Source organism: Carassius auratus, unplaced genomic scaffold (genome assembly GCF_003368295.1).
Source record: "Carassius auratus strain Wakin unplaced genomic scaffold, ASM336829v1 scaf_tig00216704, whole genome shotgun sequence".
Taxonomy (NCBI): domain Eukaryota; kingdom Metazoa; phylum Chordata; class Actinopteri; order Cypriniformes; family Cyprinidae; genus Carassius; species Carassius auratus.
The window spans coordinates 12306-145000 of NW_020528698.1; the positions used below are offsets into that span (position 1 = coordinate 12306).

The following is a 132695-nucleotide window of genomic DNA, read 5'->3' on the forward strand; positions in this document are numbered from 1 at the left end:
TGCTGCCAGACTATTTAACACTTAATGACACTTTTTAATTTGTTCTTAGAAGTCCATAACAATGTTAACCTTGTCACTTCCTGTTACCAGCAGGTGGCGCTATGACTATAACTGAATTTGGTCATGGGTGTTTTTTCAGAACAGAACACCTATCACACGTGTGAAGTTTGGGGAAGGTTGGACATTGCTTGCCTGAGTTACAGCAACTTCCTTTTTCACTACATTATTAGCATGCTTTAGCACTAAGCTAAGTGTTGCTAGCAGGTATTAGTATGTATCTAGTATGTTGCCAGCCTATTTAACACTTGTTTACACTTTTTAATATGTTCCTAGGAGTCTAGGAAATTTATGGTCATGGTTGTTTGTTCAGGACAGAACACCTATCACACGTGTGAAGTTTGGGGAAGATCGGACATTGCTTGCCGGAGTTACAGCAACTTCCTTTTTCAATACATTATTAGCATGCTTTAACACTTAGCTAAGTGTTGCTAGCATGTATTAGTATGTATCTAGTATGTTGTAAGCGTATTTAACACTTTTTGACACTTTTTAATATGTTCCTAGGAGTCCGTAACAGTGTTAACCTTGTCACTTCCTGTTACCAGCAGGTGGCGCTATGACTATAACTGAATTTGGTCATGGGTGTTTGTTCAGAACAGAACACCTATCACACGTGGTAAGTTTGGGGAAGGTTGGACATTGCTTGCCTGAGTTACAGCAACTTCCTTTTTCACTACATTATTAGCATGCTTTAGCACTAAGCTAAGTGTTGCTAGCAGGTATTAGTATGTATCTAGTATGTTGCCAGCCTATTTAACACTTGTTGATGCTTTTTAATATGTTCCTAGGAGTCCATAACAGTGTTAAGCTTGTCACTTCCTGTTACCAGCAAGTGGCGCTATGACTATAACTGAATTTGCTCATAGGTGTTTGTTCAGGACAGAACACCTATCACATGTGTGAAGTTTGGGGAAGATCGGACATTGCATGCCTGAGTTACAGCAACTTCCTGTTTCACGGCGAAACATCAAACTTTGCCAGGCCGCCAGGGACACACCCCTTGACGAAAACTCAAAACCTTCGCAATTTAACATCACAAAGGTCTTATGATGACCCTCACCCAATTTTAAGATAATCCGATTAAAACTGTAGGAGCAGTTCATCAAAGTACGAGGCATGGAAATGGAAAAAAACTGCACAAAAATCATACAGGAAATTCAAAATAACTTACTTCCTGTTGGGTTTTTGATTTTGTACCAAGAGACTTTTTTTGTAGGTAATAGTGTGTTACATGTGTGCACCGATTTTCATGAATGTACTTGAAACACAGCTCGAGGCGCACTCCGTTGAAATTTAACAGGTGGCGCTATCAAGCCATTTTACCACACCCATTTCTGAAACCTATATCAGATGTAAATTTTCACCAGTCCTGATACGTGTGCAAAGTTTAGTGACTTTTGGAGCATGTTTAGGCCCTCAAAAATGCGTCTCATGACGGAGAAGAAGAAGAAGAAGAAGAATTAAAGCTGCAAGCAGCGATGAACGGGCCCTTGCACTCGGGCTCACCACGACCCGGTGCCCATAGGAGGAACCGTGAACGTTGGGCCATATGCTTATAAAATAGTAAATATTTTTGCCACATTTCCTGCTGCCAACAGGTGGCGTTATGATTATAACTGAATATCGCCATGTAAATGTCTTTAGGCCAGGACTCTTATCAAACATGCAAAGTTTCAGGCAGATCAGACATCTCATGTTTAAGTTAGTATGAAATAAGTCATTCCTGTTGCCAGCAGGCGGTGCTATACTTATAATTGAATATTGGAATTTAGTTGTGTTCAGGCCAGGACTCTTATAAAACATGTGAAGTTTGGGTCAGATTGGGAATTGTATGCATGAGTTACAACAACTGTCTGTTTCATAGTATTAATAGCATCCTTTAGCACATAGTAAGTGTCACAGAGGTCAGTTAATTCTCAGCACATAGAGACTCTTTCACCTAGATATCACACTATAGAGACTGTGTCTGTTCCCCGAACTAGAAAATACAAAAAACGTCCAAACCAAGTTAAGGTTAACAATTTAATTGAGGTTCAACAAATAAAAAACAAATGCAATATGGATAAACAAATTATAAAGATTGGCTTATTAAATATCAGATCCATTTCTACGAAAACACTTTTTGTAAATAATATGATAACTGATCATAATATAGATGTGCTCTGCTTGACAGAAACCTGGCTAAAACCTGATGATTACATTATTTTAAATGAGTCCACCCCCCAAGATTATTGTTATAAACACGAGCCGCGTCTAAAAGGCAAAGGGGGAGGAGTTGCTTCAATTTATAATAACGTTTTCAGGATTTCTCAGAGGGCAGGCTTCAAGTATAACTCGTTTGAAGTAATGGTGCTTCATATAACATTATCCAGAGAAACCAATGTTAATGATAAATCCCCTGTTATGTTTGTACTGGCTACTGTATACAGGCCACCAGGGCACCATACAGACTTTATTAAAGAGTTTGGTGATTTTACATCTGAGTTAGTTCTGGCTGCAGATAAAGTTTTAATAGTTGGTGATTTTAATATCCATGTCGATAATGAAAAAGATGTATTGGGATCAGCATTTATAGACATTCTGAACTCTATTGGTGTTAGACAACACGTTTCAGGACCTACTCATTGTCGAAATCATACTCTAGATTTAATACTGTCACATGGAATTGATGTTGATAGTGTTGAAATTATTCAGCCAAGTGATGATATCTCAGATCATTATTTAGTTCTGTGTAAACTTCATATAGCCAAAATTGTAAATTCTACTTCTTGTTACAAGTATCGAAGAACCATCACTTCTACCACAAAAGACTGCTTTTTAAGTTATCTTCCAGATGTATCCGAATTCCTTAGCATATCCAAAACCTCAGAACAACTTGATGATGTAACAGAAACTATGGACTCTCTCTTTTCTAGCACTTTAAATACAGTTGCTCCTTTACGCTTAAGAAAGGTTAAGGAAAACAGTTTGACACCATGGTATAATGAGCATACTCGCACCCTAAAGAGAGCAGCCCGAAAAATGGAGCGCAGCTGGAGGAAAACAAAACTAGAGGTATTTCGTATTGCTTGGCGGGAAAGTAGCATATCCTACCGAAAAGCATTAAAAACTGCTAGATCTGATTACTTTTCTTCTCTTTTAGAAGAAAACAAACATAACCCCAGGTATTTATTCAATACAGTGGCTAAATTAACGAAAAATAAAGCCTCAACAAGTGTTGACATTTCCCAACACCACAGCAGTAATGACTTTATGAACTACTTTACTTCTAAAATCGATACTATTAGAGATAAAATTGCAGCCATTCAGCCGTCAGCTACAGTTTCGCATCAGACAGTGCACTATAGACCCCCTGAGGAACAGTTCCACTCATTCTCTACTATAGGAGAGGAAGAATTGTATAAACTTGTTAAATCATCTAAACTTACAACATGTATGTTAGACCCTATACCATCTAAGCTCTTAAAAGAGGTGCTTCCAGAAGTCATAGGTCCTCTTCTGACTATTATTAATTCCTCATTGTTATTAGGACATGTCCCCAAAACCTTCAAACTGGCTGTTATTAAGCCTCTCATAAAAAAGCCACAACTTGACCCCAGAGAACTAGTTAATTATAGACCAATCTCGAATCTCCCTTTTCTGTCCAAGATACTAGAAAAGGTGGTATCCTCACAATTATATTCCTTCTTGGAGAAAAATGGTATATGTGAGGATTTCCAGTCAGGATTTAGACCGTATCATAGTACTGAAACTGCTCTCCTTAGAGTTACAAATGATCTGCTCTTATCATCTGATCGTGGGTGTATCTCTCTATTAGTTTTATTGGATCTTAGTGCTGCGTTTGACACAATTGACCACAACATTCTTTTGCATAGACTTGAACACTTTGTTGGCATCAGTGGAAGTGCATTAGCATGGTTTAAATCGTACTTATATGACCGCCATCAGTTCGTAGCAGTGAATGAAGATGTATCATATCAATCACAAGTGCAGTATGGAGTACCTCAAGGCTCAGTTCTAGGGCCGCTACTCTTCACGCTTTATATGTTACCCTTGGGAGATATCATCAGGAAACATGGTGTTAGCTTTCACTGTTATGCTGATGATACGCAGCTCTATATTTCCTCGCAGCCCGGTGAAACACACCAATTTGAAAAACTAATGGAATGCATAGTCGATATAAAAAATTGGATGACGAGTAATTTCTTACTGCTAAATTCAGAAAAAACAGAGGTGTTAATCATAGGGCCTAAAAACTCTACTTGTAATAACCTAGAACACTGTCTAAGACTTGATGGTTGCTCTGTCAATTCTTCGTCATCAGTTAGGAACCTAGGTGTGCTACTTGATCGCAATCTTTCCTTAGAAAGCCACGTTTCTAGCATTTGTAAAACTGCATTTTTCCATCTCAAAAATATATCTAAATTACGGCCTATGCTCTCAATGTCAAATGCAGAAATGTTAATCCATGCATTTATGACTTCAAGGTTAGACTACTGTAATGCTTTATTGGGTGGTTGTTCTGCACGCTTGGTAAACAAACTACAGCTAGTCCAAAATGCAGCAGCAAGAGTTCTTACTAGAACCAGGAAGTATGACCATATTAGCCCGGTCCTGTCCACACTGCACTGGCTCCCTATCAAACATCGTATAGATTTTAAAATATTGCTTATTACTTATAAAGCCCTGAATGGTTTAGCACCTCAGTATTTGAATGAGCTCCTTTTACATTATACTCCGTTACGTCCGCTACGTTCTCAAAACTCAGGCAATTTGATAATACCTAGAATATCAAAATCAACTGCGGGCGGCAGATCCTTTTCCTATTTGGCGCCTAAACTCTGGAATAACCTACCTAACATTGTTCGGGAGGCAGACACACTCTTGCAGTTTAAATCTAGATTAAAGACCCATCTCTTTAACCTGGCATACACATAACATACTAATATGCTTTTAATATCCAAATCCGTTAAAGGATTTTTAGGCTGCATTAATTAGGTAAACTGGAACCGGAACACTTCACATAACACCGTACTTTCTACATCATTAGAAGAATGGCATCTACGCTAATATTTGTCTGTTTCTCTCTTGTTCCGAGGTCACCGTGGCCACCAGATCCAGTCTGTGTCCAGATCAGAGGGTCACTGCAGTCACCCGGATCCAGTACGTATCCAGACCAGATGGTGGATCAGCACCTAGAAAGGACCTCTACTGCCCTGAAAGACAGCGGAGACCAGGACAACTAGAGCCCCAGATACAGATCCCCTGTAAAGACCTTGTCTCAGAGGAGCACCAGGACAAGACCACAGGAAACAGATGATTCTTCTGCACAATCTGACTTTGCTGCAGCCTGGAATTGAACTACTGGTTTTCGTCTGGTCAGAGGAGAACTGGCCCCCCAACTGAGCCTGGTTTCTCCCAAGGTTTTTTTTCTCCATTCTGTCACCGATGGAGTTTCGGTTCCTTGCCGCTGTCGCCTCTGGCTTGCTTAGTTGGGGTCACTTCATCTACAGCGATATCGTTGACTTGATTGCAAATTAAAACAGACACTATTTCAACTGAACAGAGATGACATCAATGAATTCAATGATGAACTGCCTTTAACTATCATTTTGCATTATTGAGACACTGTTTTCCAAATGAATGTTGTTCAGTGCTTTGGCGCAATGTATTTTGTTTAAAGCACTATATAAATAAAGGTGATTGATTGATTGAAAGGTTAGAATGTTTGAAAATATTTCTAGCATGATTCGCACACAATGGCAAATTTTATTGTGTTGCAAACAGTGCATAAAATTGTTAAACATGACACTTCCTGTTGCCAGCAGGTGGCGCAATGACTATAATCGAATACGGGCATGCTGATGTGTTCAGTATGGGACTCTTGTCAAACGTGTGAAGTTTGGGGCAGATCGGACGTTGCTAGCTTGAATTACAACAACTTCCTTATTCAATGCCATAGTTGCATGCTTTAACACGTAGCTAAGTGTTGCTAGCATGTTTTATTATGCTTCTAGCATGTTGCCAGCCTATTTAACGCTTTTTGACACTTTTTAAATTTATTCTTAGGAGTTCATAACAGTGTTAACCTTAATTGTCACTTCCTGTTACCAGCAGGTGGCGCTATGACTATTACTGAATTTGGTCATGGGTGTTTGTTCAGAACAGAACACCTATCACACGTGTGAAGTTTGGGGAAGATCAGACATTGCTTGCCTGAGTTACAGCAACTTCCTTTTTCACTACATTATTAGCATGCTTTAGCACTAAGCTAAGTGTTGCTAGCATGTATTAGTATGTATCTATTATGTTGCCAGCCTAATTAACATTTGTTTACACTTTTTAATATGTTCCTAGGTGTCTGTAACAGTATTAACCTTGTCACTTCCTGTTACCAGCAGGTGGCGCTATGCCCATTACTGAATTTGGTCATGGGTGTTTGTTCAGAGCAGAACACTTATCACACGTGTGCAGTTTGGGGAACATCGGACATTGCTTGCCTTAGTTACAGCAACTTCCTGTTTCACTGCAAAACATCAAACTTTGTCAGGCCGCCAGGGACACACCTCTTAACGAAAACTCAAAACCTTCACCATTTAACATCACACAGGTCTTATGATGACCCTCACCAATTTTTAAGATAATCCGATTAAAACTGTAGGAGGAGTTCGTCAAAGTACGAGGCATGGAAATGGCAAAAACCGCACAAAAATTCATGTTGATTCATTCATCATACAGGAAATTCAGTCCTGATGCGTGTGCAAAGTTTCATGAGTTTTGGAGCATGTTTAGGCCCTCAAAAATGTGATTCATTACGGAGAAGAAGAAGAAGAACTTCCTGTTGGGTTTTGGATTTTGTACCAAGAGACTTTTTTGTAGGTAATGGTGTGTTACATGTGTGCCAGACAGACAGCCCCTCCCTACAGCCAGACAGCCCCTCCCTACAGTCCACACACACTGTCAGTCACCAAAAATTTACAGTCACCAACCCTCTCACACTCCCCCTCCCTCTCCCCCTCCCTTTCCTCACACAGAGTGGCCAAAGTGAGATCATGTCAGTTGAGAAGTCTGACAGTTTTCTCATTTTCTTTTATCCATACAGTGTTGTAAAGTCGTGAAACTATGCATATTTCCTCAGAATGATTTGATCTCTGTATGAAAAAATGCTTTGAAGTGTTTGAAAGCTGCAATTTAAACATACAAGACAATTAATGTTTCCCTTTGTACTGTCATTTAAAAAAATCACCACGACAAAACCGTTCAAGCTAACCAAAATCCGTTCGCAATTTAAGTTCCTCAATGTTTTTTCTTCAAGTAGACAAAGTTTGGTGTGTATAGTGTACTTCCCCTGTGAGGAGTATGAATTAATTCACAACTGTAAAATCTCAAAAATACACATTCAAATCAAAATAGCCGTCTTCCTGTTGATCGTAGCTTATGACTGTGAATTACAAAGTTGTCCGTCGTGATTAGACCAATTTATGTACCAAGTTTGGTGTCTGTAGCTAAAACTAACCCCCCCACTTTTGACAAAAGGTGGCGCTATAGAGTTCCTCCTTCACGCCCTTTTAAAAGCTTTTGCCATTGTCTAGCTATCAATAATACCGATATGTGTTTTGACTTTCATGTAAATATGAGCTTGTTATCTGCCTCAAACTCACCATAACAGAACATTCAAGTTTGACACGTTGCCATGGCAACACTATATTAGATATCAATATCCCCACAACATATTTTCATCGGCCGTGTTTTGTCATTATTCTGATGAAGTTTGAAGCAAATAGAGTAAAAATAAGATGCTGAATTCAAAGCATTTGGAAAATGACACACTTCCTGCTGCCAGTTGGTGGCGCTATAATGTTGACTTTTAATAGTCACATATATACGATCTGTATCATACAACGAACAAACCAATGAAGTTTGATGAAACTCAGGAAATGTATGTGGATGTTATTAGGCATTTCCTGTTTCTCATTTTTTGCCCTAATTTCAACGCCTTGCCACGGGCTAACCGTTCGAGATATCAAAAATCCCCTTGCAATTTTTCATCCCCAATGTCTTGAGATCATGTTCAACGAGTTTGGTGGCAATCAAGTAAAAAACCTATGACAAGTATATCAAATTCCAGAGCATGCTTTTTATAAACAGCCCTGGAAAGCTGACTTCCTGTTGGGCGGAGCCTATGACATAGAGCGCGTAAGTTGTTCAGCTCAAAGAGATCTAAAAGTGTACTGAGTTTCATATAAATATATGCAAGTGTGTGTGAGCTATGGTTCAAGATTTCTGACTGTGTTCCAGGGGGTGCTGTAAGCCCCTGTGCCACACCCGGGTCCCAGTCTCTGTGGCGTCCTAATGGCCGCAGACTCCAATGTGTGTGCCAATTTTCAAGAGTTTTTAAACATCTTAAGGCCCCCAAAACCCCCCGGAAGGTTTAATAAAAAATAAAAAAATAATAATAAATATAGCTGCAAGCAGCGATGGCGGGCTCAAGCCATCAGTGCAACACCACCCCGGTGGCATCGGGTAAACTGTGCCCAGCTGGCACATGCATTCACAATTGCCCTCTGGCAGTCAGGTTTTAAGGGATACGGCAGTTAAAAGGTTAATCCAACCCATCTAGACTTTGAAATCACATACACAGAACAATATATATAATTTTAGTAACACTTGTATAAGGTGTGCATTGTAGCTGACACCTAAATGAAAACAATACAATTGTTTTATGACTGCAAGTCTTTCTCCTCAAATGCTATTGAGCTTCAAATTTGCGTTTGAGCCCATGTTGAAAAGTATCATCATTTACATATGACTTACAGTTTGTTTTAATAAATATCAAACATTCAATTTAATTGTGCATTATAGCTGTCACCTAGATGAACAAATACAGTTGTTTTTATGACTGTAAGTCATTCTCTTAAAATGCTACTGACGTTAGAAAAGTGTATAACAAAATCACATGTAACTTTAGAGATGGTCCCTAAATTTGAGACTCACAAATGTCCAATGTCAAGTCAACTTTATGCCTGTTTTTTTAACTTTCTTTAGTTTTCTTTTCTCTGTGCCGGACTGCTGATGTCCTTTACCCAGGCATGGATGTCCATCCATCAATTACGAACATTCAGCCGCCAGTGTTGTAGTCGAGACCAGCTCATTCGAGTCCGAGTCCAGATCGAGTCCAGAGAGGGTCGAGTCCGAGTCAAGACCGAGTTCAGAAAGGGTCGAGTCCGAGTCAAGACCGAGTTCAGAAAGGGTCGAGTCCGAGTCAAGACCGAGACCAGAGAGATTGGGTCTCAGACAAGACCTATAGAAATCTTCAAGAGTATGTCAAATGTTAGGTGGAAACAATAAAGGGTAAAAGGGCCACATAGTATGTGGTGTAAAGGTCATTTTATTAGTATTATGAATTGTAACTTGTCAATATTAAGTGCTCATTTTCACATAACATCGTTGTACCACTATACACATCCATATAACCTTTCTAGTACAAGTAACATTACTGTATGACTCTATATTGTAATTCTACATAACACTTCTAGTACAAGTAACATAACTGTACCACTATACCTGTAAATGTTCAACTGTAACAGCTTTTACATAACTTTAACCTTGAAGCTTAACTAATGACTGCTAATATCCTTACAATGGCTTGGATTATATTCACTTTAGATGTTGTGAAGATAACAGATGGGCAACTGTAGTATTACAACTACTTTTCAAAAAAATAAGTGAGGAGACCATCCTGCTACCCAACCAAGCATGATGTGGTCTCATGATCAATCCACCCCAACTAAAAACTCTCTCTACTGGTGCAGAGGAAGCGGGGACTGACAACAGTCACCATTTTATCACTTTCTGTAACAGCATCGGATAATCTAATGCTAATTTCCCTGGATGGTGCGTTTTAAGGGTAAAATACACACTAGTCTAAGTTTTTTTTAGTTACGGAAGGCATCCACACAAGAGCCGACTGACTGTCCAGGAAAATTTCATGCAAAAGTGTGTATGTGCCAGGGGAAGAAAGCTGGATGAAATGCCATATAAGTTCAATGCATTCTGTCAGACATTTTTTTTGGGGGGGGGGGGGGGGGGTTTAGTGTTGAGACAGTCAGTCTGTGTCTGTATTCATTATATAATTTAATTAAACGATTTATTTTTTTTTTTTCTGTGACCATTTTGTCCTACTTTGTAAAAAATAACACAGTTGAGAGAAATAATGTAGCAATGTGGCTTTCTGGAAAGCGGGATCACTACAGGCGGATGGCAGGAGGGTAAATAAGGCCGGTGACACACTGGCTGCGTGGCGTCTCTGCTGCGTGCCAGAAGCTTGGTCGCTGCTTCGCGTTTTCTGTGTCTTTACACACCAGAAGCGTGCCTGACGCGGCGCTTGGCGCGCTGCTGCGGCTGTAGGTGACATAGAGGGAGGCCGCCAAAAAACCAGGCTCTTGTCTTCATGACAACAATATCAACTTTTTTTTTTTTTTTTTACACACCTACTGATAGGACAAAATAGAGTATGTTTGACAGGTGCAATATTTGAAAATCGATCATTATTAATTTATTTTCTAAATTACATTTATATCTGAATTTATGCCAACCTATAGACTTTCAAATATCAAAATGTCATGAATTAATATGTATTTGTGTACAAAATGACATATCTTCCTAGTATATTTTGCCTGGAAACGCTTCCAACATGCACGCGTGTCACGTTAAAAATATGCGTCGGTTCTATTTCTAGCATGCACGGATTTTCCGCGCGTCTCACGCAGGCAGTCTGCAAGATCTAACCTGTTAACATGGGAGCCGAATTAAAAACAGACACGCCACGCAGCTGAGGCGCTTGCGCCACACATCCGGTGTGTCGCTGGCTTAACGTCTCACGTCAAAAGAAAATCTCCAGTCATTTGATGTGTCAATCAATTTCAATTTAACATCAATTCAAATAAACATTAACATACAGTAATAATCATGAAATATTTTTATTGGGACTCGAGTGGACTCGGGCATTAGTCCGATTCCTAATATGTTCGAGTCCGAGTCAATACCGAGTCAAAATGCACACGAGTCCATGACAAGACCGAGACCATTAAAATAAGGTCTCGAGACCGAGTCCAAGACCGAGTCCGAGTCTCGAGTACTCAACACTGTCAGCCGCAAACACGAGGTGCGAGCAGTCGCGAGCGCGGATGGGAGAATGGTGCATTTTTTTTTTTTTTTTTTGAGCAACTGGGATGGTGCCCCCTCTGGGAGTTGGTGTCCTACGAAGACTGCATACTCTATATACAGGGAGCGGCTATATACAGTATTGTTCAAAATAATAGCAGTACAATGTGACTAACCAGAATAATCAAGGTTTTTAGTATATTTTGTATTGCTACGTGGCAAACAAGTTACCAGTAGGTTCAGTAGATTGTCAGAAAACAAACAAGACCCAGCATTCATGATATGCACGCTCTTAAGGCTGTGCAATTGGCCAATTAGTTGAAAGGGGTGTGTTCAAAAAAATAGCAGTGTCTACCTTTGACTGTACAAACTCAAAACTATTTTGTACAAACATTTTTTTTTCTTCTGGGATTTAGCAATCCTGTGAATCACTAAACTAATATTTAGTTGTATGACCACAGTTTTTTTAAAACAGCTTGACATCTGTGTGGCATGGAGTCAACCAACTTGTGGCACCTCTCAGCTGTTATTCCACTCCATGATTCTTTAACAACATTCCACAATTCATTCACATTTCTTGGTTTTGCTTCAGAAACAGCATTTTTGATATCACCCCACAAGTTCTCAATTGGATTAAGGTCTGGAGATTGGGCTGGCCACTCCATAACATTAATTTTGTTGGTTTGGAACCAAGACTTTGCCCGTTTACTAGTGTGTTTTGGGTCATTGTCTTGTTGAAACAACCATTTCAAGGGCATGTCCTCTTCAGCATAGGGCAACATGACCTCTTCAAGTATTTTAACATATGCAAACTGATCCATGATCCCTGGTATGCGATAAATAGGCCCAACACCATAGTAGGAGAAACATGCCCATATCATGGTGCTTGCACCTCCATGCTTCACTGTCTTCACTGTGTACTGTGGCTTGAATTCAGAGTTTGGGGGTCGTCTCACAAACTGCCTGTGGCCCTTGGACCCAAAAAGAACAATTTTACTCTCATCAGTCCACAAACTGTTCCTCCATTTCTCTTTAGGCCATTTCTCTTTGTGTTCTTTGGCAAATTGTAACCTCTTCTGCACATGCCTTTTTTTTTAACAGAGGGACTTTTCGGGGGATTCTTGAAAATAGATTAGCTTCACACAGACGTCTTCTAACTGTCACAGTACTTACAGGTAACTCCAGACTGTCTTTGATCATCCTGGAGGTGATCATTGGCTGAGCCTTTGCCATTCTGGTTATTCTTCTATCCATTTTGATGGTTGTCTTCCGTTTTCTTCCACGTCTCTCTGGTTTTGCTCTCCATTTTAAGGCATTGGAGATCATTTTAGCTGAACAGCCTATCATTTTTTGCACCTCTTTATAGGTTTTCCCCTCTCTAATCAACTTTTTAATCAAAGTACGCTGTTCTTCTGAACAATGTCTTGAACGACCCATTTTCCTCAGCTTTCAAATGCATGTTCAACAAGTGTTGGCTTCATCCTTAAATAGGGGCCACCTGATTCACACCTGTTTCTTCACAAAATTGATGACCTCAGTGATTGAATGCCACACTGCTATTTTTTTGAACACACCCCTTTCAACTAATTCAACTAATTGCCCAATTGCACAGCCTTAAGAGTGTGCATATCATGAATGCTGGGTCTCATTTGTTTTCTGAGAATCTACTGAACCTACTGGTAACTTGTTTGCCACGTAGCAATAAAAAAATATACGAAAAACCTTGATTATTCTGGTTAGTCACATTGTACTGCTATTATTTTGAACAATACTGTATATGTTATATATATATAACAAATATATAGCCGCTCCCTGTATATAGAGTATGCAGTCTTCGTAGTATGTGGAGTAATGACGCTGAAAATTCAGCTTTGCTTCACAGGAATAATTTATATATATATATTATTCCTGTGAAGCAAAGCTGAATTTTCAGCGTCATTACTCCAGCCTTCAGTGTCACATGTAACATACAGTCGATCACATGATCATTTAGAAATCATTCTAATATTCAGATTTTTTTATGAGTTTTGGAAACAGCTGTCTAATATATTTGATGAATAAAAGTTTAAAAAGAACTGCATTTATATAAAAAAAATCTAATAATATATATTCTAATAATATATTTTCTTTACTATCACTTTTTATAAATTTAATACATCCTTGCTGAATAAAAGTATTGATTTTATTTTTGTAAAAAAAAGAAAGAAAAAAATTACTGACCCCAAATTACTGATCAGTAGGGTATATTGTTATTACAAAATATTTATATTTGAAAAACATGGCTTTTTTTTTTAAATTAAAGTATCCTAAAAAAGTATCATATGTTCTGAAAAAAATTTAAGCAGAAGAACTGTTTCCAACTATGATAATGAATCATCATATTAGAATGATTTCTAAAGGATCGCGTGATAATGATCCTAAAAATTCTGCTTTGCATCACAGAAATAAATGATAATTTAAAGTATAATACATTTAAAAACAATTATTTTAAATTGTAATAATATATCAGAATATTAAAAAAATTTCTGTATTTTTGATCAAATAAATGCTGGCTTGATGAGCAGAAGAAACTTCTTTCAAAAACATTAAAAATAGTAATGTTTCCAAACCTTTGGTCTGTACTGTATATATATATATATATATTCAAGTGTACAGTTTCCTTTTATTGCATCTAGAAATAAATATTTCTGAGTTCTGGATCGATGTTTATTTTTTAATTTTTTTAGGAAGATTACAGCCTTTATAAGTATTTATAAAATGCTTACTAATGCCTATTAATTTTGGGAGAAGGCTATATAAAGCATGAACTGACTATATACTAATACTTTTGATTATGAAGTGTTACCAATGCATTTACTAATTATTATAGTAATAATTTTTTACATTATTTTAAAGTGTTACCAAATCCTTAAATAATTTAAAAGTGTTTGTTATTATTTTATTGACCTATAAGCATTTGTGATATAGTTCTGCTTGCATCACAGCTTAGTCTTCATCTGTGAGCTGATCAGTTTTACCGTTACATCCATGAGATTATGTAAATTGAAAAAAATGTCATGTCACAGGGTGTCAGAGGTCAGTATCAAATGAGTTAGAAATTATTATTTGCAGCACAAATAAGTATTTTTAGAATTTTTTTTATCCCTGAAACTGTCAGAAAAGGATAAGGCCTAAGAGATTTCTTAAGCTGTAATGAAAACAGCAAAATTAGCAAAAAAAAGCTTTTTTTAAACAGCCCTGAATAGCTGACTTCCTGTTGGGCGGAGCCTATGACATAGAGTGTGAAAGTTGTTCAGCTCAATGAGATCTATAAGTGTAATGAATTTCATATGTATACATGAAAGTGTATGTGAGCTATGGTTCAAGATTTCTGACTGTGTTCAAGGGGGCGCTGTAGAGCCCATGTGCCACGCCCGAGTCCCAGTCTCTGTGGCGTCCTGTTGGCCGCAGATTCCAATGTGTGTGCCAATTTTCAAGAGTTTTTGAGCATGTTAAGGCCCCCCAAAACCCCCGGAAGGTTTAAAAAAAAATAAAAAAAATAATAATAGAATAATCCTTAGGGGAACAATAGGGCTCTTCGCCCCTTCGGGCTTGAGCCCTAATAAGAATAATAATTAGAAGAACAATAGGGCTCTTCGCCCCTTCGGGCTTGAGCCCTAATAATAAAAACTAATCCTAAGGAAAACAATATCCTAAGGAAAACAATAGGCCTCTCGCCCTTTGGGCTTGAGCCCTAATAAACGGAGCAATTCCAATAGGGTCCTCGCACTGCAGTGCTCGGGCCCTAATAAACAGAGCAGATGCAATAGGGTCCTCACATGATCGGTGCTCGGGCCCTAATAAAAAATAACCCTAAGGAAAACAATAGGCCTCTCGCCCTTTAGGCTTGAGCCCTAATAATAATAAACGGAGCATTTCCAATAGGGTCCTCGCACTGCAGTGCTCGGGCCCTAATAATAAACAAAGCAGATACAAGAGGGTCCTTGCACCTCGTCACTTATGGCACTTCCTGTTGCCAATAGGTGGCACTATGACTATAACTGAATATGGGCATATCAATCTGTTCAGGTTCAGAGTCTCATCAAACATGTGAAGTATTGGGCACATTGGACATTGTATGTCTGAGTTATAGCAACTTCATTTTTCATGGCGAATCATCGAAATTCTCCAGGCCGCCACGGACACGCCCTTCAACGAAAACTCACGATCTTCGCAATTTAACATCGCAAAGGCCTTTAGATTAGGCATACCAAATTTGGTGTTGATTTGAAGAAATCTCTAGGAGTTCGTTAAAATAAAACGCATGGAAATGACAAAAATGACACAAAATTTGCTCATAAAATTAAAAATAACCGACTTCCTGTTGGGTTTAGAATTTTGGTCCAAGAGTCTTTTTTGTAGGTATTGGTGTGGTACATGTGTGTGCCAATTTTTGTGCATGTACGTGAAACGTAGCTCGAGGCGCACACCGCTGAACGTGTATAGGTGGCGCTGTCGAGCCATTTTGCCACGCCCACTTCTGAAACTCAAATCAGACATACATTTTCGCCAGTTTGGAGGTGTGTGCAAAGTTTCATGACTTTTTGAGCATGTTTAGGCCCTCAAAAATGCGATTCATTTCGGAGAAGCGGAATAATAATAATAATAATAATAATAAACGGTGCAATTCCAAGAGGGTCATCGCACCATCGGTGCTCGGGCCCTAATAATAATAAACAAAGCAGATACAAGAGGGTCCTCGCACCTCGGTGCTCGGGCCCTAATAACAATAATAAGATGAATAATAATAAACAAAGCAGATACAAGAGGGTCCTCGCACCTCGGTGCTCGGGCCCTAATAATAATAATAATAATAATAGTAAACAAAGCAGATACAAGAGGGTCCTCGCACCTCGGTTCTCGGGCCCTTGTAAACAAAGCAGATACAAGAGGGTCCTCACACCTCGGTGCTCGGGCCCTAATAATAATAATAAACAAAGCAGATACAAGAGGGTCCTCACACCTCGGTGCTCAGGCCCTAATAAAATTGAGTTGGTCCTAAATTGACAGGGTCGGTCAGGTTACGGCAAACAACAATATTTTTAAGGATGGCCTAATGGAAGTCATTTTGGATAGTCAAATGCATCAATACACATTTCTTTAAATAAATATATTTAACTGAATGAACAGGATGAGAAGGACAAGATGTATGCGTATTCAGCTTTTTCAAAATGTTATGATTTTCCTGTTCATGAAACATAATAAAATAATTTCCAAAGAAAAAAAGTGATTTGCACTATCAAAGTCCAGAAATGACAGAAAAGCAAAATAAAAGCACTGTAAAAGCAGTACATAGTTTTTTACCTTTCAAGAGGTGATAGCTTTCTGTGAGGAACAGTCAAATATTTTATCAAATCTTTTTCTCCGCAGCGCTCAAATCTCATTCATGTTCAATTCAATGCAAACTTGGGTTCAATCAAAAAATTATGGTGTAACACTAATGAGTTGATGGTATTTCAGCCATCTGTTCCATATTAATGAATCCTGACTCGTAACACATTCTGCACTCAAAGACCAGAACGTGAGTAAACAATGACCTTCGTTTTACAACATAATTCACCATTTTGGGCGCCGTGAAGTCGGTAACATCCTGCTGTGGGTGACAGTTATTACACCTATTGAGACTGTCCAGGGATACCCGTGGGCAAGCCTCAAAGGAGAAACGAAACCCCCCACATTCCTGAACACACACACACAAAATTTTCTCAATAATAAAGAAAATGGTATAAAATGGTTAATCCTTCTTATGTGAAGAGTATAAGTTGCTAGCTTATAAATTGGAGCATCTGCAGTTTTACCGTGTGTTAATCAAACTTTAAATGTGTGTAATTCTGCATTTGAATGTAACTTTGTGTTTCTATCAGTTATATATGTACTGTTGGGTGTTTTTGGAATTGTCATGTTGTGACCCAACTATCCACCTGTATAAAAGGTGTGTAAAATTTTTTAATCTGGAATTACGAACTTGCTGGAATATCACTGCTGAAATCTGATAAGCCCTAAATTATTAGGGTGGGTGTTTCCACAGAGACAAAGGAACTTTTTCCCGCTTCAGATCGCGGACATTCATTGGTTGTTCACGCGAACAGAGGCGTGAACCATTTCAAGCCATAAGAGCTGACCCAGGAAGTTCCTCCCTCTCACTCTTCGCTTCTTTACTTCCACGCCTCGGACCCTGTTCGTCCTTCTGCGCGGCCTTGGGCTGCCCTCCTATTGCCGTCCCTCTCAGCACGGAGGCTGCGGACAGCCGTTCTCATGGCTCCTTCGGGAGCTTCCATTTCCATTGTTTTTGTTTCTTTTCATTACTAAGTTTATTCGCCTATTTGCCTCTCCACACGAGGAAGACGAATTCCGAAACATTGTTTTGTTGGACTTTTCAAATACCGCGCGATTCCGCAGCAACCCCCGGAAGACAGAACAGAACCACGCTCACGCTGTTCAAAACGCACGCTGGTCCCCAAAGACCACGCTCACGCTGCACCAGCGCACAAAACATCACGAGAGACACTTGCAAGTATCATTTTCCATGGAGATTTAAATGCTGTTTAACCCCTTACTAGTAACCCCCCTTTTTTGGCATGGAGACCGAAATTACATACCCAAAATAAAAAGGTTTCTGCTCATGATTCTTTCTCACTAGATACATAACCAACCTTTATTCACAAAGCTGACACTTTAAAGTTTACTGTTCAGGAATCAGAATCACTCAGACTGTTATGATAATAGAGATATATAAGCTCAAACATAAAAACAAAAATAAAAATATTAAAAACATATGTTTTAAATGTATTTAAAAAAATGTTGATGTAGGAAATGAGTTTGAAAACACAGTGTAGCTAAGGCCACAAGTCTTCCAAGACTTCATAAAAAATTTCATAATCGAATCTGTAAAACTGAATTTTATGAAATATTTTCTAAGGCCATGTCATGTGTGTTTTTAGAGAAGGCTCATCAGATTGATTTATGGCCCTTGTCATCTCTGTAAGATCTCACATGTAAACTCTCCTGTGCTCTTTGTGTATGTTTCACTGTTGAAAACTGCCCGAATCATGATTGTATTGTTCTCACCAAACGGTTCTTTCACACCTCCGCCAAGTATGACACATTATCCGCATTATTCTTTTATCATTATTCTTTTGTTTTTATTCCACCTTTATTAGCCTTGATTGTGGTTTTTCAGGCTTTACAAAGCAACAAAGCAGCGATCTCACTTCAGTCTCTCTTTGCATTTAGCCCTTATTTATCAAAAGTCTTACTATAAAAATACAACAAAACATTTTCTTACGACCTTACGTGAATTATTGAGACAAAAATGCATTATGAAGAAGAAAAGCACCTGCTATTAGAAGCATTGGTGCTAACGTTAGCATCAAGCTACATCTGACAATTTATGAAATTATTAATACACTTTTACTCAAAACTCACTTTAAACCCCGATCGAGTGTTTATAATAACTTCCTTTAGCGATCAGGGGTGGAATTTGGTCGTTTACTGTTGTAAAAATATGTTATTTGTAGCCTTTTTCATCGCTGCACAAGTTAGCATTTCCGATGTACATTTTCGATTTTTTTTATAAAAACGCCCCAGATCTCAAGAAATTCTCATACCAAGCTTTACTATCGTAATCGCGGGTTTATTATTCGGATATTTTGTGTGTACAGAGGTGTTTCAGTGTTGTTTTGGCCAGATAACTACCAGGAAGTGTGCAGGAAGCATGTGACACGATGGGGCGGTGTCCAGATATTACACTCTCAGATTGACGTTTGAAAGACCCAATCAGAGTCTGAGTCACACACCGCACGAGCTGTGACTACTGCACGCACACAGAGATCGCTGGGAGAGGCTGTTTATCATCTGATCGCGTAAATCCGTGGAAAATGAATAGAAATGACGATTCTGTCTGAAGAAATATGAAGTAAACATCAGTAAATATATCCATATATCTCCGCAGATATGCATCTTTGGTCTGTAAATCCTTATTGACGCTGTTCAGTGAGTCTATGTGAACACAAATAAACCGCTCTTGACGTGACTGAATATGAGGGAGTTGTTAATTTCTATTCAAAATGTGGCATAATACGGATTTATTATTTTGCACTCCTGACATAAATCACTAAATATCTGTCACTGCAACAATGTTTTATCAAAATATTGGTCAAATATCGAAGCTTGAGTCTTTAAACTTTCCATTGATGCACAGTTTGTCCAGATGAAGTAAGACAGTGATGTTTAATGTGCTGTGAAAGTGAAACAATAATAAACTGGGGCCGTCAGCGATGTTTGCACTCAAAGGGGTTAAAGTTTGCCTATGATTTGATTTGTTGTTGTTAAAGGTTACTGTCTGTGAGTTTGCATAACTGAGCTCATTCTGTGACCACGCTCTCTCTCACCTCCCTTCTCTCTCATTCTCTCTCTCTCTCTCTCTCTCTCTCTCTCTCTCTCCCTTATTTGGATTCCGTTATGTCTTGTACAAAGTTTACTGTCTGTATTGTCCTACGCATATTTACTCTGTGTGACTTGTAGTTTGATGTATTATTAGTTCAATTATTAAAGACCAATATATATTCATGATTGCCTTTGTCTAACACGCTCACATTACGAGTCAATGAGATGCCTGATCTAGCTACAAGCTTTACTTTTAGTAACTAAATTTATCATAATGATAGGATAATGTTTTCATGGCCAAAGAATATTTTTCCTTGAATTATAAGAAGTGATAACTTGATTGAAAATTAATAAGTTAATCTTACGGCCGTTTGCTGGACAAACCACTGTTTGATTTGCAGTAATTTACAGTAAGAGATATCACTATAATTGATATGAAGAATGGAATATTGACATATTAATGAGTAAATTACAGTGCCCTGTAATGAGTTATTGATATATGCAATTGAACTATTTTTCATCTTCAATTATTTTAATGTAACTGTCATATGAGATATATGTATTAATCATATTCCTGATTAATTACCCAAATTCCCTATATATTATTTGAGGTAATTATTATGTACAACCCAGTGCGGCTACAATGGTTTAAGAAGCATGCAGTCTTACTTTCATAAAAGCTGTCATTATTAGGTATATCCGAGCGGCAACCTCCCGCTCTCTCTCGTGAGGCCAATAAGGAAGTGACTAAAACTGCCATTCATCGACTTGCCACTTGAGGCTGGCTGCAAAAGGGAGTCAGTCCCATAGACTCCCTATGATAAAATGCCCAACTTTACAGTAGAAAAAAACATGTTTACAGCCTGGTTCAAAAAATGAATTTGGTCTATATTGCTAATTTTGCCCTTCATGACAACTGTGAGGGGGGTGAATTTTTTTTTAAACTCATCCGTTTAAATTATATTAAGACTTAAAGTTCTGCATAATTAAGGGCGTGGCCACTTGAGTGACAGGTGGATTGCCGCTGCTGACAATGCCGTCGCACTAGGTGGGCGTGGCTTCAGCAATCAGCTCCGGCCTTTTTGCCCATTTTCGATTATCCGGGAGAGTCGCGCGGTGACGTGCTGCCAAGATGGCGACGGCCCGCTCTACACACTTAAGGCTTCAAAACCACTAATGAGGAGTCTATGGGTGACGTCACGGACACTACGTCCATATTTTTTTACAGTCTATGGGTATATCATTACATCCTGTAAGTCAAGCAGTCCAGAAGGGCACTGCCAAAGTCATGGTCCCCAGGGAATGCATGAACTGAAATGATGTAAGCTCTTTTCATTTCGTCTATGTTCTAGTCAAGCAAATACAGCTCTTATATCTACGGCACAAATCACACAAAAACTATGATCTGGCCCAGCTAATCTCATGTGTGTTCAAGAGCAATCAAATTTTACATTTGAATCTAAATAGCGATTGGCTGTTTTTGGTGAGGTAATACTGCAGTGTTGTAATTTCTAACGTTAACATTTCTCCAATTCACATATATGTGCTACAAGGAAACACATTAGAGCTTACTGACATGACTATAACACTGCTTCTCCCTCCAGCAGTTTTCCGCCGTAGTAATCCCTTTCCTGCTTCATATTTTATATCTCTCCCCATTCATTTTCCTCTAGCTTGTGTGTACTGTCTCATTGCCTCTGTAGAGCTCATGTATGGGTTCTCCTGTGTGTGGGAGTCTGTTGACAGTGACACGATTCGGTTTATATAACATTTGATTGTGTCATTCACTAATGACCTTCAGTTGCTGTTCATATGTCATTCCAATGTTTACTGTAACATTCATGTTCACAATGATCATATCACCCCCCCAAATGCATATTTAATTGTTATCCTGTCAGGGAATAGAATGCTTATTAAGTTGGCTTGAGAAAGCCAAACCTACTGAAATCCTATTTAAACTTCTTCTTCTTCTTCTTCTTCTTCTTCTTCTTCTTCTTCTTCTTATTATTATTTTTCTGGCCGGAAAATTTTTGGACACCTACTCCTCCTAGACCGTTCAAGCTACATACTCCAAACTCGGGTCAGACCTTCATACTGTTCTGACTCGGTGTGCTACATCTTTTCAGACTGGTTTGAGTTACGGTTTTCTTAAAAATTAATATAAAAATCATAAAAATGCCCATAGACTTTCATTGACAGGATGTTCAGATGACCCAAGCTCCAAATCCCATTAGACTCAATCAAGCTTTAATGCTAATCAATTTAAACTCATTCAAACTCATCTAATCTATCTATCTATCTATCTATCTATCTATCTATCTATCTATCTATCTATCTATCTATCAATCTGACTATTTCTATCTATCTATCTATCTATGTATCTATCATAGATCATAAATCATGGTAAACTATGATAAATCATGCTAGAATCAGTAAATCATACTTGAACATGGTAAATCGTGGTATACTATAGTAAATCATGGTAAACTATGGTAAATAATGGTAAACTATGGTAAATCATGGTAAACTATGGTAAATCGTGGTAAATAATGGTAAACTATGTTAAATCATGGTAAACTATGGTAAATTGTGGTAAACTATGGTAAATCATGCTAGAATCATAGTAAATCATACTTGAACATGGTAAATCATGGTATACTATTGTAAATAATGGTAAACTATGGTAAATCATGGTAAACTATGGTAAATCATGGTAAACTATGGTAAATCGTGGTAAATAATGGTAAACTTTGGTAAATCATGGTAAATCATGGTAAACTATGGTAAATCATGGTAAACTATGGTAAATCGTGGTAAATCATGGTAAACTATGCTAAATCATGCTAGAATCAATAAATCACACTTGAACATGGTAAATCGTGGTATACTATAGTAAATCATGGTAAAGTATGGTAAATCGTGGTAAATCATGGTAAACTATGCTAAATCATGCTAGAATCAGTAAATCATACTTGAACATGGTAAATCATGGTATACTATAGTAAATCATGGTAAACTATGGTAAATCATGGTAAACTATGGTAAATCTATCTATCTATCTGTCTATCTATCTATCTGTCTGTCCTAATAATGCTAATCATGCTAGAAACATGCTAGAAACATGCTAGTCGAATGCTAGGCATGATAGCAACATGCTAACCATGCTAAAACATGCTAACAACATGCTAATCATACTAAAATCATGCTAGCAACATGCTAGTCGCATGCTAGTCATGCTAGAAACATGGTAACATGTAAATCATGCTAAAATCATGCTAGCAACATGCTAATCATACTAAAATCATGTTAGCAACATGCTGGGCGCATGTTAGTCATGCTAGAAACATGCTAGCAACATGCTAATCATGCTAGAGACATGCTAGCGACATGCTAGCAACATGCTAGCAACATTCCAATCATGCTAAAATCATGCTAAAAACATGCTAGTCGCATGCTAGTCATGCTAGAAACATGCTAGTGTAGCAGAAATGAGTCGAACCAGACAAATTAAAGAGTCTATCAGAGCTGTGTGCATTGAAACGAGAGCCGAACTCCTCAGGAAGTCATAAATCAGTTCTAGTGCCACAAGAACCAAGCAAGATAACCAACCAACCAACTTGTTCACACAACAGCTTTCAACATTAACACCAATAGAACAATTATTGACAATATTAATTCGAAGAAGAGATTTTCAAATGTATTGTTCGTGATTGAAATGCAGAGAATGGCAAAGAAACTGCTTTTTGTACATTATATATGGACCAGAATGAACTCAAAAAGACTTATAAATGAATCATTCCATTGCTTAACTCCATATTCATTTTTGTGTAACCCACACATTTGACTATCATGTCTAATCACTTATTGTGTATGTCTTTTGATAACTATAGGATACATAGTCATGTCTAGTATTGATATAATTGAATTTTCTTGCTTGATATTGTCCTGACAATCATTTATTTGTAAAATATATCATAATCGTGTTATAGGAATCATGTCCAAAATTAGACCCTGCGAGGCAGGAACCACATGCTTGGTAAGATAAACAAATGATTTATGATACCCCCCGAGCCAAGACCATATCTGATTGGTCAAGGCAACATTTGAGGGGTGGCCAACAAGGAAGTTTAAATACTTTAGACACCATGAAATTTTGCTTTTAGTTCTAGCATTGCTTGTGCTATCAGTCATGCCTTGCTTTTAGTCTGCTTTTAGTTCCAGCCTTGCTCGTGCTATCACTCATGCTATTAGTCATGCCTGCTCTTAGCTTTTAGCTTGTAGCTTTGCTACCTAGCTTTAGCTTGTAGCATCTAGCCATGCGGTTAGTCATCATTGTTCTTTGAGCGCGGTTCCAGCGTGCCTGCCTGCTGCTACTATGCCACGATGAGAAGGAACACAACCTAGTCTCTCAAACTATATTTCTTTTCTTTTCCTTTTGAGAGTTTCGTGTTCTGAGTTAAGTTTTGTAACGTCAGTTCAACTTCAACCAGCCCACACGACTCTGCACTTTCAGCCAACGCCAAACAACCACGGGCTTCCCAAGACGTCACTTCAGAGACTGAACTTCCAGCCAATCAACGACCTCGGGATAGCCCTTTCACCGAGGCTCCTTCTTCACAGGAGTTGCAAGTAACTTTACCTCCAGACTGTGACCTTTACTGGTGTATCTAATATAATTTTAACCTCATTGAGGAACTCAATGCGAGCGCTAATTACGTGATTGATGGTTGTTCATGTTTATGCAATTTAAAGTATTGCTGTGAACTTGGGATTCCATATTTCCATTCTCTTAAACTCATCTTTTCCTAACTTTCGATCTTCCTGCAACTTGTGTGAATGTGTGAGTGCGTGCGTTTATGTGTTAGATTAGTTTATTTGTCTTAGATTTATCTAATAAAGCCTTATTCATATTGAAAAGAGAAGTATCTTGTGTTTTGTGCTTACAAGTGTTGATCCAAAATCAGTCTTGTCCCCTTATAATTCAATCACAGGGCCGAATACCAGTTGCCTTGTCAAAAATCTTTATTGACAAATGTATCAGGCATAGGAGAGAAACTTGTTGTCTGACATAGGAGAGAAACTTGTTGTCTTTGCCAGCTATATGTTCTTTCTCCGGTTCTCCGTTTCTCAGTTTCTCTAAGGCTTTAACAGTGACCATAGCTTATATACCACTGACCAAGTTCCTTACAAGGTACAGAAACATGTTGGTTTGTTTAAAATAGAATGTATACTTCATGCTAACATCAGTTGGTATATTTATACATACATATATTGGTGGAAAGAAGAAGCCACCCTATGCATCAGTGGAACATGTTACATACACATTTCTGGTATGGTCAAAATTAGTTCCTCTCCCTGTGTCTGGTCATATGATCCTACATGTTCATGCAGACTTTAACTCATGCAGTAAACTTCAACTCATGCACTAAAACTTCACAAATAAATAAGTAATATTAAAATAAAAAATTTTTGGTCTTCACAAGCTAATGTCTTAAACTGCCGATCTTGTTACTGTGCTAATTGATAGTGTTTCACTATAGTTTGGATATTAATATCCAGTGCAGATTTTATGTTAAACGGCTTGTTCAGTAAATCGCAGGGCGTCTCATTGATCAGCCGTGAAACAGTGATTCTGTTCAAATTCCCTTTAAATTATTAAATGATTCCCTTTGAGCTAAATTGACCTGTTTCCGTTACACTAGCAACATGTTAAACATGCTAGAAACATGCTAGTTGCATGCAAGTCATGCTAGCATCATGCTAATCATGCAAGAAACATGCTAGCAACATGCTAATTGTGCTAAAATCATGCTAAAATCATGCTAGTCGCATGCTAATCATGCTAGAAACATGCTAACAACATGCTAATCATACTATAAACATGTTAGCAATGTGCTAGTCAAATGCTAATCATGCTAGAAATATACTAGCAACATGTTAGTCATGATAACAATATGCTAGCAACATGCTATTAGCATGCTAATCATGTTAGAAACATGCTAGCAACATGCTAGTAATGCTAACCACATGCTATTAACTTGCTAATCATACTATAAACATGCTAGCAACATGCTAGCAGCATGTTAATCATGCTATAAACATGCTAAAAACATGATTGTGACATGCTAGTCATGTTAAAAACATGCTATTCGCATGCTAATCATGCTAGAAACATGCTAGCAACATGCTAGTCATACTGCAAACATGGTAGCGACATGCTAGTCATGCTAACAACATGCTAGTGACTTGCTAATCATGCTAGAAACATGTTAGTCGCATGCATTCTTTCTGTCAAACTAATCTATCTATCATTCTTTCATTTGAGCTAATCTATATCATTCTTTCTAACTAATCTATCTGTCATTCTTTTTAACTAATATATCTTTCTTTCTTTCATTTGAGCTAATCTATATCATTCTTTCTAACTAATCTATCTGTCATTCTTTTTAACTGATATATCTTTCTTTCTTTCAACTAATCTATCAATCTAATTTTAAACTATAAACTTCTAACTTCTTTAAACTTTCTGGTCAGGCTTTCTCAAGCCAACTTAAAGTTTGTCCCAACAAACTTTTTTTTCTAGTTAACTATTGATTTTATACTGTGCTAATTATATTGGATATACCTTTACACTGTAAAATTGGTGGTGGCTGTAACAGTAAAAATAAATGTAAATTTCTACAGTAAGAATCAGTTAACTGGTTAACAGTACGTTTTTATACTATTTACGGTGAATAACTGTAATTACATTTAAGTAAAAAATATCAAATAAAATGTTAAAATCACAGTTCACAAGTTTTCGGAAGTGAGAAAGAATAAGTCATTGTATAATTTACAGTGAAAAACCATCAAATTACATTCCCCAAAATTCCCTGCATGACACTTCACACTTATATACTTTTATTTCCTTGATACAACTATGTTTCTTCTTAGTTTTTTTCTTATCAGTTTTGTACATTTGGTTTTTATCATTGGGTTTTATCTTGCATCTAACGCTAAATTAATGTTTATTGCATTATTTCACTATCATGTGTTACCATGATTGTGTTTAGTATTTGTGGATGATGACACCGTACACCTCTATATATTAGTGTTTACCTTCTCAGCTTGTGGAGAAGCTACTTGTGATGAGCTTTGATTCATCATGACTTTCTCATGACTTTCTGTTTTTAATGTATTACAAAATTATTTTATTATTATCAGTGTATTACAATGGTACAAAATAGATATTATTACTTCAACAGGATGTTATATTAGCATTATATCAGTTAATAAAATATGTGAATTTAACTATAAAAAACATGTTTAGAAATTGTTGCTACCATATTTTTTTTTTAAGGTAAATTACTGGCAATCACAGCTGCCTGTATTTTAACGTAAATGTCACACACACACACACACACACACACACACACATATATAAATATATATATATATATATATATATATATAAATATATATATATATATATATATATATATATATATATATATATATATACACATATATATATATACACACACACATATATATATATATATATATATATATATATATATATATATATATATATATATATATATACACACACACACACACACACACACATTTTAAGGTACACATCAGTATGTTTCTTCCACTACTTTCATGCTTCAAAAAGGACATAAAGGTACAATAAATGAAATAGTGCATATGAGTCATGTACTAGAGTCTTCATAAGTCATAAAAGTTTAGTCATTATTAACAGAAAATTTTGAGATCAGTCTAAGCACTTTTTGGCTGTTCATGAGGGAAGTGATGCACTTGTGAATGATTCATTCAGTCTGATCTTTTCGGTAAACTTTTTTAGTTGTGTTCTTGGTGTAAACAAGTCATGTGGTAAAATGACCACATAAACACAGCACCGCTGTCATGATACAGAGGTTATAATTGATCTGCTAGAAGTTTGTCACCATAGAAAAATTCAACACACCATGACAGAAAGCTAAATCTAAAATATCTTAAACTGTGTTTTGAAGATGAACGGAGGTCTCACGGGTTTGGAACAACATGAGGGTGAGTAATTAATTACATAATTTTCATTTTTGGATGACCTAACCCTTTAAATATCAAAAGCATTTTTGCCATAAGCCCTTGGTAATTTCTGACCCTGGCCAGAAGTATTTTTAGAATAATGGTCATATAGTAAAGGCTTGATAAATCATACGAAATAAAATAAACAGTGGAAGTGAGCTACAGGGCTAATTTCACACTCACATTAGTGCAGCACACTGTCATTTGGATCAGGTACTGAAAAGGATGATATCATACCATGGTAAATTTTTGTTATGGTATACAATCCATGCTGAGCCAAGTCTTACTACTGTATAACCTGTAGGTATAAATGAAACACTGTGCATATACATAAAGGGCATCCTAACTTTTATTAAGGCTCAAGCCTGGAGGGCGAGAGCCCTATTGTTTTCCTTAGGATTATTTTTTTTAGGGCCCGAGCACCGAGGTGCGAGGACCCTCTTGTATCTGCTCCGTTTATTATTATTATTAGGGCCCGAGCCAATGGGCGCAGGGCCCTATTTTTCCCCTAAGGATTATTAGGGCCCGAGCACTGCAGTGCGAGGACCCTATTGGAATTGCTCCGTTTATTAGGGCTCAAGCCCGAAGGGGCGAAGAGCTCTATTGTTCCCCTAAGGATTCTTCTTCTTCTTCTTCTTCTTCTTATTATTAGGGCTCAAGCCCGAAGGGGCGAAGAGCCCTATTGTTCCCCTAAGGATTATTCTTATTATTCTTATTATTTTTTTTATTTTTTTTTAAACCTTCCGGGCATTTTTGGGGGCCTTAACATGCTCAAAAACTCTTGAAAATTGGCACACTCATTGGAATCTGCGGCCATCAGGACGCCACAGAGACTGGGACCCGGGCGTGGCACAGGGGCTCTACAGCGCCCCCTGGAACACCGTCAGAAATCTTGAACCATAGCTCACACACGCTTGCATGTATTTATATGAAACTCACTACACTTATAGATCTCATTGAGCTGAACAACTTTCGTGCTCTATGTCATAGGCTCCGCCCAACAGGAAGTCAGCTATTCAGGGCTGTTTAAAAAAAGCATGCTCTGGACTTTGAAATACTCCTCTGAGGTTTTCAACCCGTTCGCCACGAAACTAGGTGAACATGATCTCAAGACATTGGGGATGAAAAATTGCGAGGGGATTTTTGATATCTCGAACGGTTTTCTCGTGGCGAGGCGTTGAAATTATGGCGAGAAATGAGAAACAGGAAATGTCTAATAACATCCACATACATTTCCTGAATTTGATCAAACTTCATTGGTTTGTTCGTTGTATGATATGATCGTATATATGTGACTATTAAGAGTCAACATTATAGCGCCACCAACTGGCAGCAGGAAGTGTGTCATTTTCCAAATGCTTTGAATTCAGCATCTTATTTTTACTCTATTTACTTAAAACTTCATCAGAATAATGACAAAACACGGCCGATGTAAATCTGTTGTGGGGATATTGATATCTGATATAGTGTTGCCATGGCAACGTGTCAAACTTGAATGTTCTGTTATGGTGAGTTTGAGGCAGACAACAAGCTCAGATTTACATGAAACTCAAAACACATATCAGTATTAGTGATAGCTAGACAATGGCAAAAGTTCATAAGAGGGCGTGGAAGAGGCACTCTATAACGCCACCTTTTGTCAAAAGTGGGGGGGGGTTAGTTTTAGTTACAGACACCAAACTCAGTACAAAAATTTTTCTTATCAAGACGGACAACTTTCTAATTCACAGTCATCAGCTACGATCAACAGGAAGTCGGCTATTTTGATTTGAATGTGGATTGTTTTTTACATTTAGCTGTGAATTAATGCATACTGCTCAGAGGAGAGTAACACTAAACACACCAAACTTTGTCTACATGTTGAAAAAACATTGAGGAACTTAAATTGTGAATGGGTTTTTGATAGCTTGGATGGTTTTGTCGTGGTGATTTTTTTAAATGACAGTAAAGATGGAATCATTAATTTTCCTGCATTTTTAAATTCCAAACACTTCAAAACCTTGTTTCATACAGAAAAAAAAGTTATTCTGAGTAAATATGCATAGTTTCATGACTTTACAACACTGTATGGATAACATAAAATTAAAAAACCGTCAGACATCTTCTCTCACTCTGTCCCTCTGTTTGAGTATATGTGCTTAGACTTCCATTGTCTGAGAGAAAATGCGCCCCTACAGGTTCAATTCCCGGACTAAAAAAGGGAGGAGACTCTCTTTTGGTTTCACTTTTAAATCGGTTAAAATACAAATAAATACTTGGATTTAATTCACACTGACAAGCTAAACCAACATATATGATTATTATCAGGTCAGGGCTCATTAATAATTGATGTGTGGTCAGTGATATGTGAGAAACACGAGAGATGAATCACCGCTCTGAGCAGGAGCGTGTGGAATGATGAGCTCAGAAAAAACGAGTTTATTCTTGTTTTATAGCTATTAAAAATAAAGTATTGCCGCGATATCACACAATTCACCAATTAGAACACACCAAGAGCTAAATTAAGATGTTTTTGAACTGTATGTGTGAAAATGAAATATTCGCGGCTGCCTATCTGAAATCACTGCCTCCGATCAGCGCGCACAGTGTCACAAGCTCAAAACTAACGAATTTATTCTTGTTTAAGAGCTTTTTAAAATAAATTATTGCCATAAATGCACACAATACATCCATTATAACACAACACGAGCTAAATGCAGGTGTTTGTGACCCGTTTATGTGCGCAAGACTATTTGAAAGCGCGACTGGCAGAATAACATTTCTCAGCCTTCTGCAGGTTTCTGCCTTTCGTCGTAAGAACGAACACATCACGGACAAGATTATTTCAAAATACATAATAGCTTGGCGGATATAAACGAAAACAGCCACGTGAACATAAACTGTTGAGAAATAAATCTGAAGTGGATCTACTGGATTTTAATATTAAGTGACCGCATATACCAGCTGCTTCTGTCTTCAATTTTAATCTATATAAAAAAATTAAACTCATTCATCTTGGCTGCTTTTTTAATGTGTGTACGTATTTATTTATTATTTTGCTCTAAGAAGACTTAATCTATATTTAATTAAATCAATTACATTTTATTTTACTTTTGATTTGTCCATTTCTGCATCCAAACGCCTAAAAACCTAAAACATGCTCTATTATACTATTGTTAGCAATTTCTTTATTGTCCAATTTATCTGGTGTACACACTTTTATTTTCATAATAAACTTGTTTGTTAGATTATACACAGTTATAGTGGTCTATAATAAATATTGACAGGTTTTATTCAAGCTGTTTAGAATGATTGCTGTAGGCTAATTTTGTTTAAATGTAAATCCAAAAAAAAAAAAAAAAAAAAAAAAAAAAAACATTGGAAAAGAATAACTGTTGCACTTTTTTTATACATTTTGTATAATTTCATAGTTTATGCATTATAGTTATAAAAACAAATACATTTAGAAATCTTATTTTGGTTAGATTGAACGGTTTTGTTGTGGTGATTTTTTGAAATGACAGTAAAAAGGGAATCATTAATTGGCTTGTATTTTTAAATTGCAGCTTCCAAACATTTCAAAGCATTTTTTCATACAGAGATCAAATAATTCTGAGGAAATATGCATAGTTTCACGACTTTATAACACTGTATGGACAACAGAAAAATTAAAAAACTGTCAGACTTCTCAACTGACATGATCTCATTTTGGCCACTCTGTCTGTGTGAGGGAAGGGAGGAAGAGAGGGAGAGGGAGAGGGAGGGGGAGTGTGAGTGTGAGGTGGTTGGTGACTGACTGAATTTTTGGTGACTGACAGTGTGTGTGGATTGTAGGGAGGGGAGGGGCTATCTGGCAGAGAGAGAGAGAGAGAGACCTAATCATCTCTTTAATCACCATGGGAAAAAAAATCAGTATTTTAAATGTTTATTTTTTTTTATTGTTGCTAATGGTGGTGTTTTTTTTTCCCTTTCATTACAGCTTAAGAAATATCTCAGGCCTTATCCTTTTCTGACAGTTTTAGGGATTTAAAACATACTAAGAATCCTTATTTGTGCTGCAAATAATAATTTCAAACTCATTTGATACTGACCTATGACATCCTGTGACATGACATGACATTTATCTGAATTTAAGAGTTAAGCATCTACATCCGTCTGCATGGACTCTTGTTTGTAGATGTTCTAAACTTGCTTACTCCTATTATCAATGGCAACGGCATTGGAAAGCCAGTACATTATATATATACTGGCTTTTCCAATATATATATTGCATTTGTTTATATTTCATTTTTGTAATTCATATAATTCAAAAATTCATAAATGATAAAAAGATCCTATAAAAAGTATGAAAATACAATGATTGAACTTTATAGATGTGCTCAAGAAAAAAACATCTATAGCTGTATTTATGAACTGCTTAATAATGCCTATTAAATGAGTGCTATTATGCTGTTTCACACTTTCAACTTTAGTTAGTCTGTAATATTGCTGTTCTAGTATAAAAAAGTTCAGCAAATTTACAAAGCTCAAAGTCCAATTCAAAAGGAGAAATTTTATTGAACAAAAATCACATTTTAAAAACTACAACGAACAACTTGTTTGGACTACAACAAATATTTTCTGGGATTTGTGATATCACAAATACGGACGAATGGGATGTAAATTGGTTGAGCTGCACTAGAGAAGGCAATGAGTGTGATATATACGTAGTTGACCATGAAGACTGGAAAATAAAAAAACTCCTTATATTCAGGTGTGAAGAATTATTAGGCATTTTTCCTTTACTGTGTAGCAGAAATGAGTCGAACCAGACAAATTAAAGAGTCTATCAGAGCTGTGTGCATTGAAACAAGAGCCAGACTCCTCAGGAAGTCATAAATCAGTTCTAGTGCCACAAGAACCAAGCAAGATAACCAACCAACCAACTTGTTCACACAACAGCTTTCAACATTAACACCAATAGAACAATTATTGACAATTTTAATTCGAAGAAGAGATTGTCAAATTTATTGTTCGTGATTGAAATGCAATGCTGGACATCACATGTAAACCCAGGAGATCAAGTTAAATACTTGCATTGACTTCCCCCACCCAGCAGAACCAGACTGAAATTCCTAAGGGGGAAGGGCTTTAAACCTTTGTCTTCACAGAAAAGTCCCTTTGCCAGAGAATGGCAAAGAAACTGCTTTTTGTACATTATATATGGACCAGAATGAACTCAAAAAGACTTATAAATGAATCATTTCATTGCTTAACTCCATATTCATTTATGTGTAACCCACACATTTGACTATCATGTATAATCACTTATTGTGTATGTCTTTTGATAACTATAGGATACATAGTCATGTCTAGTATTGATATAATCGAATTTTCTTGCTTGATATTGTCCTGACAATCATTTATTTGTAAAATATATCATAATCGTGTTATAGGAATCATGTCCAAAATTAGATCCTGCGAGGCAGGAACCACATGCTTGGTAAGATAAACAAATGATTTATGATACCCCCGAGCCAAGACCATATCTGATTGGTCAAGGCAACATTTGAGGGGTGGCCAACAAGGAAGTTTAAATACTTTGGACACCATGAAATTTTGCTTTTAGTCTGCTTTTAGTCCCAGCCTTGCTCGTGCTATCAGCCATGCTTTTAGTCTGCTTTTAGTCCCTAGCTGCTGCTATTAGCCATGTCGGCTAATAGTTTCGTGTTCTGAGTTAAGTTTTGTAACGTCCGTTCAACTTCAACCAGCGCACACGACTCTGCACTTTCAGCCAACGCCCAACAACCACGGGCTTCCCAAGACGTCACTTCAGAGACTGAACTTCCAGCCAATCAACGACCTCGGGATAGCCCTTTCACCGAGGCTCCTTCTTCACAGGAGATGCAAGTAACTTTACCTCCAGACTGTGACCTTTACTGGTGTATCTAATATAATTTTAACCCCATTGAGGAACTCAATGCGAGCGCTAATTACGTGATTGATGGTTGTTCATGTTTATGCAATTTAACGTATTGCTGTGAACTTGGGATTCCATATTTCCATTCTCTTAAACTCATCTTTCCCTAACTTTCGACCTTCCTGCAACTTGTGTGAATGTGTGTGTGTGTGCGTTTATGTGTTTAGTTTATATGTCTTAGATTTATCTAATAAAGCCTTATTCATATTGAAAAGAGAAGTATCTTGTGTTTTGTGCTAACAAGTTAATGTCTTAAACTGCCGATCTTGTTACTGTGCTAATTAATAGTGTTTTCACTATAGTTTGGATATTAGTATCCAGCACAGATTTGATGTTAAACGGCTAGTTCACTGAATCGCAGAGCGTCTCAGTGATCAGCCGTGAAACAGTGATTCTGTTCAAATTCCCTTTAAAATCTTAAATGATTCCCTTTGAGCTAAATTGACCTGTTTCCGTTACAACTGATAAAATGAGCCAAAAACAAAGGTTTAACTCAGACTGAAAATCCAAAATTATTAGATCCCCATGAAAAATATTACAAATAAGTAATTGCAAAGTTAAGACATGACCACTAGACAGCAAAATGCTTACTGGGTCAGAGGGGTCAGAAAAAAACAAGTGGAGAAGAACAGAAACACATTCACTGGAAAATAATTAAGAATTAAAGTGAAGAATTAGGTGTAAAACTATCAGAATTAAAAGGTGTCAGGTTCTGAGAGACTTAAAAGATCCCAAAAATGACTTAATTAGAATAGCATGAAGTATTGTCAAATACTATATATTAAGACTTTATATATAGGCTTTATGAAGAGATGGGTTCTGAGTGACTCTTGTACGCTTTGAGGAATATATCTTCCAGAATCTGGCATTAGATTTAGGAGCTTATTTTTATTCCATCTCCTATCCTGAAAAGTCTGTCTTGCAGAATTGACTAAAAATGTATCTTCACATTAATTCTTAATTCTTTTGCAATTCTTTTTGTCATTTCTTCACCATTTTTTTTCTTCTGCCCCCGTGACACAGTCACCATTTTTTTGTCCAATGGTCAAGTCTTAACCTAATTATTGTTAATTATCTTAAAATAATTATTGTTCATGTTAGCATAGTTAATGTTTATGAATGAAATATTATAGTAATGTGTTACTAAAGTTATATAGATTGTTCTGTGAATGTGATTTCAAAGTCTAGATGATTCAGATTAACCCTTTAACTGCCATATCCCTTAAAACCTGACTGCCAGAGGGCTATAGTGAATGGATGTGTCCGCTGGGTACAATTTACCTGATGCCACAGGGGTGGAGTTGCACTGATGGCTTAAGCTCGCCATCGCTGCTTGCAGCTATATTTTAGCTTTATACTCCATATATCATACATAGAACACATGCACAGAAATCTTTCCAGTACTCACGTAGGAAGTGTTTCTCCAGTAAGGCAATTTCCAAATGACCCTTGACCTCATTGAGACATTCCGATTCGCTCCTCAGGTCTTGCATGACAGACAAAGTCCCCAAACTAGCCTAGAAAAAAACACACAGTATAATTGACAGAGATGAGTCTGAAACAAACCTCACACAAACTAATCTTTCCTATATGTGACTTAAAGAATACCAGTCCTCTCTACAATGCCTTCCTCCTGTTTTAGTTCGATAAGCCTCAAACTGGAGGCTGGTCTCAGTGGCAAACGTAGACTGCAATATTTTGACTCACTGATAGCACAACAAGAACCTGCTCTGACTCCATCCCGCCACACACACACATACACAGACACACAAACAGACACACACACACAGACACGCAGGCTGAAAGAACACAAGATCTGCAGAAAGATGAACCGCAATGAGAGAGAGAGACAAAGAAAGTAGGTGAGTGAGAGATTAGGAGAGAGGGCGGCACTGCAGAGAGAGACAGCAGAAAAGCAAAGATGTCTCTTTAAGTGGCCAATGTGACTGACAGTGCAGGCATGCTCTCTTCTCTGACACACACACACATGCATGTTGGGTGTCACTGCATTAAACCTCAGTTTAATTAACCTCAGTAAAATGCTTGCTTCACGCAATTTGTGGCAGGATTATAGATAAGCTGATGAGACATACATAAACACATAAGCAACAGTAGGGGAAATAGAAAATTAGGGATGCATATGGAAGAGAAAAATGGAGTGAAATTAAGAGACTGAGTGAGACCCAGTAGAGCACAACATAGCAAAAAATATATGCAGTTAAGCAACAACGTAGCTAAAACTAAAAGAGGGATTTGGTCATGGGTAGTTAGTTCTGGGCTACAGGTTTTTATTAGCCAATCAATTGTGCCATAAATGTCATGTGACCATTCACTCTGGAGCCGCAAGAACTCATAAACCATCATACATAATAATGTAATAATGCAGCCAGTCACATGTCCTTCACTAGTGACTATCCTGAGCTGTCATATCAGGCAACAGACAAGGAAACACCCAAAAGTCTCAAAAAAAAAAGTCACTGGTAATTTCTAAAATTAGAATCTAAACTCTAAAATTGCCACATCTACTAGTTACTACTAGAATAAAAACAATGCTATATTTGTAGAAATTTCTAAACTATTTTGATATTTCCTGTAAACACAGGCTATATTCCAATGCTAGGAATCAAAATAAATGTCATAAACCATTTGTTAACATTAGTTACTTACATTCATTAACATAAACTAACAATAGAAAATTATTATAATGCATTTATTAATCAAAGTTAATTTATCATTTACTTACATATACTATTATATTATTTACTTAATATACATTATTAGAATAAAAAAAAGTTGTATCTGATAATATTAACAAAGATTAATAAATACTGTAGCAAATATTGCTCATTGTTAGTTATACTATGGGGCTGTTGGATGCTTGATTCTGAAAGGTTGTCGAAAATTCTAAATTGTGCAATTATTTTGAGGGAAATGAATGGCTAAAGTAGCTGCAGGGTCCAGGATTCAATACCCATAAATCAGTACTAATCAGAGCATTGCCAAATTCCGAATCATATCGAATATCGATGTATGTGTAATCGTAGTCAATGTGATGACAATATGTGAAACCAAAGTGGCGTACTCCAGTTTACCACTGCATAATGTCTACTAATTCACATACAATTTAAAGGGATAATCCACCCTAAAATGAAAATTTTGTCATTAAGCACTTTCCTGCATGTCATTCCAAATTCATAAAAGTTTGGAACAACAGAGCCAGACAGTAACGGAGTACATTTACTTAAGTACAGTACTTAAGTACAATTTTGAGTGATCTGTACTTTTTTTACAGTATCATTTTTGGGGAGTACTCATGACTTCACTCAAGTACATTTGAGAGGCAAAAATTTTACTCTTTACTCCGCTACATTTCTTTCCATAACCGTAAGTAACCGTTACTTCTTCGGCCCCGTCTACATGGAGATGGAGCTTACCCCAATCTGATCTTTTTTTCCTCATCTCAAGAAATATCCATGTCGACATGAAACCACAAAACAATGTAGTATTCATGTAATTCTGCCACAGAGATACACTTAAAACTGAGATGACATGGACTATGCTCATAAACCTTGCGTGTGGTACACAAACAAACATGGAAAAATACATTTATTAATCTGTGTTAATTAGGGCTGGGACAACGCGTCGAGGTCATCGATGATATGCGCATGGATTTGTCAACCTGTTTTTATTTCTCTAAAAAACTTTGCAAAACGTTTACCTTATGTGCGCTGAATATACGCGATGGCCGGATCAACATTCTGTCCAACGTTATATAACCAATCCAGGGGTTTTTCTGCATTGATCTTTTTTTGGCGGCTGTCAAAGCCTTATTTGATCGGTGAGTGATGTAGAATAGAATGACTGCTGCGCCTGACAAGGCACGTATGAGGGAGAGATCCGGCTGCGCGCGCACACTCACAGTCTTCAAACAACTCGAGCGCTTCTTGCTCTCTCTCTCCCTTGTGCATATTAATCAAAATCATTAAACACGATAGAAAAAGGGGGACACACCAAAGTTTCATGCACGCTCGCGCACTCACAGTCAATTTATATCTATCTATAAATTGTTAGTAGTCAATTAATGGGGAGATAATCAAAATCGAATCAGTCTGAAAAAATTAATCATTAGATTAATCGATGCATCGATGCATCGAAAAAATAATAGCTAGATTAATAGTTTAAAAAATAGTCGTTTATCCCAGCCCTAGTGTTAATGCTAGTTAACAAAAAGACATTCGTTCAGTGTATGTTCATGTTTTTGTTGCTGGTACATAATGTAGTGGTGTCTGATTAGGGGCGAGACGTGGGCTGATGATGTCATCGTTTCAGAAACTATACGGCTTCGCCGTCCACACGAGAACGCAAAGGCTGCGTTTTCAAATGTATCCACTCAGAGGACATTGATGTATGTCAATGTGAGAGGAAGGGGCTTAATACTGTCACTCAAATGAGCTGAATTTTATTTTTCCTTCTTTTTACCCTGACCTAAACACAGCTGATTTTCTTTAATCATTATTATTTTCTCTTCTATGTTGCGTGTATAACATGGTCAAGTTCAGAGGTGTGTCAGAACATTGCTATATTGCCTTTGCTGGTTTAGGTTTATTGATTTGATGGCTGAAAAAACAGAGAAACTCACATGTACACACAATTGTTAGTTGAATTTTCTTTTCTGATATTACACATTAACCCTCTGAGGTCTAGGGGGTTTTTGGGGGCTTGGAGAAGTTTTGACATGCCCTGACTTTTGTGCTTTTTTCAGCTGTTTTCTAAACATACATTGCTACAAGTCTAAAAACACTGTATTCAGTACAAACTGGGCTATAATAATATGTAAACAATGTGTATGTACATGAATGTGTTTTTGAGAAAACAACGTTAATGCGTGGTTAGTGAAAAATGTCTCGGTTACATATGGTAACCCCTAGTTCCCTGAAGGAGGGAACGGAGACGCCACGTCGGATGACCGACGAATATGGGATATCGCTTCGATAGACCAATCTACTTCGAGTGTAAACTAAACGAGCCAATGCACATTGGCATGCAATTATTGCATCCAGCTGCCGCTGATCACTGCGTGGGTATAAGAGGGCAGCAGGTGCAATGCATACCAGTTTTTCGCTGAGGAGCCGAGCCGGGAACCCGGCAGCTCAGCGGCGGTACAGCAATGATGGCGACGGGACGTGTCGTCTCCGTTCCCTCCTTCAGGGAACGAGGGTTACCATACGTAACCGAGACGTTCCCTTTCAGTCGGTCACTCTCGACGCCACGTCGGATGACCAACGAATATGGGATCCCTATCAAAGCGCCATGGGTGCTGCCCCTTCCAGTGCCCTGAGCGAGCCGCCTGTGCCCCTATTAGGTGTAGGCCGAGGCTCAGAACAAGTAGCTCCACTCACCATTGTCAAAGCACTACCTCACTGGGTGAGATTGGATAACACTGGGAAAACGTACCCAGTCCGCTTGGAGCCGGGACGCTGCGGAAGCCCCATCCTTCCGAAGGAGGTCTCGGAGGCAAATACACATATAGCATTCGTTTAGGAGTATATGGAGAAATTTGAGGTGATTAAAACCCTCTTGGGAAGGCAGAAGTCTGCCGGGGAAACACGGGCTCTAAGGCTATACCGTGGACTATACACATATGAGTACCGCTTAGGTCTCAATATGGAGCCCAGCCTTCCATGGTTCTCATGGATTCATCATGAAGGCCTGGCGCCGGACGTTCCGCTGCGTCCAGCTGCCTAGGGTGATGGAGGATCTCAACATGGTCTACAGTACGGACACTCTGGAGCAGATTTAGCAAGCCGACACTAACCGGGGCCTCTCAGTGCCACTACCCGTTTGAGGTGAGAACACAGGAGGATACCGGCTCTACACGAAGGCTATAGAACCTAGCAAACATGTTAGGGGTCGCCCATCCCGCAGCTCTACAAATATCTGTCAGCGAGGCGCCACGAGCCAGCGCCCAGGAGGATGCAACACTTCTAGTTGAGAGAGCCTCCAACCTGAACGGGCAGGGCACATCCTGAGCCTGATAAGCCAGGGTTATGGCATCCACAATCCAGTGGGCCATCCTCTGCTTAGAGACGGCATTCCCCTTCTGCCGGCCTCCGTAACAGACAAAGAGCTGGTCTGAGGTCCTGAAGCTTTGCGTCCGGTCCACGTAGCACCTTAATGCTCGAACAGGACAAAGCAAAGCCAGGGCTGGGTCTGCCTCCTCCAGGGGCAGCGCTTGCAGGTTCACCACTTGGTCTTTGAAGGGTGTAGTGGGAACCTTGGGCACGTAGCCAGGCCGGGGCCTCAGGATTACCTGGGAGTCAGCCGGCCTGAACTCTAGGCACGAATCGTCGACCGAGAATGCATGCAGGTCCCCTACCCTCTTGATGGAGGCCAGTGCAAGCAGGAGCACAGTTTTCAATGAAGGAAACTTTAGCTCAACTGAATGCAAAGGCTCGAATGGGGCCTGCTGTAGTGATTTAAGCACTAGAGACAGGTCCCAAGAGGGTATACAGGGGGGCCGGGATGGATTTAACCTCCTGGCCCCTCTAAGGAACCTGATGATGAGGTCATGCTTACCCAAAGACTTCCCATTCACAGGGTCATGGTACGCAGCAATAGCGGCAACCTGGACTTTGAGGGTGGAGGGAGACAGCCTTCGCTCCAACCCTTGCTGCAGAAAGGATAGCACGACCGCAATCGGGCATCTTCGGGGGTCTTCTCGACGAGAAGAACACCACTCAACGAACAGGTTCCACTTCAAGGCATAGGCGTGTCTCGTAGACGATGCTCTTGCCGAAGTGATGGTGTTAACTACCTCTTGGGGTAGGTCACCTAGAACCTCCGCGTCCCGTCCAGGGACCAAACATGGAGTTTCCAAAGGTCTGGACGCGGGTGCCAAATGGTGCCCCCATCTCTGAGTCAGTAAATCCCTCCTCAGAGGAACTGGCCAAGGAGGGGCTGTCAAGAGGAGCACTAGTTTGGGGAACCAGGTCCGAGTAGGCCAATATGGCACTACTAGCAAGACTTGCTCCTCGTCCTCCCGGACTTTGCACAATGTCTGTGCGAGAAGGCTCACTGGGGGAAACGCATACCTGCGTAGGCCCCGCGGCCAGCTGTGTGCCAGTGCGTCCGTGCCGAGAGTTCCCTCAGTCAGGGAGTAGAAAACCTGGCAGTGAGAGGTCTCTGGAGCAGCAAACAGGTCTACCTGAGCGGCTCTGAACCGCCCCCAAACCAGCTGGACCGTCAGGGAATGGAGTCGCCATTCTCCCGGGAGCATTGCTCAAGACAGCTCGTCGGCTGTACGACTGAGCAGGCCTGGAATGTGAATGGCACGAAGTGACCTCAGAACCTTCTGACTCCAAAGGAGGAGGTGGCGGGCGAGTTGCGAGATGCGACGAAAGCGCAGACCACCTTGGCGGTTGATGTACGCAACAGTCGCAGTGTTGTCCAATCGGACCAGCACCGGCTTGCCTCGTAAGAAACCTTTGAGACGGTTCAAGGCAAGGTGCGTTGCTAACAACTCTAGGCAATTGATGTGCCACTGCAGCTGCGGGCCCGTCCAAACCCCTGAGACTGCATGCCCGTTGTACGTGGCCCCCCCGGCGGTGGTGGAGGCATGCGTGTGAACCACAGCATGCCTGGAGATGTGCTGGACCCGGTGAGTGCCGCGCTTCCACGCCCACCTCAGGACTCGGCCATAAAGCCAGTGCCGGAGCGGTCTCATATGTAATAGGCCGAGCGGTGTAAGTGCCGCTGTGGCCACCATATGCCCCAGGAGCCTCTGAAAGAGTTTCAGTGGGACCGCTGTCCTGCTCTTGAATGTATTCAAGCAGGCTAGCACCGACCACGCACGTTCCTCTGTGAGGCGTGCTGTCTGTTCGACCGAATCCAACTCCATACCGAGAAAAGAGATCCTCTGCAATGGTGAGAGTTTGCTCTTTTCCCAGCTGACCTGAAGGCCCAACAGGCTCAGGTGCCAGAGCACCACATCCCTGTGCTCGCACAACTGATCTCGAGACTGTGCTAGTATCAGCCAATCGTCTGAGTAGTTGAGAATGCGAACACTCTGCTCTCTGAGAGGAACGAGAGCTGCCTCCGTGACTTCCGTGAAGACACAGGGAGACTGGGACAGCCGGAAGGGCAGGACCTTGTACTGATATGCTAGTCCTTCGAACGCAAACCACAGAAAAGGTCTGTGGCGCGGAAGTATGGACACATGAAAGTACACGTCCTTCAGGTCGATCGCTGCAAACCAATCTTGGGGACGGACGCACCTGAAAATGCGTTTCTGTGTCAACATTTTGAACTGTAGCCGATGGAGGGCCTGATTCAAAACTCGCAGATCCAAGATCGGTCGTAACCCACCGCTTTTCTTGGGTACAATGAGGTACGGGCTGTAGAGCCCCATCCTCATATCGGCTGGAGGGACCGGCTCTATCGCGGCCTTCGCCAGTAGGACTGCGATCTCCTTCCGCAAGACAGGGGCAGCGGACGCTTTCACTGTAGTGTAGCGGACACCGCAGAGCTTGGGGGGAAGCCGGGCGATCTGAATCGCATAGCCGAGGCTGATGGTTCGCAGAAGCCAGCGAGACGGGCTGGGTAGCGCTGACCAGGCGCCTAAGAACTGTACAAGCGGGACCAGCGGAACCACAGCCATACCCGCAGTGGGGCAGCTCGGTGGAACACAGGGACCCAACTCGGGCGGCTTGTGAGCAGGCTGGAGTGTGGTGCGAGTGTGGGGTGCAGGGCTCACCTGGTTCCACAGGTTGGCAGAGGGTGCGTGAGTAGGGCCTTGGTTGACACTCTCGAACCGCCCCCTGCTGCCATCTGGCGAAGGAGGAGGATGAGTGAGGTCCGGTGCTTGGCCGTCCGCAACTCTCCGTGCCCTCCTGGGACCCAGAGAGGGAGGAAACTACTCTCCTGTCGAGATTTCCAGATTCTCCGCCTGGCCCTCCTCCAGGGGAGGGAGAGGTGCCTTCACCATCCCCCAGAAAGCAGCTACCTCTCTCTGGGTCACCCCTCTTCTGCTCACCGCCAAGTTTGACGGGGGCCAGGACGGGAGGGGCAGCCTGCCTGCGCCCAGCTCAACGGCACCACTTGGAGGCTGCTGCAGATGCGATGCGTGAACAGGGGCGGATGCAGGGGGCTGCCCTCGGCGACGAGTAGGCTGGGGCACTGCTGCCGGCGGGTGGGTGGAAATAGCAGCAGCTGCCCGCCGGGGCAGGATGTGTCGGATCGCCTCAGTCTGCTTCTGGGCAGTCGAGACTTGCTGGGCCAAGATCTCGACTGCGTCGCCGAAGAGGCCGGTCTGGGACACAGGGGCATTGAGAAACCGGACCTTGTCGGTGTCCCTCATGTCTGCCAGACCCAGCCACAGATGGCGCTCCTGGACCACTAATGTGGACATCGCACGACCCAGCGAACGCGCAGTGACCTTCGTCGCTCGAAGCGCAAGATCAGTGGCGGTTCGGAGCTCTTCCAGAAGCGCTGGATCGTGACCACCCTCGTGCAGGTCTTTCAGTGCCTTAGCCTTGTGCACCTGCAGTAACGCCATAGCGTGTAAGGCGGAAGCAGCTTCCCCGCAAGCCACATAGGCACTGCCGGTCAGACCAGACGAGTGCCTACAGGCCCGGGAAGGGAGCACCGGGTCTCCACGCCAGGAGGCGGCGGACTTAGGACACAATTGCATCGCTACCGCCCGCTCCACTGACGGGATTCCTGAGTAGCCCTTCGCTGCACCGCCCTCGAGGGTGGTGAGGGAGGAGGAGCCCACCGGCTGGTTTCTGGCAGTAAAACGCACCCGTGAAGCTCTTTTAGAGAAATTTGCTCTTTTAGGAAATGCTCTTTTAGTGCTGAGGAGCACAGGGGAATTGGCTGCTTGCAACACGACAGGGGTAGTGCAACCTGAAGTGTGCAATCCACTCGACACAGGAACGACCGCCGCTGAAGCGCCGTCTCACCAACACACGAAGCTTCCGAGAGCGTGCTGAACTCGTAGTTCACAGCAGACACAGTTGAGCAGAGCGATACTAACGCTCGGCTCCGAAGCGAAAAGCTGGTATGCATTGCACCTGCTGCCCTCTTATACTCACGCAGTGATCAGCGTCAGCTGGATGCAATAATTGCATGCCAATGTGCATTGGCTCGTTTAGTTTACACTCGAAGTAGATTGGTCTATCGAAGCGATATCCCATATTCGTCGGTCATCCGACGTGGCGTCGAGAGCGACCGACTGAAAGGGAACTAAAATTTTGAAGTCACTGAAATAAGGTCATAATACAGAACATTTGTTCACAAGATCGTCAAACCTGGAGCTTGTATCTTAAAATTTTTGCTTCAAAATGATATGAAAATCATCCTGTTTACTCACTCACACAAAACAATAGATTGATTTAAATTTTCTAAGACACTTTTTGTTTTGGAAGGGCATATGTTAGTAGGCGTCAACTATCATTAATATTATTGTGATTTATACCTGAGAAGACAAAGGCCTGCATAATGAGCTGCATAATGAACCTTTCAGTCAGGTGTGTGACTGAGAGGGAAGAGTTACAAGAAAAAATGTTAGGACAAAATAAATGAATATATATTTATGTTTGTAGTTTATTTAGAATGTATTTAATTATCCCACATATATTTAAGTATCCCACAGTAACTGCAGTTAAACCATTTGTTAGGAACAAAAGATGACTTTCAAAGCTGAATTTTTAGCATCATTACTCCAGTCACACGATCCTTTAGAAATCCTTTTAATATTCTGATTTTCTACAAAATAAAAAAATATTGTTATTATAATTATTATTATAATTATTATTATTATTATATAACATTGAAAAGAGCTGAGAGTATTTTATCCATTTTTTTTGATAAATTGCTAGAACAGCATTGTTTGTAACATTTATCATATTAATCATTTTTATTTATCATCACATGTGTGCTAAATAAAAGTTTTATTTTATATATATATATATATATATATATATATATATATATATATATATATATATATATATATATATATATATATATATATATATATACTGACTCCAAGCTTTTGAATTGTATAGTGTATATTGTTACACTTGGAGTAAGACTGGAGAAGCTTTGATCACAGGAAAAAATTAAATTGTAAAAAATATTAAAATAGAAAGCAGTTATTTTAAATAGCAAAAATATTGAAAAATATAAGTGCTTTAGCAAACTGATATTGACTGGTATTGTGTCATGTTGAAATATATAAATAAACATAATATAACTAGCATTTCCAAATTGTATATTGTTTATGAGCTCTTAAAATAAATGATAAACTACATTAATAACATTATTGTGATGGTCCCTTATACTAGTAGTACAGTAGAACATTTAGATGATGTGAATGAAACTTCATGTTTCACTTGATTATACATTTAGTCAGGAATTATAGTTTAGAAAAAGTCTAACTAGTAAAATGTGTACAACTTATGTGAAACCTAATACAATTATATACATAAAAAAAGAGACTTACTCATGTTTTATGATCTCTGGATAAAGTGCTTCATTCTTTTTTTTCTGAGGAAATCCAAATCTCAAATCCTGAGGTAATCCTCAGCGCATCATCTTGGGGTGAATTATGTCTTATTCCTCTCAGCTTGAAGCAAACAGTAAAATACAATTTTAAAACGTCGAACAGTCTCGCTGCTTTGTTTTCTGTGTGGGAGTTTACAAGCCGCAAACTTCACTTGGAACATTAAAATATAAATACCGCATTTAACGCATTCCAAACTTCACAATCATCGGGAAGTAGGAGACGGAAACCGGCAGAAAATCAAAATGACTTTAATTACAAAATAAATACAAAACAGCACGGAATCCCCTCACGGATGACTGCTGCGCACAAACAAAATCAAAACATAAAATAAAGCCCAGGCCTGGTCCTCTCTCGTCCTTCACTGTCGTCGCTCCTGTTTTATATCCTTCCATCTCCTCCGTGGGACTCGAGACCGATGGGTCGAGCAGGTGTCGCTTATTTCCTATCACTCCAGCGGCCTCGCTCCGTTCCCACGGCTCTCAGCCCCACCACACTCGCCACACCGCATTCACCGTGTGGGCGTGGTCGCATTAGATGTAATGAAGGGGGATGTGAAAGAAGGACATCAAAAAGGTGGTATCCAGTCAGGATTTATACCGTATCATAAGTACTGAGACTGCTCTCCTTAGAGTTACAAATGACCTGCTCTTATCATCTGACCGTGGTTGTATCTCTCTTTTAGTTTTATTGGATCTTAGTGCTGCGTTTGACACAACTGACCACAACATTCTTTTGCATAGACTTGAACACTTTGTTGGCATTAATGGAAGTGCATTAGCATGGTTTAAATCGTACTTATATGACCGCCATCAGTTCGTAGCAGTGAATGAAGATGTATCATATTGATCACAAGTGCAGTATGGAGTACCTCAAGGCTCAGTACTAGGGCCGCTACTCTTCACGCTTTATATGTTACCCTTGGGAGATATCATCAGGAAACATGGTGCTTTCACTGTTATGCTGATGATACTCAGCTATATATTTCTTTGCGGCCCGGTGAAACACACCAATTTGAAAAATTCATGGAATGCATAGTCGATTTAAAAAACTGGATGACGAGTAATTTCTTACTGCTAAATTCTGAAAAAACAGAGGTGTTAACTATAGGACCTAAAAACTCTGCTATTTGTGTGCTATTTGATCGCAATCTTTCCTTAGAAAGCCACGTTTCTAGCATTTGTATAACTGCATTTTTCCATCTCAAAAATATATCTAAATTAAGGTCTATGCTCTCAATGTCAAATGTAGAAATGTTAATCCATGCATTTATGACCTCAAGGTTAGATTATTGTAATGCTTTATTGGGTGGTTGTTCTGCACGCTTAGTAAACAAACTACAGCTAGTCCAACATGCAGCAGCAAGAGTTCTTACTAGAACCAGGAGGTATGACCATATTAGCCCGGTCCTGTCAACACTGCACTGGCTCCCTATCAAACATTGTATAGATTTTAAAATATAGCTTATTACTTATAAAACCCTAAATGGTTTAGAACCTCAGTATTTGAATGAGCTCCTTTTACATTATAATCCTCTACATCCACTACGTTCTCCAAACTCAGGCAATTTGATTATACCTAGAATATTAAAATCAACTGCGGGCAGCAGATACTTTTCTTATTTGGTGCCTAAACTCTGGAATAACCTACATAACATTGTTCGGGAGGCAGACACACTCTTGCAGTTTAAATCTAGATTTAAGACCCATCTCTTTAACCAGGCTTACACATAACATACTAATATGCTTTTAATATCCAAATCCGTTAAAGGATTTTTAGGCTGCATTAGTTAGTTAAACCGGAAACGGGAACACTTCCTATAACACCCGATGTGCTTGCTACATCATTAGAAGAATGGCGTCTATGCTAATATTAGTCTGTTTCTCTATTATTCCGAGGTCACCATAGCCACCAGATCCAGTCTGTATCCAGATCAGAGGGTCACTGTAGTCACCCGGATCCAGTACGTATCCAGACCAGATGGTGGATCAGCACCTAGAAAGGACCTCTACATCCCTGACAGACAGCGGAGACCAGGACAACTAGAGCCCCAAATACAGATCCCCTGTAAAGACCTTGTCTCAGAGAACCACCAGGACAAGACCACAGGAAACAGATGATTCTTCTGCACAATCTGACTTTGCTGCAGCCTGGAATTGAACTACTGGTTTCATCTGGTCAGAGGAGAACTGGCCCCCAACTGAGCCTGGTTTCTCCCAAGGTTTTTTTCTCCATTCTGTCACCGATGGAGTTTCGGTTCCTTGCCGCTGTCGCCTCTGGCTTGCTTAGTTGAGGTCATTTCATCTACAGCGATATCGTTGACTTGATTGCAAAAATAAATGCACAGAGACTATTTAAACTGAACAGAGATGACATCACTTAATTCAATGATGAACTGCCTTTTACTATCATTTTGCATTATTGACACACTGTTTTCCTAATGAATGTTGTTCAGTTGCTTTGACGCAATGTATTTTGTTTAAAGCGCTATATAAATTAAGGTGACTTGACTTGACTTGACATCACGTTGTTTTCATATGGCTTACTTTACCACAGAATATTTGTTTTCTGTAGTACTTGCTTAGTTGTCTCTTCGTTGAGTATTTGCTGAGTTACAGTTCATTTTAATGATGTTTCTAAATGAAGATCACACCGCAGACCAAGGCTGCAGACAGCGCACCTTGTTTGTTTTCTTTATTTTTTAAATACGCAAAGTTTTGTTGTTATTATGTGTGTATACAAATAAAAGTAGACCCTTTACAGATTTGATTGGTGTATTTGCTCTTATCTGTATGATAAAAATTGAAAGTGTAATTTAATGTTAGTTGAGCATTTGCTTTGATGTTCTTGAGTATGTGGTTTGTCAGAGCGTTTCCATTGTGCTATTGCCTTGTGGGCAAGTGAGAAATGTAAAATTAAGCGACATGGTAAAAAGATGAAAATCTGACTGTAGTACTTTTACTTGTATTTGAGTAAAATATAGCTAGAAGTATCTGTACTTTTCAATAATGAAGCTGTGCACTCTGTCTGCCTCTGGTCTTCGGAAAACAATTTAAAGGGGGGGTGAAATGCTATTTCATGCATACTGAGTTTTTTACACTGTTAAAAAGTTGGATTCCCATGCTAAACAAGGACAAAGTTAAAAAAATTAAGTTGTACGTTTGAAGGAGTATTTTTGTTCCAAAAATACTCCTTCTGGTTTGTCACAAGTTTCGGAAAAGTTTTTTTAGAGTATGGCTCTGTGTGACGTTAGATGGAGCGGAATTTCCTTATATGGGTCCTAGAGCACGTCTGCCGGAAGAGCGCGCGCTCCCGTAGAGCACAGCACTGAGAGGCTGAGCACAGACTCACTGATCAGAGCGAGAGCGTCGCGAAATGTCACCAAAAGGAGTGTGTTTTTGGTTGCCAGGGCAAGACAACCCTGCACAGATTACCAAAAGAGAAACAGCATTAAGGGACCAGTGGATGGAGTTTATTTTTACAGAGCATCAACGGAGTTGTGCAAGTGTTTTTGTTTGTTCCCTGCATTTCAAAGATGCTTGGTTTACAAACAAGGCCCAGTTTGACGCCGGATTTGCACATTGTTTATTTCTTAAGGATGATGCAGTCCCAACGAAAAAGGGTCACGATCGTGTGTTGGAACCGCATGCGGTGAGTAAAACTGCTTAAAATATCTCTGCCTCCTTGTTAGTGCGTCCGCCTCCCATGCGGAGACCCGGGTTCGAGCCCCGCTCGGAGCGAGTCGTTGCTGCTGCTGCTCTCGTTCAGTTTCAGCCTTCACAGCTGTCACAGCTTCCAAACGCTCTCAATGCAAAAGCTTACTCGCGCTCGTGATTCTTTAGCTCCGCACACACGTCACGCCTCCAGACGCTCGTGTTTTTCCGGGAAAAATCGGTACAGACTATCTTTCTCTTATGAATATAATAAAACTAAAGACTTTTTGGAGTTATGAAGGATGCAGTACTACTCTATAGGTACTCAAGATTAACAGGATATTGAGTGAAAACAAGCATTTCACCCCCCCTTTAAGATATTTTGGATGAAAACCTGGAGACTTGAGACTGTCCCATAGACTGGCAAGTAAATAACAGTAAAAGTTCTTGATTTCCATTCCTAATAGTTAATGTAATCTGCATCTTGCACCTCTGCGACACAAAACAAAGTGTCTTGAAACAGGAGATGCCAGAAGGGTCACACTGTTTTCCTAATGAATGTTGTTCAGTTGCTTTGACGCAATGTATTTTGTTTAAAGCGCTATATAAATTAAGGTGACTTGACTTGACTTGACATCACGTTGTTTTCATATGGCTTACTTTACCACAGAATATTTGTTTTCTGTAGTACTTGCTTAGTTGTCTCTTCGTTGAGTATTTGCTGAGTTACAGTTCATTTTAATGATGTTTCTAAATGAAGATCACACCGCAGACCAAGGCTGCAGACAGCGCACCTTGTTTGTTTTCTTTATTTTTTAAATACGCAAAGTTTTGTTGTTATTATGTGTGTATACAAATAAAAGTAGACCCTTTACAGATTTGATTGGTGTATTTGCTCTTATCTGTATGATAAAAATTGAAAGTGTAATTTAATGTTAGTTGAGCATTTGCTTTGATGTTCTTGAGTATGTGGTTTGTCAGAGCGTTTCCATTGTGCTATTGCCTTGTGGGCAAGTGAGAAATGTAAAATTAAGCGACATGGTAAAAAGATGAAAATCTGACTGTAGTACTTTTACTTGTATTTGAGTAAAATATAGCTAGAAGTATCTGTACTTTTCAATAATGAAGCTGTGCACTCTGTCTGCCTCTGGTCTTCGGAAAACAATTTAAAGGGGGGGTGAAATGCTATTTCATGCATACTGAGTTTTTTACACTGTTAAAAAGTTGGATTCCCATGCTAAACAAGGACAAAGTTTAAAAAATTAAGTTGTACGTTTGAAGGAGTATTTTTGTTCCAAAAATACTCCTTCTGGTTTGTCACAAGTTTCGGAAAGTTTTTTTAGAGTATGGCTCTGTGTGACGTTAGATGGAGCGGAATTTCCTTATATGGGTCCTAGAGCACGTCTGCCGGAAGAGCGCGCGCTCCCGTAGAGCACAGCACTGAGAGGCTGAGCACAGACTCACTGATCAGAGCGAGAGCGTCGCGAAATGTCACCAAAAGGAGTGTGTTTTTGGTTGCCAGGGCAAGACAACCCTGCACAGATTACCAAAAGAGAAGTTGAGTATTTGAGTAAGGGACCAGTGGATGGAGTTTATTTTTACAGAGCATCAACGGAGTTGTGCAAGTGTTTTTGTTTGTTCCCTGCATTTCAAAGATGCTTGGTTTACAAACAAGGCCCAGTTTGACGGCGGATTTGCACATTGTTTATTTCTTAAGGATAATGCAGTCCCAACGAAAAAGGGTCACGATCGTGTGTTGGAACCGCATGCGGTGAGTAAAACTGCTTAAAATATCTCTGCCTCCTTGTTAGTGCGTCCGCCTCCCATGCGGAGACCCGGGTTCGAGCCCCGCTCGGAGCGAGTCGTTGCTGCTGCTGCTCTCGTTCAGTTTCAGCCTTCACAGCTGTCACAGCTTCCAAATGCTCTCAACGCAAAAGCTTACTCGCGCTCGTGATTCTTTAGCTCCGCCCACACGTCACGCCTCCAGACGCTCGTGTTTTTCCGGGAAAAATCGGTACAGACTATCTTTCTCTTATGAATATAATAAAACTAAAGACTTTTTGGAGTTATGAAGGATGCAGTACTACTCTATAGGTACTCAAGATTAACAGGATATTGAGTGAAAACAAGCATTTCACCCCCCCTTTAAGATATTTTGGATGAAAACCTGGAGACTTGAGACTGTCCCATAGACTGGCAAGTAAATAACAGTAAAAGTTCTTGATTTCCATTCCTAATAGTTATTGTAATCTGCATCTTGCACCTCTGCGACACAAAACAAAGTGTCTTGAAACAGGAGATGCCAGAAGGGTCATCAGTACAGGAAGAGACAGTCTCCAGCAGAAAGAGTATTGGTAACTGGTAGGCATGGGATGGTTCGATAACAGAAAATTTAATCATTCGGTTCTCCACACACGGTTTGGACGTGTTGGGACCGCGGTTCAATTTAAATCTGACAAAGCATCTATAATATGGTTTTCTAGGAATAAAACGTAAAACAAACAGGGTTTAGCTAATATATTTTTGTTAATGTATGTGCATTCTGGCTTCCCAGACATTACAATAACAGCGATGACATTTAAAAAAAAAAAAAAACTGCAGACAAACCATGCACTCTTGTTCAATGTGAATGCATATGCTGGAATATGAGCAGTCATTTATTCCATCATCACCCAAGTGCTGATAGCGCATGTGCACAGGTAAGACCTGTTCATATCTGTGATTAAACTAAACTCATTTAGTTCCCAGCTGATGGAATGACCTCCCAATCTCAATTCTGAGCCAAAATGAGTTTTTACTCATTTCCAAAAAACATATTTTTCGCTAGCACTTAACCAACTAATACTAGCACTTACCTTTTCTTTTCTTTTCTTTTCTTTTCTTTTCTTTTCTTTTCTTTTCTTTTCTTTTCTTTTCTTTTCTATCATATTCCTGAAAAAAAAAAAAGTTCTCTTGTTGGTCTGATTGCTTCTATTGTTCTCATTTGTAAGTTGCTTTGGATAAAAGCGTCTGCTAAATTATTAAATGTAAATCTAAATTTAAGCTTTTTCAGTTTAAACAATTACAGTAAGTGCCAAAGGTATAAAGCTCACACACGCATTGAGAAGATTTTTACATGTGCTCATCCGAAGCGCAAACCCGAACTTCAGAACACGCGCAAATATGAAGCTCTATCTGAAGTATCGTGTTAAAATTCACACAAAAGTATGTCAAAATGCCCGTCTTGGTAAGTATCCTACAGCGGGCATAACCGGCTGAATGTAGGCCTACTGTATCAGTGCACTGGATGAGTACATTCTCTTAAAGTGAAAGTCTTTACATTAAGCGAACAGGAACAAAAAATAAATCACTCACTGCTCTTGATTTAAAAGCTTTTGTAAATTTAACAAAGAACAATCTTTAAATTATACAGTCCAATATGCAATGTTGTTTTACATTTGATTACTTTATTCAATATCTGTACCTAAAAATGTCTCAAGGTTATGCATGTAACCATGGTTCCCTGAGAATAGGGAACGAGACGATGTGTCCTCTAGAGGGTGCTTTGGGAACGCTTTCAGCTTGACCGGTGTCTGAAGCATGAATGAAATAATGACAATGAACTTGACATTGGCAGGCAGAAGCCTATGATGTAAGCTAATGAGCGACTTGGGATATAAAAGGGCACTTGTAGAACACATCATCCCCTTTTTCCCTGAGGAGAACCAGGAGCATGATAATCTGCTCTGGGGAGCAGAGGCTTCTGCAGAATGCCTCTCAAATGAGAGGAAACCTACAATGCTCAACCCTGGCAGGGAAGCTCTTAAGAGTGGAAGTCTCAGCATAACAACTCTCTAAAGTGAGAGGAGACCTGGCTACATACCAATAGTACTGTCTAAGCAGAGCTGGAGGCTCCAGCAGGATAAGTCTCTAAAATTTGAGGAAGCCTAATAATGCTCAACCCTGGTAGATGAGCTCTTAAAAGTCGAGGTCTCAGCATAACGACTCTCTAAACTGGGAGGAAACCTGGCTACACTCAACACCAAAGGCAGTTAGCGAGGCTCAAAGAAACAACTCTACAACTCATATCACTGCCCATGACAAAGCTCTGAAGAATGAAGGCTTCAGTAGGATGACTCTCATAAACTAGAGGAAGCCTAGCACTCAACCCTCTAAGAGAAGCTCTTAAGAGTGGAGGTCTCAACATAACGTCTCTTTAAAACGAAACCTGACTACTAAACACTAGACACAGTAGTGAAGTTCACAATAGAGCCTTCATACTAATAGTTCTGTCTAAACGGCTCCACAGAGCTCTGTTGAGAGCACCAGGAACTGTGATCTCAGCCCTCCAAGACAGTTAATAAGGGAAGCTCACAGAGAGGCTCACAACCTGGGGTTAGAAGATGAGGAGGCTCAAAGGAGGCTCAAACAAGACCATATTTTTACATCAAGGTAGTAGCCTCCTTCATCAATAATGTAGAAAACCCACATTAGACACAGTTCCTATTCTATATGAAAAATATGTAGAATAATAATTCTTGGAAGAAAAGGATTCCTCTCAGATTCTTTCCATGCCCCGCCTACAATCCCTGTAATCGGACTGAATAATGCGGGTGAGAGGGGCTAAATTCTCAAAAGAATCAGGCATTCTCAATGCAATCACATCTCGCAGCATGGCTTTCTCTCCTGAGAGCCGTACACACTCTGATCAAACACTTTATTCCCTCAGGAATCAAGCAAGAACAGAATCCATTGCGAATGCATTGCATTAAGCTTGTTCAACTCCCCCGAGACGTGAACACGCTCGTGCAAAAACTGGCAAAAACTTGAGTATAGACCTCTGCTCTTGTAGTTCCGCGAATGCAAAAGTGAGCGCATCCTACTCTCTCATGAGTCAAATGCATATGAGCTTCGTACACAAGACTTGAAGACAAAAAAGAGGATGATGTGTTCTACAAGTGCCCTTTTATATCTGCAGTTATGTCATAGGCTTCCGCCTGCCAATGTCAAGTTCATTGTCGTTATTTCATTCATGCTTCAGACAACAGTCACACTGACAGTTTTCCCAAAGCGCCCTCAAGAGGACGAAGCATGGAACTAATGTTTGACCTCCCTACAATAAAATCACTGTTTATTTTATGTGTATATTTACTCTTTTGTATTTATTATTGTTGCTTGTAGTTAGATAGAATATAATTTTTATAGTTTTTCCATAAACATAGTACATACCGAACTGTACCGAAACTGTGACTCTAAAACCATGAAACAAACCGAACCATGAAAAAGTTGAACTGTTCCACCCCTAGTTACTGGATCTCACAAAAGGGATATTTAGAGTCAATCAAACCTCTGCTCATGTAAAAAAACTGATCTCATTAGCCCTGTCCTTCAAGCGCTCATAACTGCACGAATCAAAAAGTAACGCAACTAAACAGTGAATATACAAGTGCTTATCTGAGATACACTATCAGACAAGAGTTTTGTTGGCTCCATGTGTGTCTGTGTTTGTATGTGGCGAACAGAGCTACTTGGATCAGTATGTGAGCGATGACTCATTCCTCAATGCTGTCTAAACATCAACGAACCACTGGTCGCAATCTCTTTTAGCAGGCTTTCGCATTTAACATTAAAGCTGCCCATGATGCAGGAAATTATGAATGCAAACACATGAAAATGGAATAGCAATTCCGGTCAGTCTTTCAGTCTTTTCAGACTGTAGATGCAATTGTAACACAGCAACACAGCAGCATAAAATTGAGAAAACTACATTAGAAACTAGGTATCTTTACACAGCCAAGTTAAAGGTGCTCTGTGCCTCCTTAAAAAAGTCAATGTAAAGACACAATGCTGCATAAACCCACCTATCTCAGTCCCTAGTATCAAAATATACAGTTGTAATTGATGTGTAAATGCATTTGTAGAGACCTAGGAAAAATGTTTTGGGTTTTCTAAATGTATACCTGTCACTTATTTTGTTTATAAATAAGATAATTTAATTATTTGTATTTGGGCTTGAAATGGTATTCATACGCAAACAAAGTGTTGATGGACTTTATTTATTTATTTATTTTTCTCTCTCATGTTAATATGAGACATGTTAATACGTTTTTTTAATAAATATGTGTGTGTAAATGAAAAAACAAATCATAATTGTGTTTTCTGAGAGCGTCAGTCTGACGATGAGAATTGTGTACTTTGACCTCTAAGAAAGTTCGAAGTGCAGGGGTTGAGAGAGAAAACTCAGGGTTTTTTTTTTTGGTGGGCCTTGCCTTCTCTCTCGCTGGCGGATGAGCTGCTGTTCAGATCTAGCATGAGGATCACACGTGAGAGATCTATGTTTCATTTTTATATCTTCACGTTGATTCGATTTATTAGCTTTAGATTGTGAAATTACCCAGAAGAATATTCCCGAGTTTAATTTCTTGAGTGCAGAGTGGCAGTTTAAGTTATAATAAGTTGTGTAAGTCGTGTGAAATCCTGAAGAAAATACCCGTGTTTTTTTTTTTGTTTATTGTGGGAAGTTTATCTGCTTTGCAGTGGTCTATCTAGTTGAGAGTGCACGTTAAGTGTGTGTTTATTTTTCTTCAACACTGAGAGATTTTTTCGCGGCTGCATTTAACCAGTTCGAGGAGGGAGGAGTTCATGGAGATCCACTCAAGCGTCGTTGTGGGATGTGTCATCATGGATGCTGGTTATCATCTGGGTGAGGAGTAAGGATTTGAAGTTCCTATTCTACAACTGGAATCCTTGTTGTCCTGATTCGTGAGTACTCTGGTTTTGCATCAAAGAGCTCCAACTAGCGCGCCATCTGTGTACTGAAAATCCCAGCTGGGTAAATTTTGATTATTGCATTGACATTTTATTTTATTCTTTTTGAAGATATGTTGATTCATTGTTGTGACTCTGTAAATTGAATTATTTGGAAATTCAAAGTGAAACAAACAAGGGAAAAAAAAGAGTTCCGGAGAAGAATAAATACAGGTTTATTGATCTGCCATAATTTTGTGTGATTTCCTGTGGAAAGAATTCATTTGTTAATAGTTTTTTTATCTAAAGGGAAACGCAGTAGTGGTTTATTCATTTATTATTTTCAGAAAAAGAAGAAACCATAAATCTGACAATCTGGGTTAGAGTTGTACTGTGACTGAAGAGAATGTGCCTTTACCGGGGTAGTGGGTAAATTCAAAATCCCCTAGATAGACGTCTAACTTGTGAGCCATAAGATTCTACCCAGCGGGAGGACTACATTTTGTGGGGGCTCGTCCGGGATCTAAGTCAGATTATTCAGTTTGTGTTCTGATTCTGAGAAAGAATTTATATATATATATATATATATATATATATATATATATATATATAAAATTTTTTTTTTTTTTTTTTTTTTTTTTTTTTTTTTTGTGTGTGTGTGTGTGCTTTGTATATTGTGTTTCTCTAAGATTTCTGTGAATGGAGCTTTGATGCTTATCAGTTATAACCTGTTTTTCTGAGCACACATTGTTGATGGCACAAGTGAACAAAATGGAGGTTATTGATATTATTGATAGGTGTAGAGAGAAAGGTGTAGAGCTGGATAGAGTTATCATTCTGAGCATCGTACCTGCAGATTGTGAGGACAGAGTAGTTTATGAAGTGCTGGATGCTGCCCTGGGAATGAGGAAATTCAAAGTGATTGATCGCCTCTTTGATAAGACTAAACAACAGCAGTTTCTTCTGATTGAGACAGTCAGCAAGGTTTCTGAGATGTCTATACCGGCGGAGCTGGGAGGATCGGAAGTGGATACTTGGTACACGCAGGTTGTATCTGTCGCAGCTGAAGCACCTAAACATAGAAAGGAAGACGAGTTTCAGACAAAACTGATGTCTCTTCTGCATGCTGAGAGAAAGTCGCTATCTGACATTCCAAGTGTGGCTTCCTCTACACCTGTGCTTGACACTAAGCTTGTTGATGCAATAAACTCCTTTGTCCAAACATGTCATGTGGCTGCGGCTGAGGAGAGAGTGGGATATAGAAAGCTGCGTCCCTTCTCTGGGTTCATTCCCACTCCTCATGGAGAGGATGAGTATGAGGTCTGGGTGGAGCAGACTACTCACATTCTGGAAGAGTGGCAGTGTTCAGACAATGTAAAGAAGCAGAGACTAGTAGAGTGTCTCAGAGGTCCTGCGGCGGACATTGTAAGATTCGAGAAGACTGGTAACCCATCTGCTACTTTCAGTGATTACATGAGTGCGCTAGAGTCAGCGTTTGGCACCACTGAGGATGCTGCAGACTTGATGTTAAAATTTTGGAGCACTTACCAGAGTGAGGGAGAGAAGCTCTCAGCCTACATAATGAGGTTGGATAGGATGCTACACAGTATGCTGAGGACAATAGGAATTGAGTTCTCTGAAATTAATCGCCTTCGAATGCAGCAAATAATAAGAGGTGCTCTTTCAAGTGATCTGGTGAAAATGCGTTTGAGGATGACCCATAAGCTGTGTGCTCCTCCTTCCTTTAATGAGTTAATAAAAGAGGTGCGAGAAGAAGAGAGTATGTTGAAGCAAAGGAGCTCGGTGCATGCAAATTTAGCTGTGGCTGGGGTACCCCCTGCAAAGAATGAGTCCACCAGTAACACCAATCTGGCCAATTCAGAATTAGAAATGCTGAAGAGGGAGATTAGGGGGTAGAAGAATGAGGTGTCTCGCTTGTCAGCTATGGCGAAGGAACCAGTGACATATGATCATTCCGGTACTCACAGTCTAGCTGCGGTTGCAGAGAGCAAAACACCAACCCAGACCTGTGAACAAGGCTAACATCTTCTGTTACAGATGTGGAGAAGATGGGCATCTGAAACGTGATTGCACCAATGAAGAGGAACGGCCTGAAGCTTCGGGGAAGACACGTTCCACAAAGTGCAAAAGAGCAAGAGCTGAGCAAGTACAGTATTGTTCAAAATAATAGCAGTACAATGTGACTAACCAGAATAATCAAGGTTTTTAGTATATTTTTTATTGCTACGTGGCAAACAAGTTACCAGTAGGTTCAGTAGATTGTCAGAAAACAAACAAGACCCAGCATTCATGATATGCACGCTCTTAAGGCTGTGCAATTGGGCAATTAGTTGAAAGGGGTGTGTTCAAAAAAATAGCAGTGTCTACCTTTGACTGTACAAACTCAAAACTATTTTGTACAAACATTTTTTTTTCTGGGATTTAGCAATCCTGTGAATCACTAAACTAATATTTAGTTGTATGACCACAGTTTTTTAAAACTGCTTGACATCTGTGTGGCATGGAGTCAACCAACTTGTGGCACCTCTCAGCTGTTATTCCACTCCATGATTCTTTAACAACATTCCACAATTCATTCACATTTCTTGGTTTTGCTTCAGAAACAGCATTTTTGATATCACCCCACAAGTTCTCAATTGGATTAAGGTCTGGAGATTGGGCTGGCCACTCCATAACATTAATTTAGTTGGTTTGGAACCAAGACTTTGCCCGTTTACTAGTGTGTTTTGGGTCATTGTCTTGTTGAAACAACCATTTCAAGGGCATGTCCTCTTCAGCATAGGGCAACATGACCTCTTCAAGTATTTTAACATATGCAAACTGATCCATGATCCCTGGTATGCGATAAATAGGCCCAACACCATAGTAGGAGAAACATGCCCATATCATGATGCTTGCACCTCCATGCTTCACTGTCTTCACTGTGTACTGTGGCTTGAATTCAGAGTTTGGGGGTCGTCTCACAAACTGCCTGTGGCCCTTGGACCCAAAAAGAACAATTTTACTCTCATCAGTCCACAAAATGTTCCTCCATTTCTCTTTAGGCCAGTTGATGTGTTCTTTGGCAAATTGTAACCTCTTCTGCACATGCCTTTTTTTTAACAGAGGGACTTTGCGGGGGATTCTTGAAAATAGATTAGCTTCACACAGACGTCTTCTAACTGTCAGCCTATTATTTTTTGCACTTCTTTTAGGTTTTCCCCTCTCTAATCAACTTTTTAATCAAAGTACGCTGTTCTTCTGAACAATGTCTTGAACGACCCATTTTCCTCAGCTTTCAAATGCATGTTCAACAAGTGTTGGCTTCATCCTTAAATAGGGGCCACCTGATTCACACCTGTTTCTTCACAAAATTGATGACCTCAGTGATTGAATGCCACACTGCTATTTTTTTGAACACACCCCTTTCAACTAATTCAACTAATTGCCCAATTGCACAGCCTTAAGAGCGTGCATATCATGAATGCTGGGTCTCATTTGTTTTCTGAGAATCTACTGAACCTACTGGTAACTTGTTTGCCACGTAGCAATAAAAAAATATACGAAAAACCTTGATTATTCTGGTTAGTCACATTGTACTGCTATTATTTTGAACAATACTGTAGATCTTCTGAGCGGGTTAGTGGGACCTAGCTCTGTCCTTCCCATCCAGGTGGAAGGTATCTACACTAAGGCTTTGCTGGATAGTGGACCACAGGTCACGCTGTTGTACAGATCCTTTTATGAGAAACACTTGAAGCATCTGCCACTGACACCAATTGAAAATTTGGAGAGATGGGGATTGAGCTCGCAGAGATACCCCTATGATGGCTGTTTGTCTTTGAAGCTGGAGTTTCCTGGATTAGTTGCAGGAGTGGCAGAATCCATAGATGCATTAGTGTTGGTCTGTCCCGATCCCATCATGAAAGGAGATGTCAACATTCTGGTGGGAACAAACACGGCTGTGGTAAAGAAGCTGGTAGAAATTTGTGAGACGAAGATGGGAAGGGATGTCCTTCATACCCTAACCGTCCATCCTGAGATCAGAACTGCCTATGAACAGGTCATTGCTGTTAGTAAATGTGATGTTGACGATTGTAGAGGGACCGTCTGGTTTCCCCGCCTTAAGCCGTTGAAGTGGACTCCAGGAGAGAGTGTGAGGGTTTCTGGAATCCTGAAATACCCAGCCACAACATCTGCTAAACCCCTGTTAGTGGATCAGCCTGATCGTCTTCACCGATCGTCGTAGTCTGGATGTGTGTGGACTAGAGAACATTGAATCGTCGCACAATCCCTGACCAATACACCGTTCCACGCATTGAAGATGCTCTGGCCTGCTTGAATGGAAGACAGTGGTTCAGCGTATTAGATCTTAGGAGTGGATACTACCAGATCCCCCTGAGTGAAGATGACCAAGGAAAGACAGCTTTCATTTGCCCAGTGGGGTTTTACCAATTTCAGCGGATGCCACAAGGGATATGTGGAGCTCCCTCAACTTTCCAGCGAGTGATGGAAAAGATGGTGGGAGACATGAACCTGTTGGAAGTGTTGGTCTATTTGGACGACCTCATTATCTTTGGACGGACTTTGGAGGAGCATGAGGAGAGACTGCTTAAGGTGTTGGACCACTTGCAAGGTGAAGGGTTAAAGTTGTCCCTGGACAAGTGCACCTTTTGTCAGACTTCTGTCAGCTATGTTGGTCACATCGTGTCTCAAGACGGTGTCTCGACGGATCCCTCCAAAATTGAAGCTGTCAAGTCTTGGCCCAGACCCCAGAATGTGACAGAGTTACGTTCTTTCTTAGGTTTCTGTGGGTACTACAGAAGATTCGTAAAAGACTATTCTAAAATATCTTACCCACTCAACCAGTTACTGCAAGGGTGTCTTCCTGCCAAGAGTTTGAAGAAAATCAAGGCTGGAGAAAACCCAGATAGAGTCGTATATAAAGCCTCGGATCCATTTGGAAGTAGATGGACTGATGCTTGTGAAGCTGCTTTCAATGAGTTGAAGGTGAGACTTACCCAGGCTCCTGTGTTGGTCTTTGCTAATTCTCAGCTCCCGTACATCTTACATGTTGATGCCTGTTGTGAAGGGTTGGGCGGGGTGCTGTATCAGGACCAAGGACAGCAGGAGGATCCTTGTCTTGGAGAGATATGGAAGGCTCTTAAAAGAGGAGATTTGTCCAGGGTCAACAGGGAAACTCACAAGGACCTTCCCTTGTTAATGAGAGAGTGGGAAAGATTAGTAGTGGAGAATGGAGTGATGTTTCGATGCACTCAAGCCCCAGGCAAACCCCGTTGTAAGAAATTGTGCTTGCCCCAGCAGTTCCTTGATGTAGTTCTCTGGTCACTTCATGATCATTCTGGACACCTAGGGTTTGACAAGACCGAATGAAGATGGAGGTGGAGAAGTACTGCCAAACATGTGCCAGATGTGTCCAGATGAACACCCTGCCAAAGAGAGTTGCGCCATTGTCACACTTATCCAGTGAGGGACCTATGGATCTTGTATGTATGGATTTTTTGTCCATTGAGCCAGACTCCAAGAACATTGGCAATGTCTTAGTCATCACTGACCACTACACGAGGTATACACAAGCATTTCCAACTAAGGACCAGAAGGCATCCACAGTTGCAAAAGTATTGTGGGAGAAGTATTTTATTCATTACGGACTGCCTAGACGGATAAACTCGGACCAGGGACGGGATTTCGAGAGCAGGCTCATTCAGGAATTGTTTGACCTGTTGGGAGTGGAGAAATCCCGTACAACGCCATACCATTCGCAGGGTGATCCTCAACCCGAACGGTTTAACCGGACCCTGTTGGATATGTTGGGAACCCTGGATCCGAAGCAGAAACCCCAGTGGAGCCGTCACATTGGACATCTTGTACACGTGTACAACAGCAGTCTGAATGAAACCACAGGATACTCACCTTACTTCCTTATGTTCGGAAGGGAAGCCAGATTGCCCATAGACCTCAGTTTTGGTGTGTCTAGTGATGGTACTTCCACTAAGTCTTTACGTCAAAACTATGCAGCAAGAGTTGAGGTCTGTGTACGAGCTGGCGGAGGAAAAAGCGGGAAAGAAGAATGCAGGAAATAAGAGAAGATATGATCAGAAGCTGCATTACTCCTACCTTGTTCCTGGAGATAGAGTACTGATCAGGAATCTTGGATTGCAAGGAAAGCACAAGCTGGCAGACAGATGGAGTACTGAGCCCTACATTGTCCAGAGTCAGATGCCTCACTTACCTGTGTTTCGTCTTAAGCCAGAGAGTGGAACTGGACCTGTCAAGATCTGAGAATGTTGAGCAATCTGGAGCCCAAGTTGAGGTTTCTCAGAGAGTTGGGACCGATTAATCTGTAGAGTCTGTTTCAAGACTGCTACCAGAAGGTGATCCTGACAACTTGCAAAGTGTGAGTCAATTGTCAGACATGGGTGATGTTGAAAGTGACCTTTCAAATGTGAATGATATAAATCAAGGTATCTCTGCTGAGGAAATTGAAAAGGAGAGGAGGTCTCAAAGAGAGAGAACTATGCCTAAGAGGTTTACCTATGATACTCTTGGGGAGCCAAAATTTGAGCAAGTCATTGCTCAAACTAAAGCTGTAAGTCCTGTTAGATACATTTCTAGTGTCTTTTTGTGGATGAATGTGCCTGCAAGAAGGTACCTATTCAGTTGACTTAAGTGCTAGACACTAATTTGAGTGATTTGTCTATTAGACATGAGTCTATTGTGATATTATTCTGCTCATTCATTTGGAAAGTGTATGTGTCTATATTTGTGAAAAGAGCTAAGATATTGACATGTCAATTGTGTGATTCTCAGTTTTCCCTCGTTATGAGGACATAACGATTTTTGGTGGGGGGAGAATGTAGAGACCTAGGAAAAATATTTTTGGGTTTTCTAAATGTATACCTGTCATTTATTTTGTTTATAAATAAGATAATTTAATTATTTGTATTTGGGCTTGAAATGGTATTCATACGCAAACAAAGTGTTGATGTTTACCCACTGAACTAATCTAAGAAACCTGAAAAAAATCTACTCATCTGTTTTCAAAATAATAATAATAATAATAATAAATGTTTTTGAACAGCAAATCATCAAATTAGAATGATTTCTGAAGATCATGTGACACTGAAGACTGGAGGAATTATGCTGAAAATACAGCTGCACATCACAGAAATAAATTACATTTTAAAATACATTCAAGTAGAAAGCAGTTGAATTGTAAAAATATGTCAAAACTTTACTGTTTTTGCTGTACTTTGGATCAAATAAATGCAGGTTTGGTGAGCAGAAGAGACTTAAAAAAACATTACACATCTTTTGGTTCAAAAACCTTTGACTGGTAGTGTACATGTACAAATATTATATTTAAAACCCCAATTTTTTATATTAGAATGATGAAACAGTTGTTTAAATCACAGATTCACGACTCACTCATAAACCTATTACACTTTGTTTCATTACTGGATGAATCAGCGTTTTTTAACGACTCTCTTAAATTAAAAAGTAATTAATTGACAAATACATTTTTAAGACACTTGTCGCCACCTAGTGGTGAAACAGTGCAATCGACACGAACGTTATTTGAAGTACAGCAATTTCAAAAGGAGATTTGTTATATTTTGATCGCTGCCATTATATACATCATTTTTTATATCTGAACTATAATTTTTATTCCAATATTTCTGTGATGACTGTAAGACAGAAATAATACAGTGTAGTTGAAAAGACAGGTTTTGAAGATGTTTCTTCACCAAACATGGTAACTGCTCTCTATGTGTCAGCGGCAGTGCGAACAAAGATTTGAATGATCCGGTAAGATTTTGTCAAAGGTTTAAGACAGACTCGGGGAATCGTGGTCTTTTAGAAATAAGATCGAGAGGGTGTCTAAATTGAGATCGCGATCTTTTAACGATTAATCGTGCAGCTCTAATAACAAGTATAGGCTAAAACAACATGCAGAGGTGCCTCATAGTCCACCTGGCATAGGTTTTTCTGCAAATGTTACTACCTGTGTCGGAGAAACCAACAAAACAATGACAGATTCTTGTCTGTGCTTTTACACCGTGATCAATGCACATAGATATCACCCATGAGGGCGACTATTCATGCAGAAAGACAGCAGGAAGCATGTGTAACTATGGCTTAATTTGTGCCGGTCGGAACAAGCCGGATCCAGATCTCATTTTGGCGGATCCCCCTCCTCCAGGGGTGGCGTTTCCGTATGGCAGACAGATATGTGCCGTGAAAAATTAACCAAAATTAATCTCTATTATAATTCGTTATTATTATTTTAAATCAGAGGGTTTTACAAATATTAAACCAATGATACGTATTTAAAAGAGCTTGTCAGTAAAACTTCATTACGCCATTGGATCTTCTAGCTCTAAGCAAAACCTCGTCACTTCCCCCGCCTCCACTCAGATTGGTGCGCGCACAGCCTTGAGGAGACAGATCTCCGCTTATTCGCAAAGCAAGGGTAAACACATAACTGTTTGAATAGTACAGCATTTTCTTTACTCAAACAACATGTCTGTAAAGGCTAAAGTCTTTGTGTGTTTGAAGACTGGAGAAGTAAGTTTTTTGCCATCTAAGCCAATATACTTTTGTACGTTTTGAATATCCTGTGTATAAGCGCTTTATCTTTTATATCATGAGACATTGGCCAAGTTTACTAAACAAAAAGAAAAACCAAGCGCCCATATAGCAACAATAAACATTATATAGCCTGTAAAAGGTGATGATAGCATATAATGCACTGCATTTGCCTCAGATGCGGACAAAACACAGATCTCCTCATTCGCTGGCCAAAGACCTTGTTAACTCCATTTTTGCTTGTTTTTCATATAGTCTAATGTTAATTGCACGTGTCTGATACAACACAAACACTGAAAATGCAATTTTGTTTGATTTGTCTTTCTTTCCTTCCCCCTCCCCCTGTATTTTAGTAGAGTGTGCCATGAAACTGTTTTATTTGTCAACAACCATCAGACATCATATTGTGTGTATTTGGTTGCTTAAACTTCCCTTCCCAGTTTCTCTTCTTCCTTTTATTGCAAAAACACTTTAGCGAGCTGTGTTCAAACAAGTCTCTACATTTCTCACACACAACAATCTCCTTGACAGCAACCAATCTGGCTTCAGAAGTGGACATTCAACTGAGACGGCCTTGCTCTCAGTTGTTGAAGCTCTAAGACTGGCAAGAGCAGAATCCAAATCTTCAGTACTTATCCTGCTTGATCTGTCCGCTGCTTTTGACACGGTTAACCACCAGATCCTCCTATCAACGCTACTGAAGAAAGGCATCTCAAGAACAACACTTCAATGGTTTGAGTCTTACCTATCAGATAGGTCTTTCGAAGTATCTTGGAGAGGTGAGGTGTCCAAGTCTCAACATCTAACTACTGGGGTGCCTCAGGGCTCAGTTCTTGGACCACTTCTCTTCTCTGTCTGAATGGCATCATTAGGTTCTGTCATTCAGAAACATGGCTTTTCATACCACTGCTATGCTGATGACACTCAACTCTACCTCTCATTCCATCCTGATGATCCGACGGTAGCTATTCGCATCTCAGCTTGTCTAACTGACATTTCTTCCTGGATGATGGACCATCACCTTCAACTCAACCTTGCCAAGACAGAACTGCTTGTGATTCCAGCAAACCCATCGTTCCATCACAATTTCACCATCAAGTTAGGCACATCAACCATAACTCCTTCAAAAACAGCTAGAAGCCTTGGAGTTATGATTGATGATCAGCTGACTTTCTCAGACCACATTGCTAAAACTGTCCGATCCTGCAGATTTGCTTTATTCAACATCAAGAAGATCAAGCCCTTTCTTTCGGAACATGCTGCACAACTCCTTGTTCAAGCTCTTGTTCTGTCCAGGCTGGATTATTGCAATGCCCTCTTGGCAGGTCTTCCAGCCAATTCTATCAAACCTTTACAATTAATTCAGAACGCGGCAGCAAGTTTAATTTTAAATGAGCCAAAAAGAATACACGTCACACCTCTGTTTATCAATTTGCACGGGCTTCCAATAGCTGCTCGCATAAAATTCAAGGCATTGATGTTTGCCTACAAAACTACCACTGGCTCTGCACCCATTTACCTAAATTTGTTAATTCAGACTTATGTGCCCTCTAGAAGCTTGCGTTCTGCAAAGTGAACGTCGCTTGATTGTGCCATCCCAAAGAAGCACAAAGTCACTTTTACGGACTTTTAAATTAAATGTTCCCTTCTGGTGGAACGAACTCCCCAACTCAATCCGAGCAGCTGAGTCCTTAGCCATCTTCAAGAATCGGCTTAAAACACATCTCTTCCATCTTTATTTGACCCTCTAACTTTAACACTCACTATTCTAATTCTATTCTTTAAAAAATCTAACTACCTTTCTAATCTTTTTGTATTCTATTTTCTTTTCATTTATTATGCAATTGTATATGTATGTGTGTGTGTATGTGTAAAGAGCAGTTAGCAGAATTAGCCTCTTTTTGCTCTTGTACCAAACAAAAACATACAAAATAAGTCAAAACACCCTTCTGGAAAGTATGTTCGAAAAAACTGTCGGTTATGTCTTAAGTGAATCAATCAATCACCTTTACTTATATAGTGCTTTAAACAAAATACATTGCGTCAAAGCACTGAACAACATTCATTTGGAAAACAGTGTCTCAATAATGCAAAATGATAGTTAAGGCACTTCATCATTGAATTCAGTGATGTCATCTCTGTTCAGTTTTATAGTGTCTGTGCATTTATTTGCAATCAAGTCAATGATATCGCTGTAGATGAAGTGACCCCAACTAAGCAAGCCAGAGGCGACAGCGGCAAGGAGCCGAAACTCCATCGGTGACAGAATGGAGAAAAAAACCTTGGGAGAAACCAGGCTCAGTTGGGGGGCCAGTTCTCCTCTGACCAGACGAAACCAGTAGTTCAATTCCAGGCTGCAGCAAAGTCAGATTTTGCAGAAGAATCATCTGTTTCCTGTGGTCTTGTCATGGTGGTCCTCTGAGACAAGGTCTTTACAGGGGATCTGTATCTGGGGCTCTAGTTGTCCTGGTCTCCGCTGTCTTTCTGGGCAGTAGAGGTCCTTTCTAGGTGCTGATCCACCATCTGGTCTGGATACGTACTGGATCCGGGCGACTGCAGTGACCCTCTGATCTGGATACAGACTGGATCTGGTGGCCACGGTGACCTCGGAACAAGAGAGAAACAGACAAATATCAGCGTAGATGCCATTCTTCTAATGATGTAGCAAGTACATAGGGTGTTATGTGAAGTGTTTCCGGTTCCGGTTTACCTAATTAATGCAGCCTAAAAATCCTTTAATGGATTTGGATATTAAAAGCATATTGGTATGTTATGTGTATGCCAGGTTAACCCTTTCGAGTCGATTAACGCATATATGCGTTTTGAGTCATTTTCTCCTGATATCCCCGAAAAGAACTTAAATTACACTCTCAGTTTTAATCGTACAGATAAGAGCAATACATCAATTGAATCTGTAAAGGGTCAAGTTTTTAGGATACAGACATAATAACAAAGAACCTTTGTGCACTTATAAATTAAAGATAACAAACAAAGTACGCTGTCGGCAGTCTTTGTCTCCGCTGATCATCATGTACAAACATTTCATTAAAATGAACTGTAATTCCATGAATACTCAACGAAGAGATATGAGAGAGATATCTATAGAAAGCCTGAAATGTCTACTTTTAAACTAAACAAGTGCTGCCGAAAACAAATATTCTGAGATAAAGTAATCCATATGAAAACAACAGCAATGTCTATTTTTCATATCTCCACTCATTATATCTAATGTGACCACGCCCCCGCGCTGAACGCGCTATTCAGATTCAAACTGAAGCGCGCGCTTGAATACGCCCATAACAGAAGAAAAAGCAGCGAGACTGTTCTTCAAGTTTTTATTTTATTTTACTGTTTGCTTCGCGATGAGAGGAATAAGACATAATTCACCCCAAAAAGATGTGATGTGGTTGAGGATTTGAGAAATGGATTTCCTCAGAAAAAAGAATGAAGCACTTTATTCAACAGGGATCATAAACATGAGTAAGTCTCTTTTTATTTATTTGTACTAGTTTACACATAACGTGTAAACATTTTACTAGTCAGACTTTTTCCAAATACTTTTTCCAAACTATAATTCCTGACTAAATGTATAATCAAGTGAAACATTATGAAGTTTCAATAACAATATACAATACTATACCATTCAAAAGCTTGATGTAAATAATATAAATGTGACAAATAGAGATTTGACAAAATTTGACTCTAACAAATGTAAAAACAATGCAGTTCTTTCGATTTATTCCCCCTAAAAAAACCTGAAAAATATTCTCAGCTCTTTTCAACATTAATAATGATGATGATGATGATGATGATAATAAATGGGGTTTATTTGGTAGAAAATAAGATTGTTAAAAGGATTTCTGAAGGATTGTGTGACTGGAGTAAGGATGCCAAAAAATTTGTTTGAAAGTAAGCTTTGATTGTCCCTATCAAACTGTTTAACTGCTCCCCCAAGTGGATATTAAATTATGTTGTGGGATAATTAAATATATTCTTAATAAACTACAAACATAAAATTATATACTTTTATTTTGTTCTCACATTCTTTCTTGTAAGTCCTCCCTCACAGTGGCACAGTTGAATGAGAGGCTCATTATGCAGCTCATTATGCAGGCCTTTGTCTTCTCAGGTGTAAATCACAATGATATTCATGATAGTTGACGCCTACTCACATATGACTTTTACCAACAAAAAGTGTCTTAGAAAATTTAAATCAATATATTGTTTTCTGTGAATGAGTAAACAAGATGATTTTCACATAATTTAGAAAGAAAAATTCTAGGCTACAAGCTCCAGTTCTCAACTTTTCCAGCAACCAATTTTATGTGTGTGTTTTATGGCCTTATTCAAGTGACTTAACATTTTTAGTTTGTCACTAACCATGCATGACATTTTTTTTCTCAAAAATATAATCATGTACATTCATGCATTTCACATATTATTATAGCCCAGTTTGTGCTGATTACAGTGATATTAGACTTTACCCATTTAGATATTTATAAGAAACTGAAAAAAAGCACAAATATCAGGGCATGACAAAACTTCTCCAGGCCCCAAAAATACCCTCAGACTCCAGAGGGTTAAAGAGATGGGTCTTTAATCTAGATTTAAACTGCAAGAGTGTGTCTGCCTCCCGAACAATGTTAGGTAGGTTATTCAAGAGTTTAGGCGCCAAATAGGAAAAGGATCTGCCGCCCGCAGTTGATTTTGATATTCTAGATATTATCAAATTGCCTGAGTTTTGAGAACGTAGCGGACGTAGAGGAGTATAATGTAAAAGGAGCTCATTCAAATACTGAGGTGCTAAACCATTCAGGGCTTTATAAGTAATAAGCAATATTTTAAAATCTATACGATGTTTGATAGGGAGCCAGTGCAGTGTGGACAGGACCGGGCTAATATGGTCATACTTCCTGGTTCTAGTAAGAAATCTTGCTGTTCTTGCAGTGCTATTTTATATTTAATTATTTGTTTTCTGTACCTGGACACCTACAAACATGAAACAACTTAAACTGTGCAATTAGCACAAATAAATAAATAGAATGAACATATAAATTAAATTATTTCAAACAGGGCCCACTGGTACAATCTGCACCGGGGCCCCGCAAACCCCAGCTACGGCCCTGCGCCCATCCACCGTTCTGCTTTCTTCCACACTTGAATAGAGTTAGCAATGATGGGCCCAAAATTGTTTTTTATTGTTTTGTTTGCTACACTGGAGAATAATATGTCTTGCAGCTTGTGTGGAAAAATCTTAGCAGATTCAATCAATCACCATGCAGTGGCTTCCTGTTTGTTGTTGGCGTCTGTACTGCGTTTGTGCTCCGTCACTATATTCTTTTCATCGACTATTTTTAACTTAAAAATCAATTTTATACACCATCGTTTCCGTTTATTTAACGTGTGAATATATCCTCTATTGTATTCTACAACAAAAACAATCAGAGCGCCTCGCTATCACTAGTTTTATTTTGATCTCCCGGGTCTGCTATTAGCTTATAGCCCGTTAGCATCAGCAAGCGTGGTTGCTGCTAACTGCGCTTATATTGCTAATACTCTATTCACACACATTACCACTGCTGTACTCACTGTTACTTGATTTAATGGTGGATGAATGTCTCCACTCTGTGCAGCTCGAGCTCGAGACCGTGGGGAAGCAGATTCGCGACCTGGAGGAGAGGCAGGCCCAGCTGAGAGAGCGGAGAGCCACGCTGGAATCAACCTGGGCTGACGCTCACAAGTCCGGGGTAAGTATACAGCCTGCTGTAAACAGTCCAACCACGTCTACTCCGTGTGTTTCTCTGCACAGGCCCGGTGCACCCAGGACGCGATCTTCCCAGATGCCCTTCACTGCGACGCCGGGACACCACGGACCCTGGGTGCGTCCAGAGCGGAGGACGCAAGCCGGGCCCCGGGCGATGACTTCTCCCCCTTCTGCCTTCGAAATCTCCATCCGGAACCGCTTCGCTCCCCTCTGCGAGACAGGACGCGACTCTGTGATCATCGGAGATTCCATCGTCCGACACGTCCGTGCTACGTTAGCCGAAGGTAAAGTGCACACTCATTGTTTGCCTGGTGCTCATGTTCTCGATGTTTCTGCGCAGATACCCGCGATCCTGAAGGCCGACGAGAGCCCCAGAGCGGTCGTGCTTCACGCCGGGGTTAACAACACCACGCTGCGGCTGACGGAGACGCTGAAGAGGGACTTCAGGAGCCTGATCAAGACAGTTCGCAGCACGACGCCCGCGGCGACGATCATCGTGTCAGGACCACTGCCCACGTATCGACGAGGACACGAAAAGTTCAGTAGACTTTTTGCTTTAAATGAATGGTTGTTGTCATGGTGTAAAGAACAGAAACTGCTATTTGTTAATAACTGGAATCTTTTCTGGGAGCGTCCTAGGCTGTTTCACGCTGATGGATTACACCCCAGAATCAGAGCAGAGCTTCTCTCTGACAACATCTCCAGGACACTTCACTCCATGTGACTAGTAAGTCAATTCTCAAACAACCATTATGATGAGTTTTGTTCCACCCGCTTAAATGATAAAAGTACTTTCACTGTAAAAACTATTAAGACTGTGTCTGTTCCCCGAATAGTGAGGTCAAAATATAAATATAATGTAGGATCTAGAAAAAATCTTATCGCAATTAAACCAGAAAAATGTAAAGTAAATGAACAAAAACAATTTTTAAAGATTGGGCTCATAAATATTAGATCACTCACACCCAAAGCATTTATTGTAAATGAAATGATCACAGATAATAGTTTTGATGTACTCTGCTTGACTGAAACCTGGCTAAAACCAAATGATTATTTTGGACTAAATGAGTCTACTCCACCAAACTACTGCTATAAGCATGAGCCCTGTCAGACTGGTCGTGGCGGAGGTGTTGAAACAATATATAGTGATATTCTCAATGTTACCCAGAAAACAGGATACAGGTTTAACTCTTTTGAAATACTTCTGCTAAATGTTACACTGTCAGACATGAAAAAGAAATCTAATGTATCTCTTGCTCTGGCTACTGTGTATAGACCACCAGGGCCATATACAGAATTCCTAAAAGAATTTGCAGATTTCCTCTCAGACCTTCTAGTTACAGTTGATAAAGCGCTAATCATGGGAGATTTTAATATTCACGTTGATAATACAAATGATACATTAGGACTTGCGTTTACTGCCCTAATAAACTCTTTTGGAGTAAAGCAAAATGTCACCGGGCCCACTCATCGTTTTAATCTAACACTAGATTTAATTATATCTCATGGAATCAATCTTACTGCTATAGATATTGTATCTCAAAGTGATGATATTACAGACCATTTCCTTGTATCGTGCATGCTGCGTATAACTGATATTAACTATATGTCTCAGCGTTACCGTCTGGGCAGAACTATTGTTCCAGCCACCAAAGAAAGATTCGCAAATAACCTGCCTGATTTATCTCAGCTGCTATCTGTACCCAAAAATACACATGAATTAGACAAAATGACTGACAACATGGGCACTATTTTCTCTAATACATTAGAAACTGTTGCCCCCATCAAATTGAAAAAGGTTAGAGAAAAACGTACTGTGCCATGGTATAACAGTAATACTCACTCTCTCCAGAAAGAAACTCATAGTCTTGAACGCAAATGGAGAAAAACTCTGAAGTTTTTAGAATTGCATGGAAAAACAGTATGTCCAGCTATAGACAGGCTCTAAAAACTGCTAGGGCAGAGCATATACACAAACTCATAGAAAATAACCAAAAGAATCCAAGATTTTTATTTAGCACAGTGGCTAAATTAACAAATTACTAGACGCCACCTGATTCAAATATTCCACCAACGTTAAATAGAAATGACTTTATGAATTTCTTCACTGAAATAGATAACATTAGAAATACAATAGCGAATGTAGATTCTACAGCGTCTAACACTTCAGTTTCATCCATCGCACCCAAAGATAAACTGCAGTGCTTTACAACCATAGGACAGGAAGAGCTAAATAAACTTATCACTGTATCTAAACCAACAACATGTCTATTAGATCCTGTACCCACTAAATTACTGAAATAGTTGCTACCTGTAGCTGAAGAACCGCTTCTCAATATCATTAACTCGTCGTTATCTTTAGGTCACGTCCCAAAACCATTCAAGCTGGCGGTTATCAAGTCTCTTATTAAGAAACCAAAACTAGATCCTAGTGTACTGGCAAATTATAGGCCTATTTCAAATCTTCCATTTATGTCAAAAATTTTAGAAAAAGTTGTGTCTGCTCAATTGAGCACCTTCCTGCATAAAAATGATCTGTATGAAGAATTTCAGTCAGGTTTCAGGCCCCACCATAGCACAGAAACTGCACTTGTTAAAATTACAAATGACCTGCTCCTTGCGTCAGATCAAGGCTGCATCTCATTTCTAGTCTTACTTGATCTTAGTGCTGCATTCGACACCATAGATCATGACATACTCATAGATAGATTACAAAACTATACAGGTATTCAAGGGCAGGCTCTAAGATGGTTTAGATCCTACCTGTCCAATCGCTACCATTTTGTTTACTTAAATGGGGTGTCATCTCATTTATCATCAGTAAAATATGTAGTGCCACAAGGATCCGTCCTAGGTCCCCTTCTATTTTCAATATACATGTTGCCCCTTACTCTCTTATTATTAGAAAATACGGAATTAGCTTCCACTGTTATGCTGATGATACTCAGCTATATATCTCAACGAGACCAGATGAAACTTCTCAATTATCTAAGCTGACGAGTGTGTTAAAAATGTAAAAGATTGGATGACAAATAATTTTCTCCAATTAAATTTGGATAAGATGGAGATATTAATTATTGGACCAAAAAACACTACACAGAATCTTGTAGATTACAATTTGCAACTAGACGGATGTACTGTTACTTCCTCTACAGTCAGAAATCTGGGTGTCATATTAGACTGCAATTTGTCTTTTGAAAATCATATTTCCAATGTTACAAAAACTGCATTCTTCCATCTTAGAAACATTGCCAAGCTATGAAACATGTTATCTGTTTTTGATGCAGAAAAGCTAGTTCATGCATTCATGACCTCTAGACTGGACTATTGTAATGCACTTCTAGGTGGTTGTCCTGCTTCATCAATAAACAAGCTACAGGTAGTCCAAAATGCAGCAGCTAGAGTCCTTACCAGGTCAAGAAAATATGATCATATTACCCCAATTTTACAGTCTCTGCACTGGCTACCTATTAAGTTCCGTATCAGTTACAAATTATCATTACTTACCTATAAGGCCCTAAATGGTTTAGCTCCTGCGTACCTAACTAGCCTTCTACCACGCTACAACCCATCACGCACCCTAAGGTCACAAAACGCTGGACTTTTGGTGGTTCCTAGGATAGCAAAGTCCACTAAAGGAGGTAGAGCTTTTTCACATTTGGCTCCCAAACTCTGGAATAGCCTTCCTGATAATGTTCAGGGTTCAGACACACTCTCTCTGTTTAAATCTAGATTAAAAACGCATCTCTTTCGCCAAGCATTCGAATAATGTATCTCTTAAAGGTGCCATCTGTAATGTTTGGCAAAAAAAATCAAGTCATACTCCACATTCCATACCAGATGGGGGCAGTATGCCTCAATAAAGTGAATTGGTCTACTCTAGAGTAACAAACGAGAAACGGCATAGTCTCTATGCTCTATGCCCCTACTTTCACAACAACACTACAGCCATAGCCGAAGCCTAACTGTGCGTTCACACTGCTGGCATCGAGAGCGTCAAAAATCGCTCTTGCCGCTCTGCTCACGACGCTGCAGAAAGATTTGTGAGCGCTCAGACGCTCTAACTTAGACCGAATGCTTATTTTGTATTTAAAGCGGCCGCAAAGCAAACAAGCTTGTTGATCTCGTGCAGACTAACCACAAGGAGTTATAACCTCATTAAATATTGTTGTGGACGAAATATTAGGATGTTTTACTTAAAATGAACAATCTCAGACACCTTGGTCCACGTATCACTTTTAATTAATTTTTTTATGTCCCTGTAGGCAAACAGGAACACATCATAGATTAATACAAACACTAAACAGCAATAATCAACCTGTCCTTTATTCTGCTTGAGAACTAATGTGCTAACTCTCAAGCATTCACCGTGAGACACACGCAATTGACTCTTTTCACACGCTTTCACGCCACACATCAATTTTTTCACGCACAGAAAAACCACGAAGCAAAGAGGACACGGAGACCAACAGACTAGACAGAGCAGGTTAGTTATGATACATAGGGCTGTGCAAAAAATCGAATGTGATTTTCATGCACCTCTCATCAGTAAAGACGCTCCTGTAATTAGAAGTATATCTCCAGCATGTGCATTCAGATCAGGGTTGCCAGGTTTTCACAACAAATCCTGCCCAGTTGCTTCTTAAAACTAGTCCAAAACTAGCCCAATCGCGTTTCCGGGAGGTTCCCTGATAAAAATTGCTTCCCGGGGTTAAAATATAAAATTTTCCATGGTAAAATTAGCATTTTAGGGGCTAAATATCACGTTATTGGTATTGGGATTGCTTCAAACCGCGGACATGAAAAACAACCGCAGACTTGGCAACACTGGTTCAAGATTTGTGATCTGGGATGATTTTGTTTTAGCTAAATTGAGGAGAATGAAATACAGAAACCACGAATAAAACACTTTGTGGCCTCCCATAGAACTTGTGGATCAGAGCATTTCTTTGTGGTAGTATCTAAAAAATCCTTTAGTTGTACTTTTAGTGAACTAAGAAATCCAGAATTAAGGCTGGTTCACACGGCAGGATAATTAGCCCCGATTTTAGCCCCGATTCACCCCTTCCGACAATCTTAGGATGCTCCGATTATCGTAAAATAATCTGATCAAATATTCCTGCCGTGTGTGGTTGGTTAAGACCGCTCTCCTCTGATCGGAAGAACGTCGGGACCGCTCCGATCTCAAATCGGGGATATCCAACATGTTGGATTTATTTGGCCCGATTTCTTCTCGTGTGTGGTGTCCACCGAGGACAAACAATCACGCAGCCTGTGGACTGTGGCGTGTAGCCAATCAGAAAGTGAGGTGATGAGGCGGTGAGGAAGTACCGGGAAACAAAATCAAAACAGCCGGCGTATATAATATAACAAATATAACAAATACAAATAAAGTCGATGGGCATAACTACATCCACAACTGCAGTCCACCAGAGTACATGGAAACGAATATATGAACGTTTATTTCAACGGTTATTAATATGTGTAGTACTTAACAACATTTCTATGAGATAAAACAACAACTTACCTCCATATCATGATGTAGCAAGTATAGTCCATGCTCGCGTTGTCTCCACCTCTTTGACCATCGCCTTTTCTTGTTTTTCGTATGTTTTTTTTTCCGTTAAAAACAAAGCACAAACTATGGCCAGTGCATCCTCTTCATCCGCCATGATTGTTTACTCTGAAGTCACGTTTGATCTCGAGGGATTTTGCGAGATTTCCCGTCTGACCTGGGAATGCTCGGGAGTCAAATCGGTTCGTGTGTGACGTGTTGATATTGCCGTGTGGCTGCACACCACACACTGAACGACCAAAACTGTTAGACCCGTGATTTTTTATCGCCGTGTGTATGGTCTCTCAGGTTTGGAAAATCGGCCAACAATTTTTAAATTGTCCCGTCTGAACCAGGCCTTAGTTAGAAAAGATGTATTTAAACGCCACCTGGGGGCCTTTGTCGTAATGTTGGGCAGATCGATGTTGCATAAAAGTGCAGAGTGATCAGATAATAGAATTGGTAAGATATTAATGGATGTATGTCCTTTAATAAGGGTTGGGCTAAGAAAGATATAATCTATCCGGGAAAATGTTTTATGAAAAACTATATACAAAAACAAAAACAGACCGCACAGGCAAAAATCCGTATGTCTGTAAGAACAAAAACATTGCCTGATATGTGACCAATCCACCCCAACGCATGGCAATAGAATCAGATAAACCCACACAATCCTAACATAAAAAATGAATACATTCGTCAACTCTCGAACTGGGTAAAGAAGGCTAATTCTGCGCTAACTCTTTCTCTTTGCTGTTGTCGCTGGACTATAATCGGGGAAGAACAGGATAGTGCTGGTGTTCTGACCACCGGCTGTCGGTGCAATTAGCAGCGTACTTCACTGGATAAGCTTGACATGCCCCGTTAAGGATAGCCGATCTGTCTTGCCAACGCAGTAATCTGAAGATGAGGGTGTCAATGTCAATGTCTCTGCCAACCAATGTGGGTATCCACTTGGGAAGATTATCCTTCAGGTAGCCGATTGCATCCGAACCCTCCACTGTTTCTGGTAAGCCAACCAGCCTTACATTATTTCTTCGTCCCCTGTCTTCCAGGTCTGTCAGCTTTGTAGTGAGCTGGTCTAGCTGTGTCTTTAGTTTGATAACTGATCGCCTGTCCTCTCGTGCAGCCATCTGAACAGATTCCACACGGTCTTGAGTCCGTTTATTAGATTTGGCTACCTTCTCAAGTTCACTCCTGATCTCCTTCACGGTGTCATTTGTTTTTTGGATTTCCATTCGCAGGTCACGTAGTGCTGGGACCAGAATGGAGTCCACAGCTTCCCTGACAGCGGAGGTTACGGTCAAATCTAGACCACGTTGTTGTTCTTGGAGGGCTAGCTTTATGCCATTAGCAATAGCAGCATCGAGTTCTTTCTTGGAGAATTTTTTCTTTATAGGCGATTGTTCATTTTCCCTTTTCCGTGTTTCTTTGCTTGGTCCTACTTATTTTCGAAATCATACTCTAGATTTATTACTGTCACATGGAATTGATGTTAACAGTGTTGAAATTCTGCAGCAAAGCAATGACATCTCAGATCATTATCTAGTCTTGTGTAAACACCTTGTAGCAAAAACTGTAAAATTCTACTCCTTGTTACAAGTATGGTAGAACATTCACTTTTACCACAAACGACTGCTTTGTAAGTAATCTTCTTCATGTATCTCAATTCCTCAGCATATTCAATAGTTCAGAAAAATTGTATGATGTAATAGAAACTGTGGACTCTCTCTTTTCTAGCATTTTTAGATAGGGTTGATCCTTTATGCTTAAGGAAGATTAAGGAAAACAGTTTAACACCATGGTATAGAGGCATACTCTGACCCTAAAGAGAGCAGTTCGAAAAATTGAGCGCAGCTGGAGAAAAACAAAACTAGAGGTTTTTTGTGTTGCATGGTGGGAAAGTACCCTATCCTACAGAGTAGAATTAAAACAGCTAAATCTGATTATTTTTCATCTCTTTTAGAAGAAAAAACATAACCCAAGGTATTTATTAACAAAAAATAAAGCATCAACAGGTGCTAACATTTCCAAGCAACACAACAGTAATGATTTTATGAACTACTTTAATTCCAAGATCAATACAATTAGAGATAAAATTGTAACCATGTATCACATCAGACTGTGCACTATAGATACACTGAGGAACAGTTCCACTAAGTCTCTATTATAGGGGAGTAAGATTTTTATACTTAAAATAACTTGACCCCAAGTATCTAATTAATTACTGATAGTTTATGATCTTGAATCTGCCTTTTCTGTCAAAGATACTACAAAACTTAATATCCTCACAATCATATCCTTCTTAGAGAAAAATGGTATCTGTGAGGATTTCCAGTCAGTATTTAGACTGCATAAAAGTACTGAAACTGCTCTCATTAGAGTTACAAATTATTGCTCTTATCTTCTGATCATGGTTGTATATCCCTATTAGGGCTACTGGATCTTAGCACTGTATTCAACATTATTGATCACAACATTCTTTTGAATAGTGTAGAAAACTTTTTGGCATTATTGGAAGTGAATTAGCATGGTTCAAATCTTAAATATCTGACTGCCATTAATTCATAGAAGTAAATGAAGAGGGTGCAGCATGGATGCAGCATGGAGTACTTCAAGGCTCAGTACTAGGGCCATTAATTTTCACACTTTACATGTTACCCTTGGGAGATATCATCAGGAAACAGAGTGTTAGCTTTCACTGTTATGCTGACGACACTGATCTCTATATATCTTGGCCTGGCGAAACATACCAATTGGAAAAACAGAATGCATAGTCAATATGAAAAACAGGATGGTGAGAAATTTCCTACTGCTAAATTTAGAAAATTTAATTATCGGAACTAAAACCTAAGGGTGTAATAACCTACTGTAGAACACTGTCTGACATTTGATGGCTGATCTGTCAATTCTTCATCATCAGTTAGAAATCAAGGTGTGCTATTTTATAACAATCTTTCCTTCAACAGCCACATTTCTAGCATTTGTAAAACTACATTTTCCATCTCAAAAATATATCTAAATTTCAACCTGTGCACTCAATGTCAAATTATCAAGGTTAGATAGATTATTGTAATGCTGGTTGTTCAGCATTTTTAATAAGCAAACTCCAGCTGGTCCAAAATGCAGCAGCTAGAGTTCCTACTAGAACCAGGAAGTATGACCATATTAGCCTGGTTCAGGTAACAGTGCATTGGCTCCCTATTAAACATTGTACATACTTTAAAATCCTACTAATTACTTACAAAAGCCCTGAATGGTTTAGCACCTCAGTACTTGAGCAAGCTCTTATCGTCTTTGTTGGGGTTTATGTATTACAAGTTATGTAATTAGATAACTTTTTTCAAGTAACTAGTAAAGTAACACATTACTTTTTAATTTACAAGAGAATATCTGAGTTACTTTTTCCAAAAAGTAATGACAGTTACTTTGATTTACCATTTATTGACTGACAAGTCTTATGTCCCCATATTGGGAGAAATCGGAAGAACAGAGGCATTGTGTGCACTGTGTGAACATGATTTAGTTCTAGACTAAATGTGAATGTGCATTAATTCATCCCACTTGCAAATAAACCAAAACAGATTTAACAGATAATAGTAACTTTCCCTGACACTGCTTATCGTATTATAGTCCTCTGTGTCTCTCAAAACTCTGGCAATTTGATAGTACCTTGAAAATCAAAATCAACTGCAGGAGACAGATCCTTTTCCTATTTAATGCCCAAACTCTGGAATACCAAATACTGTTCGGGAGGCAGACACACTCTGTCAGTTGAAATCTAGATTAAAGACCCATCTCTTTAATCACCTGGTTTACACATAGCACACTTACACATTTCTATTATTCAAATCCATTAAAGGATTTTTAGTCTGCATTAAATAGGTCAACTGGAACTGGGAACACTTCCAAAAACATACAATGTACTTGTTACGTCATCATAAAAATGTCATCTATGCTAATATTAGTCTGTTTCTTTCTTATTCCGAGGTCCCTGTAGCCACCAGATCCGGTCCATATCCAGCCCAGATTGTGGATCAGCACCTAGAGATGACCTCAAATAGATGAGCCCCAAAGACAGATCCCCAGTAAAGACCTTGTCTCCTAGACAGCCATCGGGACAAGACCACGTAACTAGATGAGCACTCTGCTCAGTCTAACTTTGCTGCAGCATGGATCAACCTGCTGGTTTGTCTGGAGAACTGGCCCCTCGGTTTTTATATATTCTGTCACCGATGGAGTTTTGGTTTCCTTGCTGCTGTCACCTCTGGCTTGCTTAGTTGGGGACACTTAATTTCCAGTGATATTGTCGACTTGATTGCTCAGATAATATTTAGACTGAACTGAGCTGGACAATGACATCACTGAATTCAATGATGAACTGCATTTAACTGAAAATTTGTGTTTATGACTGTTCTTTAGCATTGACACAGTATTTTTCATTTTTGATAATGTAAAGCTGCTTTGACACAATCTGTATTGTTAAAAGCTCTATACTGTATAAATGAAGGTGACTTGCCTTGACTTGACTTGAAATGCTAAATGACCTAGTTGAACACCACTTCGCAGGGGCATCAACTACTGCCGTGATAGTCTACTTGGCATATTTGACACCACCCACAATCTCAGGTCAAGTTGTAGACATAATCCTCTTGCAAAGGCAAACTCACAATGCGAGTGAGGAAACATTCAAATCACAGAACTGACCAGAGTGCCCAGCATGAATTGATCATGTAGAAGGGCGAGAGGTGATCAGCCTTCTTGTGCCACAAAATATTATTGACAGGACATTCTGCCGGGAGACTATAAATAGGTTGGCTTCCTGCCATTATAGGGGTATTCTTAAAAGAAGAAGGGTATACAGTCACTGTCAAAATCCTCTTGCAAAACATCAAGGCAACTAAGAGGAGATATGTGACCATAAAGTAGATATATTCATTCTGGGTGGCTGAGAAGCAGAAGTCTGTTGATCAGATAATAATCCAGACCCAGTGCCCCCTTGTGCTGGGAGTTGAAATCTGTTGTATGTGGGCAGCAAACACCATCCCAAGACCCACTGTCAGTCTCAAATTACCACCCAAGCTCCACCTTTTCACCAGTCTTTGCCTTGGTCAGTCGTTGACCTGCCATCGCCCCAGGACTCCACTCCTCCAGCTGTGCCTTGTCGATCCGACCCGGCTCCGTTGGGCTCCTCTCTCCCTCCAGCTCCACCTTGGCTTTCGGATCCCCGCTTACGCATCAGTCTCATGAGCTTTCTACTCCAAGTTGGCCCTCCGTCGACCTGGCTCTACGGCTCTCTGCTCCTCTCCCACCTCTTCCGCCACTCTCAGTCAGCCCCCTAGAGATGTCGGCCATTCCTCCACCATGGCTCCTCCCTCCTTCGGCTCCACCGTGGGCCATCAAGTTGATTGTAGTCTGGTTCCCTCCTGGCTCCTGCTTCAAGTCCCCCTGTCATCATCCTGGCTCCTCCCTCCATCTGGTCCTCCCTGGTTCCCTGGTGTGCGTTCTGTTTTGCAAATACTTTCATGACATTTTTCAGCTGTCAGGTTTCAGCTAAAAATGTATGCAACATCCAGTGGTGAAGGTTACTCACTCTTATTGGCTGCTGCAGGTATCCTGGCAGAGGCAGCCAGATCAAGAATCATGTTTGATATTTATGGTTTTGGATAGGGAAGGCTCCGACTCAGTAATTATACAGTAATATAATCATTATGACACCACACAATTGAGCATATTTTGGACAAAAATTAAGTTGCAACAAGCCTTGAATAAGGCTATGAATTGGACCAATTGTTAACCACCTTGTAACATGCTAAAAACAGAAAAACTTTACCAACCACACAGCAACAACCTGCTAACCAACCATAACACCCAGAAGATATGAGATATGAGTTTTGTATGGATCAGAACCCGTTTTCTTGAAAATGTAATTATGTAGTTCTGCTGCTCTTGGTTGAGCAAGTAGACTTTCTGTGTAGAGTTTTCATTTTCTCCCTGGGTTGGTGTGGGATTCCTCTGGATGCTCCCACAATCTAAAAACATTCCTGGATAGGTGAATTAAAAATACTAAATTGTTGGTGTGAATGTGTTTATGTTAGCACTGCGATGGACCAGCTATACATTAAGAGTGCTTCCCTGCCTATTTCCCGAGCCTCTCAGATAGGCTGCAGCATTCCTGAGACCCTATATTGAGGTTTGAAGATCGGATGAATAGACGAAAGGCCTATTAATGGAACATTCAGCAATACCTAAAACTACTGTCTGGGTGAGCAGCTCACTAGATTTTGTAACAGAGCCATGGTTGAGGTATGACCATTGGACACACTAATTTATAGTATATGACGCCCTACAGTATCTGAGAGATGTGCTAGAAGAAAACCCACAGGCCTCACACGCTCATGTTGAAGATGGAAGGAGAGGAAGCTGGCTCTTCTGTGAGACGCAAAACCATGACTAATCTGTGGCTCCATCATTGAGGGGAAAGCCTCGAAATAAACAGAACACCAAATAACATAGATAGGACTACAACCCTCTCAGAAATCATCTTTACAGCACACAATTACAGCAAATAATTCTTCCATAAACCATTTTTAAAAATGAAAAGGTACCAGACTGAAGCTACAGTGTCTGATGTTAACAGGATGTAAAGTGCATTAAATCATAAATAGCCTGCAAGGTCTGTGGCCTTCCTGTATTTCTTAGGAATATCAGCTAAGTTTAACTAGGGGAATGAGATAATGATTAGACAGAACATTAAATAAGCTCTTTCTGCTTTTCTACATTATGGAAAATAAAGAGGTAGTTGACATAAAAAGGTCAGACTCTAAAAGAGATAGAGAAAACAGATTTAAAAGGGACTGCATCTATTTTCTAAGGGACTCTTCGCACAGAACACATTTTCACTATTCAATTTTTTTCCATCTAAGCATGCTAAATTTATGCTTTTGATCTGTGCTCATGTCTTGGGTGTTTTTTTATATCTTGCACATGACACAGCAGTTTAAAAACGTAAAATAATAATAATTTAAATAATAAAAAAAACATCTCAAACCTTGCATTATATTTCTCCATTCCACTGCTTACACGCCACATTTTTCAACCCAAAAATGCATTCTGTTTGATTGGTCCCTAAAGCTGACCCTAAAGTGTCACGCCATTCCACATTGTGCATATGGACTTAAAGCTGCGGTAGGTAACTTTTGACGCTCTAGCGTTTAATAAACAGAACTGCTTGCGTCTTGCGCAAGAACATCGTAGGCGGAACATCTTCTCTCTGTTTATGGCAAATAATCATAGAGTTCATACTTGACTAACTGGGGCCCAGGTCAGGAAGCAGACAGACTGGCTAAACCGACCATCTGCTGGCTGCCTCCTGTCACAGAGGTCAGCTAATACTCAGCACATAGAGACTCTTTCACCTAGATATCACACTATAGAAACTGTGTCTGTTCCCCGAACTAGAAAATACAAAAAACGTCCAAACCAAGTTAAGGTTAATAATTTAATTGAGGTTCAACAAATAAAAAACAAATGCAATATGGATAAACAAATGATAAAGCTTGGCTTATTGAATATCAGATCCCTTTGTACGAAAACACTTTTTGTAAATAATATGATAAGTGATCATAATATAGATGTGCTCTGTTTGACAGAAACCTGGCTAAAACCTGATGATTACATTATTTTAAATGAGTCCACCCCCCAAGATCACTGTTATAAACATGAGCCGCGTCTAAAAGGCAAAGGTGGAGGTGTTGCTTCAATTTATAACAATGTTTTCAGGATTTCTCAGAGGGCAGGCTTCAAGTATAACTCATTTGAAGTAATGGTGCTTCATTTAACATTATCCAGAGAAACAAATGTTAATGATAAATCCCCTGTTATGTTTGTACTGGCTACTGTATACAGGCCACCAGGCCACCATACAGACTTTATTAAAGAGTTTGGTGATTTTACATCCGAGTTAGTTCTGGCTGCAGATAAAGTTTTAATAGTTGGTGATTTTAATATCCATATCGATAATGAAAAAGATGCATTGGGATCAGCATTTATAGACATTTTGAACTCTACTGGTGTTAGACAACATGTTTCAGGACCTACTCATTGTTGAAACCATACTCTAGATTTAATACTGTCACATGGAATTGATAGTGAAGTGAAGTGACATTCAGCCAAGTATGGTGACCCATACTCAGAATTTGTGCTCTGCATTTAACCCATCCGAAATGCACACACACAGAGCAGTGAACACACACACACACACACACTGTGAGCACACACCCGGAGCAGTGGGCAGCCATTTATGCTGCGGCGCCCGGGGAGCAGTTGGGGGTTCGATGCCTTGCTCAAGGGCACCTAAGTCGTGGTATTGAAGGTGGAGAGAGAACTGTACATGCACTACCCCCACCCACAATTCCGTTTCGGCCCGAGACTAGAACTCACAACCCTTCGATTGGGAGTCCAACCCTCTAACCATTAGGCCACGACTTCCCCACGATGTTGATGTTGATAGTGTTGAAATTATTCAGCCAAGTGATGATATCTCAGATCATTATTTAGTTCTGTGCAAACTTCATATAGCCAAAATTGTAAATTCTACTTCTTGTTACAAGTATCGAAGAACCATCACTTCTACCACAAAAGACTGCTTTTTAAGTTATCTTCCTAATGTATCCAAATTCCTTGGCATATCCAAAACCTCAGAACAACTTGATGATGTAACAGAAACTATGGACTCTCTCTTTTCTAGCACTTTAAATACAGTTGCTCCTTTACGCTTAAGGAAGGTTAAGGAAAACAGTTTGACACCATGGTATAATGAGCATACTCGCACCCTAAAGAGAGCAGCCCGAAAAATGGAGCGCAGCTGAAGCAAAACAAAACTAGAGGTATTTCGTATTGCTTGGTGGGAAAGTAACATATACTAAAGAAAAGCATTAAAAACTGCTAGATCTGATTACTTTTCTTCTCTTTTAGAAGGAAACAAACATAACCCCAGGTATTTATTCAATACAGTGGCTAAATTAACGAAAAATAAAGCCTCAACAAGTGTTGACATTTCCCAACACCACAGCAGTAATGACTTTATGAACTACTTTACTTCTAAAATCGATACTATTAGAGATAAAACTGCAACCATTCAGCCGTCAGCTACAGTATCACATTAGACAGTGCACTATAGACCCCCTGAGGAACAGTTCCACTCATTCTCTACTATGGGAGAGGAAGAATTGTATAAACTTGTTAAATCATCTAAACCAACAACATGTATGTTAGACCCTATACCATCTAAGCTCCTAAAAGAGGTGCTTCCAGAAGTCATAGGTCCTCTTTTGACTATTATTAATTCCTCATTGTCATTAGAACATGTCCCCAAAACTTTCAAACTGGCTGTTATTAAGCCTCTCATAAAAAAACACAACTTGACCCCAAAGAACTAGTTAATTATAGACCAATCTCGAATCTCCCTTTTCTGTCCAAGATACTAGAAAAGGTGGTATCCTCACAATTATATTCCTTCTTAGAGAAAAATGGTATATGTGAGGATTTCCAGTCAGGGTTTAGACCGTATCATAGTACTGAGACTGCTCTCCTTAGAGTTACAAATGATCTGCTCTTATCATCTGATCGTGGGTGTATCTCTCTATTAGTTTTATTGGATCTTAGTGCTGCATTTGACACAATTGACCACAGCATTCTTTTGCATAGACTTGAACACTTTGTTGGCATCAGTGGAAGTGCATTAGCATGGTTTAAATCGTACTTATATGACCGCCATCAGTTCGTAGCAGTGAATGAAGATGTATAATATCGATCACAAGTGCAGTATGGAGTACCTCAAGGCCCAGTACTAGGGCCGCTACTCTTCACACTTTATATGTTACCCTTGGGAGATATCATCAGGAAACATGGTGTTAGCTTTCACTGTTATGCTGATGATACTCAGCTCTATATTTCTTCGCGGCCCGGTGAAACACACCAATTTGAAAAATTCATGGAATGCATAGTCAATATAAAAAATTGGATAACGAGTAATTTCTTACTGCTAAATTCAGAAAAAACAGAGGTGTTAATTATAGGACCTAAAAACTCTGCTTGCAATAACCTAGAACACTGTCTAAGACTTGATGCTTGCTCTGTCAATTCTTCGTCATCAGTTAGAAACCTAGGTGTGCTATTTGATCGCAATCTTTCCTTAGAAAGCCACGTTTCTAGCATTTGTAAAACTGCATTTTTCCATCTCAGAAATATATCTAAATTACGGCCTATGCTCTCAATGTCAAATGCAGAAATGTTAATCCATGCATTTATGACCTCAAGGTTAGATTATTGTAATGCTTTATTGGGTGGTTGTTCTGCACGCTTAGTAAACAAACTACAGCTAGTCCAAAATGCAGCAGCAAGAGTTCTTACTAGAACCAGGAAGTATGACCATATTAGCCCGGTCCTGTCATCGCTGCACTGGCTCCCTATCAAACATCGTATAGATTTTAAAATATTGCTTATTACTTATAAAGCCCTGAATGGTTTAGCACCTCAGTATTTGAATGAGCTCCTTTTACATTATACTCCTCTACGTCCGCTACGTTCTCAAAACTCAGACAATTTGATAATACCTAGAATATCAAAATCAACAGGTCCTTTTCCTATTTGGCGCCTAAACTCTGGAATAACCTACCTAACATTGTTCAGGAAGCAGACACACTCTTGCAGTTTAAATCTAGATTAAAGACCCATCTCTTTAACCTGGCATACACATAACATACTAATATGCTTTTAATATCCAAATCCGTTAAAGGTTTTTTAGGCTGCATTAATAAGGTAAACCAGAACCGGAAACACTTCACATAACATGTACCTTCTACATCATTAGAAGAATGGCATCTACGCTAATATTAATATACACTAATGTTTCTCTCTTGTTCCGAGGTCACCGTGGCCACCAGATCCAGTCTGTATCCAGACCAGAGGGTCACTGCAGTCACCCGGATCCAGTACGTATCCAGACATGATGGTGGATCAGCACCTAGAAAGGACCTCTACTGCCCTGAAAGACAGCGGAGACCAGGACAACTAGAGCCCCAAATACAGATCCCCTGTAAATACCTTGTCTCAGAGGACCACCAGGACAAGACCACAGGAAACAGATGATTCTTCTGCACAATCTGACTTTGCCGTAGCCTGGAATTGAACTACTGGTTTCGTCTGGTCAGAGGAGAACTGGCCCCCCCAAATGAGCCTGGTTTCTCCCAAGGTTTTTTTCTCCATTCTGTCACCGATGGAGTTTCGGTTCCTTGCCGCTGTCGCCTATGGCTTGCTTGGTTGGGGTCACTTCATCTACAGCGATATCATTGACTTGATTGCAAATAAATGCACAGACACTACTTAAACTGAACAGAGATGACATAACTGAATTCAATGATGAACTGCCTTTAACTATCATTTTGCATTATTGACACACTGTTTTCCAAATGAATGTTGTTTAGTGCTTTGACGCAATGTATTTTGTTTAAAGCACTATATAAATAAAGTTGATTGATTGATTGATTGATGTCTATGAAGAATCACAAAGATACTGGGTTACTCCACCGCGGTACCCCCGAAGCAATCTAAAATAGTCAGAATATAAACACTTATTATAGGTGCACACCTAGTGATTCAGGACAAGCTAAAAACACGGTTTGGAAAATGGATTCATGGTGTACTCACTTATTATACATTTTTCTACATTTTGAACACAAACAAAGTTACGGACCGAAGCTCTGATTGGTTGATTCTTACCGGGAGCGGATGACTTTCTGCAAATAGGACCACTGGGAGGAGCCAGAGGAGCTTGATTTGTTCACAGATTATCGGTCTCATATTTTACTGTCAGGAACTAATGACAGGTTTAACAAATATTTAAAAAATATATTTTTACAAAAGTTACCTACAGCAGCTTTAATTCCAGCCACACAAAGTCACCACAAATTTTGGTGAAAATTACAATCACAAGTCAGTATGTGCAATAATTATTTGGGACAAATATAATTTAATGGAGAACTATGCCAGTAGCATTCTTTATGAATTGCCTCCATAGGTGTAGCTGGATGCTGTGGACAGATGCTAAGTGGCATAATCATAATTTTAAAGATGTAGCATTGTGCTATGCCTCTCGTCTGGTGTGTGACCTTCTTAACACAACATTCTAACTGTCATGGAAATATTTTAAAACACTAGGCAACAACATGCACCATAGAAATAGCACAAGGTAAGAGTGGTGGAAGAAAACCGAACTGAGCTAGATGATAACATCACTGAATCAACAATGACTGTTTTCTATTGTCTTCTTGGATTATTAGCACACATTTTTCACTTTAAAACTGCTTTTACACAATCTGTATTGTATAAAGAGCTATAAAGATAAAGGTGACAAACTGTTTTATTTGTTCCAGTGCTGTATAAAACATATTCGCAATCTATATTTTTCTTAACTACATCGGCCCTCATGTTTTTCCTCCTTTTTTGGTATAGAATGTTGGGTCATAAATTTGACAATGTTGGTTGAGCAAAGGGGCCACCTATGCCATTTTTTTTCACTGTCGGGCCTCAGACCTCTAGCACCAGTGTTGTCAAGTCCGCAGTGGAATTGGGCTACTTTAACATTGTTGCTGCAGGTTGTTTTTCATGTCATTAGCCACTGGAATGCGATGCACGATAAAGCCCCCCGGAAGTTCCTTACCAAAAAATACCAAGTATATTTTTAAGTATACTTTATGTAGTACACAAATATCAGTTTTCTAGTAGTACACTTGTAAGTGTACTGTTTCAATACTCCTTGGGACTAAATTAGCCAACTTTCTAGTATATAAAAGTATACTTTAACTATAACAGTAGCAAACTTTGAGTACACTACTAGTTTTCCACTATGTTTGTAGTTTGTACTACAGTTACACTAAAAGTGAACTTAAAGGTTTACTGATAGTTTACTAATTAAATACTTTGCACACTTAGAAGTATAGTCTCAGTTAACTACTAGTCTAGTAGTTTTATACTGAAAGTATACTTAAGTGAACTTTACATCATGCATTATATATACTACTATGTACCTATTTAGGTTTTAATGTGTATATATTTTGTTACATTAATATCTGAACATACAAAACATCCAAATAAAAAACTAAGAAATGTGCTTGTAAACAAAAACATTTTATTCCAGCTTCATGTATTATTTTTTTTTAACCAATAATGTGTTTCATAAAAAAATAAGAAATATAATTTTGAACAAAAAGCTGGTCGGAATGCTGTGGAGCGGCTGCGTGACACTGCTTTAGACGGACCCTTTACGATGTTGCACTTCTAAGCAGCGACTGTGAGGCGTGGTGAGGGTAAACCTCACCACGCCGTTAAAGGATTTTTAGGCTGCATTAATTAGGTAAACCGGAACCGGAAACACTTCACATAACACCGTACTTTCTACATCATTAGAAGAATGGCATCTACGCTAATATTTGTCTGTTTCTCTCTTGTTCCGAGGTCACCGTGGCCACGAGATCCAGTCTGTGTCCAGATCAGAGGGTCACTGCAGTCACCCGGATCCAGTACGTATCCAGACCAGATGGTGGGTCAGCACCTAGAAAGGACCTCTACTGCCCTGAAAGACATCGGAGACCAGGACAACTAGAGCCCCAGATACAGATCCCCTGTAAAGACCTTGTCTCAGAGGAGCACCAGGACAAGACCACAGGAAACGGATGATTCTTCTGCACAATCTGACTTTGCTGCAGCCTGGAATTGAACTACTGGTTTTCGTCTGGTCAGAGGAAAACTGACCCCCCAACTGAGCCTGGTTTCTCCCAAGGTTTTTTTCTCCATTCTGTCACCGATGGAGTTTCGGTTCCTTGCCGCTGTCGCCTCTGTCTTGCTTAGTTGGGGTCACTTCATCTACAGCGATATCATTGACTTGATTGCAAATAAAAACAGACACTATTTCAACTGAACAGAGATGACATAACTGAATTCAATGATGAACTGCCTTTAACTATCATTTTGCATTATTGAGACACTGTTTTCCAAATGAATGTTGTTCAGTGCTTTGACGCAATGTATTTTGTTTAAAGCACTATATAAATAAAGGTGATTGATTGATTGATTAAACACAGTAGTGCTCTGGTGTTACTTATAACACCTGTTTCACACATACTCTGTCTGCAGTGCGTATTTATTTAAGCACCCATGTTTAATGGATTACAGCGTTCATACTGCACGAGGTTGCGGTCCATCAGTGCGTTCAAGGAGCGGTGCGTCTGCAGCAGTGCAGCGACCATTTACTGAGTCTATTTTTGCTGTACTGCAGGCGCTGAATTAAAGTGAAAGTGCATTGTTCACGGGAAAAATTTACATGGATTGACACGGAAATGCAGTCATTTCACAATAAATGTATACTAATTAAAGCTGTTTCACACGCTACACATGGGTTTTTACCTAGGTTTTAAACCAAAACAAGTGCACTTTTAGATAAACAAGGAAAACAATGTATATATATTCACTTTTCTTAAGGCAATAAAACTAACTCCATTAAGACCTGTGGGATTGCTTGTGATAAAGATTTAAATGCAAAAGGCATGAGACTGTTTCTGTCTGTGGTGATTTAATTTTAAATATTTTAACAAGAAAAGTAAGCTAATTATTGTGTTTAAATGTTTTGCTGCTTGCTTGAGCAGCTCATTATGCAAACCTAGAAGTAAGTATATAACAAATGCATGAATAATGTGTTGTTCATATTTATTGAGTTTAAACTAATGTCTAACTAACTGTGCTGTGGACTGCATATGCACTGCAGGCGGAGTATGTGTGAAACATACGTTACAGGAAAGATGGATGCTGCAGAACTAGTAACACATGACACAGAAGAAAAAAAAGAGGAGCCTGGTCTGTTGTTTGGAGGGTTTTTGGTTTCCAAAAATCTGACGTCGACCAAACAACCATTTTATGCAAGTGCTGTCAGGCTAAAAGCACATCTTGGGATATCAACCAGCAGAAATTGCATTGTACACCTGATTATGCATGAAAAAAAAACAAAAAAAAAACATCATAAACCGTGAAACATAATTTAGAAAAAAAAACATGATATACATTTTTGTTCAAACCGCCCAGCACTAGTTTTGATGCTCTTTCATGTCAGATGATCGTGTTACATGTGTTAGTATATCTGTTGTTTCTTTCTTCTTCACTTGTGTTTTTTTGGGAATTCTCTACAGAAGATATGTACTAATAGCACCCTCTACCGTATAGCAATGAAAACACGAATTCTAGGAGTATAGCTCAAATATATTTAGACTAAAAAAGTCATTTTAAGTATATTTCTGAGGAGTACACAAAAAGTAAACTAAAAGCATACTTACTATTTTTTAGTTTAAAAGAAGTATACTAATAACACACTTGAATAAACGTATTTTTCGTAAGGGGTGACAGTGGAAATGCAACTAGCCCTGGCATACAGAAGCACGCCCGCTTTTGGCCTGGCAGCAGGAACATGGCTATTGAGGGCCTAAAACAGGGGTCTCTAAACTTAGTCCTGGAGTCCCGGTGTCCTGCAGAGTTTAGCTCCAACTCTAATTAAACACACCTGAACAAGGTAATTAAGATTAAGTTCTACTAGTAGTGGTGGAAATTCCTCAGTAAGGCAACAGGAAGTCATAAAACATTCTGTGCCACAAGTCCCAAGCAAGATAACCAACCAACCAACGCTTTCACAGAACAGCTTTCAACATTAACACCACTAGAACAATTATTGACAATTTCAATTCGGAGAAGAGATGTCAAATTTGTTGTTCGTAATTGATAAGCAACGCCGGACATCATGTGTAAACCCATGAGAGTACTACACAAGATCTTTTGACTTCCCCAACCCAGCAGAACCAGACTGAAATTCCTTAGGGGGAGGAGCCTTTGAACCTCTGGTCTCCACAGAAATCTTTGTCAAGAGAATGGCAAAGAAACTGTCTTTTCTTACATATATATGGACCAAAATGAACTCCAAAATGACTTCTAAATGAATATCAGTCCATCGCTTAAATCCATATTGATTTATATGTAACCCACACATTTGACTATCATGTTATAATTTCTTATTGTGTATGTCTTTTGATAACTATGTGATAGCTTAAGGATACATGTCTAGTATCGATGTAATCAAATCTGCTTGCTTGAAATAGTCCTGACAATCAGTTATTTGTCAAACGTATCATATTCTTGTTATAGGAATCATGTCCAAAATTAGACCCTGCAAGAGTGGAAAAATTCGGACCACATGCTTGATAAGATAAGATTTATTTATATGATTTATGATACCCCCGAGACAAGACAATATCTGATTGGTCAAGAAAACATTTGAGGTGTGGCCAACAGGCCAGTTTAAATACTTAGGACACCATAAAATCTGGCTTTTAGTCTCTAGCTATGCTTCTGCTATTAGTCATGTCTGCTTTTAGTTGTTAGCTTTGCTTCTGCTATTAGTCATGCCTGCTTTAGTATGCTTTTAGCTTTTAGCTTTGCTTCTTAGCTTTAGCTTTTAGCCATGCTGTTTGTCATCACTGTTCTTTGCATGGTTCCAGCGTGCTTCAGCCTGCACGCCTGCTGCTATTTAGCCACTATGAGAAGAAACACAACCTAGTCTCGTCAAACTTTACTTCTTTTTCTTTTCCGTTTGAGAGTTTCGTGTTCTGATTTAAGTTTTGTAAACGACTGCCCGTTCAACTTCAACCAGCCACACAACTCTGCACCTTCAGCCAACGCCCCACCACGGGCTTCCCAAGACGTCACTTCAATGACTACTGAACTTCCAGCCAATCAGCGACAATTTTACACAGGCAATGTACCTTCAGACATTTGTGCTGGTGTATCTAATATAATTTTAACCTCATTGAGGAACTCAATGCGAGGGTTAATTAAGTGATTGATGCTTGTTCATATGCAATTTCACATATTGCTGTAAACTTGGGATTCCATATTTCAATTCTCTTAAACTCATCTTTCCCTAACTTTTGATCTTCCTGCAACTTGTGTGAATGCGTGCTTTTTTGTGTTAGATTAGTTTATATGTCTTAGTTTTATCTAATAAAGCCTTATTCATATTGAAAAGAGAAGTATCTTGTGTTTTTTGTGCTTACAAGTTAATTTCTTATGTTCAGTGAATCGCAGGGTGTCTCAGCGATCAGCCGTGAAACAGTGATTCTGTTCAAATTCCCTTTAAAATCTTAAATGATTCCCTTTGAGCTAAATTGACCTGTTTCCCTTACAGTTCGTTCACCAAAATGATTCATTCAGATTCGTTCACTGATTCATTCAGATTCATTCACTGATTCGTTCAGTGACCATTCCTTCGTATTACACAAAATATGCCAGCCGGTGGTGAAAAATAGTGTCTTATGTCTTAAGTCAACGAACGTATTCACTTGTTGTTTATTCAAATGTGTGCATAATCGCATTCAATATATAAAGTCTAATTAAGTTGTTCAGATGAACAAAGCACAAGGTTTTCTTGCATAATTACCATTTTAATTGTTTTGTCAGACAGTTCGTATATTATTCACATTCATAAATCGGGGATTAAACGTGGAGTTATGTTTTGGATGCTAAATATGAAAACAAACATATGTGCACAGTACCTATAACTGAGCTTTGCATTTTATGAGATTGACATGCTAAATGGCCAACTGACCCGGTATACTTTCATTCATTTCACTCATGAACGAGATAAGCTATGCACCAGTTCAGTCATTTCATTCACGAACGATATCTCTAGATCTCGTTCAGACTCATATGAAACTCGTTCAGTGAAGGGTGTATTCGTTCACTACATTCAACAAATCACATGCTCCGTCACATGTCATACTCGAAGGCTAATGGCTCTTGTTTGAGTAACTCTTTGACAGGATGAAACAGTTCACAGAGCTACCCGGTTCACCAAGCTGCACATGCGCTGCTAATAGTGCCATGCTACGATGGAGAAAGAACTTCAGTGAACGAGAAATATGAGTCAGTGGCTTACGTGAATGAAAACGATTCGTTCACCTAAAAGATTCGTTCAAAAAATACTATTCGTTCAAAAAAAACTATTTATTCACGAACGACACATCACTAGTGTGTTAAGGCAAGCTGGAGCTAAACTCTGCAGAACACCAACTCTCCAAGACTGAGTTTGGAGAACCCTGGCCTAAAATAAGACTCCCAGTCCAAGTCAACATTATCTTAGAAGGCAGCATAATGTTGTATTGTTGAACACAAACCTATGATATCTGTTATCTATGTAGGCAGCTATCTAGGTTTTGTAAGAAACCTACTTTAAATGGATAGTTCACCCAAAAATTAAAATTTGATGTTTATCTGCGTACCCCCAGGGCATCCAAGATAAGGTTAGGTAACCATGTTTCTTTAGTAGAGCACAAATCAAGATTTTTAACTCAAACCATTGGAATCAATCCGTCTAATAAATGTAAGTGGATAAGAATCACAGCTAAAACACACAATAAAGCTAAAAATAAAATACAAAAATACAGGAAAAAAGGCAAATTAAACCTTCTAAATAAGAGTGTCAATGGTCCACTTGAGAGATAGGTGGTGGTAATGGACTTATAAATCTGTGATTGTCCATAAAGCAAGAAGAAGAAGATGCCTCATGCCCTGCTGCTGAGAACGCGCTCAGTTTGGACATTGCATGAATCAAAGGTGAAAAATTATATAAATACTGTTCAGAGTCTTGCACAGACTGATCATTTTGTGTCACATCAATGTATCATCAGGAGCCACAGGGTTTAATGTAGTTTTGTTTGTGTATATTTTTTTATATTATTTTATTGAATGTTTTAGCCATAATTCCAATCCACTTACATTATAAGACTGATAGACTGCAACTGCCTGAGTAAAAAAATGTGGTTTCTGTTCTACTGAAGAAACAAAGTTACCTATATCTTGGATGCCCTGGGGGTAAGCAGAAAAACATAAAACTTTCATTTTTGGGTGAACTATCCCTTTGACACATGTATTAAAAAAATAAAAGCTCTTAAATGAGTCCTTTGTACTAACTGTATTCAACAGAAACAAACATAGTTGTCAAATGACAAGAGAGTGTTTGCATTTACTTACAGGGTCTCTCTGCTCGTCATTGTCTCGTATTGAAGGTTGAGGTCTCAGCAGCATGTCATCACTACATTCAGTGTCTGATCCTGTGGGTGACTCGGGTAGATCCAGGAAGTCATCTCGCTTTGGACCACGGAATCTTATTTTGTCCAGCCGCTTTAGCATGTTCAACACAGCTGCTTTAGGCTTTACCTTAACATTACGTATGGCAGCTCTGCAGTGTCAATAGAGTAAAAAAATAAAATAAAAAATTAAGTACAATCAAAAAGTAAACATTTTACAGAAAACCTTAACAAATAGTTAAAGAGGACACAGGTGTTGCACTGCAAACCTGCTGGAGCAATCTCACTAACAAATAATGAAGATGTAAAGTCACTTTTTTACAGTGAGCCAATAATACTGACAGTCTGATACAGTACTGTATATCATCCTGTCAATTTAATTAGTCAATTTTTGGCTCATTTGAGATTACTGGAATTGGCTAATGCTCATGTCGACTACGTTGAAAATATAAGAAAATACTTAAGAAAATATAATGGTGTAAGCGCAGTGGGTAAGACACACACCTTTGGTGTGAGAGATCCGGGTTTGAATCCACTGTGGGACACCAATGTGTCACTGAGCAAGACACTTAACCCCCTAGTTGCTCCAGAGGCATGCGACCTCTGACATATATAGCAATTGTAAGTTGCCTTGGATAAAAACGTCAGCTAAATGTAAATGGAAGATTTTGACTATAATTTTAATAAATTAATACAATTAAATTTATATAAAATATTTTTTTTAACTCCAATGAATGATTTTTTGTAAAAAGTAAACATGTCGTTAAAACATTTACAGATGCCAACTAAAAGCCTATGAAAATATATAAATAAATATGTTATTTAATCAATGTTTACCCAGAAGTCACCTAACTGACACACACTCATATTCTCATGATTTTCACAAAACCATGTGAATGAATATTCTCAGTAGTCTCTTAAAAGGGCTGACCTTTTAAAGCAGAAAATGCTTCTGTTCTGAAGACCAAAGCCAAAAGAACATCTGGTAACACTTTATTTGAAGGGGGGTGCTTAAGACTGACATGACACCTTCATAATCATGACATGACATGTCATAACTATGAAGGAAGTTTTATGCATGTTTATAACAACTGTCGTTAAGTGTCATTCGATCAATTATGTCATTTTTAATGCAAAGATTACATTGTTTGTGATATGAGTCATTGTTATAGGTTAGGTTTAGGGCTAGGATTAGGACTATGGAGCTAAAATATGGCGTGCGGACCGGTCCAAAAATAAGGGCCGTTACATAGTCAACGGGAGAAACGCAAGCAAGCAACGCGAGCGACGCGCTCCCTTTCATAGTCTAAACAGTGGACGCAAACGTCATGGGCGATGAGTGTATGCAATACACCGCTCATGCAACAGGGGGGTAGTAGAGTCGGGTGATATTAGTAGAGTCGGGTCGTGTGACATTCAGATCACAATGGCAACTGAAGAGGAGTGTATTCTGTTGCTGATGAACTATCGTATAAATGTGGATGAATACGTATAAGTTCGCATAATTTTTCCTCTTCGCCCGCCATTGTATTCAAACCTTCTTCTTCTGTAAACACAATATACTTGAATTAATGTACAATACTTGCAATGTCGCCCCCACCGACAACGCATAGTATTGCGTGCATCGGCGCATCGAGTATCAAAAACTAGGACGACACATTTGGCTACGCACCGACGCATAATGGCGGCCGAAGCGTAACGATGCGTAGCCTCGGGAACACGTATGCGTACAGATGCGTTGACTATGAAACGGCCTTAAGGCTACTGACTTGTCGCGGGAATTCACCGTACAGTTTCCAGTAGCCACTGAGTTTACCACTGACAGGCCGTGGGGGCATCAGTATACACACTCACCTCACTCAGCGAACGACTCACTTTCCTCAGCGAACGAATCGCTTTCCTCACGCAGCGAACGACTCACTTTCCTCAGCGAACGAATCGCTTTCCTCACGCAGCGAACGACTCACTTTCCTCAGTGACTGACTCACGCAGCAAACGACTCAATTTACTCATGCAGCCTGCGACTCACGTTGCGTAGCCGGAGACTCTTTTGTGAATGCATGGTTAACTTTTTTTTCTGCAGTCACTAGGCTATACAGAGATGTTTTAAAAAAATCTATATTTTGTAAAATATAATAAAAAATAAACTTGATAAAAAATAAACCTGAACTATAATCTAAACGTGTATTTTCATACAATTTCATAAATAAGTAGGCTAATAAATAATAATAAATAATAATAATAATAATAAATAATATATAGTGAGAGCGCTAAGCAATAAAAAAATAAAATAAATTATATTCATACATATATTAATATTATATATTTAAATTTATTTATACAGTGGTCTAATTTTAAAATTGTTTTAGGGGGGATAGAGTCTTTTTCTTGGTCCTGTAGCTTAATTTTACATAATGATTACAAATTACAAAATCATAATTTTTAAAAACGTTTTATTGAAAATGTTGCCTTATTTTTTATTCTGATCAATTTTTGGTAAATATTTAGCTAAATGTGATTTTGTGCTGGTAGTAGACTAGTGCTGGCACCTTGATAAATGATGACAATAAAACTGGCAGTAGGTGACAGCAAATCCATGGTTTAAGTATTTATTGAATCATTCAAATCTAATTTTTCGTTCAAAACGGCTGATTCCATTCACCCCCGCCCCCCGAAAAAGAAAAAGACTCTATCCCCCTAAAACAATTTTACAATTTTGACAAATGTATAAATAAATTAGAATATATAATATTAATATACATATGAATATAAATTAAATTACAGTAAAGGTTAAAAGCTTAATAATTTATTTTTTAAGTAACGTTTCCTGGGGTCCACAGTTTATAAAAACGTAGTACTGGGGTTTTAGCTGTTTGCTCTGGGGTTTTAGCTGTTTTTCTAACCTGTGCCTTTTTATTTTTTTTATTGTTTAGCTTAGCTCTCACTATATATTATAATAGTTTATATCATATTTTTTTAAACATAATTTATTTATTAGCCTAATGAAATTGTATGAAAATACAGATGTTTAGATTATAGTTCAGGTTTATTTTTCATTATGTTTTATAAAATATTGATTTTTTTTTTTTAATATCTCAGTATAGCCTTGTGACTGCAGAAAAAAAGGTAACCATGCATTCACAAATTTGCAATAGACAATTATTTCATTTTATTGAAATGTACACATTTTCGAATATTTAAATATTATATCTAAATATTCTTTTGGATGTAATATAGAAGTCACTTTAATTATAATATCCGGTCCCTACATGAAGAGAGAGTCAGTGGTCTGCTGCGTGAGGAAAGTGAGTCTCCGGCTACGGAAAGTGGGTCGCCAGCTGCGGAGAGTGTGTCTCCGGATGCACAAATTTAAGTGAGTCGCCGGCTGCGTGAGGAAAGTGAGTCGTTCGCTGCGTGAGTCATTCGCTTAGGAAAGTGAGTCGTTAGCTGCGTGAGTCGTTCGCTGCGTGAGGAAAGTGATTCGTTCGCTGAGGAAAGTGAGTCGTTCGCTGCGTGAGGAAAGTGATTCGTTCGCTGAGGAAAGTGAGTCGTTCGCTGCGTGAGGAAAGTGATTCGTTCGCTGAGGAAAGTGAGTCGTTCGCTGAGGAAAGGGAGTCGTTTGCTGCATGAGGAAAGTGATTCGTTCGATGAGGAAAGTGATTCATTTGCTGAGGAAAGTGATGCTGAGTCCCAATTCGCATACTATCCGTCCTAAATAGTATGCGAAACTAGAATTAGTACGTCCCAAATCGTAGTATGTTGAAAAGAGTATTCCAAAGATACCCGGATGGTCTACTATTTCCGGTTTGAATTCGAAGTGCAGATCAATGCACACTCTAAGTGCTAATATTGCCCACAACACATTGCGTACGGGAGGGAGGAGCTTTGCGATGGCTTTGCAGTGATGTAAACATGGCAGCCGGGTGCAGCAGCGGAGATGCTTTTGAAGTGTAAGAAGTGTAAGAATTCAAATGTTTAACCCTAATTAAAGTTATATTTTATTTCGTTACACACATTGCACATGAACGTCAGAACCAGCCGCCTCGCAAACGACCTGCGTTTGGTTCTACGACGACGCAGCCCTGCTTCTTCACTCTTCAACTTGGTAGAAGAACACATTGTAAAATGTATTGTGAAAAAAAAACGATGAGAAAAAAAGATGGGAATAGTAAATAACATTTTATTGGACATAAAGAATGAATGAAACGTTAACAGTTGTGGTCTGTGTAACTAGGCAACCACGTTGTCGTTCACGTTGCATGACGTCATCGAAGTATGTTCCAGAACATGCATACTCTTTTGCTACACACACAAAAGTATGTACTTTTTCCTCACAAAAAAAGTACATACTTTTAGGTCGTAGCATAAGTAGGCAAATTGGGATTCAGCACATGTCGTTCGCTGCATGAGGAAAGTGAGTCGTTCGCTGAGGAAAGTGAGTCGTTAGCTGAGTGAGGTGAGTGTGTATACTGATGTCTCGCCGGCCTGTCAGTGGTAAACTCAGTGGCTACTGGCAACTGTATGGTGAATTCCCGCGTCATGCACACACTACATTCACATATGCACACATAGGATTCATACATGCACACACATAATTCATAAATACACACACAGGATACACAAATGTGCACAAAATTCACAAATGCACACACAAAATTTAAAAAGCACAGAAGATTCACAAATACATACAAAATTCAGAAATGCACACAAAATTCAGAAATAAACACACAATTCAGAAATGCAAACAACATTTACAAATACACTCAAGATTCACAAATGCACAGAGATCCCTGAAGTGCCATTTTTGGATTTCCCAAATGATTTGTGCATGTCACTATTTTAAAAGTGCTTCAATAACTGACACAATGTAACAGTTTCAACTATTGCACAATTTGAAATATAAAATAATTTGTGTCCTGCTTAAGTTTTACAGGCCCAACAATTCCATATGAACCCAGATTAACGTCCCAAGGTTACGAATGTAACCCTAGTTCCTCGAAGGAACGAGATGCTGTGTTGAACGCTTTGGGGCATGCCTTTGGCAAGACAGACTCTGAATATCGTGTGCAAACTGTCCAATGGAAAGGCATGACATCACGGATGTCACAGGTGCTTGAGCTGGATACATACAATTAGCTTCTTCTGGTCGGACTCCCAGATTGGAGGAGGACAGCAAAAGGCCTGCAGTACTATTGATTTTGGTGTGACAGAGGGAACTTTTGTAACATAACCCGCTCGAGTGTACACCAAGTAGACATTCAAAAGGCCCTTTTTAATGTGCATTTGCAGCCTTTGACTGCTGAGTGCCGCTTTAACCACAAGTTATCAAACAAGAGCATCAAAGCACATTTTCGCTAATAGATGTCAATTTGCCTCGCTGATGTGCTGATTTGATGTGATTTGATGGCTTCAGTCAGGGAAAATGAAAGGAAAACACTGTAGTTAAAATATTTAATATCCACAGACGAAAGTTTGGTACTTATGAATTTATGTGCATTTCTTAGAACGAATTCAAGCAGGATAAATGTCAAGCCTGTGCCTGAACCTGTGATTATATTTTCTCTAATCTACATGGTATTAAACCATATTTTAGATTTGACACATTTAAATGGTGTGCAGTATTGTTTATATTATATTAATTATGCGTTATATTATTCAAAATAAATTGTGGTTTACTTTGCATTGGAGCATTAAATATGGTAGCCTATTTTAGGGGGGTTGGCTACATGGATTAATATGCAAAATGTCAATATTTTCATATATTATGCCTATATTTTAATTTATATTTTCAATACAAATATATTCTTTCCTTTAATAAAACAACATGCATTTTTGTTATTCGTTACCTGTCCTTTAACTTATTGGGGAAAAAACATTTGTCTTTGATTAAGAAATTGTTGCATGTTTAAACATGAAGAACTGTATAATTTCGTCTCATTATTTATTCCTAATTAGCCTAAAACAAGAAACAAATAAAATTAAACCTGCACGATTAAATCTTTGAAACTCTAAAGAATGGACGGATTAATAAAATGTCCTCACGATTAAACTCAAGTTTTCTCATTATAATCAACAAAATACACACGATGTAAAAAAGAGCTTCATTAACTGAAAACATAAGTGATTTTATAGGGAGCCTTCTTTAATTGCTTTTAGTGCTGGGCGATAGCATATGGCCTAAAAAATAATAATAAAATAATCAGATTTATGATTTAAATCAATTTTTAAATCAATATTCAAATGACAAAGACATTTTTCAAAACAAGTTTTAATATAGTTATAAACTTATAACTGAGACAAGATGATAAAAAACTGTTATTACCTTAATGCTGGAAAGACCTTTATTTTATTATATTATTATTTTTTATTCTATTTTATTTATCATTATTATTTTTTTGTTGTTGTTAATACTAGCCCATCAGCTGTGCAAATTTTGTTTGTGAGGAAAATAACAGTACATTTTTGTCAGTTATTTTATATAAACAGATCGATTCATTTCTTCAAGATTTCAAAATCAAATAGCCTACTGATAATGCTCTGTAAGATTACATTTGTTTGAATGCATTATTACTAAAGCGATTGCGTGTGAATGTGCTTTATCTGTTTAAATCATGCTTTAACCCGAAAATAATCAGTAAAGGAAACAGACAAACTCATATAACCTTTAACATCCCGTTCGACTATTGCAGTCATTATACCCTGATCAAGCCATAGCTAAATATGTTTAACATGAATTCTTGCTGAATATGCAGTTATATTATGGGCTGTTGGCATGAATTGTACTCTGATGGAAGCTCCAGTCAGAATCACACCGCTCAGCTCATCCTTTGCTCAGCGGCGTGTCTCTGTCAGACTCGTGGTGGAGGGTTGAGCCACTCTGAACTACGGGAGAACTGAGTGGTGCGTCGGTGGATGTTAAAAAGAAAACCAATTTTCATTCAAACAAACCGAAGTAAATTACAAATTCGAGTTCATTTATAAAATCGATTTATCACCCAGCCCTACTTGCTTTCATATTATTTAATGAAAAAATGCTATTTAAATGCAGGTGTGTAAAATATGTGCAAGATTTGCACTGCACGTGTGCAGCTTTTATTCTTATTTATTTTATCTTCATTACAAATCTTGTTTGGTTTCATTTTGGATAATTGCATGTAAAAAATAGTTTTCATTGTAAAGCAAAATGTGAATTAATATTCATATGCAAGTATTTGTGCAAAAATTATTAATTCGCATTAATGACAGGGTGCATTAATATTCAACATTCAACAATCTGTGAATGTTGCATTTCTCGGTCGGAGAGAGCCAGCACTGTGAATTTCATCTTGCAGCAGACAAGAAAACATTTGTTTATTAATAAATAATTAAAATGTCTCATTTTTCACAATTATTAGGCTACTTCTGCACGTACTTTGTGGCAAACCTAATGCATGTGCTTAAGTGCGGAATATATTAATATTTGATTTTGTAAATGTAATATAAATCTCTGAATAGTTGAATATAACAAATGAACGGCTAGAACTAGAAAAACCTTACGTGGGGACAGCCAATTTTTTTTGTCTATAACCAAAACAACAGTCCTATATAAACCTGTTCAGCAATTTTGAAAGCCTCATAAGACACTGTCCATATGAAAGAGCAATTCACACCTTTATCTCGACCCCCACAAGCCACACATAACTAACCCCAAAAACCCAACCCCCTCCGGCTGAACAGAATTCGGTAATCTTTGTATTCATTATATTCTCGCAGCCCATATTATTATTTTCACAAGACCATAATGATAATAACAAATCATCAATTAATAATTAATAATTACTTTACGAAATCATTGTTATTTTTGATCGTGGATGTTTGCGGAAGGCTTTAAGGCCAAGCGGAATCATCTGTTCCTGCCTCACAGCGCGGGACTCACACTCAGTAATGCAGCTTCACTGTCTGCGGTTTGACTTTACTGAATCAGATTGAGGCGAATACAACTTATTGATAATGAGACCAACATTTAGCAAGCAGGAAAACATACCTGAAGGAAGACGTATTTCATTGAGCTAATGCTGTTAAATAGAGAGAGAGAGAGAGAACTAGTCTAGGGCTATTAAACTTAGAGCTCATTATCTCAAATCCAAAACACCAGAAACGTTATGCATTTTATGAATATGAAATGTTATGAAAAGTATGCATTTTATTTATTCACATGCAGTATGGTTGTTGGTATTTAGCAGTTAAAACTTAATTAAACTAGAATTTAAATACTATTAAACTAACTTTAAATTCTCAAGGAGTTTACAAGTAAAAAAAGGTCTAAATGAACTTGTGTTAATAATATAATTAGAACTAACTATATAATTAGATTTTTTTTTTTACATGAACAATTCCTGTATAAAATGGGACAGCAATCTATATCAAACATTTTTAAATCATCCACAGCTGAGCAAGATCATTTTCAGATGCAAAAAAAAAAAAAAAACCTGGATAGCCTATATTAGACCCAGGCTCTGCTCTGAAGTATAAAATTATAACGGATAAATCGCCTATTTTTATTTGCTGCATGTCTTCTTTATTTTTATTTTTTTAAACACGCTAAAAAATAAATTAAGCTTGTCAGAGGAAAAAAAATATAAGTCGTCTATAGTTCCATTTTAACGGATTCATCACCTATTCTCTATTTGCTGCATGTTTTTTTTTTTTTTTTTCACACGCTAAAAAATAAATCAGAGTTTGTGAGAGGAAAAAATATAAGTCATGTATAAGTAGGGATGTGTACCGAAACCCGGTATTAAACTGGCCCCGGGGCTAAATTATGAAAGACCATATCAGTAAGATCTGACGCTATCGGTTCTGCTTTCGGTACTGGAACAAGGGAAAAAAATTATGTACTATGTATTTTTTGCTTAATAATGATATCGTGCACATTTTATCTCACCAAACATTTCTAATGTGCGATCATATTAAGACGTTCGTCTGTGAGATCTGCGATTTATAAAATAATAAAACATATATTTCCCTCAAGAATAGTCATGTTTTTGTGGTTGTTTTAATTTAAACGTTTCTGCTTCTATTTTAGCCAATTTATTTTTCAATAAACTAAAACAAAAATAATAATAAAAAAAGGAAAACGAATACAGCTCGTTATCAGACTGTAAAAAAAAACATACGATGAAAAAGTCATGACAACACATTTTGAAGGTTGGTAACTTTAACTTACAGAAATAATTTAAGCAATTTAATGCGTTTTTATACTAGTTTATATCTGAATTTTTAATACTATTAAACTGAATGCAAAATCTCGTGGAATTTTAGGTTTAAACGGGTGAAAATGCCACAGTGAATATTAAATATAGCTTATATAACAGAAGACCTTGATTGCATGTTACCATGAAACTAACAAAATAATTCGATTTTTTATTATTATTAACAATTCATGTATAAAATGGGACAGCAACCTTTATATCAAACACTCTTACGTTACAGTACCCTATTGCGCAAGAGCGCACAAGTGAATGTGAAGAGAATTTTTAGGGGGTAGGAGGATTTTTTTATTCTTACATTTTCATATTCAATAAAAAAAATGGCATAAACACGAAATAAATAAGTAAATAAAATAAATTGATATACAGTATATCCACTTAGCTTACCTGTTGGGTTTACCTCTCTCATTCTGGACACATCCAAATGTTTCCTTATTCGTGATGTTGCGTATTTGCAGCTAAACTAAACTAAGGTAAAATAGGCTTTGTGGTTCACGTGTGTTTCAGTATCGATGGAAAAATATTGTAATGAGCAAAAATATGCCACAGTAGACCGCTGTTCATGCTGAACTGCGCTGTTTACAATGAATATATATAGGAACACACACATGGATTAGAACATTTTTATATTTTTATTCTGGTTTGTTTATATATATATATATATATATATATATATATATATATATATATATATATATATATATATACACACACACACACACACACACACACACACACACATATATATATATATATATATATATATATATATATATATATTTATACCTAGTAATGACTGTTTAATGACAATAGCATGCAGTAAGACTTTGTGTAAAGGTCTTTCTTTTACATTTTTACTGTAGCCTAAGACTATCCCACGTTTTTAAATTAACTCTTACTTTAAATTTTATTATGGTTTTTAAGGATGTTAAAATGTTATAATATAATGCTATTGCTGTTTTACTTGTCCTTCCATCTTAGTTTACAAACCGTCATTTTATTATTACAGTCAGTTAAAAATTCTTCCATTTGTGCCACCTGGCGGTAGTTAAGCGAATTATGTTAACACGCAACTGAATTCAGTTAATGCAACGGCCCCGCTGGGGTGGTATGCGCAGCGGTAAAGCCCATTTAGCTTGTCCTCCTACTGTATAAGAGTGCTTTGGCCATGCCAGGTGCAAAGTCTAGGTAGGTAGGGGTCAATGAAGGGGCCTACAGTTTAAAGGTTCAGATGTGTTATCTGAAATATTTTGAATTGGCTCGAATGGAGCTTACACATCTAAAACCACAATCAAGTCCCAGGGGGGAAAACGGGACTGTACTGGAGGCCTCAGCCTCATTGCACCATGGAGGAAACGTGTCACTATGGGGTGTCTGTCCACTGATTGATCACCGGAAGGGACATGGTAAGCTACAATGGCCTCCACGTAAACCTTTAAGGTGGAGTGGGTTAACCCTGCAGAGAGCTTGGCTTGTAGAAACTCCAGAACTGTACCAACTGGGCAGTTAACAGGGTCAAGCTGGAGATCTCTGCACCATGAGGTGAAGAGTTTCCACCTCAGGGCATACAGTTTCATCATTGATAGGCTAGTGACAAATGGTCAAAAAGTGCTTTAGTTTTTGAGATACCCCTACCGGAGGTAGAACTAAACCCAACAATGTTTTTCTTCATCTCTAAGGTCTCACATATATGAAATGGATTCTTGGCTAAAAAAATTTTACTGCTAAGATTGTTAAATTAACAGATATTGTTATACACCGCAAAGCCAATAAAGGACTAAAATACAGCCTGTCCGTATGGGAGTAAAGGCATATAAACTAATGCAGATCAATCACACAAGTTCTGAGAGCTTTGAAACTTTCCATGTTTGTAGTATTTCATATTTTTACACAAATCAATGCTATTGGTCAAACCCCACGTGGTACACAATCTAAAGTGTTGAAAATAGATCGAGAGCAAATCTCTTAACTCCATTGGACACTTCAAATGTCTGAGAATCCTCGTAACGCCACCTCTTCTTCACTCCGCGGCAGGAGCTTCCACTGCATTTTGTGTCCTCAGCATTTTAAGTCGCAACGATTGAGAAATCCTCATCGAGCAACACATAAAGCAAGCCTTAACTCTGATTTTGTCTGTTTTAAACTATGATATCAGTTATTGATGTATTTTAAATGTCTACTTATTACTAGGCAAGGCAAGGCAAGGCAAGTCAAGTTTATGTATATAGCACATTTCGAACACAATGGTAATTCAAAGTGCTTTACATAAAATAAAGTAAAATACTCATGAAGAAAAATAATAAAAAAAATAAAGACAAGCAATTTTAAAACTTTTAAAATGAAAAAATCTACGAATTTTAAAATGAATTTAAAAACAGTTAGAAAATGCTTTTACATTAAAAAAAAAACAGTGAAAATATAGTGCAATCAGTTCGGACATTGCACAGAGCTCATTCAATAAATGCACAGTTGAACAGATGAGTTTTGAGTCTAGATTTAAATGTGACTAGTGTTTTAGCACATCTGATCTCTTCTGGAAGCTGATTTCAACTGCGGGCGGCATAGTAACTAAAGGCGGACTCCCCTTGTTTTGTGTGAACCCTTGGTATTTCTAACTGACTTGATCCTAGTGATCTGAGTGGTATGTTAGGTTTATATTCATTGAGCATATCTGCAATATAGTTTGGTCCTAGGTCATTTAGTGACTTATATACGAGTAAAAGTACTTTAAAATCAATCCTAAATGTAACTGGAAGCCAGTGTAAGGACCTGAGGACTGGTGTGATATGCTCAGATTTTCTGGTTCTGGTCAGAATCCTGGCAGCAGCGTTCAGGATGAGCTGCAGCTGTCTAATGGTCTTTTGGGAAGGCCGGTGAGGAGCCCATTACAATAGTCCACCCTGCTGGTGATACAGGCATGAACAAGTTTCTCCAAGTCTTGGCTGGAAACAAAACCTCTAATTCTTGCAACGTTTTTGAGATGATAGTATGCTGATTTAGTTACTGCTTTGACATGACTACAGAAACTAAGGTCTGTCTCCAGAATCACACCAAGATTCCAGACTTGATTTTTAGTTGTTTGACCCCTAGAGTCAAGGTATGCATTTACCTTGAGAACTTCATGTTTGTTTCCAAATGCAATGACTTCAGTTTTTTCCTTGTGTAACTGAAGAAAGCTCTGGCACATCCAACTATTAATTTTATTAATGCATTGGCAGAGGGAGTAAATTGGGCTGTAGTAATTTGGAGATAAGGCTAGGTAAATCTGGGTATCATCAGCATAGATGTGATAGGCAATTTGGTTCTTTCTAATTATTTGACTTAGTGGAAGCATATACAGGCTAAACAAGAGTGGTACAAGAATTGACCCTTGTGGGACTCCACATGTCATGGGCGTCCACTCAGACTTATGCTCTCCTAGACTCACATAATAGCCTCTCCCTTCTAAGTATGGCCGGAACCATTTGAGTACCATCCCAGAAAGCCCGACCCATTTTTTTTCCAGTCTCTGTAGAAGTATGTTATGATCGATAGTACTAGGGTTATTATTATTAGGCTTATTATACATGTGCATTGAAGTTTTAAAATGTATCTAATTTCTAATTCTACTTGTACTGAATTAAATGTTTTGGATACCAGCATTAAATTATTGTTTTTATTATTATTTTACTTGGCACTGTGCATGTAAAATACCCCAAGTAAGCTGACAGGTTTTATTTATGGGAGAAAAAAGGTCTGTCTACTGGCGCCAAGTAAGCCTATCTTTGCATAACTCTGTTTTTTTTTTGTTTTTTTTTACAATAACGAATGAAAATACTTAGGTTAGATACATTTGAGTAGGCTTGTTTTGTTAAAAATCCATAGCTGTAATGCTTCGGTGCAGAAGGAAGCCTGTGAACCACGAAGGTAACTTTGCACGCAGATTAGGCTAATTTCTGCCTATTACAGCCTAGTCACCTCATCATTTTTTGTTCTGCTTCACTTTTATAGCTCTTAAACGTTTAAAATAGAGTTTAGGAAGATGTATGTAACCACAGTTAGCTTTGGTTAACTATTGAAGCCTTTTCTCTTGTCAAAAGGCTTAACGCGACCGTCGACTTTATTTGCGGCAGATTAATTTGCGCCTTAATTTTTAGATTTTTCCTATTGGATGTTTGCGGTGGTACGTGATGAAAGCAGTTACCAGCTCACCACGCCCTTGGTACAAGCTACCACACCCTTGGCAGTATCAAACCATCTTGTTCCGTCAAAATCACTGTAGTGAGTCATGAGTTGGAATTGTGAGTATTGAAAATGATCAGGATAGAGTATTTTAGCATCTATTTAGCATAGCATTTATATAGTTATTTAGATTATTTTGTGTAGCCTATATCGTTAATTAGCATAGTTGTTAGTATAACCTTAGTATTGTTAGAAGCATAGTTAGTTAGTAGCATAGTATTGCATGCGTTAGGATAGCTTCAAGTTAGCATAGATTTATTTACAGTGGTCAGGATGGTAAGTGCTGGTTACAACAGCACGGATTGTATAGTTTTCCAGCAGACTTGAAAATTAGTCACCAGTGGTTGCATGCACTTGGCCTGAAAGACTGTGAGTTCCCGCCTAGAGCTGGAGTGTGCAAACTGCATTTTACGCACAATTGCTTCTCCAACGTAATGGAGGTGGAAATGGGCTTCTCCACACAGCTCACGTTGAAAAGCGACGCAGTGCCTTACTCGGAGACTGGCCCCATTCTCTCTTGCGTGGCTGCTTCGCTACCAACGCCGGATGCCTATCAGAATCTGGGAGTTAAGACCGCAGTTTGAGCCAGTGGTTTGAATTGATATGACTCAGGCCCTGGCCCTGTGTCCTCAGACACCTCGACATCCTCCACTTCAGGTGAAGATGGGGGGAGAAAAGTCTTCTACTTCAAATGAACGCTCTGTTGCAAAGCTACTGGCGTCACTAGAGTCACTCTCCATTTTAGCGACTCTGACAACATTTTTCAATTAATCTGTCACTGCGTGTCTCAGGTTCACGCCCCACCCGCTCAGCCCTGCCCTCGGTTTGTCCCCTCTATCTCCACTGTGGTCTGCCCACTTTTCTGCATTTTTCAAATATTGCCAGTGGGTGGAGTCAGGCTCTGACCAGGGGTTTGGTTACCCCTTAAAGCCTTATCTCGTCAAAAGGCTAGACGCGACCGCAGACTTTGATGAACACCGCTTGCAGCAGTGACGTCTGTGTCTGTATCATTCTTATCAAGAGGCACCAAGATGGGCATCCTTGCACCAACCTGGATGAGCTGAGGTAAACACTAGCATCTACCACAGATTTGTCAGCAGCAAATCTACCCCCAACAGAAGATGGCTTCCAGTAACATGTGCTGAGAGCCATGTACCAAACAGCAGTGTGGCATCACAGCCACCTGGCCAAACCTCTTCTCTGAATCCCAGTTGGTAGAGGATGGAGGCTCAGAGAAGGTGGCTGCATTTAATCTGTGATGTTCCAGAAGGCACCAGCAACTAAAGGAGTTAGAGACCTCACCCACCTCTACTGTAAAGACGGAAACTGCACCGATGCCACCAAATGCCAGTGTCTTTCAGTGGGCTTGACCTGCACAGAGTTTTGCTTTGCCCTTTCCCAGACCGTCCAAATATGACCCACTTTGTCACTGATGACAATGTGGATGAGTGGTGTGTTGCAGTCGTAACATCATGGGGGGGTTGACCCCAGAATGTTTCAAGAGGGTCAGGCTGCAGGCTTGCACTTGCACTCTCAGACTTGCACACTCAGACACTTGCACTTCCGCTAGTGACATCTCTTGCAGTCTTTATTTTTTATTTTGTTGAATTTTTTTATTACTTTTCATTTGAATTTCATATTGAATTTCAAACATTTTATATAGCCAGGTGGTGAAGACAAGAAAAAAGAAACTGAATTACAATGTCACTTGCAATCGCTACACTCTAGCACTCTTCGCTACCTGTGACATCACTTGCAATCAACACAAATCGTACATGTTGCCAATGGAGACAAGACGCTGTGGTGGTGATTAAATGATTAAAACTAATTTAGTACTATAACGTACAGGGTCCTGCAAGAAAAAGACAAGCCTGGCAAATCCATGGCCAGAACACCAGAATATGAACGTTTGCGCAAAGTCTCTAGCTAAGTGTAGAAAAAACACTTAACATGGCTTAATATATTAAGATGCTATTAAATTATCAAATTAAATATACAGTTCATTAATATATGGAATATGTATATAGTATTTTCCACACATACCATAAAACATGGCATAATGGACCAAGATAATAAAGGCCAAACTCAATATGCTTCTCTACATTATTAAAATACATAACTAATATGTCACGCTCTCAGTCTCTGTTTTCCTGGGTGTTCCCTAGTGAGCTCACTTCTCCTTAGGCACTTCACCATAGGCACTTTAATTCCTCTAGTCTGGTTGTGTCTTCACAGTAATTGCACTCCAATTAGAATCGCACAGGTGCTGACAATCCTCTGTCATTAGTCTCCCTATGTATAGCTGTCTTTCTCTGTCATCTGTATGGAGTCCTTACCCTATGTGTGAGTTGTGCTCGTCTCCCGAGTTTTCCCTTACCTTCTTGTTCCTCCGAGTTTCCTATCCGTTTCATCCGGTTCCCTCTTTTATTTGGTTTTGTCTCTCATGACTGTTTATTTTGTATTTTTCCTTTGTTACAATAAATCATACCCTGCAATTGGATCCTGCCCTCACTTTGTGTTTTTCCCAAAACCCAACCGTCACATAATATGTATAGGCAATCAGGTGAGCCCAGAATAAACGCAACATGCAAAGTTTCACATTAAGCATTTTTCCATATAGAATAAACTGTCTACAACTTGTTTATATCACTTTGTCCATTAAGCTACATTATGCGTTTTATTTATAATGATTTTCTATAGGAGGAAAACGTTTAATGTACAATTTAACGCACTGCGTTCTTTACTCGTCTTCTTGCCAGTACGGAGCTGATCCTTTTAAAATCACTTAATGCATAATGCCCGTTCATATTTGCTGGTCTGTATATACTTTGAGTCAACAACAAGACATATATAGGCTAGGCTAGGCCTACTGAATTGTCTTTATCATCTTAGTCTGTTATTAGGCCACATTAAGCGTTATGTTGTATGGGAGGACAAAGTTTGCACATTGTGTTCATAGCCATCTGCTTGCCTTGTAGTACATTGAATAATAACTATATATCGAATTTGATCTTTTAATTGAACTTAATGTTTCTGAATACATAATGCCATATTAAAAGTGTTTGTTTTTTTCTACAGGAGAAAAACGCTTAACGAAAGACTTTGTGCATTGGGTTCATATTCTGCTGTTCTGTGGCCAAGGTCCGTGCTTTTTGCAGGACCCTGTACGTTATAGTACTAAATTGGTGTTAATCGTTTAATCACCACCACAGCGTCTTGTCTCCACTGGCAATATGAACCATTTGTGTTGATTGCAAGTGACATCACAGGTAGCGGAGAGTGCAAGTAGCGATTGCAAGTGACATTGTAATGTAGTTTATTTTTTCTTGTCTTCGCCACATGGCAACTGTTATAAAATGTTGGGAAATTCAAACAAAAAGTTATCAATAAATAGAACAAAATAAAAAATAAAGACTGCAAGTGACGTCGCTAGCAGAAGCAGTGTCTGAGAGTGCAAGTGCAAGTCTGCAGCCAGACCCAAGAGGACCAAGACTTGCACTTGCACTCTCTCAGACTTGCATTCTCAGACTTGCACTCTCAGACACTTGCACTTCCGCTAGCGAATGTTTTATTTTATTTTATTGATTTGTTTTTTTACTTTTTGTTTGAATTTCCCACCATTTTATAACAGTAGCCAGGTGGCGAAGACAAGAAAAAAATAAACTAAAGTACAATGTCACTTGCAATTGCCACTTGCACTCTCCACTACCTGCGACACTTGCAAAAGACACAAATCGTGCTTGTTGCCAATGGAGACAAGAAGCTGTGGTGGTGAATAAACGAAACGCGTTTCGCGTTAAGCATTTCTCCATATAGAATAAACTGTCTACAACTTGTTTATATCACTGTCTTTGTCCATTAAGCTACATTATGTGTTTTATTTATAATGATTTTCTATAGGAGGAAAACATTTAATGTAACGTTAAATTTAACGCACTGCATTCTGTACTCATCTGCTTGCCTGTACGGAGCTGATCCTTTTAAAATCACTTAATGCATATCATAAGGCAAGTTCATATTTGCTGGTCTGTATATACTTTGAGTCAACAACAAGACATATAGCCTAGGCCTACTGAATTGTCTTTATCATCTTAGTCTGTTATTAGGTCACATTAAACGTTTGCATTGTGTTCATAGCCATCTGCTTGTCTGATTGCCTTGTAGTACATTAAATAATAACTATAGTATATATCGAATTTGTTATTTTAATTGAACTTAATGTATGCTAATACATTATGCCATATTAAGTGTTATTTTTTTTTCTACAGGAGGAAAACGCTTAACGAAAGACTTTGTACATTGCGTTCATATTCTGCTGTTCTGTGGCAACAGATTTGCCGGTCTTGTCTTTTTCTTGCAGGACCCTGTACATTATAGTAGTAGGCCTACTAATTTAGTTTTAATCGTTTAATCACCGCCACAGCTTATTGTCTCCATTTGCAACATGCACGATTTGTGTTGATTGCAAGTGACGTCACAGGTAGCGGAGAGTGCAAGTAGCGATTGCAAGTGACATTGTAATTTAGTTTCTTTTTTCCTGTCTTCACCACCTGGCTACTGTTGTAAAATGTTGAAAGATTTAAACAAAAAGTTATCAATAAATAGAACAAAAAAAATAAAATAAAAATAAACAAAAAGACTGCAAGTGACGTCGCTAGCGGAAGCACAAGTGTCTGAGATTGCAAGTCTGAGAATGCAAGTCTGAGAGTGCAAGTGCAAGTCTGCAGCCAGACATTTCTCGCCAGTCCCTTCTCCAATGGTTACCAAAAGCAGTTCATGTTCCAAATGGTTGCTGCTAGAAAATAAACTAAACAGTCTGAGAAGACAGGGCTCATTTCCCCAAAGAGTGTTTGTTTCTTTAGTTAGATTGCCATTTGTTTTAAGACAGTAATTACTTATATATCATTGCTCTTTTTGTTGTTTTTGATTGCTTCCACTGTCTTCATCTGTAAGTCGCTTTGGATAAAAGCGTCTGCTAAATGAATAAATGTAAATGTAATGTAAATCTAGATTAAAGACCCATCTCTTTAACCTGGCTTACACATAAAATACTAATATGCATTTAATATCCAAATCCGTTAAAGAATTTGTAGGCAGCATTAACCTCTGGCTTGCTTAGTTGGGGTCACTTCATCTACAGAGATATCATTGACTTGATTGCAAATAAATGCACAGACACTATTTAAACTGAACAGAGATGACATCATTGAATTCAATTTTGCATTATTGAAACACTTTTTTTCCTAATGAATGTTGTTCAGTTGTTTGACGCAATGTATTTTGTTTAAAGCGATATAAAGTGACGTGACATTCAGCCAAGTATGGTACCCATACTCAGAATTTGTGCTCTGCATTTAACCCATCTGAAGAGCACACACACAGGTTGCCAATGGTTACCAAAAGCAGTTCATGTTCCAAATGGTTGCTGCTAGAAAATAAACTAAACAGCCTGAGAAGACAGGGCTCATTTCCCCAAAGAGCGTTTGTTTCTTTAGTTAGATTGCCATTTGTTTTAAGACAGTAATTTAAGTTGTATTGTGTGAAGTTAAGTTATAGTTTTATTAAAAAGTTCATTAAGTTAAAACTCCTGGTCTTCTGTTTGTGCTATGGTAAGGTGTTATCTTTCTATTTCAATCTTTGTTTCCATATAGTACAAGGTGCCATATGAAATATTTCATTATTAGATGTATCTTGTATTTGAATTTCTCAACATTCTTCTCACCACTGATAATGGGCTTTGGACATAATTAATATTTTAATCCTTTATTGATTTTGGGGTGTATAACAATATCTTTTAATTTAACAATCTTAGCAGTAAAATATTTTTAGCCAAGAATCCATTTCATATATGGGAGACCTTAGAGATGAGGAAAAACATTGTTGGGTTTAGTTCTACCTCCGGTAGGGGTATCTCAAAAATTCAGGGGCATTGTCACTAGCCTATGAGGGAGCTCTGGATTGGAGGAGGGTCTCAACAACCTCTGTTGAGTGAGCGGATACTATGAGTATCCCACCATTTCCTGGTTTGTACCATAGCATCCAGTCCCAGAGGAGCTGGATGAAATAGAGAGAAACAGAGGGGACATTGTGATATCTTGAGTTCTAAAGAACTCCATATCTACTTCACCACCTCGGGCCTCGGCCCTTGTCTCAACAGTATGCTCCCACAGTCAATCTCCCAGGAATATACATTGCTCCGAATGAGAGAACTTTGTCCTGGGACCACAGAAGTATCTGGTGTGCCAGCTTGTACAAGAGGCGCAAATGCAGATCTCTCTGGTGACTGATATAAGATATCGCCAATGTGCTGTTGGTGTGCACCAACACATGGTGACCTCTCAGGTCTGGGAGGAAATATTTCAATGCTCTATGCACAGCTAGCATCTCTAGACAACTGTTATGCCATGTCAGATGGCGACCGCTCCACAGGCAGGGTGACCACTAAAGATCGTACCCCAATCGGTGAGGGACGCATCTGTCGCTAGCGTTACACGACGAAAAAGAGCTCCCAGCACCAGGCCCTGATTCAAGAACCAAGGTTTCTTCCACATGTCTAAGGCAAGAAGGCATCGCCGCATGACCTTGATAGTGGGTTCCCCCTCGGGGAAAAGCCCTTGGTCTTGAGCCACCACTGTAGGGGTCTCATGTACAGCAGGCCAAAAGGTATCACGTTGGACGGAATTCTGAGGAATCTAATGCAATCAAACAATCAGACAAGTAGACACGGTCTAGATTGTGATAAAGTACACATTAAAGTGATATAACTACCTCCTCCTTATTAAATGGAGCTTAAACAACCAGACAAGTGGTCGGGTGTGGAAAGATTCACATCAAAACTGAAAATGATGTTATACACGCGTTGCCTCGACAGCGCGCAAATAACTTACACTCACACAAACAATATTAATCTCCTCGGAGATTAAATAGCTGCTCAATAACGCTACCAGTATAATGTTAGGCATAACATTATTTGTTGTATACTGGTGCCTATGTAACTTTATGTTTGTGCAACTACAAGCTCGCCGATGCCCTCCGTGTCAATCTCCTCGGAGAAAGAAAGGCAGAGCATCGAGCTCGATGCTCGGGGGGGAAGAACCGAAACTCAGGCTTCTGAGCCCAGGAATCGGGCAGATCTGATGGGTAAGGTAGGAGATAAGGATGTGCCCGTCTCCATTCCCTCCAGCAGATCTATCTGCGAACCCAACGTATGCTGGCGCCGCTCCGCCTCGGTGAAAGTGGGACTGATACCCCGAGGAATGCTGGCGAAGGCTCACTTCTTGAAGAGAGGCCTGTGGGATCGAAGCGTCCGCACGTGAAATCATGTGCAGTGCACTTTGACTGTTTGTATCCCCGCCTCCAAGATGATGACAGCTGCGCGGCACGTGCTTTTATAGCTTCCTGGTCCCTACGTCACCCCGCCCGTAACACCACAGCCTTCCATTGGACAGTTTTCACATGATATTCAGAGTCGGTCTTGCCAAAGGCGTTCCCCAAAGTGTTAGACGCAGCTTGAGTTCCTGAAGAGGAACTGCTTGTTATTTAAGTCACTTTGCTAACACAACCGATAAATGAATAAACTGTGAATGGCACAATCTTCTGTAGAGCTGTTTTGCAAATTTGAACTGAATAACAACATCGCTGCTTTTGTAGAAGAGCTTATTATAGTTGATTTGAACTTGTCTCAAATTGTTGAACTTCACATTGTTACTGATTTGAACTAAATAATGACACTATTTTCTTTTTGAATTGTCTCTGTAGCTGAGTTTCCATAATTAATTCTGTCATTTTCCGATTTATCTTGGTGAAGCTGCACTGGCACAGTCTGTGTACTGTATATAAAGTGCTATAAAAAATTAAAGTGACTTGACTTGACAAAATGTAAATATAAATGAATTAATATTTTCCATGGAAGCATGAAAGTCAAAAAGGTTTGAAACATGGGGTTCAGTATTTTATTTACTTATTGATTTATTGCTCTCCCAGATATAATTTAGTAAGTTAAAATGCCAAAATAAACAGGTAAGATAAAAAAGGTATTATTTACAGAAAATAATGGCATAGATTGTAGATGCAGACAACAAACAAGCGGGTCATGAGCTTTAATTGTAGCCATCTCACCCTGAAATTACATTATAAAACAGGGTTTTCCTTGAGAGCTCTTAGCATGGCCGTAGCCAGCTATGAGGTCACAGAGGTCTGGACCGCTGCTGAAGTGAATAAGTGTTGTGAGCGAGAGAGCGAGATGCAGCCTTTGTGTTGCCAGATCCAGCTATTGTAAGCATTTTTTGACTCGTTTTTAACTTAATTTGACACTTTAGAAAGTTAATAAAGTGGGAGGTAACGGTTTAGGGTCATTGTCAGCGATAGCTTTATCTTATCTAATTTCCAAAATATTTAAAATATTTTGTTTATTTTATTTATTTATAGGTTATATGTTTATATTAATAGCAATATCTGGTAACATTGCATCGCCGGCATTAGTCTGGCAGTAATTAAAAAAAGGCAGCGGCTATTTACACTAAGTGCAAATAGCTATAGATGTTAAAATAGCAGGATTTTCTGCTATTTATAATACCTATTGCAAATAGTGGCTATTATCTTCCCCTCAGTATTGTAGTACATTATAAAACAGTGTTCACTATTTCATGAGTGTAAATTTTAATTCAAATTATTAAATAGATGCCACCTTATTGGGACATTAAGCCCCAATTAAATACTTTATTTTCAACTTTTTGATTATTTACGTCATTTTCATTGAAAATAAATGCTTTTCTGATGTGATTTGAAAAGGGAGAAAAAAGTTGTCCAAAAGGCAGATTCAAACCTGGGTGAATCCTGTCAAAATACGTATGACACGCGGTTTATCGTCTGCACCACTAGATGTGATGATCGCCAATGGTCTAAAAAAAGTCCATGGACAGGGTATTGCTGACAAGATCTGACATTCAATAAGGGAAAAAAATATATATATTACTTGTCCCAAATGTTATCAACCCTATTCAAACGCTGTCTAACACTATAAACATTCATAAGAGCACTAGACAAAGTTATCAGCTATATAACGCTTATAAATAAAAACAATAACAGCAATATGATGTTCCACCCACAAAAATGTGTCCACCGATATAACACACCGATATCTATACTGCCCACATCTCCACACAAATATCCACCACCAAGGCCCTCTTCTAACCAAACACCAGATAGAGAGAACTGGGGGGACGCCATAACTTACAAAAACAAACAATGACAAGGACATTCATATCAGTGAGAGAGAAATTAAATTCTGTTCATTCAAGATCAAATCAATGATATATTAAAAAAAAAAACAAAAAAAAAAACCTATACTTCTTTATTTGTGCATGAGTCATTCTCAGAGTACAAATCTACAGGTGATGTCAACATAAACTCTCCCAGTGCAGGAATACTGGCTTAAATCAAAAAAATTGTTTGATTGAGAAAACAGTATATTCTGAAAACAGTGAATCTGAATATGACTGCATCAATCAGCGATCAAATGAATAGTTAATCATGAACCAATTAATTAAAAAACTTATATATCATTGGCTCAATAAATAAATAAAACATCAGATCAATGAATTGATGAGTCAGTGATTCAGCTGATTTAAATGATTTAGTTGATTTCTTAATGGAAAAATTAATCAGTGACTAATAGGTCAATGAATTAATAAATCCATGATTTAATTAATCACAAAATTAAATTGTCAATGGCACAACCGAATAAATGAAACAATGCATCAATGATTCAATGGATTCCATTGATTCAGTTGATTTCACAATAGTGTAATTAGTTACTCAATAATGCAATTATCAATGAACTATTAAATCCATGTATTAATTGATCAAATATGAATTAATATTTTAAACAACAGATCAATGAATTGATGGATCAACAGTTCCATTATTTTTAAATATTTTAATTGATTTTACAGAGGGTAAATGAATGAGTGACTCAGTAAGCAAATTAATCTGTGGATCAATTAATCAAAGGATTAATTTATCAATCACTTATTAGATTAATTAATCAATATATCAATGATTCAATTTATTTAAATGATTTAGTTTATTTCTGAATAAGCAAATTCATCAGTGACTCAATAATAAATATTTCAATAATTCCATAGAACAGTTAACCAAAGATTATTTAATCAATGATTTAACAGATCAGTTAATCAATGGATCAATTACTCAATTGACTTCAATGATTCAATTTATTTAATAATAAATCAATCAGTGACTCAATAGGTAAATTAATCATTAAATTAATAGATCCAATGAAACAATATCGATGTATCGGGTATTTGATTTTAATAATTCAGTTGATAAAACGATAAATGAAAGATGGATCAGTGAACGAGTCAATGAATCAGTCGATGAATCAATAGAGAAATAACAAATTAATAACTCCCTTTCAGAATCACGCGACGATCATCATTATCATCATTACATGACGGTGTTCATCATTATCGCAACATTAGTAACACACATAACTGCTCTAGGCCCTTGTTGTGTGGATACAATATATTCAGTGCTGTGTTCTACATAATGATACATATTGTTCCAAACATGAAACGTGTCTGAACGACAGAATAACGGTCACGTTCCAGCATTTAAATGTGACATTAAACAAAGAATGATCCATTCGATTATGACGTACACATACTTAGCTGTTTAAATCTGCGGGTCTTAGTGCGACACTGTCAGTGATATTAACAGTTTCATTTTAAAGATCGTCGCTCCGAATAGAAATGATTTAATCTATGAATTATGACAGTCCTGTAGACGCATACTGCAAAACGCCTGTTGCCCTCTTGAATATCATTACAGGACACGTTAAAGATCTACTTACCCAGCTCGCAAATCGTAGCAAAGTTTCATGAACCCTGCTGAAAGTCTGTGATAAATCCTTCAGTAACACCTGCTGGAAAACTGCTGGAAATATACACCAGATCCTTGAGCAGCAGCACACTCTTCCCCTCTGCTGTCTAAAAGAGCTGTGCGATGTCCCAAGAGTTTTGAGTATGTATGAATTATGTCAGTCCCAACCAGATAACACGGATCTGTGTGTCTTGATGTCACGGAACTCACACACAGCAGACGGGCATTTCTCCTAGACGCGTCCGCTTATCTCTTAAAGGGGCCGCAGCACCGTATTTTTTTATTTTATTTTATTTTAGGTTTTTATTTATTTTATTTTTATTTTTTTGTGTGTGTGTGGGGGGGGGGGGGGGGGGGTTGCTGTATTTGTTTGTTTGTTACTTTGATTTTTAATTCTTATCCCTTTGCTAATTATTATTATTATTATTATTATTATTATTATTATTATTATTATTATTATTATTATTATTATTATTATTATTATTATTTTCATTCATATTGCATGCAGCTTGACTATATATATAATATGTTACATGTGTTTTTGTATTTAACATTGTGATTATTGTGATTAAGTATTGGTCAATAATTCAGAGGTTCACTATTTTTCCACATTATATATTTTTAAATCAATTAATACATTTTACTTTAAAAAGTATTTATATTTTATATAAAGAACCTCATGATATGTAACTCTTCACTGTTTTCACTTTCACTTGAATCATGGCTAATTGCAAAACAATAGCAACAATAATACTGTTATAAAGTCTTGTATTATAATATCACAGTTGTGCTTGTAATATTAATGCATTCTCTTAATTAATATGATCTCATAAAAATGAATTTACTATTATTATGTCTAATAAAAATATTCATTTGTGGAAATGAAATTAGATATATATTTTAACCATTTATTTTATATGCTAAACTAAAAGGTACATTTATTCTGTATCTAAAAATAAATGGAGTTTAGGCCAAAACACTGTTCTGTAATTTCTACTATTCTGTAAAGTCACAATAAAGTAAATCAACAGAAACGAACGAAGCTCTTTCTGTCATATTATTTATTGTTCTGCCATTATTTGTATTTAATTAGTATGCTTGCAATAATAGATGTAGTAAATATTTTCTAAATTCAAAAATGCATATAGGTATAGTGTGTGTGTGTGTGTGTCAGAACCTCATAATCTCATGCTTACAATTTTCAAGCATTACTCTCCGTGACCATGGAAAGAACTCTCAAAATATTTTCTTTGACCAGGCTTGTGACCTTTGACTGCTAAACTTAGCTAATATTCACATTTTAAACATTCACATATTTCACTGATAATATTACACTGTATGCAAACCAAAGGTAAATCACTAACGTTTGGTTAGTCAGTATCCAGAGGAAAGCAATGCCTTATTAAATGTTACCAACCCAAAAACAAGAACATTCAATGTCTTTATTATTAGTCAAACATATCTGAATGAGCTGCTTTTCCGCTAGATGGCGCCAAAATGCCAGAGATGTTTATTTGGGTAACATTCTTGTCATTTTAATCACATAATTGGTTTAATGCTTTGACTTATATTTCAAATTTCATACTCATTAAACGCTAAATTACGCAAGATCCAACAAAATATTTTTAATTGATCCGCATCCGATGACCCCTTCAATACTAGGTTTCTTTACTTAATAAATCATTGGTGCCATTAATTATCACACTTCCTTACAAAACGTATCTTTAACCCTTTAAAAAAGATAGCGCACTAAGCAGTGGTTATCACCTTTAGTACACTGTATGTCAGTAGACTGCAGTCTTCTCAGAATCCATACGACCCAAGACTTCAGTTGTTGATTTGCCAGTAGATGGCGCTAAAGGAGTTGAAACAGCATAACAAATCATCAATTATCATGTTCATCATATGATTCATAAGTATTTCAGCATAAATAACTCTTAACTAATAAGCTGTTTAGATTGACTGTGTCAGAAAACTATTATTTTGTGAGTACTTTTCAGGAAATAACACCTGCTGGAGCACAAGTCACCCTGAGTGTTCCACATTTTGTTGAGATACATTTACATTTTAGGGGGAGAGTTAGATAAGTGGTTTTATCCTTAGGCAAGATAAATTAGATAAAACAAAGGTAAAACTAATTTGCATATTAATATTTCAGAGTGTCTGCTATCAACTGAAAAAAAGTAAAATACAATTAGTTATGTAAAGCTTACCCCAGAGCATGACACACTGCCTCTCAATTATCATTGTAGAAAAATATACTATATTCAGTAATTCACAGATAAGTCATATTGTTTTTCCACAATTAAAAAATAAAAATAAATACATTTTACAAAATGTACATGGTTTACACAAGAAAACGCCTCAAGGTTATGTATGTAACCCTAGTTCCTTGAAGGAATGAGACGCTGCGTCGAGCGCTTTGGGGAGCGTCCCTGACGAGACCGGCTCTGATTATCGTGTGCAATCTTTCCAACGGAAGGGCGTGACGTCACAGGAGGGGTGACGTAGCGACCAGGAAGCTATAAAAGCACGTGCCGTGCAGCTGGCTTCAGCTTTGAGTAGGGAAGCAAGCGCCGGCAGGGGTGCCGGGAGTATGGCTCTGCGATGCAGCGTCTTGTTCCTTCAAGAAACTAGGGTTAAATACTTAACCTTGAGGAGTTCCTTTTCAGGAACTCGAGCTGTATCGAGCGCTTTGGGGAACGATGTGCCCACGCTGCCAGACTTCCAAATCCCTGCCTAGTGTGTATCCAAAGAGCACAGCTAAGGCGAGAGAACAGAAGAGCCTGGAGTGACTCGCATATCAAGGTTGTAGAATCTGACCAATGTAGAGGGCGTGGACCACCCCGCAGCGTTGCAGATGTCCAAGAGAGACACACCTGCTGAAAAGGTCTTAGAGGCCGCTATACCCCGAGTAGAGTGAGCCTTGGCCCCCAAAGGAGGGGGAAGACCAGAGGACTCATAGGAGACGTTGATAGCCTCGACTATCCAACGACTTAGGGTCTGCTTGGTGGCAGGAGAACCCTTTTTAGTAGGACCGTAGCAAACAAGCAATTGGTCGGATTTTCTCCACAGGGCAGCTCTGTGGACGTATGTGTCCAGTGCTCGCACTTTACACATACAATTTAGCTTTTCCTGGTCTGGCTCCCGAAAGGGAGGAGGACAAAAGGCCTGCAGTACGATAAGTTGTGGTGTAACAGAGGGAACCTTCGGAACTTACCCCAATCGAGGGTATAAGAATGTTTTGGCCATACCAGGGGTAAAGTCTAGATAAATAGGGGCCACCGAAAGGATCTGAAGATCTCCAACTCTCTTTAGTGAGGTGATTGCCAGTAACAGGGCAGTTTTAAGTGTCAGATGTCTATCTGAGATATCTTGTATTGGCTGGAATGGAGCTTTACAAAGAGCCTCTAAAACCACAACCAAATCCCAGGGGGGAATACGGGATCGTACTGGAGGTCTCAGCCTCAGCGCACCACGGAGGAAACGTGTAACTAGGGGGTGTCTACCCACTGACTGATCATCGAAAGGGACATGGTAAGCAGCTATGGCTGCCACGTACACCTTTAAGGTGGAGTGGGTTAACCCCGCAGAGAGCCTAGCTTATAAAAACTCCAGAACTGTACCAACTGGGCAGTTAACAGGGTCAAGGTGGCGGTCTCTGCACCATGAAGTGAAGAGTTTCCACTTCAGGGCGTACAGTTTCCTCGTAGAGGGAGCTCTGGATTGGAGGAGGGTCTCAACAACCTCGGTTGAGAGACCAGCTGCTAACAGTTGTGCCCCCTCAGGGGCCACACCCACAGCTTCCACAACTCTGGACGAGGGTGAATTATCGTGTCCTGCGCCTGTGAGAGTAGGTCTGTCCTGATCGGCCCTATCTCCCAGGGAAAGCCGTCAAGGAGCGAGACTATATCTGCGAACCATACTCGGCCCAGCCAGAACGGGGTTACTAATAACAGATGGACCCCATCCTGGCGTACTCTCGCCAGAACTCCCGGGAGCAGAGCAATAGGGGGAAATGCGTACAGACGAAGCCTCGGCCAGGTCTGTACCATAGCGTCCAGTCCCAGAGGAGCTGGATGAACTAGAGAGAACCAGAGGGTACATTGCAATGTCTCCTGAGTCGCAAAGAGGTCCACCTGGGCTGTGCCAAATACTCTCCATATCTGCTTCACCACCTCGGGGTGAAGCATCCATTCCTCGGGCCTCGGCCCCTGCCTCGACAGTATGTCTGCTCCAACATTCAATCTCCCAGGAATATACACTACTCTGAGAGAGAGGAGTTTGCCCTGGGACCACATAAGGATCTGGTGTGCCAGCTTGTACAAGGGGCATGAACGCAGACCCCCCGGTGATTGATATAAGAGAACACTGATGTGTTGTTGGTGCGCACCAACACATGGTGACCTCTCAGGTCTGGGAGGAAATATTTCAATGCTCGATAGACTACTAGCATCTCTAGGCAATTGATGTACCATGTCAGATGGCGACCACTCCACAGACCGCGGGCAGGGTGGCCACTCATGACCGCACCCCAACCGGTGAGGGACGCATCTGTCGCTAGCGTTACACGGCGACAAGGAGCTCCCAGCACCGGGCCCTGATTCAAGAACCAAGGTTTCTTCCACAAACCCTTGGACTTGAGCCACCACTGTAGGGGTCTCATGTGCAGCAGGCCAAAATGTATCACATTGGAAGCAGCTGCCATCAGCCCTAACAATCTCTGGAATTGTTTGACAGTGAGTGACTGGCCTTCTTTGTCTCTCTTGACTGATGTGAGGATCGACTCGATCCGAGCAAGAGACAGACGTGCCTGCATCGTGGTCGAATCCCACACTACGCCTAGATAGGTGGTTCTCTGAACTGGAGAAAGTACACTCTTCTTGGCATTTAGTCTCAAACCCAGCTCCCCCCATGTGTGCGAGAACGACATCTCGATGTCAAACCGCCATCTGCTCTGATCAACCAATCGTCGATATAATTTAGAATGGGGATGCCCTGCATACGGAGGGATACCAGAGCCCCATCTACACATTTCGTGAACGTGCGGGGTGAGAGTGCGAGGCCAAAGGGAAGTACTCGATATTGATAAGCTTTGCCCCCGAAAGCGAACCTCAAAAACTTCCTGTGTTGTGGAAGGATGGATATGTGGAAGTATGCTTCTTTGAGATCTATTGTGACAAACCAGTCCTTGGATCTGATTTGATCTACAACCTGCTTGACAGTGAGCATTTTGAACTTCAGTGGCATAACTGAGCGGTTCAGGTGACGTAAGTCTAAGATCCGACGCAACCCCCCATCCTTCTTTGGAACTATGAAATACTGGCTGTAAAACCCGGATTCCCTGTCTAGAGGAGGGACCACCTCGATGGCCTCCTTCCTTAATAGGGTATTCACTTCTTGTTCCATAACCAGAGCCTGCCGGGGGCCAACTACTGTCGGTGTAACCCCGTTGAACTTCGGTGGTGGAGACTGAACTGAATGCAGTAGCCTTTTTCTATTGTACGCAGGACCCAATGACATACATTTGGCAGTAGTTTCCACACTGCTAAATAATCTACTAAGGGAATCAGTCTCTCGAGACTGACCTCTGGTGTAAGAGGCCCCCGAAGGGGCGGCGAGCATCCCAGCTACGCTCGCGGGCGGAAATAACTGGGAGCAGCGCTCGCTGGAGGCCGCTGCGCCCTGAAACTCTGGCAGGGTTGGCAGACTGCCCTCCTGAGGGCACTGAGGTGAGGCGGGCACCGTATAATGAGGTGGACCGCGCTCTACCCCAGTAGGGGCTACCCTCTGGACTCCGGCATCAGGATCTTTTCGTCGAGGACTTCCGGGCCTCAATAACTGTTCTTAAATCAGGCTTTTTAGCTTTGGAAGTCCCCGACTCCAGAGCGTCGCTGAGGCCCTCGGTCCCATTGTGGGGGAGCACGAGCGACGTTTCTGTGTCTGCGCTTTCCGGTATGAGGAGCCGGTATGTGGCGTGGTCATCTCCTGCCCAGATGCACCACGAGAGCAATGAGGGAGGAAATTCTGGAATGCCGCCGCCTGTTTGCGTACCTCCTAGAACCTGTCGACGACAGTGTTGACTGTGTCGCCAAACAGGCCCGAGGCTTGAAGCGGGGCGTCCAGGAGGCAGACCCTGTCTCTTTCTTTTATCTCTGACAGGGTCAGCCACAAATGCCTCTCCGCAGCCACTATGGCTGCCATAGACCGCCCCATTTGCGCGAGCGGTCTCTTTAGTGGCGCAGAGGGAGAGTTCACGGGAAGTCGTGGCCTAATGGTTAGAGTGTCGGACTCCCAATCGAAGGGTTGTGAGTTCGAGTCTCGGGCCGGAGGGAATTGTGGTTGGGGGCAGTGCATGAACAGCTCTCTCTCCACCTTCAATACCACGACTTAGGTGCCCTTGAGCAAGGCATCGAACCCCCAACTGCTCCCCGGGCGCCGCAGCATAAATGGCTGCCCACTGCTCCGGGTGTGTGCTCACAGTGTGTGTGTGTGTTCACTGCTCTGTGTGTGTGCATTTCGGATGGGTTAAATGCAGAGCACAAATTCTGAGTATGGGTCACCATACTTGGCTGAATGTCACTTTCACTTCACTTTCACTTCACTTCATCAGTGGTCTTTCTAAGTTCTTCTACATCTTCAGACTTGATCCCCTCTCCCTCATCAATATCTCCCAGCAGGTCAGCTTGATAAGCTTGTAGGACTGCCATAGTATGAAGGCAAGCCCCAGCCTGACTTGCTGCCAACATAACCTTTGCCCACTAGCGAGGATGTAACTCGAAGAGGCTTAGTGGGCAATGTTGGAGCCTTTAGAGACGATGCCGAGCCGGGCGACAGATAGCCCCCGACGCCTGTGGCATCGCTCTGTAACCCCGCTCTCCCAGCCCCATCACGTTGCCATAGTATAGTGTATCGGGGCCAAAGAGGCGGGTCGAATATGGGTGGTTCCACGATCTCGATATTTCATTGTGGAGATCGGGAAAATACGGTAGGCTTCAACGTGGAGGTGGTTGCCTCGGCCGCAGAAAGCGCTCATCTAGCTTGCTTTTCTGCGGCTCAGAATGTTTTTCGGCAGGCCATTCAATTTTTAATTTATCTACTGCCCGTGTAACCACCTCCAAAAGCTCCTCATACTGGGGCGACAGGGGTGGCGAATCCCCAGCAACCGTCTCCACATCAACCTCCTCGGAGGAAAAGAGGTGAAGAGTTGATTCCTCACCCTGGGGGGAAGAAACCGACGAGCATGCTTCTGAACCCAGGGTTTGGGTGCCGGATCTGGCAGATGAGGAAGGAGATAAGGACTGGTCCGTCTCCATTCCCTCTGACAGATCCACCTGCGAACCCCACGAGTGCAGCAGCCACTCTGCGGGGAACGCTTGTGAAGGCTCCCTCCTCGAAGAGAGCCCTCCGGGATCGAAGCGTCCGCATTGGCAATCGCTAATTCGAGAGCTGACTCAGCGTGCTTCGATCCCAGGCAAGCCATGCACAGACTGTGTGTATCCCCACTCGTAATGTAGCGAGGGCAGGGAGGAACACACAATCTATAACGTGGCTTGGAATCGCCCTTTATATGTTTGGTCTTTGCTTTGACTTTAGGCATATTAAGCTGTTTTAGCGATCTTTTTAATGGCTAAGGGACAGACAACAATAAATAGGACCAACGGGACAGACTTTTGACATGCACACACACACACAGCGCTTGCTGACAGACACGAAGATGAAGACAGCTGCACGGCACATGCTTTTATAGCTTCCTGGTCGCTACGTCACCCCGCCTGTGACGTGACACCCTTCCGTTGGACAGATTGCACACAATATTCAGAGTCGGTCTCATCCCTGAAAAGAAACTTAATTTCTGTTTAAAAAAAAATAGAAATTTTTTGACATGCAAAAAGAAAATAAAAATATTAAATAAATATTACATTATTCATTTAGTTAGAAAGACATAAATCAAATAGTTAAGACAGGTTTGAACATTTAATTTTTTTAGCTGGACTTTTGACTTTAGAAAAGTTTAAATATGCATATCTTACATGATAGCAGATAAATTCTATTGAACTTCAGAAATAGGTTCAGATTTTTGGGCAGAGAAGATAATTAGAGTAATGGGATGGTAAATCTATTCTATTTATCTGGAATGAGATGTGTGCCACCTCCTTCCCACAACACCCTTTAAGGGTGCAAAAAAGACATTAGGACTTTTCCCAGTCAGTCTATGCGTAAGTGGGGAATTGTTTTAGGAACTATTTCTGCAGCTTACACTGTAACACCATTGGGTGGAGACAAGTCTTTATGAGTGAGTCATTGACTCATTCACTTAACTAATTAGTTTAAAACATATTCATTCGTGAATGAAACTCAATGAAAAACTTTGTCTTTAACATATTTTCTTTACAGTCTCAATATGTCAGATTAAGAGGAAGAAATATACATTTAACTGGACTTTTGGCTTAAAACCTAATTACTAAATTAGACCGAAACAGTGACAACTTTTCCTTGTCGTTTACTATATTGATGATGTTATGCTATCATTGCATTGTCTTAGATTAGCAGAGATAATACAAATAAAAAATAACAATTGGGTTCCATCACACCGGTAGCCACTCTTTCCTCATTAGCTCTCCTCTATTTTAGTTCCTCTCGTGCTCTTTTGTCAGACCGTTGTGATTGTTTAGTGCTTTGCCTGTGATCGTCTTGTCCTGTCTGCCTAGTCCTGCCTTGTCATGTTTTAGGCTCCAAGTGTTTTTTTGATTTGTGTTTTTCCCTCTGGAACTGTTCATGTCAGTCTAGACTGGTTCTGCTTCCGGTCCCTGCATCACCTTTCTGTTGGGATCTTCCGAGACCTGACCCCAGCTCCTCTCTGCACTCTGTCCTTTCATTCAGGGATTTTGGTGAGCCTTCGATGTTGTGTCCCAAGGATTCTCAGCTCAGTGTGACTTTGACGTTGCGTCCCCAATGACGCTCTGGTTGATGTGATTTGACGTTGCGTCACAGAAGACGCTTGGACTGGTCCCCGCTGAGAGGTTTCTTTTGCTCTGTGGAGTGGTCATTCTTTTGTTTTTCCTGTTTGCCCAGTGAGGGCTAAATAAACTCTTTGTTACCTGCAACTGAATCCTGTGCATCCCTGACAGAACGGTCTGACCAACGATGGATTCAGCAGGTGCAGACCAAGTAAGAGTCGCAGTCAGCCAACAAGGCATTCTTCTGGGACAGCATTCCAGCCAGTTGACCACCACCTCAAGGGAGGTTGAGTGCCTCAAAGCCCAAGTAGCGGACCTCAATCTCCAGATTCAGAAGCTCCAGCTTGAAGCCTTGGCCAGCAGATCGGCTACTACTCGTACTGAGCCTGAACCCCATGCCAATAGTCCACCGCAATATGATGGGGACCCTAACTCCTGCCTTGTCTTTCTGTCCCAATGCTCTCTGGTCTTTGCTCTCCATCCTTGGCGCTATGTTACTGAAGAGTCCCAAGTTGCATTTGTAATCACCCTCTTGAAAGGAAAGGCCCAGGACTGGGCAACAGCTGTGTGGGACGCCCATGCTCCATTCTGTGCCACTTTCCAAGACTTCAGAGATGATCAAACTGTTTGACCGCTCTGCTCAGAGCGATGAGGCAGCTGCCCAGTTAGCGCGGTTGAGCCAGGGCAAGCGATCAGTCACCGATTACTCCATCCAGTTCAGAACTCTGGCAGCCTCCTGTGATTGGAATGAGGCAGCTTTGCGTGCAAGGTTTCGGGAAGGTTTGGATGATGACATCCAGGATGAGATAGGACAGCAATGATGAGATAGGACACCGTGAGGTAATTGAGTTGTACCTCCTAGATTCCCCGGGTGCTCCTGTTGTCCTTGGGCACCCGTGGCTGGTGCAGCACAACCCTCATGTGGATTGGTCCGGCAATTCTGTGTTCTCTTGGAGTCAGTCATGTCTTGCGTCTTGTCTTGGTTCTGCTTTGTCTCCTGGCTCTGTGTCTTCTGTTTTTCAGGTTGAGGAGGGTGATCTTGCCGGGGTCCGAGGGTTACCGTGATCTTTGTCAGGTCTTCAGCAAGTCCCGGGCCACATCCCTGCCTCCTCATCAGCCGTATGACTGCGCCATCGATCTCCTCCCAGGCACTTCTCCGCCCAAGGGTCGTTTGTATTCCCTGTCTGGTCCTGAGAGAGAGGCCATGGACAAGTATATTCAGGACTCCTTAAATGCCGGCCTCATCCGTCCCTCTTCCTCACCTGCTGGGGCTGGGTTCTTCTTTGTTAAGAAGGATGGCTCCCTGCGACCCTGCATTGACTACCATGGCCTCAATGACATCACTGTAAGAAATGGGTATCCTCTGCCTTTGATGTCGTCAGCCTTTGAGATGTTACAGGGAGCCAAGGTCTTTACCAAGCTAGACCTCCATAATGCCTACCACTTGATCCGTATACGTGAGTGGGATGAGTGGAAGACAGCATTTAACACCCCGACGGGACACTTTGAATACCGGGTCCTACCCTTTGGGCCTACTAATGCCCCAGCTGTCTTCCAGGCCCTGGTGAACGATGTTTTGAGAGACATGGTGAACAGATTTGTCTTTGTGTACCTTGATGATATTCTTATCTTCTCTCCCTCATTGCAGGTCCACACTCAACATGTCCATCAGGTGCTACAACGGCTGCTGGAGAACCAGCTGTACGTCAAGGTGGAGAAGTGCGTGTTCCATGCCAAGTCGGTTTCGTTCCTGGGGCATATTATCTCGACGGAGGGGATCAAGGCCGATCCCGCTAAGGTAAGGGCCGTGGCCGAGTGGCCAACCCCTGACTCACGGAAGGCGTTGCAGCGGTTCTTGGGGTTCGCCAACTTCTATAGGCGATTCATCAGGAACTTTAGCCTGGTTGCTGCACCCTTAACTGCACTCATCTCTCCTAAGGTATCGTTCATATGGAATGTAAAAGCTCAGGAGGCCTTTGGTGCTCTCAAGTCCCGTTTCATCTCTGCTCCTGTTCTTTGTCTCCCAGATCCAGAACGGCAATTCATTGTTGAGGTGGATGCTTCTGATGTCGGGGTAGGCGCGGTCCTGTCCCAGCGGTCCCCCAAGGATGGGAAGGTGCATCCTTGCGCCTTCTTTTCTCACCATCTGAGCCCGGCCGAGCGAAACTATGACATAGGTAACAGGGAGCTGCTGGCAGTCAGGCTGGCCTTGGGGGAGTGGCGCCACTGGTTGGAGGGTGCACCATTGCCCTTCTTGGTCTGGACAGATCACAAGAATGGAGTATATCCGTTCGGCCAAGAGGTTGAATGCTCGCCAGGCCTGCTGGGCACTTTTTTTGGGTGGTTTAATTTCTCCCTCTCGTATCGGCCAGGATCAAAGAATATTAAACCTGATGCCCTTTCTCATTTGTTCAAGAATCCCGGTGAGGAGGTGAGCCCCAGTACCATTCTCTCCAGAGAGGTGGTGGTGGGGTCCCTTTCTTGGGATGTCGAGCGACGGGTAGGGGAGGCCGTGCGGGAGGGGGAGGTCCCAAGGGGGTGTCAGGGGGGTTGGTTGTTTGTACTGGCTGCGCTGCGTCCTGAGGTCCTTTGGTGGGGTCATGAGTCCAGAGTTGCCTGTCATCCAGGAGTTCGGAGATCGCTGGCTGCCATCCGTCAGTGATTTTGGTGGCAATCCACGGTCCAAGATGTCAGGCAGTTGGTGTTGGCTTGCTCAGTTTGTGCTCAGAATAAGACTTCTAACCAGTCTCCTGTTGGTCTGTTACAACCTCTACCCATTCCCTCTCGTCCATGGTCACATCTGGCCCTTGATTTCGTCATTGGCCTTCCCCCGTCGAGAGGTGACACCGTTATTCTGACGGTGGTGGACCTCTTCTCCAAGGCGGCCCATTTTATCCCTTTACCCAAACTCCCCTCCACCAAGGAGACCGCTCAGGTGGTCGTGGACCACGTCTTCCGGATCCATGGTCTTCCGGTTGATGTGGTCTCCGACAGAGGACCACAATTCGTCTCCCGGTTTTGGAGAGAGTTCTGTAGACAGATCGGGGCCTCTACGAGTCTGTCTTCAGGTTTCCACCCCCAGACCAATGGGCAGGCCGAGCGAGCCAACCAGGATCTCGAGCGTGCTCTCCGCTGCCTAGCATCACAGAGTCCGAGCTCCTGGAGTCAGCAGTTGTCGTGGGTTGAATATGCCCACAATTCCCTCCCAGTGGCGTCTACGGGTATGTCTCCTTGTCAATGTTCTGTTGGCTATCAACCACCCCTTTTCCCTGCACAGGAACCCGAAGCTGCGGTCCCGTCTGCCTTGGCCTTTGTCCGTAGGTGTCGGCGCACCTGGAGGAGGGCTGAGGAGGCCTTGGCCCGGGCTTCCAGACGGATCAAAATGGCGGCTGACCGTCCCCAGTACGTTTGCGGTCAGAAGGTATGGCTTTCCACCAAGGACCTGCCTCTACGGGTGCCTTCTCGTAAGCTGGCACCCAGGTTTATTGGACCATGTCGCATCACCAAGGTCCTGAGTCCGATGGCAGTGCGGCTCAAGCTTCCTCCCTCGCTTGGTCGGGTTCACCCTGTCTTTCACGTGTTCAGGGTTAAGCCTGTGTTTAGGTCCCCCCTTTATCCCGTTGTCTCTTCCCCCATACCCCCTCCCCCCCTTCGTCTAGTGGATGGTACTCCAGTTTACACTGTGAGAAAGCTTTTGGATGTTAGACGCCGTGGTCGGGGTTTCCAGTATCTAGTGGACTGGGAGGGCTACGGTCCTGAGGAGAGGAGTTGGATTCCGGCTCGGATATTCTGGACCAGACTCTGATTGAGGACTTCTGCCGGCGACGAGGTGAGTCCCTCCTGGTTGCGCCTGGTGGCGCTGCTGGAGGGGGGGGGGGGGGTGTACTGTCATGACTTAGGTCTGTGTTGCTGTATTTTTGTCTTGTTGTCTGTGTGTCTAGTCTCACAACACATGGGTTTTGTTTTGACAGCTCATGTGTTCTGCTGTCAGTGTTTCTTCCCCCTCCCACTCATTACCCTTAATTCCCTGTGTTCCGTCACACCTGTAGCCACTCTTTCCTCATTAGCTCTCCTCTATTTTAGTTCCTCTCGTGCTCTGTCTTTTGTCAGACCGTTGTGATTGTTTAGTGCTTCGCGTGTGATCGTCTTGTCCTGTCTGCCTAGTCCTGCCTTGTCATGTTTTAGGCTCCAAGTGTTTTTTTTATTTGTGTTTATCCCTCTGGAACTGTTCCTGTCAGTCTAGACTGGTTCTGCCTCCGGTCCCTGCATCACCTTTCTGTTGGGATCTTCCGAGACCTGACCCCAGCTCATCTCTGCACTCTGTCCTTTCATTCAGGGATTTTGGTGAGCCTTCGACGTTGTGTCCCAAGGATTCTCAGCTCAGTGTGACTTTGACGTTGCGTCCCCAATGACACTCTGGTTGATGTGATTTGACGTTGCGTCACAGAAGACGCTTGGACTGGTCCCCGCTGAGAGGTTTCTTTTGCTCTGTGGAGTGGTCATTCTTTTGTTTTTCCTGAATCCTGCATATCCCTGACAGTATCTGTGCATGCTTTTTTATTTTTTTTGGCTGATATTACCCAAAATATCTTGTGCAACAGAAAACATTTAGTTTTTGGGGATTTTCTTTAGTATAAATAGTTGATGCCTTTTAAAAT

At 39.8% G+C, this 132695-nt stretch overlaps 1 protein-coding gene across 1 annotated transcript; it reads right to left on the reverse strand.

Moving 5' to 3' along the window:
* Nucleotides 1-34872: 34872 nt before the first annotated feature.
* Nucleotides 34873-119329, reverse strand: LOC113098821 (GRAM domain-containing protein 4-like). Its single transcript, XM_026263913.1, has 3 exons — nucleotides 119049-119329; nucleotides 94654-94861; nucleotides 34873-35175 (listed from the first exon to the last, which is right to left on the reverse strand). Exons 1-3 carry the CDS (start codon nucleotides 119075-119077, stop codon nucleotides 35011-35013), a joined length of 402 nt encoding a protein of 133 aa, XP_026119698.1. The 5' UTR covers nucleotides 119078-119329; the 3' UTR covers nucleotides 34873-35010.
* Between the last annotated feature and the right edge of the window lie 13366 nt (nucleotides 119330-132695).

What these genes read in the sequence shown, in the direction of transcription:
- LOC113098821 (XM_026263913.1), bottom strand. Translation starts at nt 119,077, where the DNA reads ATGAAACTTTGCTACGATTTGCGAGCTGG. An exon ending in TGCTACGATTTGCGAGCTGG is followed by an intron (nt 94,862 to 119,048) that starts GTAAGTAGATCT and finishes TTGACACTGCAG; the next exon opens with AGCTGCCATACGTAATGTTA. An exon ending in ATGACGAGCAGAGAGACCCT is followed by an intron (nt 35,176 to 94,653) that starts GTAAGTAAATGC and finishes GTTTTTTTCTAG; the next exon opens with GCTAGTTTGGGGACTTTGTC.